Genomic DNA, 144,179 nt, shown 5'->3' on the forward strand with positions numbered 1-144,179 from the left:
CTTTTAAGAATTTAACGCATGCATGGAAACTTTCCCTCTTCAACATGGAGGTTCCCTTTGGGGTATGAGCAAGAGGACTGAGCCGGAAAGGGCAGGGAGAGGAGAGTGAGTGCTGGGTAACGAGGGAAAGAGGGTCTGTGGTTGAGGAACATAGGGCTTGTATGCAGACATATTGGCACTTGAAGAGTTCCCCAGAGGACAGTTAAGGTTCCAGTGCTTGACACACCAATGGCCTGGCCCAGAGACACTTGTCTCTTCCAGTTCTGATTTCTGGCACACCAGAGAAGCAAGAGAGCACCAGCTGTAGAGCCAAATGACAGTGTGTTGAGCTAATGGCACTTGAAAGGCTCTTGTAATGCCTCTGTCTCCATTCTGGCCACACCAGGCACCAGTCCCTAAGCACAGCCCTCTTTTACCACCCCAGAGTCCCTGCTCATCCCTACTTACTCACACATGGCCCCCAAAGCCCTGTGATTTGAATAGTCCTGCTCTCTCTCTCTCTCTCTCTCTCTGTCTCTCTCTCTCACACACACACAGAGGGGCAGCCCTAGACTAGCTGCCAGCAACTGGTGCCCTAGGCGAACCATGCAATCAGTGTCCCCCACCCCCAAGCCCCAAGGGCGGATCTAGGCTGAGGTTTTTGGTAAACTGGGAAACATTTTGCCCCTTTTTTCCTTTTAATGTTTTTAAGCTTTTTTTTTTTTAAACAGAGACTTAATTATTCGGTTTGTCCATCCCTCTGTCCAACCAATGTTTCTGAGATCAGACAAAAAAGAGAGACACAACATTTTCATAATAGATTTGTATATGACAGCTAGATGATAGTTCAATCCAATATCAAATAAAATGTATTAAAATGTTAATTATAATTTTTATTATTACAAATCCAAAATCACCCATCTCCAAATAAAAAACACTCTGTGCTCTTAAAACATGACTTTTCTTGCTTTAAGTTTTGAAAATTCAGTCACTAGTACTTTTAGATCCAGTTTTCCAGCTATTTCATGCTCTATTGACATTGTGGCAAGTCCAACAAGTCTCTCTTGCACCATTGTTGAACACAGATATGTTTTTATGAATTTTAACTTTGAGAAGCTACATTCCCCACTAGCTACGGAAACTGGCAATGCGCAGAGCCATAAAAATGTTTGGAAAAATGCTGTGAGTTTATTTTCACAAACAAAGTTCAGTACTTCTTCAGGAGTGGAATGTTTCTTAAGTCGTCTTATACATTCATAGATACCAAGGTAAGAAGGGACCATTCTGATCATCTAGTCTGACCTGCACAACGCAGGCCACAGAATCTCACCCACCCACTCCTACGAAAAACCTCACCTATGTCTGAGCTATTGAAGTCCTCAAATCGTGGTTTAAAGACTTCAAGGAGCAGAGAAGCCTCCCTCAAGTGACCCGTGCCCCATGCTACAGAGGAAAGCGAAAAACCTCCAGGGCCTCTCCAATCTGCCCTGGAGGAAAATTCCTTCCCCACCCCAAATATAGCGATCAGCTAAACCCTGAGCATATGGGCAAGATTCACCAGCCAGATACTACAGAAAATTCTTTCCTGAGTAACTCAGATCCCATCCATCTAATATCCCATCTCAGGGGATTAGACCTATTTACCCTGAATATTTAAAGATCAATTAATTACCAAAATCACATTATCCCATCATACCATCTCCTCCATAAACTTATCGAGTAGAATCTTAAAGCCAGATAGATCTTTTGCCCCCTCTGCTTCCCTTGGAAGGTTATTCAAAAACTTCACTCCTCTGATGGTTAGAAACCTTCGTCTAATTTCAAGTCTAAACTTCCAGGTGGCCAATTTATACCCATTTGTTCTTGTGTCCACATTGGTGCTGAGCTTAAATAATTCCTCTCCCTCTCCTGTATTTATTCCTCTGATATATTTATAGAGAGCAATCATATCTCCCCTCAGTCTTCTTTTAGTTAGGCTAAACAAGCCAAGCTCCTTAAGTCTCCTTTCATAAGACAAGTTTTCCATTCCTCGGATCATCCTAGTAGCCCTTCTCTGTACCTGCTCCAGTTTGAATTCATTCTTTTTAAACATGGGAGACCAGAACTGCACACAGTATCCTAGGTGAGGTCTCACCAGTGCCTTGTATAATGGTACTAAAACCTCCTTATCCCGACTGGAAATGCCTCTCCTGATGCATCCCAAAACTGCATTTTTTCACAGCCATATCACATGGGCAGCTCATAGTCATCCTATGATCAACCAATACTCCAAGGTCCTCTCCTCTTCCGTTACTTCTAATTGATGCGTCCCCAACTTATAACTAAAATTCTTGTTATTAATCCCTAAATGCATAACCTTACACTTCTCACTATTAAATTTCATCCTATTACTATTACTCCAGTTTACAAGGTCATCCAGATCCTCCTGTATAATATCCCGATCCTTCTCTGAATTGGCAATACCTTCCAGCTTTGTATCATCTGCAAACTTTATTAGCACACTCCCACTTTTTGTGCCAAGGTCAGTAATAAAAAGATTAAATAAGATTGGTCCCAAAACTGATCCCTGAGGAACTCCACTGGTAACCTCCCTCCAGCCTGACAGTTCGCCTTTGTAGGACCCGTTGCAGTCTCCCCTTTAACCAATTCCTTATCCACCTTTTGATGCTCATATTGAGCCCCATCTTCTCCAATTTAACTAATAATTCTCCATGTGGCATGATTTCAAACGCCTTACTGAAATCTAGGTAAATTAGATCCACTGCGTTTCCTTTATCTAAAAAATCTGTTACTTTTTCAAAAAAGGAGATCAGGTTGGTTTGGCACGATCTACCTTTTGTAAAACCATGTTGTATTTTGTCCCATTTACCATTGACTTCAATATCCTTAACTAATTTCTCCTTCAAAATTTTTTCCAGGACCTTGCATACTACAGATGTCAAACTAACTGGCCTGTAGTTACCCCGATCACTTTTTTTTCCTTTCTTAAAAATAGGAACTATATTAGCAATTCTCCAATCATTCGGTACAACTCCTGAGTTTACAGATTCATTAAAAATTCTTGCTAATGGGCTTGCAATTTCAGGTGCCAATTCCTTTAATATTCTTGGATGAAGATTATCTGGGCCCCCCAATTTAGTCCCATTAAGCTGTTTGAGTTTCGCTTCTACCTCAGATATGGTAATATCTATCTCCATATCCTCATCCCCATTTGTCATGCTACCATTATCCCTAAGATCCTCTTTAGCTTCATTAAAGACTGAGGCAAAGTATTTGTTTAGATATTGGGCCATGCCTAGATTATCTTTAACCTCCACTCCATCCTCAGTGTTTAGCGGCCCCACTTCTTCTTATTTATATGGCTATAGAACCTTTTACTATTGGTTTTAATTCCCTTTGCAAGGTCCAACTCTACTCGACTTTTAGCCTGTCTCACTTTATCCCTACATGTTCTGACCTCAATAAGGTAGCTTTCCTTGCTGATCCCTCCCATCTTCCAGTCCCTATATGCTTTCTGCTTCTTCTTAATCACCTCTCTAAGATGCTTGCTCATCCAGCTTGGTCTACAACTCCTGCCTATGAATTTTTTTCCCTTTCTTGGGATACAGGCTTCTGATAGCTTCTGCAGCTTTGATTTAAAGTAATCCCAGGCCTCCTCTACCTTTAGATCCATAAGTTCTTCAGTCCAATCCAGTTCCCTAACTAATTTCCTTAATTTTTGAAAGTCAGCCCTTTTGAAATCAAAAACTCTAGTTGCAGATTTATTTTTGTTAATCCTTCGGTTCAGTTTGAACTGAATTAGCTCATGATCACTTGAGCCAAGATTATCCCCTACAACCATTTCTTCTGTGAGGTCCTCGCTACTCACCAAAATTAAATCTAAAATGGCATCCCCTCTAGTCGGTTCAGCAACTACTTGATGAAGGAATCCATCAGCTATCGCATCTAGGAAAATCTGAGCCCTATTATTATTACTAGCACTGGTCCTCCGGTCTATATCTGGGAAGTTAAAGTCTCCCATGATCACGCAGTTTCCATTAGTATTTACTTTATTAAAGACATTAAAAAGGGCTCTATCCATATCCAATTTAGATCCCGGAGGTCTATAGCACATCCCAAGCACTATCATAGGAGAGGCTCTACTAGTTATCTTCCCCAATGTAATTTTTGCCCAGACGGACTCTGTCTTATCCATTGCATCGCTTCTTATTTCTTTACATTCTACCTCATCATTGATATACAATGCTACTCCACCACCTTTACTTCTATTTCTGTCTTTCCTAAACAGCACATACCCTTCAATAACTGTAGTCCAGTCATGACTACTATTCCACCATGTTTCTGTTATCCCTATAATATCTGGTTTCACTTCCTACACCAGTAGCTCTAGTTCCTCCATTTTGTTACCTAGGCTCCTTGCATTGGTGTACAAACATCTTAATTTTTACTGTTTGGCCTCGCTCACATTTTGTACCCTATTAGGCACAGTCATTCTACAGCCACTATAACCTATTAGACTAGTATCCACACTGCCCTCGCTCCTTATATACATTCTCCTACCCACGGCTGTATCCTTTCTTACTTCATCTTCTTCCCTCTCAATGCTAAAATCTGGCGTGGAGATTACCTGGACATCTCCCAACCATCTCCCCCAAATTCCTAGTTTAAAGCTCTCTTTATCAGTTGTGCCAGCCTCCATCCTAGAAGTCTATTTCCTTCCCTACTCAGATGAAGTCCATCCCGAGAGAACTGTCCTCTGTCCATGAATGCCTCCCAGTGGCCATACATCCCAAAGCCCTCCTTATAGCACCACTGCCTAAGCCATCTGTTGACAGTCATAATCTTGAAAAAGCCTGAAGCTCACTACACAAATCTGTAGCATCAATGTCTTTTGAATTTTCATGAGTCAATGCCAACTCCCGTTTTATATAAAATGCTCTTATCTGGTTTGCTGTTTTCTTTTGCAAGCTGTGAATATCATATAGAAAGCCAAATGCTGACTCTACCTGCTGCATCTGTTGAAATCTTTTGTCAACTGAGTGAATAGCAGTATCAAGGACTATGAAGTAGAAATTCACTTTGAACTTTTGTTTTGGGTTCTGAATGGGTGTGCCTCGTCTTTCATACGAAAACTGCTGTTTCTTTTCCCAAATGCGAACTGGCTCTGGTTCAAATTCTGTTGGAAAGTTTGTTTCTTAAGCAAATTCGAGAGAATCTACCAGTGTTCTTTCGAACCCTTCATCATTTCTCAATTCTCCCAGAATATTTTTTGTTTGCTGCAGTTTTTGAATAGCAGAATATATGTTCAAGTTCTTTTCCTGAAGCTGCTTATTAGTGAGGTTAATCTTGAAAAGGATATTATTCCACAAAATGAGTGAACTCACAAATTTGAACTTTGAAAGGCCATTTGCAAGAGCTTCTGCACCTGAACGTGCCATATTGCCAGATGATCCAGTAAAGGTAGTATCATCAGAAATTTCAATTAGGGCAACATAAATGTTTCCACATTCATAGCAAAGAGGCTTCAAAGCATCAATGTGACTTTCCCATCTTGTCTGACTAAGTGGTTTCACAGTTAGGGAATTCACATGGCGAGTCAGAATCTCCCAATGGCATGTTGAGCCTGAGAAAAACACATAAACACGTTGCACCAGGTCAAAGAAACTGCTTGCCTCCAAACAGCATCTACTAGCCCTATTGACAACCAAATTCAGAGAGTGCACACTGCAAAGAAGCCCGAGGGTTGATTTCCATCATTCTCCTTTGCACACCATTGTCTTTACCCTTCATATTACTCCCATTATCATAGCTATGGCCACATACATTTTCAACAGATAATGACATTATTTCAAGCTCTTGTAGAATAGTTTCAGTCATAAATGCTCCGGTCATCTCCTTCAGTGGTATGAAACCCTGAAAATGTTCCTTTATGAGCACTTCAACATTATCTTCATCTGCAGACTTTTACATATCCACAAAACGAATGATCGTCATTTGTTCAACATGACTCATATCTGGTGTACAGTCCAGTATTATTGAAAAGCATTTTGCAGAATGGCAGCTTCTACAATTTTCTTTTTAATGGCATTTGTTAGGATTTGAATCAGTTCATTCTGTATATTTTTTTCCTAAGTAGTGAACCTGTGTTTCATGATCAGTTATTTTATGTAGATGCTCCTTCATGACCGGATCAAACAAAGCTAGGTATTCAACAAATTTTTAAAAGTTTCCATTACCTGGAGTGCATAATTTTTCATTTCTACCATGGCCACGGAATGCTAAATTTTGCCCTCTGAGAACTCCCACTAAAGCAATCAGACGCTCTAATCTTTGCTGCCAATATTCTTCTTTTTCCTTGATCACATATAAATTTTCTTCATCGATAGTTTTTCCTTTTTTCAATTGTAATTCAAGTTCTTTCCAATTTTGAAAACATTCCAAATGTTCTGTACTTTTCATGTGAAGGGAGAATTGAAGATATGTTTCTCCAGTCCTTCAAACCATTTTCAGTAAGTGATGTACCAATTGCTTGATTTCTAAACAACTTGCAGCAAAAGCAAAACACGGTGACAGTGAATATTGTAACCAGTTTCGATTAATTTCTTCCCCATTAATGAGTTTCCTCATGTAATGCTGAGCAGAGAATTTTCTTTTATTTCCATCCTTAAGGAAGGGAAATTCATGAACTTGTTCGGGTTCATGTTCCATGAGAATTTGCCGCACACTGTCATCACGTCTGGTCCATGAATCCCCATACTGTAATTTGTTTGTAACTTCCTCATCCTTTCTTCCTTCTACTTCATTTACTTCAATTTCTGCATGTGTCTAAAGGTGAATAAATTTTCTCCATTTCCATATAGGTCTGAAGCTGTGAGCTGCCTTCATCTAGAAGTAAGTTTCCATCATCTTGAGTTTCCAAACTGCTTTTTTGTGGATGTGAGCTACCCTCATCTCAAAGTAATATACCTTCATCTTGATGTTCCAAATGGCTTCTATGTGGATGTGAGCTAACCTCCTCTCCAAGTAAAATTCCTTCATCTGGATGCTGTGAACTGCTTCCTTATTTATTTGGATTAAAGAGAAGATATTTCAGGAAGGATCCCTGCTTTTTTGCTTGGTCCTTTTCCTTCTCAGCCTTTCGTTTATGATACTCAGCTCCTGAGAGTTTTCTTTTTCCCCTTTCTGCCATGGGGCATTTGAATATTGTTATGTACAGGGCTCTCGACTGCAAGCATTATAGCGATGCAGTGAGCTGTAGCTCACAAAAGCTTATGCTCTAATAAATTTGTTAGTCTCTAAAGTGCCACAAGTACTCCTTTTCTTTTTGCGAATACAGACTAACACAGCTGCTACTCTGAAACCAAGCATTATAGCGTTAAGGATGGCTGACACACCACATGGTTGGCAATTTAAACCACATTGCAGCCATTCCAACATGTCTTTTCACTGGTAAAATGTTCATTGATTAGTAACATACACTCACTTATCTATTAAAATAGTTAGTTACAGCATTTACATGGAAACAAAATTACCTTTTTCAAAGTTTTAACCCAATGCCAGTTGTTTGGAAAGTAATCCCCTTCCTCACGGTTACCCTCTTGGAGTGTGACATCATCACTTTCATAGTCTATTAAGTGTTAACGCTGTTACTTTTCTTTTATGAACCTTATTTATTTCACGTGAACCAGTTATAACAAAGAAAAGTTCATAATTATACAGCCCGATAATAACGCTAAGGTTTAATCCACCTTAAAGATACTCACATTTTGGATTTATTCTGCTGAAAGACATTATTCTTTATTCTTTGACAAGAAGAAACACATTTTTCCACAGTATTCGCTCAATTCTTAACCGTCTACCTGTGACGTGTGTTAAAACGAGCGTTTGACATGTATCAACGTGCAATATCTCCACTCTACATGAATTTCCGGCTATGCGACCTTGATGTATATTCGAGTTAGGTGTCACTACCATTGCAGCTCTTGCCACTGGCGGATGTGTTTCATTGTGGCTGAGTTATTGCTTATCAAACTTGTGGAGTGGGTCATCTTGACTCTATGTCGCAAATTGAAAAACAAAATCACTAAAATGTTATTTAGGTTTGCAGTAAATAAAAGATTTGGCATATTAATAAATTCTCAGAAATGTAGAGAAATGAATGATAATTCATATTCCCGCCGTATGCACACGGGAATTGAAATTATGACATCTTCATTATTTTATTTGTATTTTTTTTCATTTTATTTTTTCCTCAAATTTGGAACCCCATTTAACTTGGCATCCTAGGCAACCGCCTAGTTTGCCTATATGGACGGGCCACCGCTGCGCGCACACACACACACACACTCACAACCACACACACTTTCTCTCATACACACTCTCTCTCTGTTTCATTCCTTCCTGTGATGTGATGTTTACCCCACCCTTGCCTGGAAAGGGTTGATGGAGTCTGAGAGGGGGCTAATTAACCTGTCATGGGGTGGTTACCCGCTCTGGCCCTGACAGGGCTGAGCCCAGCCTGGGGAGAGGGCTGAGGCTGTGGGGAAAAGCCGAGCCAGATTAAGGGAGCAGCAGCAGCATGTGGCCAGCTCAGTCAGGCCCAGCTGGCTCCTATAAGAGGCTATGAGCCAGGAACCCAGTCAGTCTCTCTCTGCCTGGGGAGGGAGAAAGAAGGGCCTGGCTGCAAGGTGCCAAGCAGGACACCTAGACCGGGGAAGGGCCAGAGGAGCTGGGAGCTTCAGCCTGGAAAGTCTCAGGCTGCAGGCCTGACTACAGGCTGAATAGGTACAGGGTTGCAGAGGGACAGCCCATGGGTAGGCGGAGGCAGCAGGTCCAAACCCCATTGCTGGTGTTGAGTGGTGTATACACTGCAGTTTGGCCCTGATATAAGGGGCTAAGTGGGGATTGGCAGTTGCCAAAACTGAGGTGAGGTGGGATTAAAGGAGAGGGGTTCCCCTGGGTGGGGAGACCCAAAACCTGAGAGTGTGTGGGTACTGCGAGGGGGCAGGACCCCAGAGAAAGGGGCACTGGGTTCTGGGAGGGACATGGGGGCTGGCAATAAAGCGGATCGCTGGCCTGCAGAGGATGCTCCAGTGCTGGATGAGCTAATTCCCACTGACTACCAGCAGGAGGCACTGCAGGGGTGAGTCTGAACCTTTACATAACCCAACAAGCCACAGCTGAGAGGAATCAGGTGGCCAAGTAATCCCCTGACTGAATGAAGGAGCCCACCTGAGGAGAAACAAGCTGGGCTGGGACTATAGAGACAGGAGATTGGAAGCAAAAGGGGGCTGGTAGGAAATTGTGTAGTTACTGCTTTGGAAAAAGGAGGTGTGTTTAAGCTGACAAATCTGGAGTCAAGGGAAGGCAAGCCAGGGCTCAGGGAAAGGCAGTAATGGTCTAGAAAAGACCAGACCTTGACTGTTGACTAGCGGCTCCCTGAGCTAGAACCTGGAGGAGAGAGTGGGCCCAGGTTTCCCTGCCAGCTGCTGAGAGAGTGGCACTGTGAAGCAGGGAGTGGGAAGACTGCCTAAGGCTGCTGGTAAAGACAGACTTTCTAACCCCAGGAGGGCAAAATGCATCCCGTGACCTGGCTGGAGGGCTGAGCCACAAAGAGGCAGTAGCAGCTTGTGGAGTGAGAGAGAGGTGTGGGCTTGTGTGCAACTGCGGGAAAGGGTGTTGACCTAGTGAGCCCTTCCCCACAGTGACCAGGAGGAAGAGCCAGTCTAGTGCTGAGTAGAGCACCCTGTTAACTCCCCCCTTGGTCCCTTAGTTCACTGTTGCCTGCTGTACTGTGAAGTCAAGACATCATCAGTGCTAAGGGGAGCTGAGTCTGTATGAACCACGTAAAGACTTGATTCCCTCCATCAGCCTGACACACAGGCAGGAATCTTTTACGTAGCCCCATTATTCACTGACTGCCCCACTCTACCTTTCATGGCTGACAGATCTTCAGTCTGTCCCCTATGGCTCCCAAAGCTCTCTTTAATACCTACTGCTGCCTGTTTTTCTTCCTTAGCTCCTCATGGTCTCTGTGCTGAGTGGAGACAGAGGGAGTCAGGCTGGCAGCATCAGAGGACGAAAGTAGCCAGTAGAACTCAAAATGTCCACTGGCTTTTCATCCCAGAGATCAAGCAGGTTATAATGAGGACAGGGAATAAGTCTGTTTAAAGTTAACGTTTTCAGAAATAGCCTGTGTCAGAGTTGCAATGGAAGTGTGTGTGTGTGTGTGTGTGTGTGTGTGTGTGAGTTGCTGTGGCTCTTCAGTTAGAGGATGGGGGACATTTTATAAGTGTAGGGAAAAATTCAAAGTAGGTTCATTCAGAAAAGTTTCCTCTGCTAAAGTTAGTAAATCTTTGACCAAAACTATTATAGAAAATTCAGTTGACCCACAAAGAGCATATATTAAATTTTGAGATTAAATTCAATTTTTAAATATTAAAAGGCCTTAAATGCAAAATTTGAATGCAACCTCAACTCTGGAGTTACCGCTAATGCATCCATAATAACTATAGTACTCCTTGTCATAAACGTCAAAGTGTTCTGGTCTTACAGGGTAGTGTTACAAGGAAGGGGCCAGGTACCGGCTCATAGCATGTAGATAAAGTTATTCTATTCATTTATACTTTTTCAGTCTAGTGCAAAGGCAATCTCTTCCCTACCAGCTCCATTCCTGCAACAGTTGTTTGCTTGAGTATTCAAACTCCAGTGAGAAACATGACAAACATTACATAATGTACCAATGTATTGAAGTCCATCCAAGTTCTTTTCTAGGGAACTCAATAGCAAGTTCACAGTAAAAATATGATCAGCGAAGTGGCACATTTGACAAGTAACTCATGTTCTGTGGATGGATACATGGAAAGGGAAATTACTTAACTGGTTTGTTTCCCCCCAACCCCCCTCAAACTAACTTCACTGTCAATGTTTCCACGTACACATTGTGCCATTAATCTTCATCCCGTAGCTTCAGCAGATAACCCTTTTTTCTTTCTTTCCCCTAAGCCTTCCAGGCTCCAGCCCTGTAAGGGGGCACAGGTTGCAGAGAAACAGGAAATTGAGCTTCCTCAGTCGGTTTTGAAACACTAAAAACCTGTTTCCTCTTTTGCAGAAACAAAACTGGCAGAGCACTCTCCGTGCAGGTTCGCTCTGAGAGCCTTGCCTCAGCAGGAGGAGAAGGCGGCTGCAGGATCCTCACACAAGGAATACATGCAAGACATTGTGTGACTCTTACAAACCAACACAGGATGAAGGAGATAATCTTCTTATTGCTTCTGTCTCACTTACAGAGTGGCAGCCTGGAATCTGCTACCACTGGCAAGCCCTGGCCCATAACTAGGAATGGCGAAACCCAACCAAGCCATGCAGACTTGACTTCACCTCCTACTGCAACACACAGCCTCAGAAACCTGATGGCAACCCCTATATCCACCCCTTCTGAGATCCAAACAGCTGCAGCAAGTACATCATGGGAACATGCTGTGAAAATCACCCCTGCACCCATAGAAGAGGTTCAGGGATTGAAAACCTTGCCAGGGACCCAGGAGAAGAAAACCTCTACCCCTACAATACAGTCCAGTGGAAACAGCAATCGTGGTGGTGCTAATGCTAAGCAAGGAGCCCTATCCAACAGCACAGGGAGCTTTCCACAGAGCACTCCTAGAAAGATACCTCCCCAACAAGGGGTTGTTAAAAGCCAGCAAAGAACAGGGAACAGATCTCCCAGGCTGTCGTACTACAGTGCCACCAGCACTAAGAAGGATGCTGACTTCAAAAAATCTGGCTTTGAAACTACCCGAGGAAAGTAAGGAAAGCTACTTATTTTATTCTCATCTTATGAACTGCTTATAAAGGCCATGGACCATACCCTGGTCCTACTGAAATCAAAGGCACAGTTCCTATTGACTTCAATAGGACTTGGATTTGAGGATGGCTGGGCGGGGAGGGGTGAGCCAGGGCCAACATCTGTAGTCCTTACTCAGGGTATGTCTATACTCAGTGTATCCAAGTCCATGCACCCACAACTGCAAACTTATGATTGCCAAGTTCCCTTGGCCCTTAACATCATGCCCATTGTAGTGGCTGAGTAAAGACTACAGAGTTTTAGCCTGTCATGCTTATTATTTTAAACCCAATGTGCAAGTCCTCATTGTCACGTATGACTAGAATGGAAGATGGAATAACCTAATTATCTGTGGTCAATATACTTCAAGATTTTAAATAGCTGCCCACAACACACATTTTATTGTAGATGGTGTATACCTGCTGTTTTAGGCACTCGTATTGAGCAGTGTGGTGTCTAAATTCTCCTTCTCGAAAACTTGCATTTTTGTGGGTTCAAGAGACTGCACACCACTACTTTGGGTGCACAAACATAGAGGCCTTTTAAAAAATGTTTGGATTTGTGTTCTTGAACTGCCCCTCTTAAAGGAGATGCAGTGGTGGTGAAGCCATGTTGGTCCCAGGACATTAGAAATAAGGTGGGTGAAGTAGTATCTCCTATTGGACCCACTTCTTTTTGGGTCTCTCACCAACAGAAATGGGTCCAATAAAAGATAATACCTCACCCACCTGGTCTCTTTTGTTAAAGGGATCACAAACTATTAAAATATGAGGATGCCAAATAAAACATTTTAATTGAAAGCCAAACCAAGTGGCATTGCAGCACAGTTAGCATTCATGACTGGGTACTTGTTAGACCAACTTTTTTTTAGTAAATAATCTCACCACTGGGCAGACTCGCTTGGGTGAGTCACTTATAGGGTGAACAGATGTCCCAATTTTATAGGGACAGTCCCAATTTTTGGGTCTTTCTTATGTAGGTTCCTATTGCCACCACTCCCTCCCACCCCCCAACACACACTCCCTGTCCTGATTTTTCACCCTTGCTGTCTGGTCACCCTAGTCAGTTAACTTGTTTGCCTCAATTTCTTAAACTTTAAATGGGGACAATAATCTTTACTTACCTTAATGAAGTGTTGAGGCTTCCTTAATTGTTAAGAGTTTGGATATTTGGCGGAATGATGCAAAGTGTTGCTATTTTTCAGGAATATCTATTGCTGTGTGGCTATACAATAGAGGTTTCCTTTTCTACAGTGCTTTATTTACATAACACTAAAAATGTAGACTTGTTTTTCTCTTTAATTTTAAACATAATTGAACTCTTAAACATCTCCACACACATTATGATCTGATCTGAAATCTTTTGGCAATGACCTTACTGGGCTTTGGAGCAGGATCTGTGTACAAGTGATAACAGACACAAATGACCAAAGTCAATTTGGTTTAACCTAAGAGGAGATTACAGTAAGGAGAGCACTTCCATAGAAGCAATATTCCATTGAAGTTTTCGAAGTAATGGGTTATAACAAACTCCTTGTCACAGTGGGCTAGGTAAACTGAAGTTAAACCTGATCACTCTATTGGTGAGAGATCATGGAACTGTATCACCAATTTCATGTTTGTTTCAATCAAGAAATAGGTGACAGCTTTAACTCTTGATAAAACTGAAGTCCATAGGCTTTTCCACATTAATTCAGCTTCCAGCTGGTGTAACTACTGACTAGGAAGTGGCATTTCTCAGCTTTTCTAAACCCCTCAAAAACAGCCATAGCCAACTCCGGCAGACCTCCCTTTGCAGTATTCCACAAATTTCAATTAATGTTCACAATACCACCATGGAGTAGGTGTATATTGTCGCTATTTTGTAGATGGGGGAAATGGATATAGAGGATCAAATTCAGCCCTGGAGCAAGTGAGTTCACTGAAGTCACACCCATCAGGGCTGGATGTGATCCAAAATTAGAAGTTACTATACCTCATGTTAAATAGTACCTTTTTTCCATGAATAGCCCCATAAAAGTTAGTGGGGTTACTTGAGGACTACGCTACTTCTCAACACAAATATCTTGTTTTGCTCAGACTCCATGCAGCAAGTGAAGTTGCATAGCAAGAATTGAATATCACATTCAGATACTACAGGGATGAGTTGCAGTATAGGGCAATAAGATGGATCAGAATGCCAAACTCAAGCTGCATGACCTGTCACTCTGAGCTAACTCTTACAGTACAGGATTAGATTTCATCCTTATGGTCTTTCAGGTAGAATGGTTAATATTCTGCTTCTCATTCTATAGTCCCATAATATCAGTCTAGTCATAACTATGATATGTTTACAACAATTTAAGGAGATTGGGGTTCTAGTCTTGGCTCTGCGACTGGCTTGCTGGGTGACCCTAGGCAAGTCATTTCATCTCTGCCTCAGTTTCCCCATCTAACATTGGGGGTTCTGATACTGACCCCCTTTGTTAAGCACTGTGATATCAACTGAAAGATGAAAGTGCTATTTAAGAGCTAAGTATTAACTATTTTTAATAAATGTGGGTTTTTAGCATTCCCACAAAGGACTTAAACATGATTACAGCTAACTCTTTTTTGCAGGAAGGTGTTAAATAAAAATAGAATGGCACACTGTAAAACTTGATGTCAATACATACGGCTTTCTTTGAGTTTCATTCAATGTGTAACACATGAGCATAGCACAAATACATCAATAGCGGTTTTTAGTAGCTTAAAGTGCATATCTTTATGCTACCTTAGAAATCCAACTTGCCCTTTACTTTATTTTGAATGGGCACATCCATCTTTTGTTACATTCAGTTTGAAATGCACTCTTTCAGTGACCTTGTATAAGCTAGCGGCCATCATACCCTTCACAGCAACCCACTCTGTTAGCATATGTACCGGCACACTGCTGTCAAAAGGTTTGTGCAAAATAGACAGAGACCTTGACGAAGGGGAAGAGATAATAGGGGAAAAAACATAAGTTTATTTATCATATTAAAAAGTGACATATTTGATGGAAGGAGGAACTTGGTTTCTAGTGCTGTCAAATGGAAATTCCCTCAGTGATACCTAACCTTGATTATCTGAATGTAATCACTGTCCCAGAAGACATTTGGACAATAAAGTTATTTTGCATATTTACATGTACATTACAGCATGCAAAAATGCCTGTTTTTCACAAGCATTTTCATAAATTCATTCCTTTTGGTCGGTATCCAAAATTTTGTCCAAAAAATGGTCAAAATCAAATTTTGGAAAAATTCCATTAGTTTGCTGTGTGCTGGTTTGTTTTGTGTATGCATATGCTTATGAGGAATATTTTTTATTAAGTTTATCATAGTTTTAAATAATTTGGTACTAAATTATCATTAGTGATCACTTTATTTATAGAATACTCCCACCACCAGGCCCCTTCATGCTAGAAAATCAAAGCAAAATAAAATTCACTATAAAAATCCATTTAAAAAAAATAGCAGAAAGTCAAACACTGTGGCAACCCAAAAACAAAGGGATCCTACACAGAAATAGAATTAAAAACTGGATTAGCCACTTTAAAATGTTATTTTCTAGCCTAATGTAGTTATGTAAATGTGGTAAATGCTTACTAGATACATTGAGATTTAAGTTATTGGCCCTTTAGTTGGGGCATTCATGATAATATCTAATGGCAGGGTAATATCTGTTAACTGACAGTAATGTGCTCAACACTACATGATGCACAATGAAGAACGTGCTCGTGCTAAAGAGCTTCAACTCCTAGTAGACAGAAACACGAAACATAGGCACTAACGTACCGGATCAGAGCAGTGGCCTATCTAGTTCAGTAGCCTATGTGCAGTGGTGGCCAGGACCAGATGCTCCAGAGGAAGGTGCAAAAAGTGTTGCAGTAGGCAGTTATGGGATAACTTGCTTCAAAAAGAATTTCCTCCTCTCCCCTAATAAGCCGTAATACATAAGGGTTTTTGTTCCTTTATAACCTTTTTTTTTTAAGCAGTTCCTTTTATATTTCTGGATTTTCATGTTATCCATATAAATGGCTAAAGCATTTCTGAATTTGGCCAAGCTCTTGGCCTCAGTGAGTTCCACAGTCTAATTGTACATCCTGTGAAAAAATATTTCCTTGTATTTCTCTTGAATAGCCATCTTCACTTTCACTGGATGACCCTTTGAAGATGGGACTCACAGAGAAACTCAGAGGGGAAAAACTAATTAGAGGTTTGGTTGATTTTGTATTAGGTTCAATGTAGTTCTTTTCTTGGAGGCCATGCAGAAGAAATGAGTCTCAAAGAGGGACATAATGTATCCATTGAACAGTATTAATACTTTTTGCCACGTCTCATCGCTATACCAAAGGTTACCAACCACTCAAACTAGTTTCTGAGTGACAGAGTAGGGTTTAGGTCTTTAAGTTAGTGGGTATTCCATACCACAGGGCTTCCATAATTGAACACTAAATGAGTGCTGGCTAATTAGAGCCTGAGCCTGAGCAGTGAAAAATGGAGCCTGACACACACAGTTGAACATTGCTCAGAACTGGATTATAGTCAGAGACCTTGTCTCTGTCTCCTTGTTATCTACTAAGTTAATTAATTAGTGAAGCACATTACTATTGTTGATTCCACATAAGACAAATATTAGTTGACTGGACAACCTGCACCAAAGCTAATTTTCCAGCTCAAATTGACTTGCTGGATGACATATGTGATCATTTAGGGCCCAATTCTGTTCTCAGTTAGTGTACGCTCAGAGTAACTCCATTGACTTTGAGGGCAGAGCAGTATGAGTGCAGCTAAACAGATCTTGCTATCCTTTTCCCATATCCAAGCTGAGCATGGCTATTCAGACTGGCCACCAGTCTCAGGAATTGGACTTAATTATGTTCCTAAAATGGAAAGTGCTATAGAAGCACAAAACCTTATATTTGACTTTCAGTGGGCCTCAGAGAGAGAGCTGCTGTTTAATATTAACAACACTTGGTTGACAACTATTATAGGGCTTTATTGCTGTAAGTGTTGTAAAAAAACCAAACCCTGAATTGATAGCAATTTACTGTTTTAGGACTAGTTGTCATTTAAGTACTTAAAATGCCATATGCAAGAAAGTTACAATAAAAATTAAATGAAGAGTTGTTTTGGAACTACACCATGGGGTTCAATATGACTCGAGGGTATTAATTTACAACAAAGGCTAGATTACTGCAATATTTCACTGCAAGTGGTAGTGTAATGATTTTATTATGCTGGGGGTACAGAGCCAGTCGCTGGCTAATCCATACAGGGTCTCGGAGACATCTATAAACCTATCCTTCCACTCCGAATATGCTGCTATTCATTGCTATTATTACATCTATTACGCAGAGAAAGGTTTAATAAACCCAACAGCCATGATGGATTTGCTCAGTTGTCATAGCTAATGTGTGTGCTGCAGCAATTCCTAGACATAACCAGTGCTCTGAAATTCCCAGCAGTTCCCTGTATATTTTTTGTGATGTTTTTGACATGGAGGAATGTGTAGTATACATAGAAATAAAAGCTGATGTGCAATGTTCACCAGTATAATCTGGCTGCTTCGATGACAGAATAGCTATAAACCTAGTTTAATCAATTGGTTAAGCCACATTTATGGACGCTTTGCATCACCAGAGTTGCACATGGTGGTGAATCTGGCCTTTTGGATTTTTAAGTTCAGTGGAGAAAGATTCTTGAGTGGATTTTAGAAGACCTTAGATATCCCTGTATTTTAAAGACACACCATTTTAAGCCCTGCTTTTTATCTTATCTGCTGGCTGTGATTACTGTACTTTCACAACGGTCTGTATGGAGAGAGGCCTCCTGTGTAAGGTTGCTCTCGTAACTAGCTGGAGATACTTGAAGAGTGAGTGGTCATCCACTTTCCTTCCCAAAGCCTAAGTGAGTACTTCTGCAACATACCATTCCTCTCCAGTAGTGTAAGGAGCATGATGGTATTCCTGAACCTTGTCTCTAATCCCCAGGTCTAGCAGTTTTTAATTTTCCTATCTGTGTATTCTGAGCACATTTACTTCCATTATGATCCTAGCGCCCAAAGCATATTGCTAAACCACGTACTGGCATTATTTCACCAACTCATTGCTTTGTTATATGCTAGGTATTAGGGGTAATAATGTACCTCCATGGCTGGTCCATGTAACTACCTGATATGTCACTATAGCCCTGTGGCAAGGAAATGCTAATGTCCCAATAGAACTTTAACAGAGAATACTTACAAGAATGTCACTGATGAATGCACAAGTGAAAGGTTTAGTATGGTTAAGTACTGATGGGTCACTAAACATGCTTCTGTAAGGTGACAAAGGAAAACCTGCACACTGCATGGACTTTTTCATTTAGCTAGGTTGAATAGGGCTGAAACAGTTCAGGGAGGTGATGGGAGACTGATTTATTTGAATCAGTACTGCAACAGTGTTATGTTATGGATGATCACTCCCAGTAGTACTGCCCCATGCATGGAATGAATGGACAGATGATGTAGTTCAGTTGTGATATTAACATTACAAATATCAACAATATATAGTTTGGGATGAGTCACTTTTGGGATTTGGCACACATAGTGACAGTAAAGGCTACCTGAGGTTGTTGGAGGAGTTCTGCTCTGCAGGTATCATTAAACACTAAAACTATCACTTATCTTTGCCTGCAACCACTCAGGAAGGAAAGAAGGAGGTGTTACATGAGCTGCCCTGTAATTATGAAACTTAAGTGAAAATGCTAATTGCTGAAAACAAACATTGTGGCTTAGAAAAACAGCAACATCTAAAATACAGGTTTTCTAAGCCTCAGGCTGGTGGTTAAGATTACAAGGTATTGGAGTAGCAGGCTCTGTTTTCCACGGTATTGGAAATACAGTACTAAAGGAATCCAACCCATCTCTCCAAGTCGCATTTTTGCAACACGAACTAGAAATTTATTACAGAGGAATACTCTCGGTATAGCTCTTCCCTTAGCGCCTTCGTTAAGAGGCCAGATTGGGGTACTTAGTTTCCTCTTCAGATCAGATTGTGATGAAGTGATGCTCTAAATGCAGATGGTTTTGCTTTCTCAAGTCTGCAATATATTTAAGGTGGTAATAACTGCTCCCGCTCTCCCCATTATACTAATTACTTTAATGATATAGATGTTTGTTTATTCTATATATAAAGGTAACACATAAGAACATATGTATTTAGTGGTTCGGTCTTAGTAACAATAAAATCGTGAGACAGCAGTAGTCAAACGTAATTGCCTTTATTAATAAAGTCGCCTATATTATTAAGAATAGCTTATAATAAGAAGAGGTGTATGATACCTAATCTTTATGGAACCAAAGCTTGCAACCAATGACACGAATGATAGTCTGGTCCCAGTACTATCTGTTGCATCAGTAACTCAAACTTTACCTTTTATAGACAGATTGTTGTCAAGCCATAACTTCCCTTTTTACACATGACACTTGCGTATACCTCCTTTTCTCTGGTACATGTTGCAAACTTCCAAGTACATATTGCAATATCAAGACTTTCCATAGTAATGTGATTAGTACATTTTGCAGTTAAAAACACTTCTTCTAATACACAGGATATTATCTGAAACATTCTACTCTTCCTAAACTAAATTTTCCACTCTTCGTAAAGGCTGCACAATTTAACATTATTATTGAAAATTATTCTTAAAGTTTGATAGGGGTTTAGTTCACTTAACAATAGGCCTTTTCTTAGCAACAGGCCCTTTGTCTTAATGGTCAACATGCGCTTTGTTTCACATTCCGTGTGAGCAGCAAGTTTCTCACGTTATTGTCACTTCTTCCCATTATACAGATTAAGATTACACTAACAAATTGGCCAGTTAATGTTAGGATTTAGTTTCAAACCATTCACATAGGTCTGACGTACAGTTCTTTGCTGTATTTCTTATCAGGTGCACCTGTAACATCTATTTGAATTTGCACAGAAAATATGAACTCTCACAGATATGAATGCAATTAACACTTCAGAAAATTAATGCACTAATTCTTAGAATAAATGTGTCAAAAAAAAAAGAACAGCAGCTAGGTATCCCCATATGTTCTCACAAGGTCTTTCTTTTACCTCCTGTTTCTTGTGTGCTGAAAGTGGTTTAAAAGGCAAATTTCATACTGAAAATGAAGGAAGGGAAGATTCTGCCGCTTGGGCTCCTAGTAAGTACTAAGGCCTGATCCAAAGCCCACTGAAGTCCCTGGAAAAATTCCCACTGACTTCTATGAGTTTTGCATCAGGGCCTTATCCTGTCCTCAGCTCCATGCAGTCACATTGAACTGCTAACTACTATTACCGAGAAGGTGATGGTACTCAAACCAGCAAAGTAATTGGGGGATACTTGGGTTTATCCAGGGGAAACTTTGTCCCACTAAGCATTATGGTACGTTTTAACATAAGCAATGTAAATATCATCTACAAAAGTAGGCAGTAAGTTAAAAGGATGATAGCATATGGGACTTCATGCTTGTGGCTGATTAGGTTATGGGAGATAATACTCGAGAGAAATTATCTCAAATTTAACTGTAACTATGATCTTTTTAGAGAATTGATATAGGTTGGTTTCTCAGCTGTATTTTGAGGGCTTACTCTCAAACTAGGCTAATGGAAGTGGTTTTGAATGGTTAGTTTACACTTTGACTGCGGGAAATGTTGGTTATTTTGACTGGGCTCGGAAAGGCCAGGCGTACCTGGCAGTTGGACTTTGAAATAATGGAGTAAAGGTCTCAAATCCCACTCCAGCTTACCTGACATGTCAGTCACAGGATGGTCCTTATTTTATCTGAGCCAGTTTACTGATCTCTAGAAATGATGATCAGCTAATAGGTGAGTGGAAGCTGAGGATTGACACTGCAGCATTGGAAAGCAGATTTAATGGCTCATGCTGTTAAATCAAAATTTGAATAAAACAAAGGGACTGTTCATTGTCCAAGATTTCAACATGCTATGTGTGACAAAGGAAATGAATGATGACAGAAAAGCATCTGTTTTGGAGAATGCAGGACAAAATGTCAGGGCCTTGAATCCTGAGAAAACAAATTGTACACCTTTATTGTCCCCTATTCTTCTAGATCAACAAGAGGGCTCTCTCTCACAATAAAAACTACATATTTAAAAGACAGCCTCCATTGCATGTGGTACCATTACATGCAAACTATTTGAGCTGAAGGAATTCTGCAAATTTACTTTACATATAGTTTCCTTTTTGCATTCTGTTTAGCATGGACAATGAAAATAGACTAGTCACTTTCACTGTTTATAGTCCATTTCTAGCCATTTAAGCATTTTTTTTCCTTTTCAATTAGGATTAATAAAATCAGAGATTTTAAGGCTAGAAGGGGCTATTACAGTTATCTGCTTTGACCTGCATGATACAGGCCACAGAACCTCATCCAATAATTTCCCCATCAAGTCCATAACTTTTGCTTGAGTTACAGTATATCTTTTAACAAGATCTCCAGTCTTAGCTCCGATGGCATCTACACTTGTGATCTAGTGGTGTGATTCCCAGGTCATGTACACACAATTCTGCTAGCTCAATGAGAGCTAGCGTGAGTATAGGTAGCCACATAGCCGCAGTAGCATGGGCTGTGGCAGCATGGCTCAGCCGTGCTGAATACAAAGTCTCACCTGAACCCTGTGGATGTGTATTCGGCATAGGTAAGCCACCCCACTGCTGCCTGTGCGACTATGCTACTGTTTACACTTGCCTAGCTCTCATTGAGCTAGCATAAGAATGTTTACTTGAGCTGAGAATCCCATCCCTCGCTCATAGTATGGACATAGCCTCAAAGAGTGCAGGCGATGGAGAATCCATCATGTCTTTAGGTACGGAACAGGTGAAGAGCCTCTTATTGTGTCACCCATTGGATACCAAGAAAATCACTGAGGGGGAAAAAATTGGTCCTGTCATTTTTGGTCTATGGGGCGGTAGCAAAATGCTGTGATGTTTCTTTCTGTTCTCTGAGTATGCTTATTTGCATTATATAAATGTGTAGACTCTCTCAGTACAAATACTTGGCAGGCTGTTTCAAACAAACTAAGAAATATTCACACTGGAATCTTTTCTAAAAAAAAAAAAGTATGGATACATTTCTATTAATCATAGGCTTGTTTCTACATAATCTAAATTCAAGACCTACTCAACCTAACAGTTACTCAACCTAACAGTGTTCCTTGAATAACACTATTTTCAGATGGGGAAAACTTATTATGAGGTTAATTTTTTGTAATAAAAGACATAATCATTGCAACCCTTTCTCACATGAGCTGTCCCATTGAAGTCAGATTCTACCCTGACTTGCACCTTGATTAGCATTTATGTTTATGCAGAATGAGTGTAAAATGCTACCGGAACAGAATTCTTCTCTCTCAGTTTTTCTGAATTAAAACATGTACCTGTTTAAGAAAAATTGTTTTAAAATGAAATAATTAAAACAGGCACAGACCTATGTGTGGACTCCTTTAAGTATCTAAATCAATCAATAAGTCAATGAATTTAAAATTAGCCACAGAAGGGTTTGTACTTTTTTAACATTTGATTTAACAATACACCTTTAGTTAAACTGGAACCACTTCTAATACATGCAAGGGTTAACTTATACCAGAGTTGGCATACTACACTCACTCTACACTTCTTTTGAACAGGTGCAAGTAACTATAAAAAGTGTAAGGCAGTAGAAAATTACCTGCATGAATGTGGAATAGCTAAATGTGGTAAAGGCTGCAAGATGAGACTCAAGGAAAGGAAAATCATCCTTTTCTTAAGAAAAAGTAGTATTTCTTTGCACACTATAATGCTACACAACACTATAGGGCCAGGCTTTAACAAAGCACTTAAGCATGTCAATGGAAAGGTTCACATGCTTAATGTTAACTATGTGCTTAAGTCTTTTGCTGCACTGGAGCCTGAGAAAGAAAGTGAAGAATCTCATATCCAGTTTAAATTGTAAGGGGAATTTACATAGATGCAATGAGGTTTCACAAGTTGGAATATGGTAAGAATGCTGGACCCACCACCCCTACTCCTGCATTTTACTTTGCTACCCTATGAGCCTGATTCTCCACAGCCCTGTATCTTGGTGAGACATATATATCGGTGCACAGCAGGTGTAATATGCTACCATTCTCATTGGGTAGCATTTTACAATCATTTTGCACTGGTGTAAAGGATGACACAAAGTGCAAAGTAGGGGAGACTGAGGCTCTGTATCTCCTACACTATTCCATGCAATGTATACAGTGAATATCAGCTGAATCAATCACAGAGCCATGTGTTGCCTTTAATTAATGCTCCAGATCTAGGTCCTTTAGTATTCCTTCAGCTACACAGTAATCCCATGGTTCAATGCAGATTCAATATCGCATCAGTTAAAAGCTAAGTAATCTAATTTACTTGTGGATAAAAATAAACCCCTTTTCAGCAGTGGTACAAAACAAGTAAGGGAGCAGAACTAAATCCATGCCCTTTGGGCTTTTGGCTAGCAGGAGTGTGCATTTTGCCAGGATTTAGGAACAGTTGCAAGGATTGTTCAGACACATCATCTGTGTTTCTAAGCAAATGGAAGCAAAGTTGCAGAGCTGGCAGTGGATGTTCTTTTTTTTTCTTTGTAATGTATTTACAGTGGCAACATGATACGGAAGTGGTTCTTACAGCCTCATAAATGTCCACTCTCCCAGTCGCCCCAGGGAAATGAACATTTTTTTGATGGTTGGATAAATTACATTTCACTTAGCATTTGCATCAGTCATCCTAGTAATAAGGGGCCTGATCCAAAGCCCATAGAAATACTCCCCCCCATTCACTTCAATGGCCTTTGGTACAATTCCCCAATGAACAAGCTGATTTTGTCGGCAGGCTGGTAAATTTTCATGATAACTTTGCAAGGCTAGTCTTCTTTATAGAAAGGGGGCTGATTGAACTGCTCCAAAGCAGGATACACATCTCCCCACTTAAAAATATCCCTTTTTTCTTGCAGTTGTTGGAATTAAACAGAATATTTTTTCTTGTTTTTTAATTTCAGTTCAGTGATCTCTATCATTCCTACAACCCTGGCTTGGTGGTGTGATTAGTATAAGATTCCTGGCCTCATTCTGCTTGTTCAAGGCAATTTATTATATTAACAGATGGGTTTAGGAGCACCTTTATGGCAGTGTGTGAATTTTGCACAACCACAAAGTGCAGCTAAACAATTCTGGCTCACAAGGAGACAAGATCCTCAGCGGGGGTAAATTGGTGACTCTATATTGACTTCAGTAGATTTCGCTGCTCTATTCCTCTGGAGGATCTGGCACTTTGAGTGGAAAGCTTTTCTCTGGATGCCATGAACCTAACAAATATTTTTTCTAATACTGTTTAGAATGAAAAAATGTTTTAAATTGTTGTTTTTTTAAAAAAAAATTGTTATTCATATGGGGAAGCTCTCTTAGCAAAAATCTAAGATTCTCACGTACACACACCACACTACACAGTGGGAAACATGAGAAAAGCCGCAGTGCAGGGGGCAAGGTGAATCGCTCTGATTTATTTCATTGTGTGGATATAGTGAGTGAAATGTTGTGCATGGGTCCTTCAGCTGCGTATGTTGGGAAAGGTTGCCACCTGCTGGCTGTTACTGTTAGTGGGTGAAATAGATATATTGAGATGGAAGACTTTAATACAGACATTGAGAGAAATTCATCAGCCCAGAAAAGGGTGGTTTCAGCACCTAGAAAAAGACAGACATTGAACCAAAGAAATTAGAACAGACCTTCACCAATGAACCCTGTGCTTGAGCCAAGTTTATGATTTACTAGCCTTCTGCTAGCTTTTAACTGGATTTCGGGCAGTGGGAAGAATTTCACTTGCTCCAACCACATTAGAAAGGGGAGTTTGTATTATTGCTAAACCCCAATTCAGCAATGGACTTAATCATGTGCAGATCCCAGGATGCCCAAGAATGAGCACCATACATTTTACTTTCAAGATGTAAGGGTGCATCCTGTCCCTACAATCTTGCTTTTTAACCTAACCATCTCTTTCTTCAACATACACGATCCATAATCCATGACAACTTCAGAATCTCAGCCAATCAGTGAATTATGTCTGTTCATTATCATGAATGTTATCATAAAATCATGACTGGCATGGAGAAAGTAAATAAAGAAGTGTTATTTACCTCTTCACATAACAAAAGAGCCAGGTATCACCCAATTAAACTAATAGGAAGAAGGTCTAAAATAAACAAAAGGAAGTACTACTTCATACAACACAGTCAACCTGTGGAACTCGTTGCCAGGGGATGTTGTGAAAACAAAAGGATAACTGGGCTTAAAGAAGAATTAGATAAGTTCACGGAGCATAAATCCATCAACAGCTATTAGCCAAGATGATCAGGGACCCAACTCCGTGCTTTGGGTGTTCCGACTGCCAGAAGCTGGGGCTGGACAACAGGGGATGAATCATGTGTTAATTGCCCTGTTCTCTTCATTCCCTCTGAAGCATTTGGCACTGGCCACTGTTGGAAGACAGGATACTGGGCTAGATGGACCATTGATCTGACACAGTATGGCCATTCTTATGTTCTTATCAAAGGTTAAACAAAAGTGCAGTAAATAATGCGTGCAGTGATATTCGCTACTTTTCATCTCCTAAGGATGCACCACAGCTCAGGGTTCGTGTGCTACTTGTTCTTGCTCCACAGAAAGAGAGAGAGCATTTTTTTCTGGGGATTAGATCATTCTGAAGGTCAAAATGCTGCTCATACTCCTGCTCCATCCACACCATGATATCATGAGCTTATTACCATTTACTCAGAGATGGCTCAGCCAGCTACAAATGGGTAAGCAAGCGTCCCTACCCTGTAGTTAGCTTAATACTTTCAGAAACAAGTTCTGCCTATTAAGGAAGAAAATGCATTATTAGTGAATATGTGCCACAGCATGGCAATGTGCTTGGTGCATGAGAGGTGGGGGCTGGACGCTTCATGGGCCTGATTAGTCCCACTCCCAAGACCCTACAACATGAGAATTATTTACATTGGCTTCTTATCTTGCATTGGCAGGAGAATTTGACCCTGAGTCTCCATAATGCTTGCATTCGTGCCAGTGGGAGTGATGCTTGCTAACCTTTCCTGTAGGTCCAGCATGGATTCCCTCAACAACCCCAAATTCCCCTAGCATGCACCCTAAGGGGCATGGGACAGCATGGCTGCTTTTTATATTGGAGCACTGGGGAGAGAGGAGAAGGCTTCCTGCATTCCTTCTGCAGTGCACCATAATTTGATCGCGAGCCAGGCAAATATTCTTGTCACTACTTAATATGGCTCCGATTCTCAGATCTAGCCATGAGGCACTTGGTGGAGGACTCAATGGCTGTGGAACAAAGTTGGCTTTACACCCATACACTATCCTAAATTTGGCCCTGCCAAAAGGGGTTCTCTAGCAGCTGGGAACAGTGGGAGTGTAGAGGTACTCTTATTGCAGCCTCTTTCTAGCAGTGATTTCCCTTCCCCTCCTCCCCATGCAGGGAGCTGCAAGAGGATTGTGAAAAGCTACTACATGGACTTTAGGCCACCTGGGGATCTTCCACTCTTACTACCAATGTGTTTGTTTCTGTTTTTTAAATACAGTGTTTCACAAATCAAATCTAAGTCAGTGCAAAAGGAGGGCAATAGCTACTGAAGGTCGTGACAAAGCCCACAGGTTTAGAAGTCAGTATTTCCAATCTGGAATAAATTATTCCATGAAAGGTAAAGAGGATTTTCAGGTTTAAATTCACTTTATGCAAAACAGTTGTTTTGAGTGGCTGCCTTTGCATTTACACTCCCTGTCATCATCCTTCCGTCATGCTTCATTTTCTATTTTTAAACCTAAATTTTGTTCAGACTATTTGGTTTCAAAATTATATTTACATTTTCAACATCACTTAATGAGCTTATTTCATTGGTAGCACAAACCTAATTATGAGTCTCACCAGGGGCTCTTTTACCCTCCATATTTCCTTCAATTTAGGCTGATCAAAGATTGCTAGGCTATAGAGAACCACTTCAGCCATTGCCCTGATGCAGCTTGAAATCAGTTTAACCATTTTAGATACAAATGCTCTTTGCAGGTAACATTAGAGTTAATTTTTTACTGAGATCAGAGATTGATGTTGACTTTTTTTTAAACAAAACAATGCTTAGCCAATATTTTGGAGTGGGCTTGGCTGCTTCCTTTCCTATCCCCCATTGGAATGCATCCAGCAACAAGGATGTGTGCAAGTTTCAGTAACTCTTCCACTCTCCATAATTATGATTAGTGGATTTGCACTATGAATCTTAAAAAGTAGGCTACATTTCTGAAAAGTAAACGCTCTCTGTGATTCAGGCCTTTAATGTATTTTAAAATGTGGCTGCTTTTTATTTTATTTTGTCCATTGTTCAAGTGTAAAAACATATCTAATTTTAAGAGTGCTACCAGATTTATCTTAATTAATTTATTTCTGTGGGGAGAAGTGTGATCTAGCAGTTAGAGCACAGGTGTGGGAGCCAGGAATTCTTAAATTCTAACCTTGCCACTGGCTCACTGTAGCTTTGAGTGAGTTATTTTGGGCCCCATTTTAAATTTTTGCCTCTACTTTTGAGTGCCTTAGCTGCTGGGTGGCCAGCTTCAGAAATTCAGAGGAAGGATTTTTGTGACATTCTGAATATCTGCCACAATTGAAACTGAGGATACTCAGCACTACTGCAAATCAAGCTCTCCATGTCATAGGTGGGGCACCTAAAATTATAAGCCACGTACCAAATTCAGCTTGAGCATAAACAACTGGCTTCAATAGGAGCTCCACCTCTGAATACCATGACTCACTTTGATCCAGTCTTTTTTTCCCTATATATAAAAAGGAGATAATGTTCACCCCACATCTATGATGGGAGACTTAGTTCACCTTTGTACTGTGCGTCAAAGATAAGGACTATCTCTGATCTCATTGTTATCCATGTAGAATCCTCACCTGAGCTATACCGGGTGCAAGGGTTGGACATGCAAAGCATGGTGGTTCAGGTGCTGGAGGGGTGCATGCTGAGGATTGACATTCTAAATGGGTGTAACCTGCAACACATTAGCATGTGTTGCCAACCACCTCATATGCACAGGAGAGCAAGAGCCCTGGCCACGTGCATGCATAGAAGGCTGTGTTCCCTTAGGATTACAGAGTACCAGCAGGTGCTACAGCCAGCATTCATTCCTTCCACTCAATAGCAAGAGACTGCTAGGAGCATATTTTTTCCCACTTCCGCATAAGTGTTCTGGATGGAAGGGGCTACCTGTGCCTTTTTCTCCCCTTACCTAACTCACCTGTATAACACAGGATAGGGAGTTAGCAAACATGTCATTTTTATTCTGAATAACTATGATAATTTTTGAAGTTCCCTTGTTTCCTCACTCCATTGGTAGACTTTTATGTCCCATACAATCACGTGGTTGTTGTAAGTGATTTTATGATCTCTCTGCTATAACTATAGTGTTTGGTTCTCCACTTACTTACACCAGTTTTGCATGAGTGTAACTCCATAGAAATCGAAAAAATTATTCCTGATTTACACCCTCTGTGTGAGAGAAGAATCTGATCCTTACGTTTACTGTTGGAGGCTGCATTTATGTTTTCCAAATATTTATTGATGCAGTTTGCAAACTGACACAAAAGAATGAAGCTACGAGTCCCAGCCATAGGAAAGAGAATATAAACAGAGCCTCATACGAGAGCACAGAGTTTTTACACCCCCAGTTAAAAAGACATATTTTTCCTGATGTAAACCCCCAAGGAAATATATGAGTAAGAGAAACAAGATCAAAGAAACTACACAACAACTCTTATATGAAGCACATTCTTCAATAATTATATAATATGGGCTGTGTGTAAGTGCCGCATAATGTGGTGTACATGAGTGCTGCTGAGTGTGGAGTACTTCTCAAAATAGAGAGCAGTTTCTGTGGACGTCAAATCTCTGCAGTCCAGCACTCACAAGTGCAATTGGGCTCAGTGGCACCAACCATATGCTTGGTGCTCATAGTACCTTTCCTGTAAGGCTCTCAAAGCACAACACAAAGTGGGTAAATATTAGAACTGGTTAAAAATGTGGGGTGTGAAAACCTATCAATGAAATAGAAATACTGATAGATGTGTGAATGCTGAAACTCCAGGACCCACTTCTGTGAATCCCAGAGAACAAGTTTCTATGACCTCAAAGCTAGAAAATGCCTGCTGAAGTATACTGTTATTGTTATTTGTTTGTGTTCCTGTAGTACCTAAAGGCCTCAACTGATATTAGGATCCCATTGTACTAGATGCTCCACAAGCATTTAGTAAGCAACAGTCCATGCCCCAAAATTTACAGAAGGGCAGAAAGGAATTATTATCCCCATTTTACTGATGGGGAGTTGAGGCACCGAGGGATGAAATGAGTCGCCCAAGATCACATGGAAATCTATGACAGAGCTTGGTGCTGTACCCAGATCTCCTGTATCCCAGTCCCCTGCCTTAATCATAAGGGCATCCTTACTCGTGAAGGATCATGTTCCCATTGTATTTGGGGAAATGTTATTTGGATATCATAGTTGTGATTTAAAAATCAATTAAGCTTGTTCCTTCTTTCTCATACAGGAACTGGTGTGCTTATGTCCACACCAGACTCTTACCTACCGTCGTGGTGGACAACCTGGAAACCTTGACATCAGGCAAAGCGAAGCCGTGTACCTGGACTACTGGAGCCTGTACTGTGAGGTGCGTAATCCTTTGCAGAAATAGCATTTGCATGCACTTTAATTATGAATGAGCAGGTAACCTGCTATTACTTTGAATGAAAAATAGCAATTCAATCCATCCTGCTTATAGCCCTGAGCCAAATATGGTGGGACAAGCATCTTGTATGATTCTTTGATCATATCAATGTAAAATTCTGAAGGAAAACATAGTAGGTAACTCGGTACAAATTGCTATTCAGCTACTATACCAAGGACCAAATACTGGCCCTTTACCCGTCAGGGTAAACAGGTTTTGTGTCGGAGTTCTAAGAGGTCCCACAGAGGAAAGGAATCCCTGCCAGGGAATGACTGACTGACTTGATGCAGACGCTCTTATACTAGCAGCAGCTCTGGCACTTGCAGTCCTTCAGTGTGGCACTCTCTTTGCCATTACAGAGCCTTCTACAGATGAAAGCACCTATGTGGTCAGAGCCTCCCACACACAGCTTCCTTTCAAGCTCCCCACACCCACAGCTTCCCTACAATCACAAGGCCTTCCCCACCGAAACAGTGCACGCAGCATGTGGTCTGAAGGCAGTGGGCCAGACTGAGCTGTAATATTGCCAGGAAACGGGTGCACATAGCTTTAGCAAAGCAGTGCTACCGGAACGGAGTTGGTATATGGTGGATGTGCAAAACTTGTGTAACTTACACCTGTTCTGTAGGATCAAATTCAAATCTGAAGTGAGCAATTAAAACTCCTACTGAAGGCAGCAGAAGTTTCACTGTCTTACACAAGTGTGGGGGGAGTTGATTGTTTGTGTGGCATATGGCCATTTAAGAACCATGATGGTTGTGTTATCATTGCACCTTTAAGTTCTGAAACGTTATGTGAAAGAGAGAATTCAAAAAACCATCTCAGTCACAGCTGTTGCAACTGGAGTTGGCTGAAGACTGAGCCCTCGGGGTAGTTTACTGATTAGGACCCACTCACCATGCTAAGCATATTCATATTGCTTATTCCTGCTGACGGGTCTATCATTGGATTGCCTCACTGGATTCTACAAACGTTAGTTTTCAACGACCTGCTAGTAGAGCTTGGGCAGGGTTGGGAGGATGGGACGACTTTTTTGCAAAAAAAGTTTGCGAAACATTTGTCCTTTGTTTTAGTGAAAATTTTCACAATTTGATTTTTTTTTTGTTCCGGACAAGCTTTATCTTCCAGCCCCTCAGTTTGGCCTGGACTTTTTCATGCATTGTCCACTTGGTGGCAGGATTGTGTACAGAGGACAGGATTAAAGTTTAGGTTAGGAGTAGATTGAAGTTGGACACTGCTGTCCTTCATCTTGCCTTCACCTCCTTCTTTCCTTGTCTGTGATAACCTCCAACCCAGGCTAATGGCCTGTTCTTAAAAAGTTTTATTTCCAGAGTCCTTCTGAATTTGGCCTAGTATCTGCTTTGGTGGTTTCCTTATTACACCTCCACTGCTACTTGGGGTATGCAAAGGGAGACGTCCCCTAAATGTGTCTGAGTTATTCTAATCTGAAGTTAGGATTTATTGCCTCTCGGTCTGTGGCTCTGACCACTAGATTATACCATTCTCTTGTACTGTATAAACATCATGTTCTGGAGTCTGCCTGTGGCTTTGTTACTGCCTATCTGTAGCAGGTAAATTACGCTCCGCATTTTGGGAATGCTTTAAGTGGCTCCGGGGAAGGCCATAACATGTGTTACTAATACACTGTGCATGTGATGAATCTTGCAGTTGTAACATTGTCTCTTTTAAGGGTTTTTTTTATTATTATTAATTCAAAAATGTCAGGATGCAAAAATAATCTGACTTTGTAGGAAAATAAGCTCTTTCGGCTGGTTGTGTAAGTAAGTATTGTACACAGTCTTACTCTACTAGTCAGAGCTTAGCCATTTTTGTGGGACAAACGGAGCTTCTGGCAGCTGCAGAAAAGTAGATGATATAAGACTATCCGTTGTGAGACGGCGTTGAGATTAACTGTAGAGTAAAACAAAATAGCATTTTAGAGTTCACTGGGAGGATGTTTTCCGACAGAAACCTGGTGGATTTAGTCTTTGAGTTTGCCCTCTTCCAGCAGTCCTTTAGATTGGTATTGTGCTGCTATAAAAGGCCTGAGAATTCTGTGGCAGCTATCTTCAGAGTTCCTGAACTTTGTAACTTTAGCCCTCTCACTGGGACAGTGTCTAGTAGCCAGTAGCATTTTTTATCACTGTTTGTGTTTGGGGTTTATATTTAGAATGTTAAAAGGGGCAGAGGAGATTTTATATATACATATATAAATATACATAAACACACACGCTAGCTTCCAGTCTAGACTGATTCTTGTATGAAATTAAGGCGGGGGGGAAACAAGAAAGACCCAATACCCAGGAGCGAGTGTGGCATGTGTATGCTGTCTCTCTGATGGGCCAAGCAACTCTATGAACAAAATGGCTACTTTCTCTGCACTCAGGCAAAGTTCTTAATTATAAAGGTGCAGTACACATCAAACGGAGACAGCACAGTTACACAGCTATATCTACCTTCATTTGACTTTCAGATTGGCGCTTGGGTTCTCTCTTCCCATCCTCCCTCAGTTCTTCACCAAGAGCCCTCTGAAGCTTCCATCTCTGTCCCGCTCCACAAGGTTTTCCACCTTAAGTCAATTCCTTGAGGGACCAAAGTTCACCTCCCTGTTCAAATCTTGTACAATCTCTGTTGGAAAATAAACTCTGAGAAACTCCATTGAGGGGAAGGCACTAAGAACGTGAGATCTGGAAGGAGCACCAGTGGGAAGCAGAATAGACTCTCAGCCGTTCTGCTGTTGCCAACATCCTTCCCCATAGTTTCACATTGCAGGAAGAGAAAGATGTTTTAGGGTATACAGGAAAGCAGAAGGCATCTAGAAGCCAAGTTGCAAGGTGATCACTGGAGCCTGAGAGATAGCCGTATGTGGCTAAGGAAACCTAACAAGGATCCTGGGAATCCGAGCAGAGGGCGTGGATGGCTATGAATATTTGGAACCAGAATTAATATTCCAAACTCCATATATTTACATTGTTGATTATTCATAGTCATGCCCATCTTTTAGGACTATGCATAATTTTATCTCTTAAAGATGAGTCTTTACTCAATTTGCACTCTTCCTTCGTGCACAACAGCTGCTGGTTTTTGCATGCAGGAGGAGGGACCGTGCAAACACCAGCTCTTTACTGTGGTGCGATTGCATCAGTATGGACAGAAATGCCTTCATGAAACCTTTTTCTGAACAGGAGAGAAAGCTTAAGCTTTTAGTGGTGGTTTTCACTATGTGTGTGTGTGAGAGAGAGAAAGAGAGAGAACTCTTCTTTATGAATTTTGGAAAGAAATGTTATCATCAGTACAAAGTCTGCTTCACAATAACACCGGACCTAATTCTGAAGTTCTTACCCAATTTATACTCTCTCTTTCTCTATCATAGGAGATTTGCATGAAACAAGGACTAAATAAAGACTTTGGGTAAAATCCCGATCCGGTTGAAGTCAATAGCAAAACTCCCACTGACTTCAATGAGGCCAGGATTTCACCCTTCAGAATTTATCTTGCTATAAACAGCAGAGCATACACTATGGCCCAGGCCTTCCAAAGTAACTAGATATTTTGAATTCCTGAATGTTTAGGTGCCCAATCTAAGATACCATAAAGAGGCCTGATTTTTTTTTAAGAAAGCACTGAGTTAACCCTCATCTGAAAATCAGGCCCCTTTAAGATGACTGAAGTTGGGCACCCAGAATCAGTAGTTATTATTGAAAATATACAAAGGGTTTTTGGTTTTGGTTTTTGTTGTTCGGATTTTTTAATTCCTTTCATTCCAAAGTAGTTGTAAAAAAATTCATAGGTGAAATGTGCAGTGTAATGAGCTGATTACAGATTTATCTTCCAACATCATATACAATCTTTTGAGACAGACTCGTAACATTTGATTTCCAACATCTTCTTGATCTCCAGATCCCAGATGATGACCCGCCAAGCCTACAGAATCAAACATAAAATTGTGACATCTCTGGAGTGGAAGTGCTGCCCGGGGTACAGTGGAGAAAAGTGTCAACCCAAAGGTGTGTCAGAGCTGTATTGATTTGAATCCAGTTCAGTTTAAAGAAAGAAAAGACAATCTGATTCAAGAGCAAAAGTCCCAGATGAAAATCAGTCTAGTTCAGATCTTTTCCTAACAGAATGAAATCCATTAAAAACAGAAAAGTGCAGATTGGGCTAAAAATATTGGCAGCATTTATTTACTGTCCCTGCTTTCACTTTTTACTGTTCATGCCACATTATTCAGAGACAGAGAGGGAGAGAGAAATTACCTCCCCCAGCTCTTCCCTTAATAAATAAAACTCACAAACTCTTGATTCTGATTCTATTGTACAGCAACCTGGAATCTGTATTAAATGCTTCACTACTTCTGTCTGACCTTTTTGGGGGGCAGAGAGGACGTACAGAATTGCAGTCTTGGGGATATTAAATCAAGGTCTTTCACTGAGTACCTAATGTAAAATTAATCGACCTATAGTAGGCTGACCCCTTTGCCTTTTGAGATTCAGCCACTTGGAATATATTTCAGCCAGTAGATAAGATAATGTGCCCGATCCATTTTACCACTGAAGTCAATAGAAAAATTGTTACTGATTTCAGTGGTAGCAGGATTGGACCTGCTGACTGACTTTTACAAAAAGCCACACCGGATGTTATACATGGCCTACGTACAACTGTGCCTTTTTTATACAAAGCATGTAGCGTTTACCATTGCCCTCGTGATCAAACATATGGCAATGTGCCGTCATTTAACATCTATATAACTGCTACTACTTTGCTCCTGGCCTTAAACAAACTGCCCTTGAAAAATAAGATATGGCATTAGCATACATATTTTAAATGAATGAATATTACAAGAAAGGCTATTAGATGTGGTAGGGAATTCAATCAACAGTGGTAGAATAGAGGCTGTGATTAAAAATTAATGTAGAGGAATGTAGAAAAGCCACAGCCATTCCCATCTAGGAGAGGGAAATATTGAAGAGCTGGGACCCCAGCAGTCGGGAGAGTCTCTCTTACAGCTTTGAAAGCTAGTGAGCATTGGGTCAGGCTCTAATGTGGCACGATCAGTCACCATGATTTATATCCAAAGCCCCTGTTTGACATTTTCAAAGTTGACATTTAAAAAAAAATACAAAACATTAACAAAAACAGATTACAAAAATTAAGGCTTAAGAAGGAGGCAAAGTACGATCAAAGTAACTGGTCCAGCATCAAGGAAATATGGGAAATGAGGTTTATACCCCAATTCGTTATGTATTAGTGTAGAAAAATAGAAAGGGGAGTTGTGCTGGGTTACAGCTGGTGACCTAGAGTCAGAACTCCTGGTTTCCACTCCCAAATCTTCCACTAACTTGCTCTGTGACCTGGGAAAGTCACTTAACCACTCCACTTCTCAGTTTGCCCATCTAGAAAAATGAGACATCTCACAAGGGCAAAGAGAAGCTTAATCAATGCATGCTTGTAAAGCACCTGAAGGGCTGGCCTTGGATGAAAAGGGTTATATAAGGACAAAGTATTTCTCTTTTCTGTCTCCAGAATCCTGCCCAACCACTCCAAAGCCACTGACACCCACCTCCCACACAGGGCTTTCGGCCAGTGAATTTGCAGAGTGGTGAGCCAATGGCCATGTGCCCAGGCCTCCCTTTCACACCGCTGCAGAGAGAACGACTATGTATGCACTGTTCTGTCTCACACAGAGCTGAGCGGTCTATGTGGCCTCTCCTGACCTTGCCCTCTCTACACAGTAGAACTGTGGCTGCATTATGCATTTATGGGAGTCCCGTGACTATGAGTGCATCATGGGAGATGTAGTCTAGTCAGGGAGCCTGACCCATAAGAAAGAATGAATAAGGTCATAAGGTTTCTGAATTATAACTCTAATGAAGCAATGTAGCACTGTAGGAAAACTTAGTTTAATGCTGAATTGACTTGAAATGAAATGTTTTAGGTCAATTTAAAACAAAATGTTTTGATATGGGAATATTGAAATGTTGGGTTTTTTTGTCAAGAATGCCGAAACAAAATGTTTCACCACATCCAAATCAAAATGTTTTGTAACGTTTTGTTCTGCAAAATAAATACATAAAATAAAATGATCACCTTTTTGTTCCAATATGTGATGAAAACAAATGTTGAAATATTGGAATTTCCTCACAGGATAAAAGTTCTGATTTTTGCTCAGGTCTGCTTTCATACAGTGCATTATGCACCACAAATCATTTCTGGAAAGGGCAAACTGCACCCTCATAAATGTAGGTCAGGTTGCATCCAAATGCAGCATTGCAATGTAAGTTGATTTTAAGTGCATGGATTCAATTCCCTCCCCCTTTCCCCTGAATGATTTCATCTATGCTGGCTGCAGCTTAGGGCACACAATATTCTCAGAATTTCAGAGAGAGTACAAAAAGAAAAGGAGTACTTGTGGCACCTTAGAGACTAACAAATTTATTAGAGCATAAGCTTTCGTGAGCTACAGCTCACTTCATCGGATGCATTTGAAGTGAGCTGTAGCTCACGAAAGCTTATGCTCTAATAAATTTGTTAGTCTCTAAGGTGCCACAAGTAATCCTTTTCTTTTTGCGAATACAGACTAACACGGCTGCTACTCTGAAACCTGTCATTATGCAAGAGAGAGTACAGTAACTATGGTTAACTCTAAATATGTCTGCAATAATACACTTTTTCCAACAGATGTCTCTAACATATTCTGAACGGAAGCAAGGAAGCCACAGTGGAGTGTAAAAGACACGATGGGCAGCAATTCAAACTTAAGCACAGAACTGTCAGAAGGATTATAATAGGGATGGGGAGGATTCTTGTAATGAAACTCAGGAACTCCCCATAGTGATTCTCCTTTAGCTGCTCCTGCTGCATCACAAATATATTCAGAGAAAAAGATGATCTAATCTCCATATTTTAATACTTCCTGAAAATCATTTCATGCATATATGTGTTTAAAAATACATGCAGCAATATATTACATATCTAGCCCAAGATTTTCAAAGACAGGAGTCTGATGTTGGGCTCCTGAATACGTGACCTAATTTTTCAGAAGCGCTGAGTGCCGAGCAGCTGCTGCTGGTTGCTCAGCACTTTTAAATAACGGGCAGTTGTTTTCTTTATTATGCCTAAAAGTGGATTTAAGAACCTAACTTCAGTCTTGTGTTTTTGAAAATCTTGGCCTAAATTTAACATTGTGGGTGAAACTTTTAAAAGGCAGCCTCAAATTCCATATGTGCAATTTCTTCATTTAGACCTGCACGCTTCCTGTGCACAAAATTAAAGGCCAGACTGACTGAGAAATCGAGCCTTAGACTTGTGGCCAATTCTCCCAATTACATGGGAAGCAAAAGATGTGGGTAGAAAGCAAAAGTTTTTGCTATTTGGTGACTGTTTGCTGACCTAAGGGAAACAAATTTAATTATTTCAGTCCAGGGCTCAAATTACAACTGGCACTATTTTCATCCTTGTTAGGACATCCTTGTGTCCAATGAATAGATAAGCATACGGATTCAACTACCATCTTATTCCTCCAGATGGTTCCTTCAGAACGGGACTGAGACGAGTTAGTGGGATGTGGTGAGACAAGTCACGTTGCTGCTGACTGTTCTGGACTTGTTTTGTCAATAAAGGACCCTAATTTCTAAAGTTGTCCATCATGTACCTTTCCCATATGGGCAGGTTATTCCATAACTGGTCACTCAGAGGAAAGTACAAGAAAACCCAGAAGCAGTTTGTCCTGGCTACAGTAGGAAACAGAATACTGGACTAGTCTGATGCAGTATGGCAATTCCTATGTTCCCGTTCTCACAGGCATTCAATGAACTAGACAATTTACGAATTAGTGAAATAAACGTGAAAAGAAAAATACAAGTCCCTGAAACTATAAAAGTGAATAGAAAGCACTATAAGGATCAAGAATGTACCACTTGTCTGAAGCAGTGAACAAGCTCCTTGATTCTATGGAGGGGAGATGAAAGATAAGATTGATTGAAAAATCTGGTGTCTTTAGCTGTAAGGATGCTGGTGAATACATTTGGGAAGACAGAGAGATTGGTAAATGAAAGAATAAAAGGATGTCCATCAGCTGATCCTTTATCGCAGGCGAGTAACTGACTCCACAGTCAAAGATCATATTATCTCATCCCCACCTGATAAATACTATAGAATGAATTGGGATGAATGTAAGAGTTTAACTGCTGTCAACACCCATGGTTAGAAGAAGATAACAGCAGCTATTGAAATCTTAAACAGACCTTTCGGTTTCTTACCCGGCATGATTGCAGTTCCAATGGGTTCCATGGAACCATCCAGGTGATAATTTGATGTCATGAGCACCTGTTCAGTAGCTAATTGTTATTTCCCATATTCACTTACCCCATAATACAGGTCCTTGTATCTTCCTTAAATGTCATTGATTGATTACCATAAATATTGTTATGAGGCTGATGGAATGTAGGGAAATTTATATATATATACTTCATTCCATTCAGTTACATTAGAGAGTCAGGTTAGGACCAAACTAGATTTTAGTTCTTTACCTGAGAATAGTCTCCCTAAACCTGTCCTTTTCTACTTATCCTGTATTTGGGGTCAGAAATCCTGTCAACTAAATTATCACTCTTGCTCCTGTCCATAACCTTCCAACTAGACCCAAGTTATTTATGAAATATTTTGCACACTTAGTAAATGTGTAGCATCTATTTTCGCCACCCCTACTCAGGGTAAGTAGTACAGGTAGTTACACTGCAAACCGTCCTATTGATTTCAATAATAAGACAGGCATAAGAGAGGCAACATTGTCTAGTGGTTAGAGCGGAGGCCTGGGAGGCGGGAAACCTGGGTTCTATTCTTGACTCTGCCAGTGGCTCCCTGTTTGGCACAGGCAAGACCATATCTTTTGTGAGACTTTGTTTCCCCTCCTGTAAAATGAGAATAATACAATTTGCCTACTTGTGTAAAATGCTTTGAGATCCTCATGTGAAGAGTGCCACAAACGTGCATAAATGGATGGAGTTCCCACCCAGCTCCCAATATAGATAATGGATGTTTTCCAAACTTACAACCTTTCTTGGATTTGCCTTTATTGTTCATTTGAATACCAATCAATATCAATTTCGGCCTAAGGTTCCTCCTCTGGGTGGCAGTTTTGAGTTTTTCCTTGCAGAACCTCACTGTCCCTGCCACTAGTTCTCTTTACATTACAGACACACTCAAATCCCTCAATATTCTAAGTTTGGAACTTATAGGACCCATCTGGTCTGGTTGCCAGAGAGAGTTACCAGGATAGCTCTGCATCTCCATGAAGGTCCATATGGGACACCTTGTTATGAAGTGCAAAGTATGTATTAATTATTATACGAATAACAGGCAAGCTTCAAAAGGTTGAGACAATTCCTACAAAATTTGGATATTTGAATTTATCCGAACCTTTTCAGGTCTCCGTCTCTGCTCTTTTCCATCTTGCCTCTGCCTTTCTTCTCTCACTCCAAACAGATCCTTCTCCCTTCCCCGTCCTCACCTTCCCTTTAGCCTGACTCTCAGCTCCTCCTCCCTGAGCCCAGGGAGTTTGAATGCTATTCTACAGTATAGAGATCTCTAGTCTAAATATTCCTTTGAATTCTGGACAAATACTACCCTCATCTACAGCAATCTCCATGTCTTGCCTGAGTCAGATGAGCCCCTGAATGAACTGAGCTAGATTCATCCCTATTCAGTTTGGGTTCACTCCTGAGGAGATTAGAGAGTGTTTGCTTTGGCAAGCTGCATCAGGGGTTCTAGAGGGAGAGATGAGCTTTAAATGACAGTTGGGGTCATTATGAATTGTACCAGCAAAGGTTGCCCAGGGAATGTGCTGAATCAGCCCATTCTATGATCTTTCTCCTCCGACCCAGTAGTGCTTCACATTTTGAATTTCCATTGGTGTTGGAACCCTGTGCCAGAGGGAGAGTTGCAGGTATCTTGCACCGCTGTGACCCCTCATTATTAGACTTCCTGCTGCCAAGGGCCCCTGCTTCTCTGGTTTCTCTTACTCACCCAGTGGCCCTCAAGAAGTCTCAGAACCCCTGAGGTCTAAAGAAAGCAGCCAGCCCAACAAATATACTGATACAAAGAGAAGAAAAAAAAAGGGGGGGGGGAGGGCTGAGGGAACTACTTATCTGAATCTTTTCTTAATCTTAAGAAAATTTCTGTTTTAGTTTACATTCACTTGAAGATTTGAGCTCCCCTCACATTTGAAAATCCTACCACAAATACTGCTTGTTCTAAGGAAACTAGTATAACAGCAACTGTGTTTTAAATACATGATTCCACAGCTGTTTTCCTTCTTTTAGAAAATTTCCTCTTTAAATAGATAAGGAGTTGTTAATTTATTAAATGTTGTGGTTGATTTATAGAAAAATGCCCTGCAATACTTTAATATTGCCATTCTCTTCACACAAAAAAGTTCTTTCCTTTTAGAGAGGAGGTGCAGCACATAAAAGCCCTCATCTCAAATCTCCTTCCTCTCTTCCTGCAGTTTAGGGAAAGTTCAGATCCAGACATGAATCTTTACTTTGCAGCTCAGGCACATCTCTTATTTCTATTATAGTTTAACTCTTGGTAAAAGTGTATCCAAGTAGCTCTGTTATTCACTTATCAATTATAATGCCTGTCATTTATGTTTCAGAGTAGCAGCTGTGTTAGTCTGTATTCGCAAAAAGAAAAGGAGAACTTGTGGCACCTTAGAGACTAACAAATGTATTTGAGCATAAGCTTTCGTGAGCTACAGCTCACTTCATCTGATGCATTCAGTGGAAAATACAGTGGGGAGATTTATATACACAGAGAACATGAAACAATGGGTGTTATCATACACACTGTAAGGAGAGTGATCACTTAAGATGAGCTATTACCAGCAGAGGGAAGGAAGAAAACCTTTTGTAGTGATAATCAAGGTGGGCCATTTCCAGCAGTTGACAAGAATATCTGAGGAACAGTGGGGTTGGGAGGCGGAATAACATGGGGAAATAGTTTTACTTTGTGAAATGACTCATCCACTCCCAGTCTCTATTCGAGCCTAAGTTAATTGTATCCAGTTTGCAAATTAATTCCCATTCAGCAGTCTCTCGTTGGAGTCTGTTTTTGAAGCTTTTTTGTTGAAGAATAGCCACTCTTAGGTCTGTAATTGAGTGACCAGAGAGATTGAAGTGTTCTCCGACTGGTTTTTTAATGTTCTAATTCTTGACGTCTGATTTGTGTCCATTTATTCTTTTACGTAGAGACTGTCCAGTTTGACCAATGTACATGGCACAGGGGCGTTGCTAGCACATATCACATTGGTAGATGCGCAGATGAATGAGCCTCTGACAGTGTGGCTGATGTGATTACGCCCTATGATGGTGTCCCCTGAATAGATATGTGGATACAGTTAGCAACAGGCTTTGTTGCAAGGATAGGTTCCTGGGTTAGTGGTTCTGTTGTATTTATGTGGCACTTTTTATCTGCTGCTCTCAAAATACTTGAAGTGGTAAAGCACAGATAACCCCCATCATATCTAGGGAAACTGAGGCACAGAGAAGCCACATGAAGGTCACAGAGCAAGTCAGATGTGAGTACTGAATCCCTATCACTAGATTATGCTGCTTTTAGTAGTCAATTAAGCTGACTTTTATTACCTTTCTGTACTTAGTTTGATGCTCACAAAATGTATTGTTTATACAGTTCTGTTTTTTTAATATGTTTGATTTTCAATAAGCAAAAAGCCCTTCTCTATTCTTTGTTAGATACCAGCTGAAAATTTCTTTAGTTAGCCATCAGGCAAAGACATAAGATATTTTTATATATTAGTTTTGTCTTATATCTGTTTTAAAGCCTCTCCTCTAAATTTAATCCAGATTTCTGAATGTTCCTAATTATAGGGGAGGTTTAATCTTGTATTAGCACCAACTTCTACAAATCAAAATGAATTGCAACATCTGTGAGACATTTATAATCTTCTCTGGTCAGAATTAAATCCAGTCACTGCCTTCACCAATGGTCCACATGTGTTACAGATGGGCTAAATTGCTAACTCAGGAATCACCACAGACAATTAGGTTTTGGGAGAGATAGAATGGAGAAATGAAGAGCAGTACCAATATTGCTGAGTAGTGGATAAAGTAATCATGCTGAATGTTTTGCTTACCTCCTTTCTTTCCCCCCCACTTTTAGACCAACAACGTCAATTGCTTATACACAGCAACCAAGCTGAGAGCAACACAGCTATCAATGCGGAGACACGGGGAAACCAGCAGGACCCCAATGACCCAGGTCAGCAGCTGTAATTACTATCATCTCTAACACAATCATTGTCAACACTATTTATTAAAGCTAGTGCAAAAGACATCCCCAGCTGCCAAAAGCTGTGAGGTGAAGCATCAGATTCTCTTGCAGCTCTGTTCCACTGGTGGTGCTACTTTGAGAGGGGTGAGGAGAGGGAACTGAATCTTCTGGATCAGTGTCTAAGAGCATGCAACTAAAAGAATCAGTCTTCAAAATAAAAACAAAACCCACTGTGGCACTGGCCCCAATGCCTCTATTAAAATATACATATCTAGGCCAGCTCCACAGGCAGCAAAGCTTAGCACTGCGTTGCAGAAGAAAGGGGAGTTTTGCTGATTTACACCAGCTGAGGATTTAGTTCTCTCTGTTGCATATGTTCTTATCAGACTGATATTTTTATTCTAAACCAGTTCAGTAGCATTTCCGCCAGAGTGCTCAACATTTGACGAGGAGTTTGGTGTCACTTGATTGTCATCTTCCCACAGGGCATCACAAGCAAGCTATATAATAATACTTTACAGGACTTGATAGAGTGTGATATGACCCCAGCTTATTGTACTAATCATAATTGTCTCTCTGTTACTCTGTTCTTCTCTTCTCTTAGATGCAACCACCTGTTGTCTATCATTTCATAGTTAGATTATGAGGATATTGGGGCAGGGATTGGCTCTTTGTTATGCACATGTAGGCAGAGCCTAGCCAAGTCAGATCCCAATCAGTAACATGAGTAATTTTATACAATCAGTAAGCTAAAGTCAGAGAGGACCTAAACATTGATAAAGTTAGATAGCTTAGAAAAGACCCCCTCACATATTGTATTATTTTACAGTATTGAATGCATGTGCTTTGGCCAGGCTCACTTCCCTTTTGTATTCATTTTCCACTACTATTTTATGTTGGAGTTTTATTAGCACAAATGTTCCAGACAATGAATTCCATAATAGCCTGTGGTGACAAAGTCAGGCTGGGCACCTGAAAGAGCGCGAGGGAAGGCAGGTATGTTAACCCTGGCCTAGAATGATAAAGGCCCTTTTTCCCATAAGCTGAAAAGGGTTACCTCAGGTCAGTGAGGGACACCTGAGTCCAATTAGGCTGTCTGAGACCTTTAAAACCCCCTCCTCTGGTTAGCTAGGGGAAGGAGAAATGAGCTGCTCCAGGGCTATTGGCAGTAGAGAGGCAGGCTTCTTTAAGGTGAGCAGCTGTAATCCTCCCAAAGGCGGGAACCCCCAAAGCCGAATGGCTGTTTAGAAGGATTGATACCCTGCAGCCAACAGCAGGATAACAAGCCTCTAGGAAAGGTGTTCCCCTTTTGTTTTGTGTTTGTACAATGATTTCTTTTTGTTTGCTGGAGGAATGCTTCTTGGGCCGTCTTGATACGGCCTACCTTGAAAATATTAATAAGAGAATACAGAGGGGGAAGACTAACACTGCCTATAGGGGGGGCTGATTTAACGCAGGCTCTGCCACTGCCAGAGGGGGAAGTGCAAAGTCGGGTGAGACAAAGTAGGTGCCTTGCCACACTGTACAAATAGTCAAAGAAACCAAATTTTATTCATGCCAGTGGGTGAATTACAAATACATCCAATAAAATGTGACTTATCAGACCACTTCAATTAGCCAACAGTTTATGCATCCGATGAAGTGAGCTGTAGCTCACGAAAGCTTATGCTCTAATAAATTTGTTAGTCTCTAAGGTGCCACAAGTACTCCTTTTCTTTTTGCGAATACAGACTAACACGGCTGCTACTCTGAAACCTACCAACAGTTTATATATCGGATACTCACAGAGAACTACTCTTGATCAGTGCATGAGTTTTTTTTAAAATCACAAAATAAATGTGCTGAATATTTTGAAGGAAGAATATGTTTAAAGAAATTGTTTGCTTGTGATATATTTATTCCCAAGAAGAACGCAAGACTCCATTTGCCAGATTTATAGCAAACTATTTGTTCTTCTGTACATGGTGCTATTACCCATACGTGGGCAAGACAGTGTGAGCAGTAGTGAACTGATATAACTTCCATGGTGAGGTGCCAGAAAAAGAATCCACGGGCTGTGAAAGAAAGTTTAAGATAGAAAGCTAGATTACACCCTTCTGTTAGTTGCTTTTTCCTGCTGGTATTTGACTTATATATGCCTGCATCAGCTCATGGTGTAACAAATACCCTGTTGTTTACCTCTCCATTTACATCCCCTCTGCATCTGGCCTTGTATTCCGATACACTTTGCCAGATCAAATAATAGTTGTAGGTAAAATTCTGATCCTTAAGTTTCATTTCTCAGTATGCCACTCTCCCTTGGGGAGATTCTTGCACGCAGGGAGAGCAGAAAGTCAGAATTCAGAGCTGCTGTGCTGCTCTGACAGGAGACTGCCCTCCCTCCCCTGAAATACCAAGAGTAAGAGAGAAATGAAAAGGAATCGGCAAGAGAGGAAAGATTGGCTGCCGGACAGACATACAGGAAGGGTGTTTCAAGTGGGAGCTACAGAAGAGAGAGCTCTCATACCAACAACAAGGGTGAGATGGTGTGAAAAGACAAAGAAGAGCTCACTTGCAGATCATAAAATAGCTGTAAAAATAAACAGGCAAATGAATGCACACCACTTCTTCACTATGTTATTTCACTCCTAAATTCTTACAGTGCAAGTCTACCCTGAAAAGTGATTCTCTAAAGATAGTATCTTAGGATTTCGTGTGTATTGTCACTCAATGATTTTTAGATCAGATTTGCTCAGTTGACCAGTAAAAAGATGTCTTTTCTGGCTGCCAGCCCTGCAAACGCATCCCGGGACGAGACACTCAAATCTTCCTGTCTCATGCTTCATTACCAGTTACACCAATTCTGCGTGCCAGATTCTGTTCTCTCTTATACCTGTGCAATCCCATTCTCTGCAGACCATTGCCATGTTATGCTTATCCAATTCTACTGTCTACAAGGGGCTGCAAAGAGAGGGAGGAGGATTAACAAACATAATTGAGGAAAGAATCTGCAGATGTAATATAGTTAACAGTTCTCTTAATTATGCATGAGCTAAAATGGAATTCAACGTGCTTTCCCATTGCTGAAGTGTAAACAAGAGTGAAAAGTAGTCAAAATCTCTTATTAATGTCACTAAGACCAGTAGCTGATGAAAGACACGTCTACACTGCAATCAGGGTGTAATTGCAGCACATAGACATACCCAAGCTATCTTATTCTAGTTAGTGCAGGTAGTAATAGGAGTGCAGCTGCAGCAGTACAGGCTTCAGAGCAGGCTAGTCACCTGAATAAACCCAGGGCCTGTACGGGCTTGTAGACCATGTATTAAAACCCATGCTGCTGCAGTCTCGTTTTCATGCATATTGTAGACCTATCCCTGACAACACTACCCTAAGATTACCCACAGGTAAATAAGAAAGTGCCAGTGATAAATAGTCACTTTTCAACAGAGACCCACACTTTAAACTAGATGGTATAAACACCAAGTCTGCTAACTAGAATTTTGAAGAATCATTGTCCCATTACACTACTGCAATTTGAAAGAAAATTCCCCTTTACAGGCTACTTCCTTTGTGTAGTCTTTATCCTGCCACCATATTTGTGACTATTGCCATTTGCTGCCATGGAAAAAGGCACTGAGGCCATAATGAGAAGTGACACAAGATCAATACTAATACTATGGATCTCCACTAATAAATATTTGTAGGGATCCATTGCAAGGTGCTTTATTAAGTCAAAACATGGTTTGGTCCATATGGGGTAATGCAAACAAATCTGTATTTATCTATCTATATATTTAACGTAGTAATTTAGGTGGGCTTTTCAAAGGAGTTTAAGGGAGTTGGGCACGAAGCTCCCTCATATTTTGAGTGCTTAACTCTCTCAGGCTCTTGAAAATCCCAATCTTAAAACCCACTCCTGCAAGATGCAGACGCCTGCATTGTACGTGAACCCATTGTGGAGCCCCAATAATGCAGGATCAGGGCCTTACTTCTCGACTGGCTAATTTAAAAGCTGGGAACTAGACATCCACTAATCTCAATAGACCACAACCACAAGGAGGGGCAATTTGGATTGATATTTTAATAACTGAACTTCCCAGACTGGGCAATTAGCTCTTTTTTTAATGCTAGTGTCAGAACTATAAAGGTTCTATCCTGTATTATTATTTTTTTATTTTTCTGGTGCTCATTCTTGTAGGATCTGGCCGCCGTGTTCAGAGGGTCCTTCTTTTGATCCTATCAGTCATAAATGGATGTATCTTCTTTAGACTGAAGCGTTGAAACTACATGTGTTGATTGATTTGTAAATGATAAGTGAAAATAAATATCTTGGTGCTATTAAGGGACAAAGAATTAATGATCACTGAATCCTCCACTGGGTGGTAGGTGGGAGAAGACTGGGATTATGCTGATTAAGATAGGTTAACCATTCAAAGAGCTCTTCTAGAATTATAAATACTTGATAATGGCTATGGGATGCTTCAGTAATTAGTTATTGCGGGGCTGCTGAATGTCACCAATATGTGATATATGACAAAAATTAAGATGACTCACTCATGAATTGTAACTCAGAAACTTTGCATTCTACTTTCAGCTAATGTTTCTCAAAAAAAATCCACTTCCTCTTTCTCCTGTGATTTAATAAAGCTTCTTTTTTGCTCTATTCTTCCACCAAGCAGTTAAACAAAAAATGAATGAGCAGATTAGCAGCCAGGAGATGAAACTGACTTTTCTACAGAAGAAGGTTGACAACATTTCTGCTACCATGAGTGATGTGAGCAAGACACTCTCCTCTCTGGAAGGCAAAATCAATGAAGATAAGGGCAGAGACTTCCAGTCTTTCCTAAAAGGTAACAGAAAGAAATAAATTAGTGCAATCACTCACCCTGTTAAAGGTGCCAGGAAAAATGTTCTTATGCTGACCTCTATTATTATTCCATATTTGCAGAGGGAACTCTTTCTTTGTTTCTTTTGACAGTACAATTTTTAAAAGACCTTTATTTTGGTCTCTTTAATAATAAATTATCAATGCAATATGTTGTGTACTCTCCAACGTAAGTTAAACCAACCCACTATTAGGGGTTCTGAGTTTATCTACAACTTCTGCAAATTTCCTTTCCTTTGCACTTTCTCCATTTTGCTAGCTGTCGGAGAGATGGGTTTTGCTCTGTTTCTGAGAAGTCTGAATAATATTTGTGCAATACATGTTTCACACAGGTTTGGGGCAAACCTTTGAGGAGGTTTGTTGTTGTTTGGTTTACAATCCAGCGTTCATTCTGTTGAAAAATTTGCCTTTGTGATAAAGAGTAAAATTTTCCAAATGGTAATTGAGGATTTAGCCCTATCTCCAAGTAGAAGGATAGCTGTGGCGAAGGCATTTGAATGAGGGCTTGTCTTCACTGCTTTTAAAAAAAAAAACTTTTTTTTTTATACTTTGTGTTAACTGTGAGAGCTCTCCTGAGGTACAAACCTAGCAAAGACAAGGTACTTCTGTTTTAGCATGAGGTAAACTCCCCACATGGGGATTATAAGGCTGACTTTGGCCAAGATAAAGGGGTGATGGGCTTCCCAAGGGTGCAACCTGGAATTGGGGTACTACTGAGCCCTCTGGCATATCAATCTGGCCCCTTATTTTGTACAAGATGCATCATGATTATGTCATAATCATATCACTATACTGAATAGGGGGTGCACAGTGTCACAAAGGAATTTTACTTTTGGGGAGCTCATATGCTTTAGTTACCGTGAGGTAGAAAAAAGCTGCTTCTTTTTTTTTTCTTAAAGCTGTGAAGACAAGCCCTTATGTTAGAAAGCTAGGTTTAATTCCCAGCTTTGCCACATACTTCTTGTATGACTGTTGCCCCAGTTCATCAAAGCACTTAAGACTTCGCTCCAATCCCTCCTTTAGTGCTCAAGTCCCATTGGCTTCAAATCAAGCACTTGCTTAAGTGTTTGACTGAATCAATGTACCTTAACATACCTGTGCCTTTGATCACCATCTGTAAAATGGGGATAATAATTCTCTGGTCTGTCTTGTCTTGTTAGATTGTAGAGAGACAAGGTGGATGAAATAATATCTTTTACTGGACCAACTTCTGTTGTGGAGAGGGACAAGCCATCAGGTGTATACAGAGCAATTCTTCAGGTCTAGGAAATGTACTCAGAGAACATGTCTACACTGCAATTAAAAACCTGCAGCTAGTCCATGTCAGCTGACTCAGGCTCACAGGGCTTGGACTACATGGCTGTTTAGTTGTGGTATAGATGTTGGGTTCGCCCAGATGTTGGGACCCTGCAAAGGGGGAGGATCCCAGAATCAGGGCTCAAGCCCAAATGTCTACACTGCAATTAAATAGCCCTGTAGCCCTGAGTCCTGTAAGCCCAGGTCTGCTGATGTGGGCCAGCCGCAGATGCTTAATTACAGTGTAGACATATCCAGAGTGACACAGCTACATACAAAGTGGAACAGATTGCTTAACATCAGAAGTTAACATATTTCAAGGGACCATTCAAGTTGAAGTGAATTGTTAACTCCTTTCCAGTCATGGGGGCGGGGCAGGGTGGGGAGGAGGAAAAAACAAAAGCTGCAGGCAGAGTTTAAATGGGTAATAGATTATTGTAATAAGACATAAACCCAGTGTCTGTCTGCAGTCCATGATTTGAGTATCTAGCAAAGTTATGAATTTAAACTCCCAGGCTCATCTTTTGAAGGTATTTCACAGGTTTCCTTTGGGGATGAGGACTGATAGGTCAGATATAGAGTGATTGCTTTGTGAAAAGTGTTCACCCAGAGGTGAGGTGGTGTTTTTGTATTTTCCTGTGTGAGTTCATTTGAGACCGTAGTGGTTGTCTGGTTTCACCCAAATAGTTGTTATTGGAGTGTTTAGTGCACTGGATTAGGCACACCACATGTTGTGATAGGCATATGTAGGGCATCTGTTGTTCTGGCAGGATCTGGTGACGCTTTGAGCTGGTGTGTCCTAATTTCTAGGCAGCTTGTTTCTGATGATGAGCTTGGAGAAGTTGGGGGATTGTTTGAAGGCCAGAAGAGGGGATTCAGGAAAGATTTCTTTCAGGATATGGTCCACATTGGGTATGGGTTGTGTTGTTTGATACCCATACAGGTTCCAGTGTGGGGTGGTAGGTGACAACTAGGGATGTGTGGTTTTATTTCTGTATTGAACCAGGTTCTCTTGGAGTATTTGGGTGGTCCATTTCAGGATGTGCTCTACTTTTCTGATGGTGTGTCCAGGGCCTGCTTGAGGCTTTTTGCCGCCCCAAGCAAAAAATTTGCTGCCCCAAACTCGGAGAGCACAACAGTCCAAGACCGGAATGCTGCCCTTGGAACTGTGCCACCCCAAGCACCTGCTTGCTTTGCTGGCGCCTAGAGGCAGTCCTGGGTGTGTCCTTGCTTGGTGAAGGGGGTTTTAAGTTTGTTAAAGTGTATGTCCCAGACTTTCTCCTTGGAGCATATTCTGTGGTGTCTGAGTGCCTGGCTGTAGATAACAGATTTCTTGGTGTGTTAGGGGTATATAGTTTGTAAGCATTTGGGGTTGGGACTGTGCCTTACTCTACATTCATACAGCATCCACCACACAGGGGTGTCTAGGCACTACTGTAGGACAAATAATAAATGATAAGCACAATTCCCTTTGGCAGCAGTAGCATTGTGAGGTAAAATTTCTTTACACTGCTATGAAAATTTCCACCTAAGTGACACTTAATTGGCTCTGCACATTCTTCTGAAGGGAAAATCATGTAAGGATCAACGGTAAATGTGTTTTATACAGTAGTAACCTTAGCAGTGATGTGACCCTTTTTTTGTTTTGTTTTGTTTAAAGTCCAATTCATCAGGACACTATGAATCTCACATTATCCCAATTCATGCATCCTAAAACATGGCAGTTTTCTCTGGAAATAAAGGAGAGGCACCCTCAGGAATGTGAATTCAAGGGATAGCTTCCCCCCCGCCCCCAGTAATCCTGATGGATGCCCGGGGGGAGAAGAGATTTCCTAAGAGAAAGATGGAAGAATGGAAGAATCTTGGACTGCTAAAACAACTGAAAGACTGAAAGAAGCAGGATAAAGATGGCCAATGCGGTGCTCAGATGCCCCAGTGATAAGCACTCTTGACAAGTTTTGCCAGAGGGGAAAAAAGAAGGAAAGATTAGATTAAACATACAGGGTGGAATCCTGGCCTCATTAAAGTCAGTGCCAAAAGTCCCACTGATTTCAATCGAGCCAGGATTTCACCCAAAGAAAAGATTTCTTTATAACGCCAAAGAGTAAGTCGATCCAATTCACAGAGGGAAAAATCAAAGCAATATTTATTAGACATGATCTCACTTTTATGAAACCTTGCTATCTATTTGTCATTGTCAAGTTCTTTCTTGACTTCTATGTTTTTTTTAAAAAAAGCATGACATGAACCCCAACCCCTTAAATTGGTAAGAAAATAGAAAATAGCTATTTTGGGAAGGTGGCAAGGGCATGGCCAATGTGTCAGTGCGGATCCACCTGCAGAAAACAAGGAGGAGCAATGACACACACATGCTCCCTTGCATACCCCGTAGTAATAGCTATGGTCCGGCTGCACAGATACCTCAGCTGATCAGGGCTGAAAATTCCTTCCCTCAGAACTGCAACATTTTGCTCGTTTCCCAAGATTTGCCCCCAACTCCTTACTTTGGTTTTTTATCCATTGGCTACGAATAATTTTAGGAAACTGGTTTTGTAGGCATAAACAACATGTTTCTCTAAACTTTGCTTCTCTAAATCTATGAAATGTAATTCACATTTCCAATCCTTCTGTCTCCAGAGTTGTATACTCCACATGCTGTGTGGTTCTGCTTTATCCCGGTCACATTTGTACTGTCTCTATCATTCATATTGGCCTGCTTTCACTTCTACATTTACTGTTGGGCACACATTTAATTCTTCTTCAAACATTTCCCATTTCCCCGCTGCATCTTTTCTATCCATTTCTTTATTCCTTTCTGTGTTATCCATCATTTACACATTCTTCCAAGATGTGCATTGCTGAAATCCCAAGCCCATGCTTTCTACCTCTATTTTGGACTCATTATAAACCTAATTATGAATGTACATTATAAGAATAGCAGTTTTTATACTATGTCTGTCTACAAATGGTTTTTGAGTCTTTATTGCCTTTACCTATCATGCCCCATGTTTTACCTGGCAAAATGAAATCTCTCATTACTAGTTCCGTGTTAGATTACCAACATAAATCAGTCTCCTAACCAAGTTGCTGTGATGAAAGTGCTGCCATCAACGGCCTTTATTAGCTCTAATTATAAATCTCAGCCCTGGGTTGTTGCCAATCTTTATCAGGTGCACTGTGAGGAGACAGGAAACTAGGATCACATCTCTCCCTGGTGCTGTCTTCATCAGGGGTAGGGACAATTGCAGTTCCTGTGATCTGGGGTACACAAGTACTGCTCCCTCCATATTCCCCCTGGGGCAAACAGCATACCAGATTGGGGTGAGGTGGAGAACGGCCATGTCCTCAGACCACCTCCACACTGACCTGAGGAGCAGGACAGATGCACAGTGGATAGGATGCTGCACCCCGTGAAAAGGTGTAGCAGCAACACATGTTTCCTAGGAGCACTGAGTGCTCCCCTGACTTGGGCAGATCTGCACCACCCTCGATGCAGTGATTTCCTTGTACAGCACTACTGAGCCCATAAGGATTGCACGCCACTCAGTTCCTCCTATTTCACTTACAGATAATCTTTCTTTCCATTGAGATCTTCTGCTCCTCTCCTGTGCTTTCCACATGTTTTTCCTCTTCCTCCTTATCCCAACACTTGTAATATCTGTTATTTTTTCAATCATGGTTACTGAGTACCTCGCTCTTAATCAGTGGGTCTCAAAGCACTTTACAGAGGAGGCCAGTATCATTTCCCCCAATTTACAGATGGGGAAATGGAGCCACAAGTGACTTGCTTGAGGTCACCCAGCAGGCTATCAGTAGAGCCAGGATTCAAACCCATGTCTCCTGTGTCCAGTACAGTGCTTTATTTGCTCGGCCACACTGGCTGCTTGTTGAGATTTGTTCTGTGTACTAACAGTACCATGTATGCCAAAGTCTTCATCTCTTTGCACCTCAGAGCATACTCGGATATTTCTGTCCTACCTTAGACATATTGCACCAATCACCAGGGTATCTGTCATGTTCCTTGCATTTGTATAATGAGAATCAGATACTCCAAGAATAGAAAGACCTTTTCAGTAGGTTCTTCGCTGCATTAACAGACCTCCCTTCCTCCTTCATGCCCAAGTTATTCTCTCTGAACATTTCCCCTCTATTTTCGGACTAAATTTTATCTCTATTTTCTCCCTCAAACTACATTCTTGCTCTCCCATTTGCTTTTTTTTCTCCTCTGACATTTTTAAATAGAATCCTTCCATTATTATAACAGTATCTTATATTATATTATATTTAAAACATTAAATTGACTGTAGAGTTAAGCAATTAGAAGTAAAAAAAAAAATGCCAGTTACAACTCGACATGAAACTTTAACTCTGCCCTCTTTTGCATGTACACTATGGTACATGCTATTCCTTCATTAATAGTTGAAACTGCAAAGGGAATTTATAGCTGCAGACTGTAATTAAGTAGCCAAATTGGAATTTGGCCAGGATTAATACCTGTAATCTTGCTAAAATGGACAGGGATCCTTACTGACCACCAGTAGCAGGGACCTTGGTTTACGAATTAACTAACATACAGCTGCCAGCACAGCCCTGAGCAAAGGGGCAATATAAGTTGCACCACCCAAGGAGTAGCACCAAGAGGGAGGGACTGTGATTCAGAGACGGAAAACCCTGTGAAGGCACAATTCCTGTCCTGCTCTCTCCAGGGCCAAAAAAAAAGGTGACTGCAGCCACTGAAAGGATGCAGATTACTCCCTGTGTAGCAGCTGGCTGGCTATCCTGATCTGCAAGCAGTCTTCTTCTTAGCATATGCACAATGAGTCTTAGGTGGGATGTGACCAGGATTCATCACCAGATTTGGTCCCCTGGTTGGATTATTAGCTTCACCAGCCTGGGCCAGATCCTGACGGGGAGTGCAATGTGCACGCTTATCCATGCCCCCCAGCAGTGGGAGGGCAGAACCTAGGCTTGTGCATTTTGTCAATCTGCTTGATAATGGGGGAATATCCGAAAAGCAGGGGTGCTGTGCTCCACAACAGACAGGTTGCTTTCAGTTAAGGTGGAGCACTGATTGACCAGGAAGGTAAGGGTACCATATAGCCCCTAACAAACATCTCTTTTTACAGCACCCAGATTTTCTTTAAAGTGGTCTCCCATCTAAATATTAGCAAGAATTGATGCTGCTTAGCTTAAGAGATCTGATAAGGATACCTTGTGCCTCTCCGTATTCATTAAGATCCTACCCTGCCCTGTGTTTACTCTTTTAAAAATCTGGAACATTTTTCAAAATGAAGCAACTTTTCTGAATCCTGGGTGAAGACACCATATTATGTATGTAAATTATTTTATTCTTAAACCACATCTTCAGTTCTTCACCCACTGGGTTTTCATTCTCAAGTTTCCTCCTTACAATCTTCTCTAACTTTGCCTCTTTCCTGCTGCAGCACAGTTGTGCCCAGCAGTTAAGCAATAAAAAACTCTGCTTGGAGAGCCCAAATTTATTCCTTTGCTCTGTTATTGTGTGTGTAAAAATCACCCAAACATCTATGACACAATAAATAAGTGCGTGAATTGCCAGGAGAACTCCCTGCTATTTCTTAAATGGCATCTCTTCATGCTCTTGTACCTACAACCCCTCCTCCCTATACCTCTTGGCTCAAAAAAGCCACTAGCTGAACTATTGACATCTTCTTTGTCTAAGCATCGGTCATTTCACCAGACACAATATACAGCAGGTCTTTTCTTAGTTCCTAAAAAGCAACTATTACCAGTTTGGCTCACTACTTTTCCAGCTGGAAATACACACAAAATACAAGATGCTTAAAACAAGGAGCTTCCTATGTTGTCAGGCTTGTTGAATGAAACACTTTTTATTCTGAATCTTAATTGCAGCCCAAATAATTTTCAGAAGTTATATAGGCAAGAACCAAAAGCATGTGTGGCATTTGCAAACATTTGGCTACTTGTAAAGACCCAGGAAGAGCCATGTGTCAGGTATGACTTATGCTCTTCCTAAAGCCAAATATCACCATGGTTTAATTCCATTGGCATAACTCCTTCTAGAATTAGTACTTATGTGAACTAAATTAAAAGTATAAGAGGTGCCACTACAACTAGGCAAAGGTGTGACCTGCAAAGCACCAGCCTTTTTCAATGGTCTTGCTGCTGCCTACAAGTTCTAAAGTGTCGGTAGTACCAAAATTAGAAAATGAATACCATCCCCTCCATCTCGATTCCCTTTTTCCTGTCCATCTCCTTTTATCCACTCACTCTCCATGGATGACAGGTAGGCTACAATGAATTTTCTTTATTTCTCCCACTCCTGACCAAACACAGCCAAGGTAAAACAAATATTTCCTCCCCTAATCTTCTAAACATGGTGGTTGAGGGGAAGGATTAAGCCTTTTTCTCAGAGTAAGCCAGGAGACCACACACATCTTCTCTGTTTTGCTTGGGACTAGGCAAATGAATGTTGATCCCACACATTCAATCTCTGATTCTGAGCCTATTGCAATCATCAGTAAAGCTCCATTTGACTTCACTGGAAACAGTATCAGGTCCTCAGACATCAACAGGTCACTTTATTACTACCATATTAAATTAAACTTACAAGCAAGCAGATCACAATGAGACAACCATTATATTTCACTTTCTTACGACACACTGTGTGTACTCATTAGATGAAAGAATGTCGAATGTCTATAAACAAAAGACTATTTAGTTATTTGGTTTTTGCTTTTTTTTTTCTAGGTCTCAAGTCTAAAAGTATCAATGAACTAGTCAAAGACCTTATCAGAGAGCAGTTTAAAGTCTACCAAAGTGACATGCAAGAGACAGTGGCCCAAATTTTCAAGACTGTGTCTAGTTTATCAGAGGATCTTGAAAGCACAAAAGAATTAGTCAAACAGATGAATGAGACCCAACAAAAGTCTGCCCAGGAGAAAGAAGACAGGCCAACAAAGAATGAAATTCTGGAGCTGAAGAATGATATGGTGCAGATGAAAGAGGAGATGAGGTTTGCTTGTGACAAGCCCATTAAAGACCTACAGGCAAAGCAGAAATCCTTGGAAGTTGACTTGCAGCATGAGCAGTCAAGAAGCACCATTTACTATGAATCTCTGAATAAGACTCTTACAGAAATGAAAGAGGTCCATGAGCAACTGTTATCAGCTGAACAGATGTCGGACCAAAATGTCCCTCCAGTAGATAAAGCAGTGGATGATAATGTTACAGAATATATTCTCACTCTACATGAGAAAGTGAAGAAACATGGCCTAATGGTGCTGCAGCTGTATGATGACTTAAGAGAACAAGATATCAGGATCAGCAATCTTACTGTTACATTAGAGATTCAAAGAGATTCTGTTCATACAGTATGTGAAGACATATTGTCAAAGTGCAGGAATGACTTCCAAACAAAGCTAAAGGGCACAGAAGAGAACGTGCATGTCTTAAACAAAACCCTAGCTGCTGTTGTCTTTCCTTTGGACAATAAGATGGACAAAATGAATGAGCAAATTAATGATTTGTGTTATGATATGGAGATCCTCCAACCTTTGATTGAGCAGGGACCACCGTTTAGTCTGACAGCAGAGTATGAACAGCAAATTGAAGTGGAAGCAATCAGCAGGACGTTGGAAAACCTAACCACTGTTGTTAATAGTCTGAGTTCCACAGTCAAAGAAATTGTCAAAAGCCAGGATGGACTTAAAAGTGAGGCTCAAACTCGAGATGAAGTCTTTGAGAGACGTATTAATGAATGCCTTATGGACCTAGAAGATGGCTTAAATAAGACCATGACAGTTTTAAACAATGCTGTTGATTCCATTCAGGATAACTACGTTCTGAAAGATACTCTAAGTGTCCTGCAAAATAAGACCGAGGCCTGTTGTGGTGATGCTGAGAAGATGGACAGCATACTGGCATTTATTCCCCAGTTCCAACTGTTGAATGAGTCCCTTCAGACACTGATCAATGATGAGCAAAGCCAGCAATATGCTTCAAAAGTAATTCAGGACCTTTCCGATTTTCCATATGAAGAGCATGAGAAAAAAAGCCTCCCGGACCTCAGAAAAGTTTACCACATTTTAAATGAAACATCATCCAAAATGGTTGAGCACCAACAAGACATCAGTCGACTAGAAGAAAAGCTGTTACACTCTACAGAGGTATCAAAAGATCAAGAAGTTCGCCTGCAGGGCATTGAGTCGAATATAACCAAGCTTTTGGTGAATAATTGTGTTTCACTAAAAAAAGGCAAAGTTGCTTCAACAGAACAAGAACAAATGGTCTCTCTCAAGTTACAGACACTGAGTTCCAGAGTCAAGGCACTGGAAGCAAAGTCTATCCGTTTCTCAATTAATATCCCACTTTTAAACAAGACTGCGTATGAGGCTTGGGGGCTGTGTCAGGATGCCTCAGCCAGCATTCGAAAAGTGAATGCTAGTGTACCCCAGTTAATTAAACTTGCTCAACCTGATATCCCACTGCTGCAGAGAGGCCTAAAAGAGCTCATAGAGTCTGTATTAGAAATAAAAACAGGGACAATCCTGTCTAATTTAACCTGGTATGTGGACAAATCCATGGCTGACGCTCTGAGCAATATTACCAAACTTCAGAAGCAGATGAAACAGACTGTAAAGAAACCAGCTGCAGCGAAAAAAGGGACAGTGAATGCCACCACAAGTCTGGCAGGCCGAAGTCAGAGAAACACAGACAACACTATAGAACCAGGTAATGCATTTTCCAGACACTAACTGCTAGGGTCTTTAATGTCATAATAAAGGCTTATGTAATCAATGTGATTAACCAAGTCAATTAGCAGTCCCAACAGAGTTGGCAGGAGAACTTGACGAAAAATGACTAGGAGTAAATAATGCAGCAGATCACTCTCAACATATCTGTGACTATGGGTGTCTGTATAATGCAATTAAAATCCTGCAGTGGGCCCATGCCAGCTGACTTGGGCTCGTGGGGCTCGGGCTGCAGGATTGCTTAATTGCAGTGGAGATGTTCAAGTATAGGTGGTGGCACAGGCGCTAGGACCATGTGAGGTGCGAGCGTCCCAGAGCTTGATCTGCAGCCCAAGCCTGAACATCTACACCACAGTTAAATAGCCTCTTAGCCCAAGTCCTTTGAACCCAAGTCAGCTGGCATGGGCCAGCTGCAGGTGTCTAACTGAAGTGTAGACATACTCTTAAAGTGTATTTGTCCTCTAGAAATGGACTTTTTACAAAAGACCTCCTGAGGTCCCATGGTTTTTTCCCTCAGTGAAGCCACATCTGCTCAGTTTAGGATGTAAAGGTAATGATGGGTTAGTTTTTAAATAACAGCCCAGCCTTTCAAGTTCAACTGAGAATCTGAAAATCAAGTCCAGCTAATGCATTAGCTATAAAGATTCTGTAGTTGGATGTCAGAATAAATATGTGAAAACCAGAACAGGAATCCAGTTTGCTCTTCAAGGTTTGCATCAGCTTTGCACAGGCCCGCCGACAGGGGGGTGGAGGAGGGAAGAGGGCAATCGCCATGGGGTCCGAGCAATTTAAAGGGGCCCAGAGGGGGTCCTGCACTTCCTCCCATACCCATACTCCCTCCCAGAGCCTACACCCAGCACTCCCTCATGCACCCCAACCTGGTGAAAATGAGTGAGGGTGGGGGAGACAGAGTGATGGAGGATGCAGTGAGCAGGGGGTGGGGCCTCAGAGAAGGGACGGGACAGGGGCATGGTCTCAGGGAAGGGATGGGGCAAGGGTCTTTGGGTTTGTGCGATTAGACAGTTGGCAGCCCGACTGGGTGGACATGTGAAAGCCCTGGCTCTGCCGGAAGAGTGCACCCAGCAGCGAAGCCGAAATATCTCGCTGGGCACCTGCCAGAGCACCGCTGAAATGTCAGGTGGAACACGTCCACACAGGCGTGGCTTCTGCGGGCATGGGGCCCATTGACTGCTCTGCCCTGGGGCCCAGAATTGCGGTCGGCTGGCCTGGCTTTGCAATACTAACAGAAGTGTGTGTGTGTGTGGGGGGGAAATATAATATAGGCCCCAAGCCTGCAAATACTTAAGCACATGTTTCCCTTTGAGTATGTGAGCAGTCCCACTGATATTATGGGACTACTGCTAGCTACTTGAAAGCTTCATTAAGACTACTAGCGTACTTAAAGTTAAACACATGCCTAAGTATTTGCAGGATCAGGGCTCTTGCCAGTAAAATGGATCCGACTGAGCATACTTAGAAAGCAGATCCTATTGAGGAAGATGATGTCATTTTTACAAAGACACGTTTCAGAGAAGAATCACGTTTGAACGGGTTCCTAACTGCATGTCAGAGGTCTAATAGCAAAAAATAAAAAGATAAAATGTGAGGTACAATATTGGGCATAAGATTTGACTGAATTTCTACAGCACAAGCAAATGCTTAGTCTGTGTCACTTCTGGGAAGATGAAATAAAATGAGAAAAAAATTAAGATGCTGGGTAAAATTTTCAAAAATGGGTTAGCAATTTAGGAGCCCAAGTGACTTTGGTAAATGGGATGTGGGCTCCTAAGTCACTCGGGCATTTTTTGAAAAAATTATTCACGGTCTCTGCAGGATAGGGAATGGTAAGGGAAATAAAAACTTCCATGTTACACACCCCTGTTTATACGTGCTCAAGTGTGAGCAAATTTCTTTGTGTCACTTATCCACCTTTTCTATCCCATTTTCTCCCAGGTTCTTTACTAGGTTTAATTGGAATCTGCATCGTGTGCAGGAACCTATCCAGTTTTTTCCCCATCTATAGTCAGTTGCCGATTTGCACACATCCAATACTAAAGCTAAGCCAATGGTGCAAAAAAAAAGGATTCCTAAATATCCGTTTGATTTAAAAAGAAAACTGTAGTTTCACTCTGTTTGAGACCCTCTCATGATAGCTGGCAAGATCTTGAGCTTTTTTTCAAAAAACACTGACTAAGGCTTCAGTTCAAGTATTTAAGCATGTGTTTAAGTCCAGCTATTCAGCAGAATATTTAAGCACATGCTTCAGTTTAAACACACATTAACCCCGTTAACCCAAAGATCAAAGAATTGGGCCCAAAGTTATCTTATCCTTAGGGGAATAAGTCAATCTTTTATCTGGCAACTGAAAGATGCTTAAAAATGCACTGAAATGTGCAAAACCCTTTCCATAAAATAAAAGCAAATTTCAATTATTTATCCTTAGTACAGCAACTCCTTCTGAGCCATCTCTGTTTTCTGCCGGCCTCTGTCATTGCACAAAAGATGGAAATTCAAAAAACCTTGATCCTAATTAAAACTAAAGGGAAAAAAAATGTCACTGATCCCTCCTGGATCTTTCACTTTGTTGGAAACTGTCACAAGGGCCATTGCCTGGAGCACAGGAAGCTGCCAGCTGCTTATTTTTAAGCGTTAATGAATAAATGTCATTCCTATTTATTATTTATATGACTCGGAATTTTCACAAATAGCTTTCTTGATAACTTTGGATGTGCTTGTAGAAAGCAGGGATCTTTGCAGATAATAGCAAACACCCAATTTTTTTAAAGTAATTTTTCTATACAGTTTGAAAGTGAGGTTTCTATAGGATTTTCTGAAGATATTGAGGCTTTTGAATGCACTGTAGATAACCCCTTAGCACTGTCACTAGTTTATTACTGTACAGTTCTACAAATAGTCTAAACATTATCCCTCTTACGCCTCTGGTCCACTCTGTCCTATTCCTTGTGGGAGGGATTTTTCTCATCCAGAAAGACTCCCCGATCCATATTTTAAGAAACCATACACAACACAAATGATATGTGTCAGCTCCATAAGAGTCTCCAAATACAAATGGTCAGCATCGCCACTGAGTTACAAGTCTCTAATTACAGATTTTAATAGGACTTAGATGTTTGTTTTTCTGGGCTTGTCTTCACTACCAGGGTAAGTCGACCTAAATTAAGCTACTCCAGCTATGTGAATAACATAGCTGGAGTTGACATAGGTTAGGTTGACTTACCCCAGTGTCTTCACTGAGCTGCATTGGCGGGAGATGCTCTCCGGTCGACTTCCCTTACTCTTCTCGGAAAGGTGGAGTATCTGAGTCAACCAGAGCGTGATCTGCCGTTGATTTAGCGGGCCCTCGCTAGACCTGCAAAATTGACACCCGCTACATCGATTGTAGTGGCATCAATGTCCCTGTAGTGAAGACAAGCCCTCTGTTTAGTTTTGTGACTGCTTGAGGAGCCTAATCCTGCAACCCATATGCAAGTAGAGCCAAATCTTGATCCCACTGAAGTCAAAGGTAGAATTTCTATTGACTTCAGTGGGATCAGGATTTGACCCTACTTAAATGAATGTGAATTTTGTGATTGATGTTAATGGGGTCCCATTGAAATCAGTGAGACTACAGTATGAGTTTGAACTCTGTATGCGTATAAGTGTGGGTTTGCAGAATGACTGAAAGGAAGGGCCCAAGACTGCAGTTCTGAAGCCAGTTGTGGTTACAGGTATACACAAGGAATGCAGAGTAAATTGAAGCCCTTTCATCCTATCTTGTGTTGAATATAATGGGAATTTGGGGTGAATGCAAAGTTATGATCTAAGTAATGGTTCCACCAAGTAACCGACTTCAGTGGGATGACAGTCTTTGAGCAGGTGATGTATTTTGTGCCTGTGTGTGAGAGAGTGAGAGACCAGGAAAGGGAGAGATAAGCATAAAGGTTATTTTCTCTTTGTTCTCATCTCCTGTATCTTATTTCCATCCTTCCAACTCAGTACGCTCACATGGACCTGACTAAAGTCAACCGTTCACAGTTCATCAGAGAATCAAGCATCCCAGAAGTTATAGTTTATTAAGGTTTCAATAATATTTCCACTTTATTTTCTATCTTCCTGCTTATTGTTTCTGGCTCAGACTCCCCAGAAGCATGGTATGTGCAATAATGGATAATAACAGTACAGACTGAATGTTTTTGTCTTTCAATAAATTATATCAGACCATTTAATTTTAATGCACAATTCCCATTTGTTCCATTGGGGGTTGGACACTCATAATGAGGGTTAAGATGGAGTTCTGCAGTCTGTAGATGTGGAAATAGAGATCTAGTTTGGGTCACATTTTACTGATACATGTAAATTCTGACTCTTCCTGACAGAAATGTTAAGCTTTCATTGTTGCTTTATCATTCAAGCCTGCAGTAAAATAAGCCCATTTGTATTTTGCATTAAGTGTTTTAATTGCAAGAGACTGATGATTATTCTAATTCAATTTGACTCTTCATACTTCAATTGTGCATATTTAGTTTGATAGAATAATAGGCAGATGAAAGGCGATGGTGATGGCTTTTTTTTTTAATTTAGTGCTCACAAAAGGCATTGCAATGGAGGTCCTGGAGACTCTCATTCTCTATTGTAAAAAAGAACCCATAAGGATAGAGCTACTGCAGTACAAGCTACCTCCCCACTGCAAGGCCAATGTGCTTCAACCCTGAATGCTACTAGTGAGGCAACAGCATAATTCCAGGCAGCTTTGGCCTCTCGGCTGAGATTGCCTCCAGGGCAGTCAATCAATCTGTGCCTCTTGTGCTATGGACATCTAGCCACTGGACTGAGACCAGGAATTCATTTCACCCGTGCCACTGAACAGCCATTACTTTTATCGCTGTCAGACTGGGCCAGATTCAGACTACTGACCTAACTGTGACTACGTTGTGGTATGACAGCCTACAGGAGTGTTAGAAATCAGTTTGGCTCAGGATAATCCGAAACTCTGCCCATCTTTTAATGGTTGCAGGTAGTTAGACAGTCATGGTTACTGAAAACCAAGCATTGAGAAATGACTTCGAAATGCCTTCCTCTTAAGCCATTCCCAAATTAAATAATTGGACTCATGCCTCTCCTTAAGCAGGCCAGCTGCAATAATCTGTTCCATCAGATTATTAAATATCTGATTTCTTTCTAAATAGCACCTCAGTGGATACTGCCAGAGTTTCATTGCTTGTGTGAAGATTTGTTTGTACCACAATCGGCAGAATATTCCCTAAAGAGAGACTGTGGCCATGTGCCTTTACCAAGAGTAGCAGAACTGTGCTTTAATACTACATCTGTCCTCCATCCCACTGTATGGCATGTAACTAGTAACCTCATTTATCTTATCCTGTGCAGTTATTTCTGCCATTTAAACCTCTCATTTAACTATCCTTGCGAAGCCTCTCTTTCCCTTACCTGTCCTAGTGACTTGTGACGGCTTAAATAAAAAGAGACGAAATGCTGTGCTCGGAGACATTTCCCTAAGTGAAGTCTGTTTGCAACTTACTCCATTCAGAAGATGTGTATAGTATGGCAGTTGTGTTTAGGGATGTCATGTTGTGCTGAATGTTGCAAGGAGAAGGAAAGTATTTGGTGGCTTGACAGGGTCATAGTGTACTACAATCACAGCACAGAGCCTACAGTGCTTTAGCAGATAGCTAGAGGATGAGCTCCTTCTGGGAAATTCCTCACTTTTTATGGATTATTTAATAACTTGGCTTGGTTGTCTCTAGGAATTGGAGGGCCAGATGCTCAGCTGCTGTAAATTGGTGTGACTCCATTGACTTATGCCAATTTATATCAGCTCAGGGTCTCTCTTGATGAGTTTAACTTCACTCTCCACAGTACACATGTTCCTCTCTTTGCAGCTCTTTAACCAACTTTCTCCTTCCCAATGCAGATTGCTTCACTGGCCTCTTCTCCTGGCTGCCTCATGGATATATGTGTTACTTTTTGGTTTTCCCTGGCAGCTAGGCACAAACACAGGCCAGTTAACAGGCTGAGATGCATTCAGCATCCCATGCACACTGGGCTGTCCATGGAGAGGAGCTGGTGCTTTTGAACTGTGGCACAATCAGCCACTATCCATCCTTCCTTACATACAACAAAAGCACTTGTGAGAGTCTGAGAAATGTGAGTCAAGAGTCACTTCAATTAAATATAGAGCAAAGCGATTATCCAGGCAGGAGCAAACAAGTGCTTCATCTTCAGCTGCCTGTGTTGTGACTTTTGACACTACAATCTTACATTGCTTTATTTCAAGCACTGTTGTGATGGATGATACTCACTGTAGGAAAAAATTACATGAGATACACAAGAACCTTTTTGGCATTTCAGTCCATAAGTCTGATCAGTTTAAACTCAAGAGACATTGCAGAAAGAGAAAAAGCTTTAACATTCCATTCAGTGAAATAACATTCATCATATAAATAATGTGACTAAATGCAGTAGCACCTGAAATGGCTGTGCTGGAAACTAAAGATACCTCATTCGCAGTCATGGAGTTATCTGTGAAAAGAGACAATACAACACTTCCCCTGGCAATCAGAGCTTATTTGAAAGGACCTTTCATCTCCCAACGACCCCTTTAAATTTACCATCCTATTCTTACACACCTAGAAGTTGTCCAACTTGCTGTCTTTTCATAGGACTATACACAATTTCAGTTGCTAGACTCTGCTCTTAAGACCGGAGTCTGTTGTATAGTATGACTGAGACCAGTGCACCACAAATTACAGCAAAGAAAAATGTTCTCTATGATTTTTGGCTTTGACCGATATAACTTGGGAAGAAAAATTTGCGAGCTTCCCTGCTCAGAAAAGTGCATAAGGCTGCAGGTGGTTTCGGAGCTCTTAATCTTCACCACTTTCCATTGAACAGTATGAACCTTGTACATTCTTTAATTTCAGGGACAAATTTTCAAAACATTGTGCATGCTCTGTGGTAGCATGCACAAAATTGCAGGGGCAAAGTTTTAAGTGAACAAATCATGATGTTCCAGAGCTCAGATATTGTATCTTAGGGATTGCATCTGTCCCTTTGCCATACCGCCACAACTTCAGGAGAATCCAAGCTGAATCCTGTTGACTTTATAAGAGAGGGGCGGCTGGCAGAGCTCCAAGACATGGGAACTCGATGCCCATCCTAGTCCAGAATAACTCAAATTTGGTGACCTTTCCCAGTTCTGCTGCCACCTAATGGAGTGGTGGGTAATGAATGCCATCCCTGAGATAGCTTGCAGTGGATTGGTGGACACCGATTCAGGGACAGCAATGGGCCTACTTGCCATGGCCTAATTGCAAATTTGTTAGATGACCCTGGGCCATCCACCCACAGTAGGCAGGGTTGTAACATCTTCCATCTTATCTCATCTAGCCAATCTTGACAAGACATGTAAGTGTGTGTGTGTGTGTGTGAGAGAGAGAGAGAGAGAGAGAGAGAATGTTCCTGGAACCGGTTGCCTGGAGTGAAGATGTGCAGGTAGAACAGATTGACTGACTGATAGGGAAGGTCCTGCTCTGATTGAACGCTCTCTGAGGTTGACTTTCACACACAAATTCAGAAGGGGAATTTCACCTGATTTCGGGTATGGATAAAAATGTTTTGCATGGCCCTAGTCAAGACCCAGTGGGCATCATTGTAATTAACGTTTGCGAATATAGCGACCATGACAATTCAGGTTATTTTTTTCCCTTTAAAACAGGTGAGTATTTGGGCTGCGCTAGCTCCCCCTGCGAGAATGGAGGAACCTGCATCAATGAAAAGCAGAGTTTTATTTGTGCTTGTCGCCACCCCTTTGGAGGAGTCAACTGCAGTAAGAAGTTGGTAGATGAAAATTCTGTGACTGTAGGTAAGTACAGTATTTAGCAAGGCAACATACTAATGCATATGAGCATTTTGCATCATGCACTAATCAGCCAGCATTTGCTAACATAATACACTGGCTAAATATCTTGTGGCCCCCTCTTGAGATTGGTTCAAAGAGGATAAGGGCCTACTACTGCTGCTACCACTTAAAGTTACTCCTTTAGCTCAAGTAGAAGAGTACTGAGCTTTAGCATTGAAGGACTTAATCCCTGTTGATGACCCTATTTTAGCATGGCCCACATCACAAGGTTTAATTGGTCTGGGTCACAGAGCCAGCCACAAATCGAGAGAGCTCCGTGGTGGGTTGAGTAGACAGGTTACTGGGGAAGGTGTTAGAAATGTATTTGAACAAGCTGAGATGGAATTTTATTACACAATAGTGAAATCCCTTCACTGGGAAATGATGGGCCCAGCACTTCTTGGGGTGTGCTGTAAATCCCATTAGCTACTACTGAGCCTGGGGCCAGATCCTCAGCCAGTCAATCAAATCAGAAGAATTACTAGGCCACCTAATGATCTGTACCCTGAAAGCCACATAAATGCTACTGGGAATAGAGAAAGCAGAAAATATACTTGTTCAGCCAAGCTTAAAAATAAATAAATACATATTTTACATCCAAGCCACATGAAATGTGATTTGAATGCTACTTGCAGCAGCTGTTTCGCTGCTTCTCATTCATGACTACATGTGAATAGTGAGTAAAATCATTTGTACAGTAGCAGGGATATTAGCGTGTGTGCTCAGCTGGAATGGGGAAAAAACCCATACATTTTTATTTTCCCCCATTTGTTGTCAGGAGTGCTAAATCTCTCCCATATTTGTGTAGAGCCTGTGAGCACAATCCCTGGCTTCAGAACACCCATACACACTGTGTAAAGGTTTGTGACACAGGCAAAGAAAGAGAGCCTGCAGTGGGGGCAAGAGGAAAAATAAAAGCTTTTCTAATAATAATGCAATACAGTCAACAGTGAAGTTCCCTTGCTGTTTCTGACGTACAGCTTTTGTAGGTGCACTTGGCACTAATTGTGGAGGAAACTGCATTTTCTGCAGTGCATAGGGACTCATTTCGTTTCTATTCTAGCTGCTGAAGCTACTTGACGAGATGCCTTAAATGTTTCTACACTGTGTCTGTTTCAATTTCTTCTTGAAACTCTGACATATGGTATGGGTCCTCTTTAATTATGCAACATATGGGGAGTGGGAAGGAAAGACCAAGAAACGCATCTCAGAAATACTCTTTACTCTTTGCAGATTTTTCCAAAGGATCTTACAGATATGCACCTATGGTGGCTTTCTTTGCCTCTCACACCTATGGGATGAAGACTCCTGGCCCCATCAGATTTAATAATCTGGATGTCAACTATGGATCTTCCTATGTCCCAGCAAGTGGAAAGTTCCGTGTTCCATATCTTGGGGTGTATGTTTTCGAGTACACCATTGCATCTTCCAGTCCTCGCGTCTCTGGCTATTTAGTGGTTGATGGAATAGACAAGCTCGCTTTCCAGTCTGAAAATGTCAACGGTAACAAGTACATTGACAGGGTAATAACTGGGCATGCTTTACTGGAGTTAAATTACGGTCAAGAAGTCTGGCTCAGACTGGCAACTGGCTCCATCCCAGCCAAGTATCCACCTGTCACTACATTTACTGGTTACTTGTTGTATCGCACATAAGTCAGCCATAAATGCAAAATACCACCTTCGAGTGAAGCAGCCTGCAGAGTTATTTATCTGTACCTTGAATTTCCTCCTCTCCTGCAAGGTAAATTCCATTGCATAACACTGAGTTTCTCTAAGAAAGATACTCCCATCCTGCAGGACAGGTGAAATTTCAGGAGTCCAGGGACCTGATTCTCCACAGCCTTGTTCTTTGTATAACCATTTACCCCTGTGACAAGAGAGTCCACAGGGGCTGTAATATGAAAATATCACCATCATAAGTGAGTGAAGAATTCTGATCTGGTTATTTTTTGTGCTCACCGTGAACGGGTAAGTGTGCTTTTACAAGGCAGTGGAGAATCAACCCCCAAGTCTGCATATGGTGGATCAAATTTTGCCCTGATTTTTCCCTGTGCAACCCCCTTCACTCCAGAGGTGTTGCATAGGATTTGCAGCTCAGAATTTGGAATCCTCTTTAGCTTATTGCATCAAGTGAAAACTATGTTTATTTTCTTGTTGGCCTTATATGATTTGTGAATATGTTTGTATTTTAAGGCTATATTTACTTCATAATTTTGTACATGGTCTTGTATGTAAACAACATGGTAGTAAATAGCTCTTTATTAGAAAAAGACATAACAAGATCTAATGGTTGGAAACTGATGCTAGACAAATTCAGACTGGAAATAAGGTGCAACCTTTTAACAGTGAGGGTAATTGACTATTGGAAGAACTTAGCCAGGGAATTGGTGTATTTTCCATCACTGAGCCTTTAAATCAGGACTGGATAGCTTTTAAAAATATATTCTATATGGTATTATATGCTCAGGCAGAAGTTATGGGCTTGAAACAGAAATTATTGCATAAGGTTCTTTGTCCTGAGTTATGCAGGAGATCAGACTAAAATTATCCCTTCTGGCCTTGAAGTCTATGAATGAATATACAAGATTTTGTTTGTTTCTGCACATTATTCAAGTTAATTGATTGTTAATGCAAATCAAGATGAGTTTCTTCTGTATGAGCCATTCCAAATTGATATCAGGTGATAAAGCAGCATAATATAAATTAGTGCATGCATCCAAATGTCTGGTGGTAGCAGTTTGAACATGTTATTGGTTTAAAAATTGCAGGCCTGATTCTCCACTGCCTGACACCATTTATAGTCACCTACACCAGTGCAAAGTGGATGTAAAATGCTATCAATGACATGAATGAGTAGAGAACTCTGTTCTGGCAGCATTTCCTCCCAATTGGCCTTCACTTTTCTCAGATGTGAATGAGTAAACAGGGTGCAAGGCACTGGATATCAGACTCCTAGCTGGGCTTGTTTAAATAATTTCTTTCACTGCTGGATAATGGATCAGATCCCCAATTGCTATAAATCAGCACTGCTTCATTGACGTCAATGGAGCTACACCAGTATACAGCATCTGAAAATCTGGTCCAACATGTTTTGGATGCTCTCTAAGTTATATTGCTTTCATTTGCCAGGAACTTGTTTCTAAGAAAGTCACAAAACACCAAGTTTATTCTTAGTACTCAGTAGTAGATATACCTGAAGCTTAAACAAGAAAGAAAGAAATGCACTGAAGTCATGAATGAATTTAGAGTTCCATAATCTGAAAATATAGCCTAAAGCTAGGCAATCTATTCATAACTGCTTTTTTTTTTAGGAATTTTAGGTATTTGAATACTGCCTCAATTCAGGACTTGTGATTTTAATGAAGGTCAGTGGTTTTCTATGTAAGTAAAGGTAATGGACAGACACTTGTCCTTCCAAAAGGCTCTGACTCCCACACTTAGCAGGAACAAACATTATAGGCAAAATTTGCACAAAGTCTGCTCTACCTTATGTCCTAACTGACCCTGATAGGGATCCTTCCCACAGAAAATCCTCCCTTAAGAGTGTCAGTCAGCTAGCGGTCCCCCCTTCCCCCCCGCCAAACGTGCACAGTTATGTTTCCCGTGCAGTCTGGTATTTACTTTAGATTAAAGAAAACAACACAACCAGAAAGAACAAAAATAAAGTTTCCATGAGAGAGGGCAGTGCATGTCTCCTCTGTAATATGCTGCATTAACCCTGCCTCAAAAAATGACAGCTCCCCCTGCAGAGAGGGGCATTCTGTAGAAAGTTAAAGGTGCAGTGCACAGAAAGCAAAATAAGGAGAGTTACATGGCTACATTCACCACAGGCAGGCTGGAGGTGTTCTTAGGGTGGTTAGGAGATAAGCTGATTCATCATATCCCCTGGCAGCATATGCCAGCAAGGAGATTCCTTGGAGCCTACACTGAAAATGGAGGCTGCTCTCATCTGATGAAAACCCCAAGGGAGAGCAGACAGTGATCTCACCATCTGTTCTAACCCTGGTTTTATCCCCAATGGGGAACAAACAGTAGGCTTGTTGGGGACTGAAAATGTGCATCTCACCTACCACAGACCAGTTTGACCTACGGCCATTTGTTTTTCCACTGAATCCCATGTGATCTGAAAGCAAGAAAGCCCCTTCCTTTTTCTTTGCCTATATCAGTCAGATAGTTAACAAGTGAGGCACATGCTTTGCTCTGAAAAGCCTATATTTAAAAATCTGAATTTCAAGGAGAAAAAAAGCCTCAATAACAGTGCATTTACTGTAGGCCTAAATCCACTAATTATTTATTAATGGAGCTCACAATGCATAAATTGTCAGAAAGATATCCTGCAGCTCGTTGACCGACACCCAAATGAGCAGAGTCACCAGTGTTGGGAACAATTGCAAACCACACTAGTGTAGTGGTTTTATAATCCTCTATTCTGCTTGTATGAGACTAATCCTCAACACACCATGAACCTTGAATGTATGTGCTCCAGCCCCTTCCTCCCCAGTGTACCGTATCTTTCTGTAAACACTTGAAATCCCTGATTTGACACTAACTCATCCTACTCTCTCACTGAATTTTATCAAACGTACTGCCCACATACCCAAATCCCCCCCCCCCCCCGGTATGACTTTGTCATTTTAATAAAGTATTTAGTCCTCTTTATTCCTGCTGTGGAGATGGCTAAATGGCGTGGAAATTACCCTGCAGATGAAATTCAAATGACCCACAAGAGATTGCATCTTTTTTTAATGTGACTTTCTTTGCCCTTGCTGCCCTTGCCACAAAATCCTTCAAGCTGGGTCTCCAGCTTCATAGGCATTAATTATATTCTCACAGCAGCCAGATTCTTGATAGGTCATCATGTTTTTTAATTTTTCTGCCACAAAAATTCCAAATTCATTAGCTATGGACCAAGAACTCTGATTATATCCAGGCCTTGAGTAGCAATAAATTGGAAATCATCTTCCCCAGTAGCATTGTTGCTATTCCTATTGCACCAATAAAAGGGAAAAATAACTTTTTTTTTAAATTCACAACAAGCTGCATCTCCCTGCAAGTATATATTGTGCATTAACTCACAATGATCTTTTAACTCATAAAACAAAGTAGAATTGCCTGTATGTAACTATTAAAAACTTAAATGCAGTTTCTACAGCGTGTGCATGTATCTGCCTCCGCCTTTAAAACTCATTTCTGGACATCTAACAAAGTATATAAGCCACTTGATCTAATAAAGCAAATGATACTGAACATAACTGCGGATCAAAAAAAAATCAGTAAGACTACCCATTTTGCAGAAAAGATAGTGATGAATCAATCAATCTAGATTCTCATGTGACCCTATTAGAAATCATCCCAAACAATGGCTCCAACAGCATTTTGACATCCCTTCCCCTTCATTTTAACTCTTTGATTTGTTTTCCCTGATGATACAGAAATACCCAGCTGCACATCTGAACATTAGTATCTCCCAAAAGCCCACATAAAGGATCACAAAGACTATCCCAAACCTTTATACAGTAGAGCAAACATTGGTCTCTTTATCTGGGTGACTCAATAACCATGGCAACATTATCTGGTTTGGCTTTGACAAGCCCATCCAATTTACTCTGGAGCTTGCATTATCATTTCCTCACCTACACAAACATAGTTATCACTGAATGCATTCTCCCTCATATTTTTTATCATTCATGCTGAAATCTGCAGTTTTTTCTAGCAAACTGTGTATATCTTCTTCTCTAGCGGAACAAGCAGCATTGCCCCAAGTCCTTTCCACCTCACTCTATACGAGCCTCAAGAATTAGCACCTGAATCGCTGTCATGAATTGTAGATAGAAGAGTTATTGGCTTCCTTACACTCCTGTCCTTTTCTTTTTGTTTATATTTTGGCTGTGAAATCTCTTCTATGGAAGCCTACATGCTTTTGAAACTCCTATTACAGCCTTATCTGCATCTTTAGGATTCAACTATATGAGCAGGAGAGAGACATACTCCTGAAAGCCAAAAAGACAATTTTAGACTATTTCCAAAGGAACGTCACCCACAACAGTCTTTTGCAAGATCACAAAGTTGCAAGCATTTTGTTATCCTTATTAATTAAGTGCTGATACTGAGCTTGGCATTGTACAAGACACAGATAAAGACATGGACTCTGCCATGCTGAGCTTTATAATGTAAAATCAAACTCTCATTGACTGATCATATCCTGAGTGCATTACACAGTGACTGAGTAACTTCTGAGACTTGATTAACCTTTTCAGGGGTGTCAGATGTACTGAAGCTAGGCTACTTGATTCCATATTTTTCATCTAATCCTTAATGGATCAACTTCACACTTCTTTACCCATTCAGCCTATTGTTAGAATGCACAGGCCCTTTCATTGAACCAGGTGAAATCATTACCATTCTGGAGATCTATGAAGTATGTGGAAAAGGAGAATCTTATTGTTTTGTTTGGGGGGAAGCTTTTGTATTTGCTAAACCACATTAATCCAAGTGACTGTTTCAGTAATGTTCAATGACAAATACTATGAATTTAACGTTGCTGTATATTTAATGTGTACAGTGAAATCTTTTTTTCATTTTCCGTGTGAAAAATTGGCACTCATTCTTGAACTATAGCAATAATATGTGTTGTAAATGCCATTTTGCCTTCATGAGTAAGATCTAGTAAACCTTTGCCTGTAAATAGGGTTTCATCCTCTAAATGTTTAGGCAAGAAAATTCAATCTGCTATCTTGGTAATAAAATTGCTAAGAAATATATTATCGGCAGCATGTTCACTTTAAATGTACTTCAGTGCCCCAGTACACAATACTTAGACATTTGGGGTGGTTGCCTAACAGAAACGCCAGCTGTACATTCACATAGTTCATATACCTAAGCAGAAATCCTTATGAAAATCTTCTTGATGGTGGGTTGCTACATTGTTATAAAGGATTCTTATCTTAGAAAATGCAACATACAAACAAAGCACAACCAAGGATATGACTGTTTACAAATAGCATACAAGGCTTCCAGAAAGCTTGCGATTCAAATCTATGGGATTTGTACAAGTGCTATCTCTGCAATGAACAAAAGTTCTTTGTAAATACAATAAGTCTTCAGAAAGCTGTGTGAACACATTATTGAAGATCAGTACATTTCATATCGATGAAGATTTAGCATGACGAGGGCTCGATTGTCTCAGATGAAATCACAGGTGTCTGACACTGAATATCTGTTAGAGTATTCTATCTTGTTAGCTTGTTGCAAAGCCAGGGAAGATGACAATTAAAAAATGGCTAAAATGATACACCTGTTTAGAGGGAGAATTATCCTTGGCTCTATCTGAACAATCTGACCCCTCTGAAAATTGCCTTAACTGGGGGGAAAAATGAGTTAGTACTGGTTTACTTATTGCTTTTTATCATGAAAGGTAAAAACATACATGTGCATTTGTTGTTTATGATTAGTGTCTGTCAAAGAATGTGCCATTACCTGCTTATACTTACAAAAGACAGCATTAAGCCTCAGAACACAGGATTGTATTCTCAGTGGGTCGAGTGCTGCAAGAATCCCATTGACTTCTAGGATGTAGCCCAAAATGTATATGTTTAACAGCCCCCTTTAACACTATATGCCCCAGAGACCTGAACAATAGTGCGGTTTGTCCATAGATACCCATTGACATATACAGAAAACACAGGAGAAACATATGTTTGGCTGAAAATTAAAGAGTATATTTCCATGTTGTGGACACAACTTTTTCCATCAAAAAATCATTGCAATAGAAAATTCCCAACCAAAATTCCTAGTCATCAGTGTTATGAAAAGACTTTTGTCATTAGTACTATTAGATACCGTATTAATCTGAAACACTGCCCAATCTCCTCCCAATCCAACTACATATAATCCTACCCTACCCCTATCCTTATCCTTACCCTTCCTGGGTTTGAGTACAATCAGCCCTGGTACCTTCCCATGTTTCCTCTCCTAACCCTTTTTCCTTGATTCCTTGATTGCTAGATGCCCTTAACTTGAGTAATATAATTTTGGGATGACTGTCAGTCTCTGCTGAGCAGGGGTTGGATATTCTATTCAAATATGCACACCAGTGTGTTTCCCTAAGATCTGAACTGCCACTTCCCCTCTGTCACATGCTGCAATACTCCAGTGTATGTTCCTTAGGTTAGGGAACTCCATTCAACAGATTAGCCCGCCTCGGGGTGGCAGACTGACTTTAAACCTGCTGAATGCTTTGATGCCAGTATCACCTAAGAAAACACCTGTCTGTGACAGAATAGATACTTTCCTGAACTGATCAGAATCTAAAGTGGTCCAGATTCAGACGGTGGAGGCTGTTTTTAAAGAATCAATTTATTCACTTTTGTGCCTACATTTTTTAGAACCACAAAATAGTCAACAGTTTCCATCTCATAATATGGATTTAGCGGTGTTAACTGCAATGACTATAGGGATCAGTCCTGCTCCCACTGTAACCAATAGCAAAACTCTGAGTAGCTTTCATGGGAGAAAGGTTGGACCCACAGGTTTCTAATCTGTGTTGAGACATATATTCAGACACAAATATTTTGTCTCTTTTACTACTTCTGTTACGCTTGTTTTGGTCCATTTCTCAGGCACAAGTGGGAAGAGCTGGTGACAATTACTTTTTTCAATCACCTGATTGATTTACATTTCTCTGCTTGGAAGCAGATGAATTCCTAGCCTACTCTGAATAGAAGCTGCTCAGAATGGGACTGACTCTCCATTGTCTTGCACTAGGTACAGTCAGTTCCTTTTGTGTAAAGTGAGTGCAAAGCAAGTATATAAGAATACCATTATGATTTGCTAGTGTGTTTTACTCCACTTTGCACAGGTGACTTTTTCTGAAATGACCCTTCCAGTGACCATTGCTGAGAACATGCTGGCACAGCAAAGACTGAAATTTTCTTTGGATAGGAAAATATTAGACATAGTATACAAATATATTGGTGAGATCCTTACAGATTTGAAGACATACTACTGGATTGCCTATGGGTGATCAATAACAGAGTGAGGCGACAGGAAATAAAGTGGAGGAAGTGGAATACAGGAGAGGGAGAGGAATTATTTCAGCTCAGCACCAATGTGGACACAAGAACAAATGGGTATAAACTGGCCACCAGGAAGTTTAGACTTGAAATTAGACGAAGGTTTCTAACCATCAGAGGAGTGAAGTTTTGGAATAGCCTTCCAAGGGAAGCAGTGGGGGCAAAAGATCTATCTGGTTTTAAGATTCTACTCGATAAGTTTATGGAGGAGATGGTATGATGGGATAATGGGATTTTGGTAAGTAATTGATCTTTAAATATTCAGGGTAAATAGACCAAATCCCGTGAGATGGGATATTAGATGGATGGGATCTGAGTTACCCAGGAAAGAATTTTCTGTAGTATCTGGCTGGTGAATCTTGCCCATATGCTCAGGGTTTAGCTGATTGCCATATTTGGGGTCGGGAAGGAATTTTCCTCCAGGGCAGATTGGAGAGGCCCTGGAGGTTTTTCGCTTTCCTCTGTAGCATGGGGCACGGGTCACTTGAGGGAGGCTTCTCTGCTCCTTGAAGTCTTTAAACCATGATTTAAGGACTTCAATAGCTCAGACATGGGTGAGGTTTTTTGTAGGAGTGGGTGGGTGAGATTCTGTGGCCTGCGCTGTGCAGGAGGTCGGACTAGATGATCAGAATGGTCCCTTCTGACCTTAGTATCTATGAATCTATGAAACTGCTATTCCGGCTACTGCGATTTAAGTGAATAAATCTCTGGTGTACTCTTTAGCAAAAAGATCTCCTATTTACCTAAGACAGAATTTGAATGAAAAGAAAATGGATACATAACGTATAGACTTAGACGCTTTAAAAAAATATAAAAGGGAGACAGTCTTGCTACCTGTCCATAAAAAAATTTTCTCAGAATGAAGAATTAAGTAGGTTTATGATACTTGTTGGGAGAATACTGAAGGGAATAGAGGAAGAGTAGAGCTGGGTGGGAAGTAATATGTGACTTCCACTGTTCCTGAAAAGATCCATGGATGACTAAGCATTCACAGGAGAAGGGTTCAAGCTATGGAACCCACTCCCTCTCAAGGCACATCAGTCTCATTTAGCAGTGTGCAGGGCATAGCATAAGCTGTGGCTTCGAACCTGCAAGAACTTATGTACATGTGTAACTTTAGTATGGTTAATAGCCCCACTTACGTTCATGTGTAAGAATTTGCATAGTTGGGGCCTGTGTTATGCCTTTCCCTGATTATTGCTGGTAGCCAGGAATAGAGCTGATCAAAACATGTACACACACAAACACACACACACACACAACAAACTGTGAAAAAGTCAAATTTCTGTTAATTTCACAGGGTTTGAAAATTACCCATTTTGTGTGGATTGTTTTGCGATAATTTAAATGGAAAATGTTATTGACTCGTTTATCAAAATGGTTTTTGAATTTGTTTCCGTACAGAAAAATGGATTTCAATAATAGTTTCAAAATGATTTATTTATGAAAAACAGTTCTTACAAATGAAGAATTCTGATAACTATTTTAATAAAAAATATTGTCATTTTAATCATTTAGATCTTAAAATAGCATGAAAATCCATTGAAAGCAAAACAATGTTGACAATTTTTCACTAAAAATGTTGGGGGGGGGCAGGTTTCAATTGCCATTTTTTTAACCAACAACAATAAAAATGTTCAAAAATTTCCAACCAGCTGTAGTCAGGAGATAGGATGTTTTATTCTGCCTGCCCATTGTATACAGGTGTCTTTTTTAAAAAAAAAATCTTTCAGAACCATGGTAATATGGTGACAGGTACCAATGAATATTTATGAATAAATATAAAATGTATGTGAACAGCTCTATCTTCCATATGTAAGAGATCTATGCAGAATGACTACAATGTCTTATGTCAAGAGTACTTTAGCTTGGTGATGCTAAAAAGACTGCCCTATGTGTACAGATTTAAAGCAAAGGTCTGGAAAGCATATGGTGGCAGAAGGAACTAATGTATTACAGACGCACACACAGGGTGTGAATATCTGCAAATTTAAAAATGTAGGGGAATCACATTGTACATAGATTCCATAGAATATGCATGAAATCCTGACCCCTTTGAAGTCAATGGGAGTTTTACCACTTACTTCAATTTGGGCAAGATTTCACGCTTATGCCTTCAGCACTGGACTTCTCTATGCATTGTGCCACTTCACTCTGAAGCCCTACACAAAGGAATTCATGAGAAGCGTGAGTTCCGCATCTACAGTCAGATTGAGTGTGGTTGAATAAAGAAAGGATGCTGAATCAGAGCCTCAATTTCACCAGCGGTAAAATGTGGATAATAATATTTATCTATATCCCTGGAGTATTATCAGAATTATTTAATTAAATCACTTTCAAGGTGAATAGTACTAGACTGGCACTGAGCAGTACTCTATCCTGATGGCAATGTTGTATGTCACTCTTTGTTTGCTTTTATCTTTTTAAACTGGATCATTTTTATTTCCTAAGCATTGAGGAAAAATAAAAAGAAAGGTCCTGGGTGGGGAAGACTGATGACTCAGAGCAATTATTTACCAACCACCAAATTGCTACTTTTCTTAGGAAGATTATTTTAAAAAGCACTGACAATGACAACAAAATTACGAAGTTGCTTCCCAGCTAACAACCTTAATGAGAAATTTCTGTCTGGGTTTTGATCTTCCCACAGCATGATTACAACTCTTTGCAGAGCTGCATTATCAGTCATGTGCTCATGTATGCTGATAACAGCATGCTGCCATGCCTTACATTGCTCAATCTGTCTGTTGAGTGTGATGGAATTGATCATGGGAGCTCATCTCTCCTCGATATTGCCTGTTTGCAGTTTGTCTCTTAGTTAGTGCATCATACACAGTTCCTTGCTTAAAGAAAAGGAGTACTTGTGGCACCTTAGAGACTAACAAATTTATTTGAGCATAAGCTTTTGTGAGCTACAGCTCACTTCATCGGATGCATTCAGTGGAAAATACAGTGGGGAGATTTATATACACACACAGAGAACATGAAACAATGGGTTTTATCATACACACTGGAAGGAGAGTGATCACTTAAGATGAGCTATTACCAGCAGGAAGGGGGTGGGGGGGGTGGGAGGAAGAAAACCTTTTGTGGTGATAATCAAGGTGGGCCATTTCCAGCAGTTGACAAGAACATCTGAGGAACAGTGGGGGGTGGGGGGGGGAATAACATGGGGAAATAGTTTTACTTTGTGTAATGACCCATCCGCTCCCAGTCTCTATTCAAGCCTAAGTTAATTGTATCCAGTTTGCAAATTAATTCCAATTCAGCAGTCTCTTGTTGGAGTCTGTTTTTGAAGTTTTTTTGTTGAATAATAGCCACTCTCAGGTCTGTAATCGAGTGACCAGAGAGATTGAAGTGTTCTCCGACTGGTTTTTGAATGTTATAATTCTTGACGTCTGATTTGTGTCCATTTATTCTTTTACGTAGTTCCTTGCTTGTAAGATGCCAGTTTTTTTCTGCCAGTTCAGTACAAAGGTGCTGTGAAGTCCCACAAGGCTCCATCCTTAAACCAACACTGTTCTGAGTCCACAGCTTTCTCTCAGTATTCTGAAGCACAATTTTCAGTCATTGTTATGCTGCTGATACACAGGTTTATTTATCAACCTCCCAGGGAAGCTATTTCAAATTTGATTAAGTACCTCAGTGATATTTTAGTCTGGGATGTCTGAAAATCTCCTGAAGTTAAAGTTTGAGCAGTGTCTTTCTCTACCATCTAAATACTGTTTTGCATTTCTTTTCAACAGTCTGGTGGCAATTTTGAGTGGTAAACATTAGTTTCATCTCAAAAACACCACTGAGATGATATACACCAGCATATAACAAGAAGTTTTGTCTCAAGAAGCTAAGTAGTTCATTCATAATGTGTGGATTTTTTTTCACCAAGGCTGTATCTGGACTCTCTCATCTTCATTCCTGCCAAAAATAAAATGTTGAGCTCCTTCTCAAAGGTGCTGATCGCCCTTAACTCTTCTCAGACCAGACTGTGCTCTCTGTTATGGTGATCTAAATCCACCCAGATTTAGACCAGGTAACTGAAAGAAGAATCTAGCCAACTGATTTCAAAGGGAATTGAGGGTACTCAACAGCTAGGAGACAACAATCTCACCCCATAGAATCAGTCCACAAACACACAATACATGTCAAGCAAGAGTGTCCAAAGAGAACATGGTGGGCCACATTCTCTGCAGATGGAAAATAACTTCAATAGAGCCATGCTGCCCCATACCAATGGAGAATCTGGCCCTGTGTTCCTTCCTGGCTAAAAGTATTTTTTGCAAAATAATCTATCCGATAAGGTTCTATTTATTTATGATGAAAAAGCAGACACTGAAATACAGTTAAACAATTATATTTCTCTCTGGGTTCTTTCTTCTATGGGGAGACATTATCTTTCATTGGCACTGAGTCCTTTGACTTTTTGGAATTAAAAAAGAGAGGGCTCAACACTATGGACTAAATTCTGCAATATTTATTTGATGAAAATTCTCATTACATTTAGTGGAGATTTGTGGTAGTAAAGATGGCAGAATTTGGCTCAAACTAAGCAAGGGCTTATCACTGCAAAAAAAAAAAAGGAAGCAGCTAATATCAGAAGCACAAATGAGCCATTTCTGAAAAATTCTATTACTGATGGATCATTTGGTGATTACCTGTTCTATTCAGAAAAAATGAGGACTCTTTGTGGCACCTTAGAGACTGTTCATTCCCTCAGGGGCATCTGGCATTGGCCATTGTCGGAAGACCAGATACTGGGCTAGATGGACCTTTGGTCTGACCCAGTATGGCTGTTCTTATGGAAAATATTCACAAATGAAATAAAATTTTAAAAAAACCCATTGAAGTAAGAGACTTTACATTTCCTCATTAATTCAGAAAAACAAACTAAGTTAATTAAACCTTTTCAAATTTCAAGGTATTTTTGCTCAAAATTTCAATTGTACAAAGATTAATGTTAAGCCATTTCCAAGAAAATTCCACAAAATGTTATTTTCATGCCCCATTCACCTGTATGAAGGCTCCCAAACTCTGCCAAATCTGTCTGTAACTATTTAGCACATGATGCAGAAGGTCTAGTTGAAAAATTTTAAACCAACTGACTCATTTATTCCACACTTATTCTAATTGAAAGCACAAAATGAAACCTTCTGTACCATTTTGAAAATTACACCTACTTGTGAAATTCTGTGATTTTCTTTATGAATATGATGAAATCTTGCTCTGTGACTTTACTTTAATTTGACCTGCATGTGGCCACCAGTTTGACCATCAACAGCTAGCAAAAAAGACGGGGAGGAGGTGGGGACCATAATGATCAACTCCACAAATCCTTACAAAAACAGCAATATTTTCATGCATGAACACAATCCTCAAAATCCCTTTGCCTAATTATATTTTACTGTATTTGTCAATGTTTTTTGCCAAATATTTGTTGTCTGACTGCATGGAATGAGTTTGTAAAACAAGTCTTATAAAGAAAAACCTAATGTAAACATTAAAGAGGGGTGGTGGCTGCTTTACATTGTGTTGTGTTCTTCCCTCATTCTAGTGCCACTGAAACCACATTCTCTGGCTACAATTAAAACAAGTAACTTAACTCTTAAAGATAATATTTAGATTATGATAAACCTGATACTCTGGAAAGTATAATTACATTGCAACAGAGTTCACTTCTTTGTTTCTCCAATGTTCATACAGTTCTCTATCTCTGACTTCCTGCTTCTCTCTCTTACAGAATCTCTGTCTTAGATTGTTGCAACATTGCTATCAGTCTAATACGTTTCTGCTCATGCAGCGATCAGTTACACACCACCTGCCAACCCATCGTAACTGATCGCCAAGTAGACGAATTTGACAGGCCATTCCCCAGAGATTCCTACGCTCTGCTTTGTAACAGGCGGCTGCACAGCGGGATCAGAGCCTAGGAATGTAAACCTGAAAATGCGAGATGGAGAGAGCGAGAGAGAGAAACTACATTCAGGACAAAAAGCTTTAGCAAGCAAAAAAAAAAAATTAAAAGCACTAAGTGAGAGATGCATCGTGCCAATAATGATGAAAAGTACTATATAATGGGGGGGGGGAGCAGATGTGGGGGGAAGGCAGCCATAAAATGGAAAGGAAAGAAACTGCAGTGTAACCTGAACATTGCAAAGCCAACAGATTGTAATATGCAAAATTGGAAAACAGGAAATAACAAAGGAAAAGCAATACTTGGAAGGCAATGCTGAATCAGATGAGAAAAGGGACAAGACTATAGAACACAGCAGGAACAAGAAGCAAAACAGGAAACACAAAAGAAAGATGACTGATTCATTAGCTTGCACTCAGAGGGCTGAAGCTTACCAAGAGGTGCATTTCATAATGCATATAAGTATCTGGAAACAATGGGGAATGATTTCAATTGTTTAGCAAACTACAATAGAGGAACACAGTGGCAGAAACAAATAATTTTGAAAATGATCTCATCCTTCAGCTATTTCTGTAAAGGAACTTAGTCTTTCTTAAGCACTATATGGCCCCCATTACCGTGCCTCATAATCATTAATACATTTAATCTCACCACATTCTTGTGAGGTAGGGCAGTGCAATTGTAATCCACACAGACAGATTCTGGGTGTGGTATTCTTTTCCATCTAGTGGTACTGAGACCACTTAAAGAAAGAGAGAGATAAGTGAGTTTGCTCTACACCCTCAGCTAGGAGTCAGTTGGCTTTAGCTCACGCTGTAGAGGCTCATGCACTATGCTCCAAAGGTCCCCGGGGATTTGATCCTGCCCGCTGACAACCCGGGTCATGTCAGGGTTAGACAGTCATCCCCATATTACATAGAGGAACTGAGGCACAAAGAGGATGAGTTTATTTACCCAAGGTCACACAGCAGGAAGTCTGTGGTGCAGCAGGGACTTAAACCAAGAATCCCAAGACCTAGTCTGTTGCCCTAATCACTTGGCCATCCTTCTTCTCTTAATAGTTTAGCTTTAATAACTTAAATACTTCTGCTTGGTTTTTATTTATTGTCCAACTACTATTGGCACCTCCAGCTCATTTCTCTTTCCCACAGAATGATGGGTAGATGTTCCCTGTCCTCAATTAATCTGGCAGTCCATTTGTGTTTACAAAAGGTGATATGCTGTGACCCAACTCTTCAATCTGAGGTGTTTGTTTAGCACATTTTTCCTGATTACATGGAAAATGAGCAGTAAATAAGGAAGTGGGAATTGCTGAATTAATTTGTGAGTATTAGTGGTATGATTTTAGTGCACTGTTCAAACACTAAGGGCCTGATCCCACAGACTCTGAAGCACAGCATAACTTTACTTGTGGGAGTAGTGCCATTGAATTCAGTGGGACTACTCAACTGAACAAAGTTAATTATTTGCACTAATGTTTGCAGGATCAAGACTTCACTGTGCATAATTGAAGGATTTTAGAGTAAGGGGAGGAACAAATTTTTCCAGGTCTCTATTTATTTATTTTAAAGCCAAATCACTTCCTTTTTTTCAGTTGGTGTTTTTTCATCTCCTCAAAAATACAATATAACTCCTTACTACAAGTGCCTTTCCTATAAATCGTACCCCACCATGATTTAAATAATACAAAATAGAAGGGAAATGGATCTTTTGTCACAGACAAAGGGAAAAACATAATGTTTTCAGCTGAAATTTGAAGAGAGGAGAGACAGTGAGGTGAAGAGGTGTGAGACAGCTGTTCCAAAAGACAGAAGGTGTAGAGGAGAAGGCTCTCCATCCAGGACTGATGCTATTCTGTACAAGGCATGAGAGGAGACCAATAGTAAGTGGGCAAATCAACCAGTCTTTTCTCTTCGCCAGCGTTGCCAACTCTCCTGATTTCCTTGCAAGTTATGTGATTTTGGGCTCTGCTGAAACCAGTCTCAGGGTAACAAGACTCTCTAGCCCTTGTAGAAATTTCAGCCCTGCTTGGCTGAAAGCCTCCCCTCTGACTGGCTGCTTTCCCTGCTTCTTGGGGAAGAGTAGCCAATTAGCTCTGCTGCAAGAGGCAGCCAGGGCTCATCCACCTTCCCTCAGGAGCCAGAGGAGTGTGAGGTTAGAAGAGGAGAAAGGGAGCAGCATGCTGTTCTCACAGGAGGGAAGGGGAGAGCAGAAAGAGCCCAACAGTTCAGGGTGATTCTGCTCACTCTTCCCCTGCTCCTTCCCATACCTGCAACAGCAAGCCTGGGATAAGGGGGTGCAGAACCACTGGAGCTGGGACCCTGCTGCAGCTGCCCCCTGCCTGAGGAGGAGTGAAGAACTCCAGGACCTGGGAAGGGGAAGAAGAGGACCTCTCTGCAGCTGCTCCCCTGCTTCAGGAGAAGCACAGGTACACTGAGGGGCAAGGCTTAGATGTGTGGCTGGGGGCACAGAATTAATTAAGTAGAATTTGGGGTTTGGAGAGAAGCTGGGAGTTCTGCACCATCAGGCAGTTAGCAACAGCTTCTGTAGGAGTGGGTGGGGGAGTCTAAAATCATTTTACTGTACAAATGGGGGAGAGCTGGTGACACTGTAACTGGGGATGGGCAGGGGGAGATCAGAAATCAAAACTCAGACCAAAAGCACTATTTCACCTTTTTTTAAAAAAAAAAAAAAAGCTCATGATTTTGGGGTCTGGCTCATGTTTTTTGAGCTTTTGGTGTTGGGACGCATGTAATCATGAAGTACATACTAAGCTTTCTTTGGAGTCTTCTTTTTCTGTAATGCCAGAATCCTGAGCTGGTCTGCATGAGCCTAGCTTCATTGGCTTCTAATGAGCTAAACTGGAACCAGATGCGAATGCGGCCTGTTGTTGTCTTTGATCTCAAAGTCACAAGACCAAAGTTAATAGCAATACGTGTATTTCTAGTCTTACTTCTCACTGCCAGTGCTGTTGTAACAAAGTACATAGTAGGAAAGCTTTCCATTTTCTCATCTCCAGCAACATGTCATTTGTTTACTGGGTGATGATGATTATTTGCTTTTGGAACAGTCCATGCAGCAGTGCTTGTCACCTGGTGAGGCTTTATCAATTCCTTGAGCTCCCAAGTGAAGTTGATTACCCATCGAGCAATGTACACTTGGGGTGGCTCTAGAAAAGTCCCTGGGCTTCTACTTGGTAGTGACTTAGGGTAAATAGGGATTAAAGATTCTAGCAAAGAGAAAATGTTCATTGATTTGCCTGGCTGTGGTGGTGCAAGCTCCTTATAAAGGGCATAGGCTGCAGCAAGGCTGGGCCCTGAGTAAAATGCATACACCAGAGAGCGTGCAGGGATGCAGGCACTCTATTGACACTGCTGTTCGAGCCATCTGTCAGGCTAGGCAGGAGTTAGAGGAAGGAGCCGGGAACTGATCCGAGGCTAAAGGGGGCCTGCAAAGGATTTTGCTTGGAAAAGCAACCTAGTTAAAGCCAGCGAGGTATTCCTGCATTGTTTGTTTGTTTTTTTGCTCATGGGATTTGCACTGTCAGTGTTGACCATCACAAACATTCAAAAGTCATCAGTGAGGACTCAAAATTCATAAGATTTAAAAAAAACAACACGTTTTGGATTTTTTTGATTTGCCTTCTGGGTTTTGCAAAAAGAAAAGGAATACTTGCGGCACCTTAGAGACTAACGCATTTATTTGAGCATAAGCTTTCGTGAGCTACAGCTCACTTCATCAAATGCATTCAGTTTGAACCTTTCAGGTTTGAGTTTCCAGGCATTACTCCTCAACCTTGAGGGCTACACACTGATTGATTGTCAATGAAATCTGAGCTTCTCAGATAAAATCATTCTAAGGACTTGGGGCTGTAAGAAAACCCCCAAACAGCATGGGACTTTTAATAAAATCATGAGACTTGGCACCAGTTGTGTTTACTGGTACTGGATGTGAGGTAAATGCACCAGGTCTGTAGCTTTTGGAAAGTTATGCCCTGCCTGATAATCTGAGATACCCTGAAACCATAATCTCTGGAGGATGGTGGTCTCTCTCTCTCTCTCTGAGCGGACACCCTCTTGTACAATTCAATATAGCTGCACCAAAACATTATTTTTTATGAAGGGTTAGTTGTCGAATTGTTGTTACAGATACATGGTAATAGTAAAATGACAGCGGGGGGACTAGTGGGGGTTGTTTTGCCACTGGAGCTTAAATATCAGAAGCCCAAACTATATCCTGTATAACTAGGGCTCTACCAAATTCACGGTCCATTTTGGGCAATTTCATGGTCCTAGGATTTTAAAAATCATCAAATTTTCATGATTTCAGTTTTTAAATCTGAAATTTCATGGTGTGTAATTGTAGTGGTCCTGACCCAAAAAGGAGTTGTGCGTGGGTCGTAAGGTTGTGGTACTGCTACCCTTACTTCTGCGCTTCTGCTGACGATGGCTCTGCCTTCAGAGCTGGGCAGCCGGAGAGCGGCAGCTGCTGTCCAGGAGCCCAGCTCTGAAGGCAGAACCACCGCCAGCAGCAGCGCAGAAGTAAGGATAGCATAGCATGGTATTGCCACCCTGACTGCTGCCTGCAGACCTGGGCCTTCAGTGAGAAGCCACCCCTCTTCGGCCGCCCAGCTTTGAAGGCAGAAGCACAGAAGTAAGGGTAGCATGGTATGGTATTGCCACACTTACTTCTGCACTGCTGCTGGCAGGCTGCTGCCTTCAGAGCTGGGCACCTGGCCAACAGCCAGCATTTTCTGGCCACCCAGCTCTGAAGGCAGCACAGAAATAAATGTGGCAATACTGCGACCCCACCCTAAAATAACCCCCCCCCGCAACTCTTTTTTGGGTCAGGACCCTCAATTTGAGAAACGCTGGTCTCTCCCCAGTGAAATCGGTATAGGATAGGGTAAAAGCATACAAAAGACCAGATTTCACAGTCCATGATACGTTTTTCATGGCCATGAGTTTGGCAGGGCCCTATGTATAACCAACAGTTCTCATTTAAATATAACTCACAGTAAATGACAGATGTTGAAATAAATAGACAAAAAGAGGAAAAATTAAAAGATATTAGCTGCATACAGTCATTTATCTTCTGATACTGTGAGCAAAGCTCAAGTCAGATACAGTTAAATGGATTGAAGCTTTAACAGTGCCTTTTCAACTGCTTGAATTAACAAAATCAATCCTCATAAATTAAACTATCATTGATCTATGATACAATTAAGTTCCATAATCAAAAAAACGTTATCAGTGCATGCAGTGTCACCGTGCTAGTCCCAACACTGAATTTTAACCATTGCTGGCTAACTGCTCCTGCCATGTTGTATAAAACTCCCATCTGGTACATGAGACACTAACATTATGATATAGGATTTCTTTTCCATTTCTCAATTTAGGCTGACATCTGCTGGTCTAAGCAAATGGTAGGCAGCACTGCTGAATGTAAACAAATTTCAGAGCCAGCTATTTCAGTTTTCCCTTTGTCGTTTTATAGACCTTGGAACTGCAACCAAACTACTTAATTATGTAGGAAATTCACACAGAATAATAATTTGTAGGGGGAGAAGAAAGGAAAGAACAATACTGGGTAAAATAAAGTGACTTTGACATGATAGATTATACGTATACACATTCAGTGTGCTGTGCATTTACTAAAAGGAGTCAATAGAAACTACTTCATATTGGCCAATTACACCTACACACAAAGGGTGCTATTTAAGGGCACCACACTGTGCATCATAATGGAAAGTCTGAAGATATCAAAGTTCCTTCATTTACCCTATCAGTAGGATTAAGTAGAGGGGGACTGGTACCATGATGGGCAGTCAGCAATAGATGTTTGAACAGACATAAGGTAATTTTCACAAAGTGTTTTTCTTTCTTTAGGGGGCAAAGGGTACTTCCATTAGTTAGTGGCAGTCCTCAGTGGCAGTCCAGATGGAGAAAGAGTGTACACTTGTCCAGAACTAGCAGCAGAAATGACAGGCTGGCTCCACTACTGTTACTAAATAAAAATCAAAACGGGCAACTCCACATTCTCAGTTTATTGTAGGTTCTGTCCTCTAACTACACAGGCACAGAAAAAAATAATACAATATGTATATTAGCACCTTTTGACTTCCCGATCATTCCTTGCTCAATTTAGCCATTTAGAACACACTTCCAGTATGTCTGAAATTCAGCAGGGTGGAACCTGAGCTATATCTCTTCAGCTGTGTCTTATTGGCTTTTGGAATGGCATACAATAAGTACTTCAGAACAGGAGTGTGCACACTCTTGTCTTCCCCCCTGCAACTTGGTAATGATAAATGAAACTGGAAGCAAAGGGTATTGATATGGAGGTATATCATTTTAACACTCGTGACTTATTTGGATTCTGGGGAGGCGTGGGTCAACATTTGTGGGCAGAAGTGGTAAGGTTCTCTTTATCTATACAGCAGTTTTGCCTGATCTATTGATTGATTACTTAAGAATTCCCAATTAACACTCTGAGGTTTTGTAGGTTCTAGTCCTGAGACCAGGTCCAGTGTTGTTAGAATTGTTAAGTTGGGAATCCCAACGTGTACAGATGCCACACTCACACTTTGGCAGAACCTTCTGTATTTGCAATAGTATCACACTTCAACTCAGCCAGGTAGATAGAGATAATACAGAATGAGTGTTTGAGCATTCATTTAGTCACACGATCCCTTTCAGAAAAACCTGACGTGTATGTCCTCATCCTCATCCCCACCAGTGGTCATCATCCTGGCATCTCGTAAGGCTTGCAGGCCGGGGACAGCTGCCAGAATGAGTTATGCCGACACCACTAGGCCAAATGCATATTGAGTAGGGGTTTCAGCCCCTTTCCCTTATTTGAACATCCACACCTGACACATGCTGGGGTGCCCTTCTCCCATGGGTTACTAGGCCTTTTACCTCCAGTTTATTAGCGAATATGTCAACTAGCTACCATGGCATTCTTGTGGTCGGACATTTGCTGATATTCTTATCTTAAAAATATCTAAAGCTGATATCAACTGGCATCCTGTGGTTACCTGTCAGCTGTTGAGCCATTACAGTGCTCTATCTTGTGGTATCATGTGATCTAAGATTACTGCTGGTTAGCTGCTAAGGCTTTTGAGCAGAGGTGGGCAAACTACAGCCCGTGGGCCACATCCGGCCCACGGGACCCTCCTGCCCAGCCCCTGAGCTCCTGGCCCAGGAGGCTTGCCCCCGGCCCCTCCTCTGCTGTTCCCCTTCCCCTGCAGCCTCAGCTCACTGCATCGCCGGCACCATGCTCTGGGCAGTGGAGCTGTGAGCTCTTGGGCAGCACAGCTGCAGAGCCCAGCCTGACCCAGTGCTCGGTGCTGCACGGTGCGTGGCTGGCTCCAGCTGGGCGGCGTGGCTGTAGTCCACCAGCCACCAGTGCTCCAGGCAGCGTGGGAAGGGGGCAGGGAGTGTGGGAGGGGGATTGGATAGAGGGCAGGGAGTTCGCGGGGTGGCCAGAGGTGTGGATAAGGGTTGGAGTGGTCAGAGGGCGGGGATCATGGGCGTTGAATGGGAGCAGGGGTTCCAGGGGCGGTCAGGAAGGAGAGGAGGGGTTGGTGGGGATTCCGGGGGTGGTCAAAGAGAAGGGGTGGTTGGATGGGGCAAACATCCTGGGGGGGCAGTCAGGAAGGAGGGGAGGGTTGGATGGGGTGGTGGGGTGCAGTTAGGGGTGGGGGGTTCAGGGGCGGTCAGAGGACAGGGAGAAGGGGTGGTTAGATGGGGCATGAGTCCTGGGGGGGGTAGTCAGGAAGGAGAAGGGGGGGTTGAATGGGGCAGCCGGGGGCAGTTAGGGGCAGGGGGTCTGGGGTGGTCAGGGGACAGAGAGCGGGGGGGGGGGGGGGTGGATGGGGCAGGAGTCCCGGGGGGGTCAGATAGGGGCAGGGGCCAGGCCACGCCACACCTGGCTGTTTGGGGAGGCACAGCCTCCCCAACCGGCCCTCCATATAATTTCTGAAACCCAATGCAGCCCTCAGGCCAAAAAGTTTGCCTATCCCTGCTTTTGAGCCTTACGCCTTGTTTAGCGAAGCTATTGTCTTTTACCAGCCTTTTGTTCACTTTCATTGCATGAAGGCCTTTACTTATATTTATGCTTGTATCTATGCCTTACCTAGCAATTAGCTATACTTGTACTTACAGCAGGCACAATACGATCAGCAACAATGCAAATTTCCCCAATGCTATCCAGCAACTGTGCCTCAGCCCTGTCCTGGGGGACCACTGAACTGCCCCTAGTCTCCTTTGCCTCTGCTGGAGGAAAATTTAAACTAGTGATGTCGGAGTGCCAATATCTTGTATGCCATAACACCTGAGCTGTCCACTCCACTCCTATTAGCTGAGGGCTAGATCCTGAGCTGTAGCTGAGGAGCGCTCAGCACAACTAAGAATGGGGTTAGCAAAAATGATTTTAAGCCACCTTTATCTTCCCTGATCTTGGTGGTGGTCCCTAGCGCAAAGTATAACAGTCTTCAGTTGCCAATATTTGCCCAAAGGGCCAGCCAGCAGCTGGGGATGTCTAAATGTCCTGGCCACACAGTTCATTCTCTAGCCATGCCCCATGGGCTTGGAAGGGGAGCTGGGCAGGGGGTAGTGTCAGAGCCACTGCAGAGGTTCAGCATCACCCAAGGAGTCCCCTAGACAGTGAGACTCATCCACCGGCTGGCTAAGATGCCTTTTAGGTTGCTTTGGCGCTCGTTCTTGCATGCACCAGGGCAGCTTTGCATTACTCTGGCAGGGACAAAGTGTATTCAGTTTACATGTACAAATATGATTTTAGCTCAGTGCCCGCACTCCAAACCCAGCTTGGAATCCAAAAGTCAAGCTGTGTTCTTCCTGGCTCAAATGCAATGATTGTTGTTAAGCATTATTAATCACTATTATTTGTTAAGCCCTGACAGACGTACAAGACGACACACTGCCTTCTCCAAGGACCTTACAGCCCAAATAAATCATCATTCATTCCCAATGGAGCCTTATTACAGGCATTGATAAGGTGCAATTGAGGTGTAGGGTAGCACTAGGCAAAGATTTGTGTGAGACAGAATAGAATTCTTCTCGCTCTGATAGAGCTTACGTTGCTCAGCAGTTCTAACCGGAGCAAAATGCAGAAAAAAATATTTTTGGTCCAGAAAGTCCATAGGCAGGTCTCTGAATGTATCCTTGGGACAGATTTGTTGAGTAATAAGATTTCACATTACTACCTTTCTGATCATAGTAGTTAGCTTCCATAAAAAAAAAATTTCAGTATTGATGACTGTAGTTCATTAATACAAACATCTCCATTGACCAGACAAGGATACATAATAATTTTCTGCACTTAAAATCAGGTTTAGAGCCTTGGCTAGATCCCTAATAAAAATATGATTAGAAAACTTAACAATCTACAGGACAAATAGCCAAGTACAAACTAACCAGTAACTCTAAGTATGAAGGAAATTCTTAAATTACCTTAAACCTTTAAAAATTTTCTCCTGTGTCAGAGAGAATGCCTGGTACAGTCTGTAACGTATATCTGGTTTTATGATTCATAGATGAGTTTCTTCAACTTAAAGCCCTCTGGATGCTCCCTATCTCATCTCTGGAATTAGTGTTCAGATTGCTGTCTAGGGTCACTTCGAAATGAAAATGAATGTGTTTACCACTCAGTTTTCATCTGATCGTGGGTATACATCTTTATTTCTCTCAGAAACGCTACAGATGTCTTGTAACTGTCAGATGCTTAATAATCACTAATGTACTGACAGACATGCCAGAGACTCGCAAAGTTACCAGACCCCATAGGAAAATGAGCTGAGACCTACACTTGAAGAATGAAGCTATTTTAAGAGTACTGGACTTCCAGATGGGCGAGATTTTTGCCCCCAAGCACTTCCACTCTTTGACAGGGACAATAACTAATTTCTCTTGAACTTATTGCTTTGCTGATTATGATATCCTAGATTAATGAACTGCCAACCAAAACCATGGGGCTTGATGTAAATCTGAGTGGTGTCCTCCATTTCCAATAGCCTACTACAATAGAGAAGAGAAGTATGTTAGAAGTCAAAAGTGGTAAGAAAAAGAAAAAAAAGTAAACCTAAGTGTCTTGCTTACCTTAGCCTCAGTCCTCTCCTCTGGTTGGGGGTTAGGGGAAAGAGAGTCAGCCAAAACCTTTTTGGCTCTGTGTACACAAGGAAAGTTTAGGGAAAAATTACCACTGGTCCTACTCCCCACTTCAACTGCATTAAAATTCATTAATGGTCAGAAAAACATTAGCCTAGTTCACAACAGATGTAACTCCATTACAGTTCATAGGAGCTGCGAGTGCACTACACTTTAGAAAGTGAGACCGCTTTGACATTAACTTTAGACAGCAATTTAAAAACACTTGGCCTTTATATCCTAGATGAGAGAACTTGTGAGCATTGAATGGAGTAAATTCAAAAGGCTGAAGACAGTGTGATGCTTGCTTTAGTTCCAGGAGGCATTGTCAGCACTAGTAGATGTTGTTTGTATCATCCAGCTTCAATGATTTTTCTTCCAGTATTGTGTTACCCTTAGCAGCAATTATATCAGCACAGTTGTCAGCAGTATCATAGATGTGAAAGGGAGTTCTTCACCTACTCCATCCTCTAATGAGAAGCACCATCCCATTAAAGGAAACAATTTGATTTCTTTTATTTGAGCATCACTTGCTAATGAATAAGACTCGCTGATTTTTAGCATTCCTGAAGCCATAGGAAGGATAGGAGGATCCCAGTAGTGGCAACTCCTCTGTTTCCTTTTCTGAACTGATCATGCCTTTCCTCACCTCCCCTGGAGTTCCTCCCCAAATATCTCACAACCCCCACGTTCCTGCAGCAGAACTGCAGCAATTGCAGGTCATAAAGGCTCTTCCCAGCCATGAAAGTGGAGGCTGGGTTCATCCCTATGTCCTCTCACTTTTCCCAGCACTTGCAATGGGTTTATTGTAGTCACTCGATTATTTGGAGGCTGGATCACCTTCTTTATTTCTGCTTGTAAGCATGTGGGTCTCACCCCTGCAGTGGCTCCTGCTGGTGTCCTGGGAATTAGCTCTACTTCCAGCCTTGGAGCACCTTCTGCAGGTCTGTGTCCCTCCCGGACCCAGTGCCCCTAATATGCTGGGATGCTGCCCCCTCACAATAACTCCTCACTTGCAGGGTCTCCCCACCCGGGGAACCCCTATCCCCACCTCAGTCTTTGGCTACTGCCCAGTCACTATCTAGCCCCCGTTCACTGGGGTTGACCGCAGTATATAAGCTACTCATCATAGGCAAGGGGGGTTTGAACCTGCTGCCTCTGCTGACCCATAGTCTGCCCCCTGCAATCCTAGTACTTAACTGGCCTTCAACTAGGCCGTAGCTTGGGGAGTTTCCAAGCTGGAGCACCCTTCACCTTCTCCCAGCCCTGCTCCACTCTAGGCACTTGGTTAGGTTCCCCAGCAGCCAGGCCCTTCTCTCTCTACAGGCAACAAACATTTGTTTGGACTCCTGGCTTGCAGCCTCTTATAGGGGCCAGCTGGGCCTGATTGGGGTGTGGCCCCAGTTGTTGCTGCCTTCCCCAATCAGCCCAGGCTTCTTGTCCCCAGCCATAGCCCTCTCCGGGGCTGTTCTAAGCCCCTCAGGGCAGGAGCGGGTGTCTACCCTGCTACAGTGCTGAAATATACAAGATAAACACACTAAAAGAATTCCCCCTCACCCAGTCTAATCCTTGAAGTCTTTTCAAAGAGGGGGGAATCTAGAATTTGTAGTCTCTGAACTTGAGAAAGAAGAGACAGATGGAAATTGCTGTCTTTATAACCTTGGTGACCTTTTAACAAAGTCAAGCTATATAAATCTCTCCCAGCAATCTAACAAAAAACCAACAGCTTATATGTCACAGCAATATCATTAATAGAATAAGATTCAAGGTTATGATGTGATTCCCATGAAATACAACTTCCTTCCAAAGCCTCATTTTTTCTAAATAAACCATCCAGCTGGCAACTGGTATCAACCTGTTGGTGCCACTAAAGATTCTGGCCTAATTCTCTAGTGACTTGATCTTGTGGCATCATTCACACCTGTGCAAAGAGGGGGTAAATCATTGCCACCTTGAAATGTAGCATTTTACATCTACTTTGCATGGATCTAAATCACTACACAAGAAGCAGAACACTGGAGAATCAAGCACAATGTACCCAGTACAATAAGGCCACTTTGAGTCTCTCTGGTAGAGTGAAGGACTGGCATCAATAAGCTATATGGGGATTTACCTTGCATAGAAGAACCTCTGGATAGCACAGGGCCACTTAAGCTGGCCCCAACATAGGGTATGCGTTATATGTATGTGTTGCAGGCATTGTCAGAGGTAGGTATGGTACTGGTGTGTTGCTATGCTCCAATGATTTCCCTCGGTGAGACACTGGGTACGCCGGTGGGAGCAATTGCATCTGGGCCTAACTTAGAGCAGTGCAGAGGCTACTCTAAATCATGCTGTGGGTTGATCTGAACCCCAGTAGTCTGAAGAACTGGGGCGGGGGATACAAAGATGGTATAAAGCTACCTTTGCCCCTCCCCTCCCTGTACAGAGCTTTGGCACAGCTGAGAATCTGGCCCAAGGGCTTTAGTGTTGGCTGCTAACTATATGTCAGCTCTCAGGGCCTATTAGTCTCATTCAAGTATCTTTCAACATTTAAACTATTAATCTATGAGTTACATCCCTCATAGGCAATAACGCTTTCTGTGACTTTACATCTTTGTCACCCTACAGCACAGTGTAAATAATAGAGCATTGGCAACATTTGGATTAAATTGACCAAGAATAAGTCATTTTTGTTTATACTCTTAATGTAAAATCCCCCCCCCCTTCTGCAGTTCCTATCATAGACTTGGGTGGATTTGAGACTGTTTATACTGTCCATCTATTAGGTGCCTCTGAGTACCAGCCCTTCAAAGTCTGGTGGTCACTTCAGTGAGATGGAGATTTGGCTAAAAATGTCATGGTTCCTGCAGCCTTTGCTTGACATCAGTAGGAGTTTGGCTTGAATGAGGACTTGAGGATTTGGCCCCGAATAGATGGATTGAAGGGCTTAACTTTGAAAAACATATCATACATAAAATGGTCAGGTGCTCACAAAGAAATCTGTTGTCTCCCTATGTGTACTCTGACCTCTGCATTAGCTCTCCATCTGTTGCAAGCGACCGGGGTTGAAAGAATGCACTTGTGTTCCACGGCAGCAGGTAACAGTAGGAAAATAACCTAAGATAAGGAAGAAAGGATCAAAATTTCCAATTAAAAGCTCCATTTTGCAACAGCTGCCCTTCTTTCCCTAGCTTCACAGGAGTGAGAGGAACAGTGGGGATTTCTTCTCACAGTTACTAAGCTTACCCGGTTCCCTCACATCACAGCATTTACAGGCTCTGTTCTTTTTTATAGATGACATCTTTAACAATTAGAAAACCTTAAGAGCAAGTAGAGCTTTTATTCTATAAATATCAATGCAATTTTCTCTTAGGCATGTAGTATGGGAATGCATCTCCCCTCCCCCCACTCCTAACTAACCCATACTTCTCATTTAATTGTTAGTGGAAAAGGAACTGGCTCTTTTCCCAAGGCTATGTGGCTTTTAGGCATGTTCCCCCCTCCCCCAGCCCCCACCCATGATTCATACAAAAACGTTTAATTTACAGAACTGACACATTAACTCCAATGGCCTAAGAGAATAAATGAATAATACTATATATTCATTTGCTAAACAACAGGCATATTTTCCCAAAGATTTTTTTAATTGAAACCATTTATCATCTTGAATGTGGAATGTATTCATTAGAAAGCTACACCTCAGAGGGGACAGGATAGCTCAGGAGATTAGTAATAGGCTACAAAGCCTTTTGCTTCTAGGTCACCAGTTCCAAATCTGTCCAGGTCATTATTGATCAGAAGAAGTCATTACCATCTGATAGCTGTTTGGGAGCCTATTATAAACGTGACCTTGTGGGATTAGTCCAGTTCTTTGTGGAGAGGTATGTCCATATCACAAAAACCACTGTCACCCTTAGCACGCTTCATGGTAGTATCTTCTCATACAGAGAGACTGAACTAGTTTTTTCACTCCAGATTGGAATTGATGCACATCGGTCCACATAAGAGCTGGCTGAAAAATGGGAAAACAAAATGGGGAAACAGTTCAAAATTTCAAAGTTGTTTCTGTTTTGCAGGGTTTGAAATGGACCCATTTTCTGCTTTTGACACACAATTTTCCACATTTTATAGTAATATTTTAATTATTTTCCAAAATTGTCATTTTCCAAAACAATATATTTCCTTACTGAAAAGTGGGCCTGGTGTAACTGAGGAAAAACAACCATAAGCACCTCATGCATGTGTATTTTCTCTCCGTGATTTCCAAGGCACAGATTGTTCCCCTTAGATCCCTGTGTAACCTACTGGTGAGTGGGTGTTAAGGGGCCGCCACTGTGACTGATTGGCAGAGGAGATATGGGTCTGTTATCACCTCAGCTAGAATGCTTTAGCTGAAATTTGTAGTAGGACATGTGCTTAGCTCAGGAGGTCCCTGATTCAATTCTCAGTGTGTTGGCTAAGATGGTGGCCATCACATAAGTACAGAGAATATCCTTCCCTTGAGAACAGTGGACTCAACTACCTCTATGGCACCGTTGTCCTCTTCCAGACCCTAGAGAGGACATTTCCTGGGTGAAGGGTTCTAGGAAGGGGAAGACCAGAGTGAGCTACCCCTTCAGAAGATTGTTTAGAGAAGATAATTCAGCCCGGGGCTGAGTTATCATTCCTCAGCTCTTTCCTGGGAACGACTGCATCCATGGGGAGTCTCTTGCAGCATAGCTCCAATGGAGCTGAGCTGCCAGAAGGGAACGGAGCTGGAAGGGATAAATAGGGCCTCTATGCAGAAAGCTCTGGTATCCACCAGGTTTGGAGGTGGACTCTGTGGCCTTTCATGGGGTGAGATTGTGAACAAACCTCACATGCCCTATGTGGTCAATTCTCCCTGGGGAACCTCACAGAGATGTCCTCCTCTTTTTTTTTTTTTTCTTTTTTATCCTGAGAGGAATTGATCTATCCCTAACCTGTCTCAGTTTGCAAATTAAAAAAAAAATGGGTTGTGTTGATTTTTTTCTAGTTGCTTGTGCTGTAAACTTGACCCTGGGATAGGCACGTCAAGCTGAAAGTCTCCAAGTAATACATTGTCACCAAGGAATAACTATCCTGCATTCAGAGTTCAGCTAACAGTTTTGCTAGTGGTGCATAAAGCAGAACAGATTCCAGAGCTGCATTGGCTCTGTAATACTAAAAGTAGGCAAAAAGTGTCTTTGTCGATGAGGCCTAGAGTATGTGCTGTCACTTTTCTGACTCGTTGCTAAATTCTTCACAAGGATGGATGTTGAGGGCTCTCTAACTTCTCTCCTGAGCTAAATTAACCCCAGTGCCTTTTGAACTCTGCAAGCCCAATGCAGCTCCTCTGTATGGGGCTTATGAGGTACAGGGGGTGCTGTGGTGAATTGCCCTGGAACAGTAGAGCATTGGCACACTTTGCTGAGTTCTTGAGGCAATTACAGCCTATGTCTTTGGATCCTTTTTTTGTCAAGAATACTTGCTGTAAAATGCCTCCAGGATATGGCAACGTGTGCCAAGGCTTCAGTGCACCTCAAAGCGTGGTCAAGATGATGAGAATGTAAGAGCAATCATCACATGTTTAAAAGTGGAAATTCAACACACTGCAGAGCACATAGCCCTATGCACCACTTAAGTTCTGTGCATAGAGATAAACTACTTTATTGTATTAAAGTTCTACATGCATGCGCCGTGTCAATGACAGGCAAAGATCCATTAACCCATGAGTCTTTTACACAACAGTTTAAACACAAGACTGATGAGCTACTGTGATGCTTCCAGTCAATGCATATTATTAGGAGCTCCTTAATCTGTATAATAGCTGTTTCTGCAAGACATGAGTATCTAACCAATACTGTGTCTGTACGCAGAAGTATTTTAATATTTTAGGAGGTGTATTTTAGTATTTGACCTGCCTCCCTGCAATGTTTCAGGCATAATTAACGAATGATTGCCATGTGCTTTGAGATCTATATAAATGCAAATTATTTGTATTACAGTAGCACCTAGAGGCCCCGACAAAGTGTGGGGCCCACTTATTCCAGGCACTGTCCAAGCACTCATTGAAAGACAGTACCTGCCTTTGGGCAGAACAAACAAAGGCGGGACAGGAAAATAGAGAGATGAAGTGACTTGCTCGAGTCACTCAGCAGCTCAACAGCAGAGCCAGCAATGAACCCAGGTTTTCTGATTTTCCATTCCTCCTACCCATTAGATCACATCTGCCCAGATTCAGGGCTCTGAGAAGGCTACTTAATCAGCAACATGGGGATTGCTCTGTCCTAGAGAAATCTCTGGGAGGTGGAGTAGTGTTACCCTTGGATTAGACTACAAAGGTGACATAAAGCCATTTTTGTCTCATCTCCCTCTCAGCGAAGTGATATTTCATTGCGAAGGAGCTAGCCCTTTAGTGACTACTATTTATTATTACTCTCACTTCTACAGTTTTTATCTAAGTGAAAACACTCTAAAATTTAAAAGTAACATAGATAATAATACAACTAGAAACACGCTTCTGTGAATTTCATGAATCTTCCGTATAAAGAGGGGGAAAGGCTGATGTTTCAGCTTCCTTTCATCAGGCTGGCAAAGTTTAAAAAGCAGCTCAAAATAATAGTCCTCCTACCAGGGAATATTTCCTGATGAAGCTTGTGTACACATTTCAGTGCCGTGCACAGGGTTGTAACTACATTAGAAGAGCTGTCTTTGACTTAGACTTCAGTTAATTGGACATTTTCTGCAGTGCTTCAAATATGGATAAAAAGCCAGTTGAGGGAACCTTATTAAAATGAAAACCCATTCAAACCCTGCATGTTAAACCCTGCCTCTGAAAACACATCGAATCGATGGTCCTTGAGGAGGAAACAAAGAACAAAAGTCAGAAAGGAAAGGTATTTCTTGTGACTATGTTTAAATGGAAGCACTAAGGAGTTTATGAAGGTGGATTCATTTGCCTTTCTGTGAGCATTCAGACAGCGTACAAAACCAGTTAAAAGGCCAACAAAGAAACAACACTACAGAGCTTTACAGTAGTAAGGTTGAGGAAGTGAGACAATTACATTCTGTGGTAAAGACTTCCCTTCAGAGTTTGGGTTCTTCTTTGCATGAGGAAAAACACAGAAATATGTTAACTTGGAATATTAAAGGCTCAGAAATGAGGACATGATTTGTTCCAGATCAAAAGTGGGAACTCTGAAGCAAGGGGGAAAAAATAAAATTCTCTTTTAAGTATAAAAAGAACATAAGAAATGGAGAAAGCGAGAGCAAGAGTTTAATAGGCTAAAGCATAAAAATTAAACTGGTACAAATTTTGCCAATGAGATACTATTTTTAACCAAACACAGAGGGTTGGAAAAAAAAGGAAATGACTGTAAATAAAAATGAAAGCATGCACATCAGAGAAGATATAAGGAATTATTTTTTCACGTATAGAAAAAGAAATGTGAAGAAAAGCTTATGAGGCACAGTTATTAAAGCAAAGAAAAGTCGTGAAACAATTGCAGCTAGTTGCTACACTGCAGGATTTATTGAGATATGGAAGGTAAAACTCAGCTTTGATGACCACACGGCCTTTTCCCCTAAAATGTCTTGTGCTTTTATCTACTGGGTGGCTTCATTTGCATTTCTCATTCTCTTCCCATCAGGTTTCCTGTAGAGATCAATACAAACACTACATATCAAAAGTGAAAGCACTGAATCTTATCTTCTTTGCATCTTTGTAAAGCCTGCCTAGAAATGGTGGCAGGATAATTCTGTAGAAAATTCTTTGTGGCTTGAGTTGTGATTTCCTAAAACAACTAGACCCCTGATCTTTCAGTGTGGCCAAGTTGTTCTTCCCTGAGGAACCATGGGGAGGGGCAAAGGAGGGCTATGATCTGATCTCCCTATTGGTTTGTCCAGTGCTGTCCTATCTTACCCCACTGTAATTGCCCCCAAGGGACTGTTAGGCCAAATGGGGATCCCCAGAGTTCAGCATGTCTCTAACCATCAGGCAGGTCCCTACCCTACCCCTGGAAGAGTAGCATACGACCAGTTACGTCAGCTTGGGATTCCTCCACACCGCTTATGGGCTCCCCTGAATATGGGTACTTTTCTGAATCCTGGCCATAAAGAGCTCATCATATTCTTTTCCTCAGTAATATCCCGAGGTTAGGATGCCTATTGATCAGATTAAGTGCTGTCTTGAATAGGGGCATAAATGAATAATAACAGTAGTTACACTAGCTAGGAGAAAATGTATAAGGGATGTCAACCCTCCTGCTACAGGATATCAGCCAGCTACTAATTGTCTGGGATGAGGACAAAAATTCTCCTTTTATCATTATCCAGTATGGCTCTCCCTACAGTGATATAATTAATTTTAGTCTTAATTTTGACCTCTGCTGTTCTTTACATGTCTCCTCTCAGTGCCCTTTCCTCTCTACTCACTGCTGTTGTGCAGTGGGCCTTCTCCGAAATACTTGGGAATGGTAAAATCACCTGCCAATGTTTTCAAAACTGAAAAGTTAGGCACCTAGATCATATTTAAGCACCTAAGTAAGAGACTTTGGGCTAGTCTACACTGGCAACACTCTCCCAGCACTCTTTAAAAAACCCACCTCCATGAGGGGCGCGGCTCCCAGCGCTGGGGCATGGTCTACACTGGTGCTTTACAGCGCTGAAACTTGTTGTGCTCAGGGGTGTGTTTTTTCACACCCCTGAGCAAGAAAGTTGCAGCGCTGTAAATTGCCAGTGTCGACAAGCCTTTAGTTATCAAAATGTCTGAGCAAGAGAGAGTTATAGCCATCATATAATGGGCGTATTCTGTTTGCGTTAATCAAGGTGCATGGTCTCTCTCTGCAGGAAACACTGAAAAACTTAGTATGTGAAGTCATCATAAAGCTTCAAAAGATGAGGATTCAAGATGTTTGAAAATCAAGCCACTAATTAAGGCTTTGACTGGGAGATTTTCAAAAGCACAAATGGGACTTAGGTGCTCAACTCCCATTGACTTTCAGTGGCATTTGTGTGCCAAAGTGCCTTGAAAATCTTCACTTAGGAGCCAACCTTAGGTAATCATCTCTGAAAATCTGGTGCCCCCATCTTTTATCAAACTTTTTGAGGGCACGCACCAAGTTTTGCATTGCTTCCTACAGTTCAGACAAAAAGAGAGGCCATAAGCTTGAAGTAATGTCTTCTCAATGAATGTACACAGAGCTCTCTCTCTTTCCTATCACTAGAGTTTCTGAGCTCCTTCTGTGTGTTCAGGAAAAAAACAACGATAACAGAGGCCTACAGACCAAGTATTCTTACCCTTTTCGAATCACAAAATTTGTTTTTAACAATGTCTACTATGACAGTGTGCTTTCGGGTCATATGAGAATGACAACCTGTCTCAGTCAAGGACATGCTTGGCTTGGAGTCTCAACTTTTCACTCCATCCCCTTTGATCCTTAAACACACAATATGAGGGAAACGGTGAATTTTAGTTTTCTTTGTAGTAAGGAAAATAATTTCGTTTCAGAGGGTCTCTTTGCAGGCATTTTTAACTGATGACAAAACAGACAATGCATGTAGTTAAATTATATTTGTGATTCATATGGGGAAATAATCCAATTACCTATGTTTTCAAGGAATCTCTTGTTATAAATTCTTGTGTCAGGCTGGTGGGAGTGGATACTAAATGCTTTTGTTCCTTTGAAGTCCAGTCAGTTCTTTGAAATGCCAGATGGTTAAATGAACCAGTTTTTCTTACTTGTTAAATTATCCGGATCCCCTTTGTCTGCACTTACCTGTTTTTATTTTTAAGAATCTATGTGGGAAAAAACACCTTTTAAGAAATTGTCCTGTACCAAATTCTAGCTGCTTTCTTCTGTTGCTGGACAATAGCAAGAGATATCACAGTCTTATATTAACTAACATTAGCCCAGGCAAAGACCGAGTCTGTTTCTACCAATAAAGAGGGATGCCAGGGCACAGAGGCAAACTAGATTGAAGTTTGACTTCTGAATAGGCTGCTTGATGCTTCCTGCTTTTCAGTGTGGACTCCACAAAATAGGTAAAATGCTTTTTCCACTGCACATGTTAAATCTGGACTAAAAGATTCATCTGAAAGTAGAGAACCAGCAGAAGGTCTATGCGCCACTTACATCCTTGAAAAAGTAGTGCAGAGACTGGCTGCTGGTCCCCTGGACAGGTTCCGTGAAGCTGGGAGTGGGACTAGAGAAAGAAAGAGAGGGCAAGAAGCTGTAGATGAGCTTGCTCAACTGATGCCCTCACCATGCAGAATTGCCATGTGTCTAGTGCCGTACCACTGAAAAGACAGAGAAAAGGATGGACAGCAGCAGAGAGGACCTAACAGGCAGAGATGGAAAAAGAGAATGCCAGGACCCAAAAAGTACATGATGTATTTAAGACAAACTTGGCAGGCTGAAGACAACAGAGTGCAGGACGAGCAATCTTGCAGAAAGGAGGAGTATACCCATCCGAGAGAGCATGCTGGGTGAAGGAAAGGTCCCACTGACTGCCAGCAGAGTGCACAAGAAGCTGTAGTGCACCACATCCCCTTCGCAATTGGATACATCAGGTTATAGGGAGATCAATCTACAGCCCTTCTATCCCTTCCCATCAGCAGACTGGGGACAAAAGGGGCCCATTAGCTACTTTGCCAAACCGTGCATGCATGCATGCACACACACAAATATTAAACTGGAAAGATTATAAGAGCGACAATTTAAATTCTCTCTCACCTAAAACTGAATGCCTGACTACCTTATTTTTTAATACTGTTCATTTAAAAGAAGACTATTTATTCAAGCAAGGTATAGAATTAAGCATATGCAGTTGTTTTAATTTAAATTTTGAGTTGCTTAGAAAAGGAGATATATATAAAACAGTTAATTATTTGATTCTCACGTTTTGGTGGGTAAATAAGTGGAACCTGTTCTGAACCAGGAATTGTCCCTTTCCTAATTATAAATCGCAATTCTGACTGTCAATTGCACATATAAAATAAGCATTGTGCTAGAGAACAGCCTTGCAGTTCCTATTCTTTCCAGTTTCTTGAATTTTTAATTTCAACACAGAAATCTTTTGTGTGAAAATGACTAAAAACAGCATCAGAATATTTCATATTTTAATTCAGGGGATATAAAAATCTATGCCCACAGAAATAGCTGTGTTCAGTTATGGTATGTGTCCAGAATTGCTGCTACTCTACTGTATATTACTAAAAGAACCAATTACATGTCACTGATTTCTTTCTTGCTACAGTTTACCTTGATCAGAAACTGATAACTTGCCTACCATGGGCATGAGAAAAAGGAATTTTATGAACTCTAATTAAAAAGAATAATCTTCATTGATTTCTTTTCTAATGACAACCCATTTATGGTTTTAGTTGATTCCCTCCCTTTGTGGAAATATAGTGAATCGTCTAGCTATACAGGAACAGGTACCAGGCAGTAACTACAGAATCTTGAAATTTTGAGATATAAAGCCCCTATTCACTAAGGGCACAGCCCTACAAAATATAGAGCAATTCTGGCCCTAATCTAGCAAATCATTTAAGCATGTCGTAACTTTAAGCGCATGAGTAGTCACAGGCTTAAAATAAAGCACTTGCTTAAATGCTTTTCTGGATATGGGCTAGGGAGCTCCGTGCTTTGCGGGATTGACCCCTTACCCCGTCTATTCATCCCTGATCAAAAACCCATTGAAGTAAATGGAAAAACTCGTACTGTCTTCGGTGTGCTTTGGATCAACCCCTCCTAGTGCAAGATTGTCCCCTGGCTTTCCTGACTGTTTTCTAAATGAAGTTTGAATGACCAGAGAGGTGGAGATTCCAACACACCCTTTTATTCCATAGTCTGATTGCTCTTAACTTAGGACATTTCTCCAATAAATGTTCTTGGTCTCATTTCATTTCTTTAATCAGCTGTTTCCATCAAGGTCTTCATGAATGCATAATTGCCCATATGCCTTTTTCTTCTTCTCAATGACTGGTATAAAATAGCAGTTCATTAACCCTACCTGTTGTGACGGGGCAAGGCCAGATGGCTATAAAAAAGTAAAAAGAAAAGGAGTACCCGTGGCACCTTAGAAACTAACAAATTTATTAGAGCATAAGCTTTCGTGAGCTACTGTGGAACAGTGGGGGGTGGGGTGGGAGGGAGAAATACCATGGGGAAATAGTTTTACTTTGTGTAATGACTCATCCATTCCCAGTCTCTATTCAAGCCTAAGTTAATTGTATCCAGTTTGCAAATTAATTCCAATTCAGCAGTCTCTCGTTGGAGTCTGTTTTTGAAGCTTTTTTGTTGAAGGATAGCCACTCTTAGGTCTGTGATCGATTGACCAGAGAGATTGAAGTGTTCTCCAACTGGTTTTTGAATGTTATAATTCTTGACGTCTGATTTGTGTCCATTCATTCTTTTACGTAGAGACTGTCCAGTTTGGCCAATGTACATGGCAGAGGGGCATTGCTGGCACATGATGGCATATATCACATTGGTAGATGCGCAGGTGAACGAGCCTCTGATAGTGTGGCTGATGTGATTAGGCCCTATGATGGTATCCCCTGAATAGATATGTGGACAGAGTTGGCAACAGGCTTTGTTCTGATATTCTTGTTAACTGCTGGAATTAGCCTACCTTGCTTGTCACCATGAAAGGTTTTCCTCCTTTCCCCCCCCCTGCTGCTGGTGATGGCTTATCTTAAGTGATCACTCTCCTTACAGTGTGTATGATAAACCCATTGTTTCATGTTCTCTGTGTGTGTGTGTGTGTGTGTATAAATCTCTCCTCTGCTTTTTCCACCAAATGCATCCGATGAAGTGAGCTGTAGCTCACGAAAGCTTATGCTCTAATAAATTTGTTAGTCTCTAAGGTGCCACGGGTACTCCTTTTCTTTTTGCGAATACAAACTAACACGGCTGCTACTCTGAAACCTGTCATAAAAAAGTAGTGGGAGATAGATATATTAGCTCCAGGCTAAACAAATCCCTGGTACCAGGTTAAGTGAAATGGAAGCTGCTCCAGGTCAATTAAGACACCTGGGGCCAATTAAGAACTTTCCAGAAGGCAGGGAGAAGGCTAGGTTGATTGGGACACCTGAAGCCAATCAGGGGCTGGCTGAAACTAGTTAAAAAGCCTCCCAGTCAGTCAGGTGGGGGTGCATGTCAGGAGCTGTGGGAAGAAGTTGCGCGGTTGAAGAGGCTGAGTAGTACACGCCATATCAGGCACAAGGAAGGAGGCCCTGAGGTAAGGGTGAAGTGGAGCTTGAGGAAGTGAGGGCTGCTATGGGGGAAGTAGCCCAGGGAATTGTACATGTCATGTTTCTAAAAGGTCAGCTACCATAGCTGATACTATTAGGGTCCCTGGACTGGAGCCTGGGGTAGAGGGTGGGCCTGGGCTCCCCCCTCTCCCACCTTTGCCCCCTGTTTAATCACTGAGACTGGGAGACAACAGAGACTGTGGAAGGACGGATAACTTCTCCTCACCTCCCTCGCTGGCTTATGATGAAAATGGCTCAGTAGACTGTGACCTTTGTCTCTAGAGAAAGAAGGGTTACATGCAGGGTCACAGTGAGCCTCTGAGGCTATCGAAATCCGCCAGGAAATGCGGGACCCACGGAGGCAAGGACAGAGCTTTGTCACACTGTATAAAATTCTTGTTGATGTGATTACCCCCTCATTTATCAATGGACCTACTTTTCTCTAGTATTTATTTTATTTATTTGATAAAGACAGTTATTGTTACTGTTAGCCCTGTTAGCTAGCAGTAATTCATTTTCCACCCTTCTCTTTCTTGTATAAACTTTTACTCTATATATTTTTCAATCTCTCTTATTTTCTGTTTCTAGTATAGTTCACTAGCACATAAAAATAGGCAGAGGTCTATCTAGCCCCATATACTGTCTTTCAATTAGTCCGAGGTTGGCTTGTGCCCTGAAGCATTACGGTTAGTGGGTAATATTTTCAAAAATAAGGCCCAGATCCTCAAAAGAGTTTAGGTGCCTAACTCCCACTGATTTTGAGGATCTGGAACTCAGTGACTTAGGAGCTTTTGCAAATTTTACGCTATATCGCTTCTTTTATATTCCCTGCTACTGTTGGGCAGTGATGTTGGACAGTGTTCACTGTGCTGCCTGGAAGCTGTAGTGGTAGGAATCTCATGGGGATGGGAGGGCCAAAAACTCTGTCCTTGTAAGATTTCCAGCCCGGTTTTACAGACTCAAGGGTTTAAGAATCAGAACTTGGTGGATGTTTTTCTGACCCAATGCCTTGAAGTTTGCACAGCGCTCCTTAGAATAGGAGCAGCCATAATCCGGCACAGGCAAGAAGCACAATAAAAAGGAAAGTCAATACAACCCTCTGATTCAAGGCAGAAAGAAGTATCTTTGTAAGTAATTGTCCAACAACAAGTAGTTAGGAAGCCCATCAATAATTGTATTGAATAAAGGAAACGAGATAAAGAAAACCAAAAAGTAAATGGATCAGCGCAGCACCAGCCTTATTACACATACATTAATCTGATGACCCTGCCATCTCTGTACCACGTAACTCATTTTAGTCCCAAAAATCACCTGTGGGGTTCCCTCCCTTCGTTACTGAAAACTCTTTACACCAGAAACAAAGAATCACAAAGCGGAGGTTATAGAAAGACTCTCTCTTACGCAATGTTTTTAAGTTTCCTGCGTGATTAATTTTTCTGTCCCCATCATTATGGAGACTTGTCAAATATTCTGCCCCATATTCCCCTTTGAGGGTATGTCTACACTGCAACAGAAGCCCCACAGCTGGTTGGATTAGCTGACTCAAGTGTGCAGGTCTTGGACTGTGGGGCTATAAAATTGCAGTGCAGATATCTAAGCCCGACCATCTACACTGCAGTTTTATAGCCCTACAGCATGAGGCCTGTGAGCGGGGGCCAGTTGCAGCTGTGCTGCAGCTCTTCTATTGCAATTTAGACATACATGCGGAGAGGCATGGGTCCGACAGTCCTTACTCTGGTAAAACTTCCATTATTGCACCTACAAAAAGCCCTTGCTAGACTTTGTTCTGACTGAGCCACAGTAGCAAGCAGGCATGTACTACTCCTTCAGTTATGCTGTTATATATACTGACATTAGGTACACACTAGTCAGTCTCATGGGTCTCCCTTTTTTTCCTAGACAATCTCACTTCTGATGGCCTTTTCAGTAAATGCATGGCTGACTCTTTCTCCCCCCCCATTATATATATATATAGTGAGTCTTTCTTCCTGCCCCCATATATATATATACACCCACACCCACTGAAAACTGATGATAGGTGTCATATAATTGCACTAGATGCAAAACTGCTGCTGCTGCTAAATCCTCCCTTAGGAATGCTTTCTTCACTGTTGCTAATTCTTTCTGTTACCCTGAGTGATAAGACTGAAATCCGGAAAGAAGACTAGCTTTAATTCCTCAAAGAAAACCTTCTTTACCCTCTCCTGATCACCTGCATCTGAAAGATTTACAGCCAAGGTGATGCCTTTGTCATCCGTCCATATTGTAGCGCGGAGGGGAAATTCAGTAGTATGATCGTTTTTGTTTTCTTCCTAGTAATCTCTACTTATTCAACCAATACAATAAGATTAAAATAAAAAAAACAGACACATTCCCAACAGTAATGGCATAAGCAATTCCACTTCTGGGTTTCCCTAGAATTCTCATCATGTTTTAACCTCACAATCGCCCAAATTGGTGGTTAGAAAAAAGACAAATCATAGAAGTAAGGTAAAAACCTGCAATTAAATAGAAGGAAAAGAAAAGGGGAAACCACAAACATTCAGTTTGTAGCCACTGAAATCGTGTCAGCGGGTTCTATTATAGAATTATATGTTTCACATTGGCACAAAATTCCTGACTGTTCTACTTTATGGTAGCCATATTCAGAAAGTTGTTATCAATAAAAAAAACACAACAGATGCCAAATAGGCAAGTTATCCTGCTGTTTTATTGAACTTTCATGCAGAGGGTGACCTTTTCCCTTCCAAAGCTTTTGTGCTTCCTCTCTCTATGCTTTCCTAATTTTTTCCTTATTACTCTTGTACTGCAACAAACACCCGGAAAACGGAATCATTGTACAACATGCTGTAAATGCACATGGGAAGTCATCGTCCCGGCCCCAGAAAGCTTACAGTCTCAGGCCTCAGTTCTGCAAACTCCTCTGTGCAGACAGACCCATTTCAATTGCACAAAGTCCCATTGCTTTAAATGGGTCTCTCCACAGCCTTCATGGAAGAGTTTGGAGGACTGGGGACAAATTTGAGAAAAGATACAAGTGAACGTGACCGAAAAAAGAGGAAAGTGGGGATGGAGGATGAGGTTACCAATAATAAACATACATAGTTGTACAGGTTAATGAAGCAATGCTGATTTACACCAGATGAGAATCTAATCTACTGAGTCCAGACTTCTTAAAAAGGCTGGGGTGGCAATTGTATATCTGTCTGTTCTCCCATGCAGAAGGGATCCTTCGCTGAAGACCAAATTATTTGAATGCATGTGGCTGATGGAAGAGTTCAGAGAGAGAGAACTAGCATGGGAATTCTCACAGTACATTGGAAATCGAACACCTCTGCAGGCTTCACAGCAGATTTTATAGAGCAGGCCTTGAGGCTGGAAACTCCAAACTCTGTCAATCCACCATCCTGGGACGTTCTGATACATGTGGTTGACATTTATGGCCCAGTGTCCTAAGAAGTAACCTCGACTGAGGTAACTATAGGATTCTCCAAGGGGTCTCAGCCCAACCCACACAACTGGACATAACCTGCACTTCATATACAACTGAGGATTAGACATCACAAACTGGGTAGGCAGCTCCCTAAAGTGGCAGAGGCCATAACCTTCCCAGCTGGATATAGCCTAAACAGAATGTTTCACTCTTGAAGGTTCTTCAACTCAAGAAGATTCCATAGCACTTTGGTGGAACACCTTCCAGCTGTCTCCCCGAATGCAAGTTCAATACAAAGAAAAAGATGACCGCGGAAGGGCAGTAATAGAATTTAAGCCACCTCCCCCGAGAGCTGAGGATATAATTTGTGCAGGGAGCGGCTGCTTTTAAAATACTTGTATCCAGCACCTAGAAAGTGTAATAAGTAGCAAAACATAAATAAGTGTACAGATAGATAACTGATGCATAGAAATAAGTGTTGCGGGAAATTACCCAGATATTGAGCAAGCCCATGCTCCTAAGAAGTATGGCATATTTCTGATATGTCCATGGAGAACAGGCGGTGGATTTGTTTTCTGGGGTCTTGCCCACAATTCAGTCCATAACATGGAGCTCAGTTTACAGAATCTGCCCCAGAGAGACAGAGCTGATGAGAACCTGCCTGTACACAAATCTATGGCTGAAGGGAGTCTTGATACTTGGGACACTTAACCCGGTACTGCCAGCCAGGCTTAGTAGTTGTTTTCCTTTTACAGTCATGTTTTGCTCTCTTGGTTTTTGTTTTTTCTTTTTTTTTTTTAAAGAGCACCTAAAACACCACATAGATGCACCTGTTTTTCTAATGGGATCCTTCTTTGCTTAATCTTCTCACTGAATTTTCTCCCCCTCTTTCCATTTTATTAAACCTTTGCATTGCTAGCTGGGACACTGAACTTGACAAGAGATGCCACTGTTTGCTAATAGGGGATTTCTTCTTAGCCCTATCGTTAACAAGTCCCACCTCTTATTTCTATTACTTTGTTTCTCTAACACAGGTCTTAGCCTTAAATAAGTCACTATATTTTGCAAGTGCAGATGGTTAATAAGCTATCCTGACGTAGATTTTTTTCAGAGTTATACATTGCCTCTAAACAGACGTGACAAGATAATGGTCAATCACTGCTGCATTCTTGGCTTCCACTGAGTTAAATGCCTCAAAATGTCCACTGATATCAGAAGTGGATGATTGAAAAAAGTGTATTTGCCTTTTTCTTAGTGTGATGAGAAAACATATGCAGATATGCAGCTGCTTTTTCCATTTGCAGACAGCCTGTGGTATTCATCACTGAGCAAAGTGATGGCACAGAAATAAATGAGAAGAAGGACTTGCCTAATTAAGTTCATTTGTTTGGAACTAGGGAATTTATTACCTTCCATCCATACCTATTGTTCATTTGAACCATATTTGCCTCCCCACAGCTCAAAATAAGCTTACAATTTTTTAATCAGAGGATACCAGCAATTGTATTCACTGGGAGTTTATTATATTGCATTCTTCGGTGTTCTTCATCAGACAATGCTGGCATATTATTTAGCTTCTAAGAAGCAAAATCTGTAACAGGGATGGGGGTAGGGAGGAAAATTAACTTTTTCAACCCATGTCCACGCAGCCATATCTACAATTGTGGGATGATTGCAATAAATACCATCTTATTATCCCACAGATGAAATGTAACTAGGCTAATGACCATATGGAGCAGATTAATATGAGCAGAATTTAATTTAGTGAAGACATGAAAAAACTGAAATTTCTAACTTAATTATCTAGCAAAGAAATACAGTAGAGCGTGTAACAGGAGGCACTTATTTAAGAGACTTCCCATCATATGTTCTAATAGCATAAAGGCGCTGAGGCAGATATGGAAATGGCTTGCACTATTTGTGTGCCTTGACTCATGACATGGTTTGGCAATTTAAAAGGGCTGAAGTGATTTTGGGTACTTTGATTTTCAGCTGCCTAACTTTAAACACCTTAAAAAGGCCTGATTTTCAGAAAGTGTTTGCTCAGTATTTTCTGAAAATCAGGCCCCTGTACTGTACTTTAAGTTGCATGCTTAAAAAGTGAAGGACCCAGAATCACTGGCACTCCCATATGAAAATCTTGACTGTATCTTTGCTCCTAAAGAGAGACAAACTTTTACAAACAACATACACACAAAAATGAAGTATAAGCAGGTGTTCCTTCCTCAGTAAAAGGTTCCTGAATTTTCATAACAGAAAATGGCAAAGATAACTGCACAGTGAGGAAAGTTACATCCTGCACAAACATTTCTGTCAGTATTTGTAGGAAGTATTTTAATTAATTCTCCTGGGTTGAGTTTTATACCCCTTTTGCATCCAATTCCTGGAAATTTTCTAGGGGATACATTTACTGGCAGGAATGATGGCAGAAACCATTAATTTCAAGGGCTCCATCGTGCCATTTAGGCATGTGGCTGCATTTGGGGAGCTCCAGTAAGCACTCTGCTTCAAGGAAGTGTGTGGGAGGCCACACGCCTTTGAGGATGCAGCATAATCCCCTTGCTCACCCAGACAGGAAGCAGTGGGCCTGCAATTGTGCTCATATGATGGATGGGGTGTCAATAGGGCAGCTCATATGCTGGATGGGGTGTCAATAGGGCATGGGCTCTCTTTGCCATCCCCTAGCTCTTGCACACCCATAGTGCAGCCAGTCACATTATGGCCCTAAGCTACTGTTGGAGCATATTTGCAGGAAGTCCATTTTAAACGCACACTGGAAATCTGATTCTAAGAGTTATGCTCCTCCAGTCAGTGAACAGAAACATACCGTCTAGCTGATCAACATGCTCTCATTTATATTTTCAAAGAATGAATACATGCAACAAAAGGCTCACATGCTTTAGAGCAGGATTTATTTGCAGGAATTATTTGGCCAATAATTCAGAATTTATTCATGAATAATTTCAAATCTGAGACAGTGTCAGTCTGTGCACTGACAATTTATGAACTAAAAGGGGCACAATTCAATTCAGATCAATTATTTATAAAGAAGTATTTATAAAGAGTATCATACTCTAGTATGATGGTGGTTATTCTATCACGTAAGAAAACCAATGTCCTAATAATACTAGAGAGTCTAGAAAAGGAGAAAAATAGATAGTAACAAAGGAGAGCAAAAGAAGGGTAAAGACGCAAATAAAATCCAAACAAAGCAACATCCTGGATGTTACTGTTTATCCCAAATCCTACACAAATAGCAACCAGGAGCATATGGGATGGGGAAACCCAGATGGCATTAATTCACTGTGTAACTCCAGAAACAGTTTCCATATGAGAGAGTGGGATTTGCATTACTTTAGTACAAGTAAAGCAGTTTTCTGACATCTCACTTCGTTCAGGAGTGCAATAGTCCGTAAATCAATGTGTGGTATAGTTTTTGTTTCCCAAGTTGATCGATACAATTCCTTTGGCTGCTATTGCTGCCCTCAGAAGCCGCCTCCGTTCCCATAAATCCAAAGTAGGTAGAGAGCTTGATTTTCCTAGTACCAGGATTCAGCATTATACAGTGTGGAGCTTGGTTTTCCTTTTATTATTTTTAATTGCAGTACAACAGCACATCGAGACCCCTGACAAGTATTGACTCCATTGTGCTGGGATCTGTACAGATGCATAGCAAGAGATGGTCTCTGTCCTGAAGCATTTAAAAAGCAAGACAGATAAAAGGGGAGAGAAAGGAAATAACATTTTGAACTAATTTTGATTCTTTCTCAATGCAAACTACATGCATACGGTTGGAGTCTGGGTCCATGCTTTATATTTTTGTGACTTAATATAATTTTCCACAGGCAAGCTATTCGAGAATTGCAAAGAAATCAGAGGTGAAGCTCCTTTTTTTGTTCTTGTTGTTCATGTAAAATCCATCTAGAATCTTCTAGAATGCAGGAAAACAAATGTGGCATTTTCACACTTCCCCCAGAGAAGGGATTCCTGGACTCTCCATTTAGATTTTTTTTCTTCTCTGCAGCCTTTATTCTGCCTAGCTACAAGCCTGATTGTATAATACTTTTTAAGTTGGATTGTCACATCTGCAAAAATGGATGACTTATGCTTATTGTGTAGCAAAATGTAATTAAAGATATGCATTCCACATGAGAGGTAGGGAAAAGGAAATTTGCCTGATCACAAATGAGGATTAAGCCAAAGGGAGGTTTGCACAGACTAGAATACATCCATTTTCATAAGAGCTGGTACAGTAACACAGAAAATTCTTTAGTCTATGTTGAAATTAGTGTGTCCCCTGATGAGGAACCAAGAAGTTCCTGTGATGGACTGGATCTGACAGTACAATACTTTATAGGCGGGCCAAAGCGCCCACAGTGTCTGCTTCCTTATCACAGTTTCTAGATGGAAGCCAATAGCCTGTAACCAGGGATCAGGGTAATTAGGTGATGAAGAAAGAAGCATATTTGCCATTTGTCCTTTTGGATTTTGGTTAAGAGGAGGAAGAAGTTGTCTATAGTTATTTTTCTGAGCAGATATTGGGACCAATATCTAGTCCTGTGGTGGATTTCAGCATCCTGTTAAAGTTCTATCACCAAGGCAAGAAGATAGAAATGCAACGCTGGCCTTATCTCTGACTTTGGCCAATTCTTTGTAAAGCTTAAGCCATCTTCAGTGGTTCTGCAGGGAGCAGAAACTGCAGGGCTTGGTATACCAAGAAGGATGTAATTTGCAAAGACCCCTGTTTTCTGGGGCACTCTGGTACCCTTGGTGCTTTGGGTCTGCACATTCTCTTTCATATTTTCTGGGGCATTTTTGGACTTCTGCGGATTTGTTATGTATGTGAAAGCACTTGAGCAATAGAAGAGTGAGTAATCTAGTGTAAAGATATCCTAGTAGTATAATAGCACTACCATTCTAAAGAAAGCAATGGCAATATATTAGAGAAATAAACACAACAAACACCATAGTAACTCAGTATAGGGTTACAGTAAAGTGATTGATTTTAATGTCAGATTTGCTTAAATGTGTTATTAATCACAAATGTATGTTGGAAGAAGTTTCTTGTAGGTGGGATCAAGGAAACAGACCCTCAGCTGGTGTAAATCAGTGTAGCCTCATTGAAGTCAATGAAGCTACACCAAGTTACACCAGAACATGATGCAACTGAACTACAATACACTGTACTTATGGCCAGATTCTGCCACCCTTGCTTGCCCTCAGCAGTACATTGCTCTGCTTGCTGAATAAGGCAATGTCTTTTCTACAGACATACATTCAAATCTGTTCCCAAACTGGAACAAACGTCTCCCAGGGAAATGATTTAAGCCCAATGATATTTAATGGCACTGATTCCTATTTAATAGTGATGATCATTCTGCTTAAGGGCGAAACTGTCAGGTGATTCAGTGGTGTTTAAGATGGGCCTTTCTGGATCTCAATCTTGTGTTGATTCAGTCTGCTTTCTGCGTTAACAACAACTTTCGGGCTCTTCTTAGCAGTGATTGAAAGGTCAGTGGGGCGGCAACTGTGTTTTTTTTCTATGAGTTAAAGCATCTCTTTCTTTAGGCGCTGCTCCAAGCCAGTGGAGTGCATAAGCTGCACCACTCCAACAGTAGCCCCGGGAGGCATTGCCCCTCAGACATACCCTCTCAGGCACAATCTCTGCTGCTTCTTTGCCCCGGGAGAGAGGTGGTAATTTGCTGCTAGCCTATACCAGCAGCAGATTACAAAACCCCTGCACAGGCTCAACCATAATGGCTGCTGCATTAGGAGCAGGACCAAGGTTCCACCCCTCCCTGCCCACTAACCACCCCCCTGCTGTAGGGGAATCTTACATTTTAGTGTGCCTGGCCCCCAGGTCCATATTGTCCACAGTGGGGTATAAGAGAGACTCTTCCTCAGCCTTTCTGTGCTATGTGGGTGTGTAGTAACAATCTATCCTAAAATTCTGGCCAGGGGAGGAACCCTCGTGTATTTCCCTCTGGGGGTGGAAAGATAATACCTTCCCATTTGACAAAAAGAAAAAGAGCCTTTCCATTTTCACTTCCAATTAGAAGCAAAGCTGTGAAATGTTCAGTGTTTTCATGAAACTGCAGAAATGTGATTAATTTTTCACCAATTTTGCCAGCAGGCACTCATTCATTTTGATGCAGTCTGAACAATAGGAAATGTTCCTTTTGCTTTCCCAAACTCTGTCAGCACCAATGCTCTTCACAGAGACATAGCCCTTCTTTTCAGTCCAAGCTGATCTTTCCAAACCCCATGGCACTCTCTTGAAGAGGTGATTCTTTCCAAAGCCTTTCACTCCTTAGTTGTCCATGGACTTCCGCTTGCTGCTTTTTCTCCAGCTGCTTTTCCTTTCCATTGTGATGCGAATCCTGTGTGGTGGATATATAATTTCCTGCCTGTCACACAGAATAATCCACAGGATTTGGTCATATGTTTGTAAATATAGCTCTACGTAAGTGTCACAATATTTAATGTTGGTGGTACCAAAACGTGTTGTTCTAGACGTATTTTCTACACAGTGTAAATCCATGTAGGGATTTTAGAGGAATCCATATGATGTAGCTTGCTTTTCATTGTCATGCTGAAATTTATTTGTACAGCTCCAGGGGAAAATAAGTACAGCCAGCCTGAAGTTCAGTGAAACTTCGCATTTTGTCTTGTCTACTGTACATGCATAAATAATTTCCTTTTGAATACAGATTACGGCTTTTTTAAATTCAGGGATTCACTGAGGACTGAGATTTCTTCCAACACAGTGTTTGTTGAGAGGGTCAGAGCAATTCCCTCTGAACTTTAGGCTCCACAGTAAACCTACACAGACTCGCTTCATCAGCTGTCCCAAACAGAACCAGAGCAGGTGACTTCTCTTTAATTGGGATAATGCACTGAGAATACTCTAGAAGAGTAATTTGGCAAATTTGGCTAAGACTGCTGGGGAAGATCCACCACCCTACAAAGTTCATCTCTGCTTTGCCTCTGCTCCGTTAGCAGGTGTATAAGTGGTGGCTCCATCACGGCCCCACTGCTGCCCTTTGGGGAGTCTAGATACACTGCCCATTCTAGTCCGTGTGCACGGGAAGCTGAATGACCAGGAATGCATCTGACTCTTGCCCATGGACAAAAAATGGAGGGAAAAGTTCCTTGAACAGATTTTTAAGGGTATTTAGGTGCCTATCTGCACTTTTAGGTTAATTCCATTAAAAATCTAGCCCCTTGTACCTCCTGGCCTTGGTTTGGCATGTAGGAGAGAAGCAAGTCTGACCTAAAAACTATCTCAGAAAAGCAAAGTCAGCCAATCCAAATTCAGAATTAGGTCTAAATGGCGTATTAACTCCAAAGAAAACTGTGACAATTAGAAGCAAACAAATGATCAGCATGATGTGGAGAGCATAGTCACATAACTCCCATTAACAATGTGGTAATTGGAGTTCTTTGGTTACATTTTCTGTATGATACATAGAGATTTATCTCAATACATGTGATGTGTGTGAGTGGGTTTGCGTACGTATGAATTTCAATTGGAGTTGGGCACCTAACTTCTTTGGGTCCCTTTGAAAGTTTTAACCAGATTCACCAGCTGCCACAACACCGCCGCAGACCCTGGTGACAGATCTTTGGCAACCTTGAAGATGCTGATGACTGCATCTCATCAGATCCCTGTTGTAGCTTAGAGGTACACAAAGCAACAGTAGGTTAGTCATTTTAATAAAAAAGATGAAATGCTTCATCCTGTGAAATGCAAAACTGGAGATGAGCCCCAGCAAGAGCGTTTGGATGGATTCTGACCCATAACCAAATTTTCCTAAAGTTCACATCTAGTGTTCTCTGCATTACAAATGCCAGGCTTATGTGACCTTATTCAGGCAATTGGTAGCCAATCAATAGTCTCTAGTGGCCAAGATATTGAACAGCACATAGCACTATATACGCGAAATGATTAATAGTCACATGGCCCATCTCAGCCAGCCAGTCAGACTGTGATAGAACATCAAAGATTGCAACATAGATTTGAAGTTCTCCAGAAAATTCCACAACCTCTTACAGAGTTTCTTTACAACACAATCTTTTTTTTACAGCAAAAATGCAACACACTGATGTCTTTTAAGTGGTAAGGAAAAAATTCATTCCCTGCCAAAGGCCCTTTGCAACACAATTGAAAAGGTTCTACTGCACAGTGGGGGAACATGATTATTGGGGTGCTGTGTAAGGAGGGTACACACTTTGCATGGGATAGACGATTGCTTTGCAGTAGCCTGCAACAAGTTGTGAAGGAGCAGGGCGTGCATAGTGCAGAGGAAAGGTGGGGCAGGGAATCGACTGTTGTATACATTTTCCTATTTTGGTCCCCCTCTGTGGGAAAGGCCTGGCATATGTTGTTCCAAGCTTTAATCCTTTCCCTGCTTTCATTTGACACACCTCCCCAGCACAAAGCCTGACTGTTCAGGCTGGTCACTGGCCCTTGGAGTTTAGCCTACATAATATATTTTTTTTTTAAATTGGATTTATTGTGCCCTCCAACACTCACTGTCATTTCACTGTACTGAACAGCCTGTGTATCTTGATGGCTCATGAGATCTTTACTTCTAGCTCTTCAGAAAAATTACACTATCAATGACCTTGACTAAGAAGGTCAGATTCTTTTCACTCATCTCCCAGTCAAGTGTTATCATTTTCATGCAGCTTACAGTGGCGCTCAAGTAATCCGCCCAATGTAATTAGCAGGGAATGTCTGTGAGTTTTAGGTCCAAAGTGGAGGAGGGGATGGGAAAACGGTGAGATTTCTCTAGTACATACTTGACTGTTCGCTAATTAATTCCTACTGCATTGTCAACACCAGAGAGAGATTTCAGCAAACATATCCTGGACAATATCAGAAGCAAAGTACTCAGGACACCCTGTTCTGAAGAATCAGTTCCAGTATGGACTAATTTATTTCCACAACTTTTTGTCTCTCTCTAATAATGTAATGCTTTGTCTCTATTCTAAGTGCTCCCTATACACAGATTATTAGAGACTGTATCTATGGGCAGTCTCTTGTAGTTGCAAAGATGACTGTTAAAGCTATGTGTCAGTAACTGTGTCGGTATATATTGTATTTCTGGTCTGAGAATGTTACATACTCCCTACAGCGAGAAGTTGATCCAGACAGACATTTTTTACTTGGCTTCCCCTCCTTCATTAGCTTGGTTGCAGCAGGGTGTGGACTGACGGAGGCCAGGAGAAACAGTAAGTGAAATAAAATGTTGTTTTGGCAAAGATACCACTGCCCCAGTCTATAGGCGGATGTAGCGGTTGTTGTATTTTGTGCCCTTTTATATTGATGATTGAGTTTTGGGGCCACCCCTAAACTTCTACTATTCTGAGCCAATGCAGAGCTCTTCTCTACAGGCTGCTTGTTTGTCCTTGCGCTCAAGTCATTTAGTCACATAAAATGTTATGGGCATAAAGTGTAAGGCGCTGAACTATTTTCAGTGCCTAAAGATGGTGGTAAAACATTTTATGCAATGGAAAGACTTCAGCCCTTAAAAACTTCTCTACATAAAACAAAAAGAATGGGATAAAGGGTGCCTGTCCCTCCCACATCTCTCTCCTTCCCAACTCCCAGTCAAAAACTCAGGTCCATGCTCACACCAAACTCAGCATGGACAGGCACATGGCTTGGAGGCATGCATGGTTTTTGTGGCCTGAGAGTCTAAATTTTGTGACTGTTCCCAAAGAGCCTAGGTGCCTCACATGGAGTGGATTTGTTGGGTGGGAATGCAGACCTGGAACCTCAGGCTTCTTTTCTCTAGGGAGATAATGAGCAACATGGACCAAGGGAAGAACAGAGACCATTCAGAGCATCATCAACTTTTTTTCCCCTGAGGTTCACAACTCGCAGGCATCTGGACATTTAGGAAGTTTCCCTACCCTAATCCTCTTGTCAGGAAAAAATTTTAAATTACAAATTCTTGATGATGATGATGATGATACTATACATTGGCTTTGGTGATACAGAATCTGTCAGTAATGACAGACAATGCTAATAGCTCTATTCTATATCCTCCTCTGATCTCAGCATTCCTTTGCCCCTCAGAATTGTCCCCTTCTTCTCCACCTTCTTCCTCACCAGCTCCCAGTCCCATACTCCTCTCCTAATTCACATCCTTCTCCTTGCCTATCCAGACTGTTCCCAGTCCCAGTTTCTCACCAGACCCCTTGTTCTAGTCTATTCTTTTCCCTTTCCCCTGTCCCCAGTTTAATGCTGTTCCCCTGTACATTAGAGTCAAGTGGTTTCCTCCTTCACACTGCCCGGGTATGTCATGAGGCCCTTCAGGAAGGATCAGGGCCTAACTGTCCCATGATGACCTTTGTAGGAAATACCTGGAAGCAGACAGTTGCTATTTCCCCATGTTTGTTCCTCCCTTTTCTCCCTCCCCCCCCCCCCCCCCCCCCCCGTTCCTCAGACATTCTTGTCAACTGCTGGAAATGGTCCACCTTCATTATCACTACAAAAGGTCCCCCTCCCCCCTCCCCCGCTTTCCTGCTGGTAATAGCTCACCTTACCTGATCGCTCTCGTTAAGTGTGTATGGTAACACCCATTGTTTCATGTTCTCTGTGTATATAAATCTCCTCACTGTATTTTCCACTGAATGCCTCCGATGAAGCTGTAGCTCATGAAAGCTCATGCTCAAATAAATTTGTTAGTCTCTAAGGTGCCACAAGTACTCCTTTTCTTTTATAAAAAGGAAGTTACACTACTAGAGGAGTTCTCTCTAGAGATGTCCTGCGGGTGTTTCCGGGCAGAGGAATGCACAGGAAATAGAGTAGGTGAAACCCTAAACAAGAGTTGACAGTAAAATTCCTAAGAGAACTGTCAGACTCCCAGGGGAAGGGAGAGAGTGGGCAGTTAGCTCCAGGAAATGGGCTGGTGGCCACCTTTAAAGCAAAGAGGCGAATAGGAAGATGAAGTGTGTTGACAGGGAGAGAGAGAGACCCCTCAGAGAGAGCAAGTAAAGACTGAACCCCAGCATGGGTTGGGGTACAGCAGCTGAGTCTGGGAAGACAATAGAGGCTGTGGGTGACTTACTGATTACAGAAGGCTAGAAGAAGGATAAAATTCCACAAAGGAGAAAACAGAAGCCAGAGACTATTTCTTTATATTAGCTTTTGATTATTAATTAATATAAAGTTCCTTCTGAATAAGGGATTCCTGAAGGCAAAGCGTAAGTGGCGACTGATTTATATAGCTAAAAGAGGAAAGTGAGACACAGCACTTGGGCCTGTGGCAGGGTGCCAACAGTGGGGTCATTGAAATGACAGGGAAAACAAGCTATCTATTCTCTGTTCTGGTGCTCAGCCTACAGTAGCCAGGAGATAAGAGCCATGGGCTGGAGGATGCTCATTTGTTCTCTGGGATTGGCACACATACTGTCTGGTCACAAGGCAGAGCTATGAGAGAGTGGAACATGCTCAGTGAGGATGGGCTCTTCAGAGATTTTCGCTGGTAAACTCTAAGAAGTCTCTCTCTATCTCATGGCTGAACTGATTTTTTCTTTTCTTTCAAAGGGTTACAACTTAGCCAAATTTTGGTGGATTTTCACAGGAACAGCCAAAAGCACATCCCTGGTACAAAAGTCACCCCTCTTCTGCTAAATTTCAAGTCTCTACTCCAAAGTACAGGAGTACAAAAGCTTTTCAAATAAAAGGTTGCCAGATATTTTTTTAAAGGCAAGGCAATGTATTTTTTCCCTAGCCTTGCTGGCTGAACTGTTTTGGCTGAAAATTTCCAAAAGAATTCTGTCTGAGGCAAACAGCCTGTGTGGAAAAATTCAGCCCAAACAGTTGAAGTTTGGCAAAATTATAATTAACTGAAAATTATAAGGGGAAGTCTCAGGCAGCCTTAATAAGAGACAGAACTGATAGCACCACCTAGCATATATATTTTAAATCTAACATAAACTTGAGTTTTCATAGATATTTCAGTTTAAGGTGTAGAATTAAACTGTAAGAACGCTTTAAAAAAAGGTGCCTGTGTAACTCCTATAACTTAAAAAAAGTTTGCTCAGTTTATTTCCAATTTTCCAGTATTTTTACAAGAGGCGAAAAATAATAACCATTTTCTGAGATCAAAATTGTTTTTCTATGCAAATCTGAAGGGGCTGTGAAAATAGGACTTGCAATTGAAGGTCCACAGTGTAACCTTTACTGTGAACAGATGACTGCATAGGCTTGCTTTTTTTTTCTATTTAGAAATGCCTTTTAAGGCCACTTGTTCCCATGCATCTTCACAGGAGAACAGGCTCCCAACTCCACTGTACGGCACCATAGCACTAGCTGCCATTGCAGCCAGGCATGGGGATGAAGGTAGAGGTTGTGTGCATGATAATGCATTTCGCAAGCAAGCATGGAGAGGGTGCACTGCAGAGGCAGCAGAGTTGGCTAAGTAGATAGGTTCCAACAGCAGCAGTTGCTGGGAAAGTCCTGCTCAGCTCCTCCAGCCCTGGGCTGGAGCATCTCAATAGTAAATACAGAGTATATAGTACAAAGAGAGGGGTTGAGGGTGGAGGGGTAGAATGCCCTGTGCTCTAAAAAATTGTAGCAGAAAGGTAGCCTTCATGAGGCTTTTCCTAGGGAGGCACAGTTGAGTTCTGTCTTTTGAATAGTGCGTATCCTAAAGGGTTAGTGTGCACAAAACGATTTTATCAAATAGTTACATTTCCTAAAGAAGACACTTAGTATCCATTTTACCGCCCTTGTAAAATTGCTCCTCATTTCAAAGGGTTTTGCTGTTCCCATGCCATTCTGTGCTTGCATTTAGCATAATTTCCAAATTAGTACACTGGGGAGTTTTTGGAGCTTTATCGCCATAGTCTTGTCTTGATCCATCATATCCTAGTTATTACAAGAAGAGTTAATTAGGAGGATATGAAATTAAAATACATGCTTTTCTAGGGGACTACATAGAGATGATGGTAGAAAAGAAAAAGGAAATAGATGAATATTGAAAGATGCCAGAATTCCCCAAGCTATTCCTTAGTACTGTTTTAGAGGTAGAATAGATAGTTCTACAGATCAGGAGGGTTACGAGGAACGTTAGCTTAGAAAGTGGACAGGCACTGAGTCTCTGTGTTCTTAAAAATAATTACAGTGTCTTTCCTCTGAAGTGAATTGTATTAGGTTACATATCTCAGACCTTGTCTAGAAAGAATTTGAAGAAATCAGCACCTTTATGCACAGAGGGTCAGACTTCTCTTAAGCAAATGCCACTCAAATGACAGTTCCACTGTATGTGTAGATAGTAATTTTGGTCAGGATGGACTTCAAAAAAGCAGCCCTGAACAAACTCAGAGAACTAGTAGCTAAGATCCCCTGGGAAGAAAATCTAAAGGGAAAAAAAGTTCAGGAGAGCTGGCAATTTCTTGGACAACATTAAAGACACAAGAGCAAACTATCCCGATGCAAAGTAAAGATTGGAAGAATAGGGAAGAAGCCAACATGGCACCATCAGGAGCTCTTTAGTAACCAGAAAGTCAGAATGGAATCCTACAAAACAGTGGAAACATGGACAGATTGCTAAGGAACACAAGGATGTAGGAATAAAATCAGAAAGGCTAAGGCACAAAATGAGTTGCATCTAGGAAGAGGCATAAGGCAATAAGAAGGGGTTCTTTAAATACAGTAGGAGCGGAGAAAGATGAAGGGAAGTGTAGGTCCTCTACTTGGCAGGGAAGAGCTAATAACTCATGAAATCAAGAAGCCCAATGTATTTAATGCCTATTTTGCTGCAATCTTCACTAAATAGATGAATGGTGGCCAGATACTCAACACAATTAACAACAAGGGGGAAGGAACACAAACCAAAATGGGGAGAGAATAATTTAAAGAATACTTACAAAAATTAGAAATTCATCCTATTAGTACTTAAGGAACTAGCTGAAGCAGTCTCAGAAGCATTAGCAATTATCTTTGAGAACTTTCTGGAGCATAGGTGAGAGCCCAGAGAAATGGAGAAGGGCTAATATATTATCCATCTTTAAAAGAATAACAAAGAGGACAGGGAGTTATAGACTGGACAACCTAACTTCAAAACCTAGAAAGACACTGGAACAAATTATTAAACAAACAATTACCTATAGAGGCACTTGGAGAGCAAAAGGAAATTACCTATAAAGATTGCTAAATTAGAGAAGACAAATCTTATGTCAATTTCACTTGGAGCCTATTTCACTTGGAGCCTATGGTCAGCGGGGAAAAGAACCTGGTGGATCAGAAGAGAGAAGAAGGAAATACACCTCCACTGAATGGTTACCTCCTTCCACAAGGGCTTCACAAGGTTTGGGACCTGCTGTGTGAGAGGGCAAAATGAAAGTGTGAGTGGGATCGCACTCAATTTGCCTGACCCACTGGAAAGCCATGGGACTTTTGCAGGCAAGTGAATGATGAAGCTGTCTGCATGAACATGCCTGCTTTCCCCTCGCTTCTGTTCTGTGAAGGTCTGGTAACAACAAGTAGCTGAGGAAATTGTCTGGCAGTACAGCTGCTTCAGGAGAGCTGTGGGGAAGCGAACAGCCAGCCAGGAATCAAGGGCTTTCATGCAGGTGGCCCTGACCTCTGAAGATCTTGGGGAATCTGCTCCAAGTGTCAAACCATTCCTTAGAAGAATTCACATGAAACACGGTGTGGAAACACACAGAGTTTCCTCTGTCCTGCGTAGGGTAGCTCATGCCAGAAACATTAACACCTTTGGGTTTTATTGTTGATATCCTGGTCTGCTCTTGCTAGAGTTTTGTTGCTATTTTTAAAACTGTGTTACTGTTGTATATTGCATAATCAATACATACTTCAAACAGTGACTTGGTCACAGATGAATGTGTGGTGATAGCACGAAAGCATGTGAGCAAACACATGAAATGTATTGTTTAAAAATATTTAGCCAGTGAACTGTGAAAGACTGCTAAGGTTGAAGAATGAAATCCATCTTCCACTCACCGCTGATCATAGCTAATTCCCATACAGTTCCATGCAAGAAGCGATAAAGCAGTTTTCCCCCTCCCCATGCCACTCGTGGCCTCCTGTGCTGGAGAGGTAACTGTTTGTTATTTTCAGTCTCTCAACTCGCACAGTTCTCATTTTTTAAAGTGACATATTGCATAATTATATTATGTTAGTTTTGGACTGTGGATTACTGTTCAGTAGTATATGAGCTAAAACCAACAGAGTCATATCTCTCAAGACTTAATTTGGATTTGCAGTGTCTTGGAAATGAACATCCAATGCTTGGCATATGAATTATTATTCTGTATTAAAAGTGGAAATGTTCAGGAATTTAAATATAGGAAGTGCACTAGGAGGGAATTTTAAAAGGTTTTCATGAAGATGTCTTTTTGTAAAATACCTAATTACAGCAAAAAATTCCCTTAAGCTTTCTCAAGCTCCACCCAATACTCAGACACTCTGCTGCTGAGTGCAATTTAAAAATTTGGATCGATATTGTAGAGAGATTGTTACATTTTAAAAATATAGGCTGGATCATCGGCTCGTATAAATGAGAGTGTACCACTATTGACTTCTGTGGTGCTTTGTAGATTGGCACCAGGTGAGCATCTATAAATCCATGGTGCATCCACACTTTGAATATTGAGTGCACTTCTGGTTGCCCCATCTCAAAAAAAGTTATGTTCGAATTGAAAAAGGTACAGAGAAGGGCAACAAAAATTATTAATGGTATGGAATTGCTTCCATATGAGGAGAGATTAAAAAGACGGGGACTTTTCAGCTTGGAAAAGAGACAACTAATAGGGGATATGACAGAGGTCTATTAAATCATAAATGGTGTGGAAAAAGTGAATAAGGAAGTGTTACTCCTTCAGAAGAACCAGCAGTCACACAATGCAATTAATAGGCAGCAGGTTTAAAACAAACAAAAGGAAACACTTCACACAATGCACAGTCAACCTCTGGAACTCATAGCCAGGGGATGTTGTGAAGGCCAAAACTATAACAGGGTTCATAAAAGAATTAGACAAGTTCATGTAGGATAGGTCCATCAATGGCTATTAGCCAAATTGTCAGGGATGCAACACAATTCTCTGGGTATCCCTAGCCTCTGACAGCCAGAAGCTGGGAGTAGATGACAGGGGATGGAGCACTCAGTGATTGCCCTGTTCTGTTCATTCCCTCTGAATGGCACTGGCCACTGTCGGAAAACAGAATACTGGGCTAGATGGACCATTGGTCTGACCCAGTATGGCCGTTCTTATGTTCAGGGGACCAGGCTGGAGGTCCTAGGACCGGAGGAGAATGAAGTAGCATAGCCTTCTTTACATGTGCCCTTTGCCCCAAAGTTGAAGAGTGTACTCCAGTGCCAAGGGCCAAGGTCTTTGGTTTTTGTGCACATTTTCTGTTGGTAATTTGTACCACTCAGGCCTGTTGAGTACCAAGAAGCATTTTCCAGATTGCAATCTCCTGTGATGTAGAAGCTTCTGGATAACTCTGGTGTATTCATCTATTAACTGATTGATTACAGATAATTTCTGAATGTTTCAGACTGTATTGGGAAAGAACAAAATACTCCAGAATGTGTAAGTGAATGTTCACTAAGTGTTAGACAAAGATTCCTGACTACTGGGTCTGCTCTAAGCATCCTGGGAAGGAGTAAACTGCATGAGGTCTGTACCTGTGCAGATGGGATATAGCAGCTCTGCCACGCCTGCTCCCCCTCCCATACTTCTACCTGTGACGCAGGTAGTCAGCACAAGAAAGTAAGGGGGTACCCTTTAAGGCCTCCCATTTATTGCCTTCTGCCTCCAAGCAAGCAGACTACCCTTTGATCTTAAATATATAACTGGCATTAATTATGAAAATACAGATCTGTAAATCTTTTCAATAAACGGCACACGTCCGTTGTGGATATAAGGCTGAAAGTCCTAAATCTGCTCTGCCCTGCCTTCCGCTTTAATGCAAGCCTGATTTTCTTAAAAATAATGAAACACAGTGTACTCTGCTGCAGCTGGCCATTCATTCCACTGGGTTTCTAGAGGCTCTAAAAAGGAAGAATTAGAACGGATGGCTTAAAAAAAATTAGCTTTATAAAACAGGTTACAAAAAGCCTTGTTTTTATCACATGTTTTGAAGAGAAGAAAATAGAACAGGCGTCTGTTCGATAGGTAAAGGGCTCTGTTTTCTTAGTGATGTGTCTGTGTATAGTAATGCCTGTTAACAGGAAGTGGAGTTACGAATCGTGCTGTTCATCAAGATGAGAACTGCACTCAGAGGACAGCCAAGAAGAATGGTGATGCACACAAAACCTATTCTCACAGCCATCCTGAGGCTTGTTTTATTGCTGCCAGCGCTGTTGCAAAGAACTGCAATGCTGGTAATACCCATTGTGTCAACACTCCTCAAAAGGGCTTGCAATAGTGCACATGTAACCCACACACCTCCTGGGTGTGGTGTTCTGAGAGGGAGATTGACTGATTGACTTATTGATTGATGAGTCTGCTCTGCAACTTTAGTTAATAGCTAAATGGCTTTTAATTCATGCAGTAGAAAGAAACTCATGCACTAAGCTCCAGAGACCCCAGGCTTGATTCCGGCCACTGCTGACTGGGGTCTGTTGGCATTGCCAACATCATTGCAATGGCACTTTGCTCTAAGCTAGGCATGCATCAGTTACATCCTTCATCAAGCCACTCTGCATCATTACATTGTCTGTGTCGACAGAAGACCCAAAAGCACTGACATTTTGGATCCACTGATCCAGTTGAGTTCTCTTGTTACAGTTCCACAATGTCCCTGACATGTCCCCAGAAACCATTCTGGTCAAGGCCCTACCAAAATGGTATTTTCCATATGATGTTTATATTTCATACATACACTTTTTATATATGCAGAGCCACATCCTCAGGTAATGCAACATTGTGACACTAGGAGAGGATCTGGCTCATAAATGTGAAATGGTTATAGATTACAAATAGGAATCTGGACAGTGCAGTAGATGAGGATTTTTGCAGAGAGCTGCAAGACAGGTATCCATAAAACAGTCCTATTGTAGGGCTACAATATGTGGACATGGTGAACCCAAAACAGGATGACTACTGTTGATGCTCTCTTTGATGCAGCTTACACCCATTCATTCACACCAATGCAGGTGCAATGGTGAAGTTTTCTAGTGTAGACAAGGCTATAGCAGGAGGCAAGGTAATCTATTAGATAAAGCAAGGTACCAGGAAACTGGACAACTTGGTTCTATTCCAGGATTTACCACTGACTTAATTTACCCTTAAGAAAGTTGTGTCATCTGTTTGGTCCTTACTTCATATCTCGGGGAATAATGCCATATTATTTTCCCCACTGTCACTTATTTGTGCCGTGTTTTCAAAAAGACTTTTTCCTAATTAGCGACACTAAAGTTTGGTTTGCCTTTTACATGTGCACTAATGATTCACATCTGTATGCCTGGCTCAGAATCAGTTAGCCAAAAAAGGTAAGCCCTGTTGATATCAGAGGGGAGTTTGAGCATTTGTATCCGAGAGTCATAGACCACTTGGTGCCTGACATAAGGATTTAAAGTGATTGTGAGCAAGTAAAGTTCTCATCCTGCTTAGAGCAGAACCTAAATACACAATTATAACCTTCTTAAGCAGGAGAAATATTCTGAATCGGGTATAGACAGACATGACCAAGGGGGTTCTACTATGAAGGTGAAGGGGAAACGTGTAAAACAGATTGACTTTCAGAATCAGTCACGTTCCCAGATTGCTCCTGGTTAGGGTTCGGCAATGCATTGCTCCTTGTTCGGGGCTCATGGCAAAGTAAATGTAAAATGTAGCCCCAAGCTTTATTACTTCAATCATAAAGTCTTCCTCAAATGCCATAATTGTTCTCTGTCATTCCTTCTCTTTGGTTAGCCCTTCGCTAACTGGCCTTGCAGAAAGAGTAGAAGAAAGTGAGTTGAGGTCAGATTTACAGGTTTATCGACTTCTAGTTTTCCTGTTTATGACTCAGCTAAATCCATCAGAAAATGTAGCCATTCATAGGTAGCTTTAGCTGTCTCCATGTATCATGGCATCCTGTTTTGTTAGGTGCAAATGAAATACTCCGTAGCTTGCAATGAAGTAATATGTCTTTTAATGTTGGAAAATAATAGACCAAACTGTGAATTACTGTCCAAGTCGAAAAGGAAAGTTAAACTCAGTTAGATCCAGATTGTGATGCACTTGCACAAGTTAGGTACTACCTTATTCCAGTCCCTTTAAAACCAATGGGACCATTTGAGTAAGTTATCACTCTGTGTGAGTAAGGGAATTGCAATCTGGCCCTTAGCTGTATTTCTCTTGCATGGTATTCCCATCAATAGTAGACAAGAAAAGAGCTACTACAATGGTCAGCAGTGTATTCTACATAACAATTCAGTGTTGATTTCCAATTATTTTTTCTCAGGGAGCAGATGGGAAGGCAAAAAAATATAGGCTAAATTTGTCTATAGTCTAACTCCACTGGAATCAATGGAGGTAGACCAGGGATGAATTTCACCCAATAAGCACAAAATTAGGTCTGCCCAGTAATGATGATATTTTAAACATATGTATTACCTTTCATTTGAGGATTTCAAATAACTTTACAAAGGTGGGACAGTATCATTGTCTCCAATTTACAAATGCGGAAGCAGGCACAAGTGTGTAGAGCTGATAAACATCATCCAGTGAGTCGGTGGAAGAATCACAAAGAGAATCCAGTGCCCCTGACCCCCAGATGCCTTCTCTAGCCCTAGATCACATTGCGTTCCTTTGTGAGCTTCCAAAGCAATTCTATAGACATAAACCTATCTGAGTATGAAGAGCAAACAGAGATTAAGCAATATTAATAATAATAAACTTGTTGACACACACATTCTAGGGATAAATTCTCTGCAATTTACAAGCTTTCCTTTACTGTCTTAATTGGAGATCTGTTGTCCCATTGATACCCCATTTTACTGATAAACTGAGATAGACAAACCTAGTTGAAAGCTCAGCTGTCTGATTTACATTTATACAGTATAGGAATGAAGACACGTTTTTTAAGAAATGTGAGGCAGTGAATATATCAGATTCTGAGGGTATGCATATATTTGTTTCATGACTGCAATGTTTAAATTATAAATGAAGTATGACAATTTAAGTATCCCTTGTGAATTAATTTTATATTGCTTTGAAACAGAGCTAATAATTATGATCTCATTTAATGCTTATATGGACACTGGCTGTATTTCCATTTGTGCTGCATATTCATTGAGTGGCATTCATCACTGGACTCTTAAAATAGTTGACCATGAATTCACACATAATGCAAATAGATTACCTAATAAATAAATGGGCTTTAAAATAACCCATGTGCATCTTCGTTTCACAAAACATATCTGCTGCTTCTTGTTCGTTTAAATTCAGCACACTGTTGAGGTCTCATCTACAGTACTGTAATTAAAGTTCCATAATTTGTTTTAATTATAATCCACCTGATATTTAGTGGTCTATGTACTTCAGACCTTTATAGTAAATGGATATGTATATTGCTATGAGATAAAAATTGGGATTTGAGATTTTGTCTGAATAGATGAGTGAACTAGTGAAATAAACAGGTTTTTTTTGTATTATTCTATAATACCAAATAGGTGTGTGCAGCACATGACAGAAATTACAGTCCACTCAGCAAAAAAGGGAAATCCTGGTCCAAAGAGCATGCACTTTAAAAGCTCAGTCTTGCTCTTGTTGAAATCACTGGGAGGTTAGCGGTGTGTGGACCACAATGGGAGCAGGATTGGTCCCAATGTGGATAAAGCATAGCAGCAAAGTGATACAGAAGCTGGAGGAAAAGGAGATGCATGTGATCATTGGTAGAGCATAAGGGCTCTGAAATAAGTGAGTGTTCAGGTGTCGATTGAAGGGGGACAGGGAATAAGCTTAACTAATGTTGATGGGGAGGTTGTTCCAAGTGTAGAGGGTGACATTTTAGAAAGCATTGAGTTGGGGTGCATGATGGGAACAAAGGGGGAAGATAGGAGAGCAGCCTGGGTAGAGTTGTAACGTTAACTACAATCTATATGCTATATGTGAACTACAATCTATATGCTAGAGTATTTCAGTGTAAATGTAACTACTTTTGTGAAAGAACTAGAAGCAATGCCAAGGCTATACTTTCCAGCACCCTGTCCCTTTAAGGTTTGGAACTGTGCTGAAGAGGTTGAAGAGACATAGCAGTTTGGTGTTCCAGAGAAACTCCCCAGCAGTGGGGTTTGTACAAGCTGTGCGTATGTTGTTTGATTTATGGCAAATGATTTTACAATGTGCTCCAGTTTGAAACAGTACTTTGCTCTGGGAGTGTAACAGAGTGCAGGAAGAAATGGGGGTCGGAGCTGTGGATGGGAATAGAGGTGTCCCTCGCCTTGTATTTGAGAACAAAAGGTTTGAACAGGATATGGAAGAAAAGGGGTGATGATAATGTGAGTGGCTCTCTTTACAGACCATAGCACTGCAACAAAATCCAGTTTGTGTCTTTTAATAGTGATGAATGTTCCTTTTTGGCTGCCAATACACAGCATGTAATTTTGGACTGGCTTGTGGTACCCAGATGATGTAATTCAGCTTTAGATAACAATGGAAGTTACAGAAGTGAACCCAGAACCTATTTGGCCCATGGAATAACATTTTAAGAGTTCCAGATAATGGGCCAGATCCTCAGCCCCTTCTAAATTCCCCTTGTGCAGCTGGCTTGGTGCAGCACTGGAGGATGCCCTCTCATGGGAGAATCTTCAGCTTGCATAAGACTGATACAGTCACCCTACTGTAGCTGCTCCTGCTCTTTCCAGCCATAGAGGGGTGCTTCAGAGGAAAAGGAGTCATATCAGGAGTGGGAGGACACAGGACCAGAGTGAAATGTGCTCTTTTTGCTACTGAAGTCCCTGGGAGCCATTATTCTCTGGTGCAAATTAGAGCAGCAGTTGTGTCAGGGGCTCAATTAGCTCAGCAATCTCCAGGATCAGGACAGGCAGAAAGATGATGGAAACCTTCACTTCTCTTCCTGTGTACTGGGAGCTCTGACGTGCTTCGGAATCAGGCCTAATATGTCTCTTACCCAAAATAGTGCTTTTAATTGATCCATTCATGTGAAACATCTACACTGAAGCTATGTTTGTGCAAAAACAGGAAGCACATGTACCATCTAATCATGTCTATTTTCATGCACCAGTTTTGAGGAAATGAGATGTAGAGTATATCAGGGTGTACACCAGCATCCTTACAAAATTCTTGATATGACTTCTGCCTCTCCCAAAAAGTTACAGTATCTTTTTCTTAAATAGCATTATTTGACAGAGCCTCCTTAGGAAGCCCCCAGTGTAGTAATGAATTTTGATAGCACTGCAAGTGTTTTCTCCTGGGGTGGATGTTGTAAAATGGTACAATGTATCTCTCACACACTTTCTTTTCCATTGTGATATTTTTACCACCAAGTTAAGAAAATTAACAGACATATACACTAAACAGTGACTTATTAGAGAACAATTTGCATGCAGCGCTGGAACAAGAATCAGCCAACCAGGCAGTCTGGGCTATGAAAGTCACTGTACTCCAACCCCCCAACCTGCCTCCCCTCACTCCAAAACACAAAACAAAACAAAAAAAACCCTACGAGATCCAGGAAACACATGTCGGGTTCCACAATGTATTCTGAACAGAAGAAAATGTCACAAATTTACCATGTGACTGTGGTTTTCAATAATATCTCTCTTCAGCCAATCTAAAAAGAAATCATGCCAATGATGCAAAGGTGTCCATCGTGACATATCTTTGCACTGTATTCACTAGAATTTTTCAAGCATGAATCTTTCTCTCTTTCATTTCTGTTATTTGCCATTAGAATTTAACTACCTGTGAGCAGTGATTCATTATACTGGAGTAGAAACTTACAGGAGAAAGACCTGGAGTATATATGTGTCTTTTCTCTGGTGGCCGTGGTTTCTGAGTTCTTCATAAGCTATGAAGAATGTAGACGTATTTCCATATTAGTCACGATGCTAGGCATCAGGTTTTAGAGCTTAGTTTTTAGTCAGTTCTCCTACATGCTGAGGTGAAGTGATCCATATTAAAGAGGGATTTTCTGCAATTTCTCAGCAAGTGGCCAAGAAACCACCTCTCTATTGTTGACAATTATTTTCCTTGGTAAAATGTCATCCCATTAGTATATTTTAATGTATTGCATCTGAACTGCATGATGTTGTAAAGTTGGCTATGTGGATTATGATAAAATATTTGATTTAATGAACATTGGTAGAAAATAATTCAGTGAGTAATATCTAGGGAATGTTTTTGTTCAAATGTTTTTCAGTTTATTTAAGTGCCAGCTGACAGATACAGCTATAATTTCACTTTCTTCATATTATGATGAGCAGAAGAAAGGGTACATTTTAAAGCAATAATGCATATTTGTTGTTGTTATGCATTATTTATAAATATGCATATGCATCAGCACGAACGACTGATGTACTGTTTATTAGCTGTGCCTCTATTCATTAAAACAGACAGTATTTTATTTCACAAAGGATATTTTATTTATAAGGGGGATGCCACTGTATATTATGCAGGTAATTCTAGAAGAAAGGAGGTGCTATTTGAAAGCTCCTGTGTATGTTCTACCATAGTCCAGTTAAAGCTTACACCTACTTTACTGGTTTCAGAGTAGCAGCTGTGTTAGTCTGTATTCGCAAAAAGAAAAGGAGTACTTGTGGCACCTTAGAGACTAACAAATTTACTTGAGCATAAGCTTTCGTGAGCTACAGCTCATTTCATCGGATGCATTCAGTGGAAAAACCCACTGAATGGATCGAATGAAGTGAGCTGTAGCTCACGAAAGCTTATGCTCAAATAAATTTGTTAGTCTCTAAGGTGCCACAAGTACTCGTTTACCTACTTTATCATTCCTTCTGGCTAGGGTTTGACTTCATTAGTAACTCAAATGGCAATAACAGAACACCAGCCTCAGCATAAGCATTCTGCCCTAGTCTAGCTGTTCATAGGGTTTCCTGAAGGACCTTCATGTCCTTTCTCCCTGCTTCCACTGCCCATAGGATCACTTCCACTTGTTTCTCACCCAGCTGCCATTAACTTACCAGAGGGAGTCAGTGGAGTTCACTCAGTAGCTGTATGCAGCGTCTAACTCTTGTAAACAGGAATGTCAACAAAAGTCTTGCCATCCTGTTATTCCAGGACATAGAGGCTAGATGTACAGATGGGATCAATTTTAAAGGGTTCCTACCCCATTAGTTCCATTTTTTCATACAGTGGGGGAAAATAGAGACCCACAAAACTCACAGAGCTCACATAACATTCTCCAGCCTACACAAAGCTATTCTCGTACAGCTTGTGACAGGGTGTATACCCCACAACAGCAGAGAAAGAATTAACTGGATCCAGAGCAATTAGTGCACCTGGTTGCAACTGGAGGATGAGTCAGTCCAATCTGGTTTTAGGTTTATTTGGGGAGGAGATGGGTGGCTGAATTAAGGATGAGTCCCAGCTGAGAGAAGTGAGGTGACTAATAAAGGAAGGACTTCAAGGCAGTAGAAGGGAAGCGGAAGGTAGGTTTGGGGAGCCTCTACCAAGATGAGTGTTCTGGCACAGGGCCAGGAGATACACTGGGATGGGAATCTACATGGGTGGAATGGGAACCTTAACAAAAGGCCAAGATCCTAGGGAGGCAGCCTGGAGGTTGGGTGTCCGGAGGAAGGAGACTTACACACACAGCCTTGGGAGAGGCAGACAGGATCCACGCATCCAGGGAGAAAGCCCTGGAAAGCGTTATTCAGTACAGGACCTGGAAAGAACTGTGCAGAGCCCAGGAAGGGGTGAGGAGTCTGCAGAGGAAGGAGTCCAGGAAGGGGCTGGGGAAAAGGGCCTCGGGACAGACTGAGCGAGGAAGTGGCTAGTGAGGTATCTGGGAGCGTGAGAAAGCAGACCTTAGCTGCTTGCTGCAGGCTCCTGGGACTAGAACCCAGAATAAAAGGAGGCCCTGGATTCCCCAACCAGACACAAAGGAAGATGATACGAAAGCCCTGTGTGATAAGTGGTGTAAGGATCACTGAGCCCAGAGTTATGCTAAACACCTGGCATGAGGTCATTGGATTATTCGGGGGGACCCTGTGTTATCCTGGAAGAGGAGGGACTGCATGTGACCTGACTGAATGGTGTGAAGAAGCAGACTATCCAGAGCCGGAGCAGGTGCCAGTAGGGGGCACCAGAGAAGAATAGCAGGGAACTTCATGCTCAGCCAAATGGGGGTGTGCTGAGTGGGTGTCACTCTTCTGCATGGCTAATTACTATATATGTTAAATACTCACAGTAACAGGCCATTTACATACAAATGCCACCCACAGATACAGGTCTGCCTTCTTTATCTATTCAGGCACAAAAATTAGAAGCTGCCTGCAAATGGCCAATAGTGAATTCTCCTGTTGTAGATGAATTCTCCCGTGGAATGGATGTGTCAAACCTGGGTCCTGTACCAGCTACCCCAGCCACCTCCTGGATAGGGGGCATTTGGGGGGAAGGAAGAAGTTCATTAGACATGAGGATGGAACTCTGCTACACCAATCCCATGTCAGTGATGTATCTTACAGCAGCCCTACCCACAGTTCTAAACATTGTCGGGACTGGAGCCGGTGCAGAGGCTGAAGCCGGCCCTATGGTTCAAGGAGTCACGTATGGCTCCCTGACATCCCCACCCCATCTCTCTTCTACTGAATGAAGCTCAAGGACAAAGGACAAACTGGTCAAAAGTTTTCAAAGAAGAAATCTGACGACAGTGTCTGTTGGGTTTTTCATGACTCTTGCAGTGTGTAGCCAAACAGGACCACAATGTACTGAAGTGTTCAATTAAACCCTAAAAGAATATTTATCCCTAGTATAATGCCAAGGGATGTTCCAGAAGCTGTGAATTGCCAGAAGGCAGCTGCATTCCCGCCATCCCTCTCCCTCTTGCCATGCTCTCTTTAGCTCCAAAATGTCAGTAGTTGGGCACTCAAAAAATGACACCCAAAATTGTAGGTGGTGTTTGAAATTTAGTCTTTTAGTCTTCAGACCTGCTTTCCATGCCAACTAGTTTACAACACATTTGTGTTAGCCACCAGTTCTAAATTCCCCAACTATTTGTGAATCTTTGGTATGTTTGCAATATGGACCATGCACTCAGCCATTTACATCAACTCTCCAGCTGGGACAACTGAGGAGTAAGAAGGTCAAGTGACTCATCTAAAGTCAGACAGCAAATCAGTGGCTCAGCTCGGATTAGAACTGCAGTTGCTTTCAGTTTTAGCTGAAACTGACAGATCGCACCACTGCCTCCTTAGCTTAAATTGTAAGTGCGGATGGCAATCGCACTCTTGCTTGGTCTCCATGATTAAAAAAAGATGTTATTGACTGTGCATAGCTGAAGAGTAAGAAACTTTCTATCCCCTAATCCTAATCCCTTGAAAAAATATTGCAAACAGCGTGCTGGTTGTGCTAATGTTAATGGTATTTTCATTGTATGTTTTCCCACCCCTGTCTCGTTAGAAGTTTTGACAACTTGTACAGAAGAAGGGCTAATTCCTTCCAGGCCTTCCTCCCACCCAACCCTCTAATGGATCCGAATCTGTGTTATATGTTAAGGTTACCCAGACTGAGTCATGTTTTTTTCCTCTGTAACCACAACTAATGTAACTGTCATCATTCACTTTCTATGCCACATTTTCTTTCTTTAAATAATAATTTGCATACTAATGAAGAGTTTGTATCCATTGAAACAATAGAGCTTAGATTCTGTCTCCCTGCTATTATCAGACTCAGAACTTGAAACGCTCTGTTTGTTGTCACAAGGCTCATACATTACTTTTCTTTTGGTTAAAAACAAAAGGGTCTTGACTCCGATCTAATTTACATTGGTGCAAATCAGGAGTAACTCCATTGAAAACACTGGAGTTCTACCTTTGTGCAAACCTTGTGAGATCAGGGCCAAAGTGTTTATTTTATCTTCAGTATCTTATGGAAATATAGACATGATGGGCTAGACCCTTAGCTGTTGAAATCAATTGAGCTGTTCCTATTTACACCAATTGAGGATCTGGCCTAAAATACCAGCTTGGTTTATTTTATGCTATTTGTGATATTTTCCTAAGAAGTATGTTGAGCTTGAACCCATTGCTATTGAAGTTAATACTTTACTGTATTTCAGGTCGTGGAGGGTTGTCCTCCATTATTTTCAAAAATAAGGACGGAGGAAAATCAGTTAAGCATGTCCTTAAAGGTTAAGCATGTGCATAAGTGCTTTCTTGAATAAGGATCCATTACAGAGCCCTAGAGATTGCAGTGCTAAAGCTATGGGGTAAATCCTTTCAATATTTTGAACAAATAATTATTTTTTACAAAATTGTTGGTGCTCATCCCATTGATAGCTAGAGTCAGGTACTTTGTACAAAATTCCGCACGTACCTTTGCCACTGCATTTCAACTTCAGCCAGCAGCATCCTTGCTATTCCAGTCCTGCACCTCTCTTGAGCAGCCAGCCAATTGTTCAATAGTTTTGTGACATGTACAAATATCCACAGGGAACAACTGCAGCATGAGATCACCAAATTCATTTTCACTTCTGACCTTACCAAGAGCTGAATTCAGAGTTTCACATATTAACGACTAACAAATCTACCATGTATGCTACATACTGTGTATTAATGATATGCTTTGTAGCTAGGGAACTGAGCCAGCAGAGGAGCATCTGCAAGGTGTTAGGACTACGTCGTAAATGAGGTACCATATTCTACATAAATGCTTCAGTAATATGGATTGGAAATATGACAATAATAAATAAAAATTCATGTCTAAAGGAGGAAGATCTCAAATTGGTTTCAAATGATTTATCTTGGAGTAATACTTTCAGAAGAAGTCTGATACTGGTTTTTCACTTATGAAAGAGTAAAACTGAATTAAGATCTCAATCTGTATATTCAATAACTACAGCTGTGTGTGTATGTGTGTGAGAGAGAGAGCATGCAAAATAAAAATAATTTAAAAACTGCTAACAGTGATCATCAGCAGGCTGTCTCTTTCATAGAACCTCCTGAAGAAAAACAGTGATTATATAACATCTCTAAAATTCACCTTGGGATTGGCCAGCTAAAAATGTTAAAAAGCTGATGACAAAGAGCCTGCTTGTGATCTCTCTTTACATAGTAATGCTCTCTTGTCATTGCTTAACTCAATGGAATTATCCCTGATAGAGGGTTTGAGGCATTTGAAGTCAATGGACAGGCTGCCCTCATTGTCTACCATGAATGTTGGATCAGGGCTGAGACTGGTGTGAGGGCTCAGTGCTGTTCTGAGCAGCTCCTGCCAAGAGTTACTCAGTAGGGGTATCTTCCATCAATGCAGTTGAGGGCCGTGCAGCATCAAGTCAGATCAAAATTAGGCCCCAAAGGCTCAATCCCATACTACTTACATGGGGAAAATATTCCACTGAAGTCAGTGGTAGGAATTTTTCTTGCATTAATAGCACAGTAGAGGGTCCAAGTGAGTTTTCTGACTAGTTTTGACTATGATCTTTACTTAAAATGCTGAGTATATACTCAAATCTTATTTCCTAGAATATTGTCTTATTGTAGGTCAAGCACATTCCTGCAATATTATAAGTAAAATGCAGATAATTTATGTAAAACTCTGAATGTTAATACATGCACAGGTACCACAATTATATTGATTTCATGAACTTTCATGAATAATGGAAGGGAAAATTCATTTTTGCTTCTAGTTGGAAAGGTAAGAAATTTCATTTCACTGCCCCAAAATTGTACACTTCAAATGAATCAGAAACGAAGAGACTATAGAATAACAATGTCTAATAGTCTGCTGGAATGGGGGGGGGGGAGTTTGCTTCCCTTATTCACATGTAGTTCCACTAATGCCAGCTGGTTTAATCACATGAGCAAGTGGTGCAGGATCAGCTGCATAGTAAAAAAAAATTATATTACAGTGGACCTAATATAGCTGCTATTTAAGTCAAAGACAGTGTTGTTGTTGACTTCTGTGGATTCAGGTTTGCACTTACTACAGCCAAGAAGGATTGAAAGAAAATTCATGCCATTATGAGCTGATGAAAATCTAGGTGGTGGTGGTGGCAGTAGTAGTTGGTGGTGGTTTCACATGTTTTGCAAAAACAGGGTGACCCTTCCTTTCTGTATGGCAGTTCCTGGCAGACAATTGGGGTACATTACAACTGGGGAGTTGAGAAAAGAGGGCCAGACCATTCCGCCTATAGATCTCAGAGGATATACGACCTCCCAGCTACCTCTGCGGCAGCAATAGCCCTTTGTCTGCACCACAGGAGAACTCACAGCAGGTCTGGAAAGCCATGCTGGAGAAAGGGAAAGGCAGGAGCTGGGTGTGGAAAGGAGTAGGAGGCCATATTCCAACTTTGGTCCTGCCCAGCCTCTGTATTATGGCTCCCTCTTTAATAGGGTCTCATGGCTGCCCTAGCTCCTGTTGCCAAGGAGTTGTGGCAAAGCCACAAGAGGGTCAGAGGTGATGTGGTGCCTCTGTGTAGAGGGTCTCTGGATCTTGGGAGTCAGTTCCCCAGGGTGACCAACAGTGCCCCAGATAGAACAGGTTGGGGGAAATATCAACCAGGAGAACCTTAAGGAGACTTTTCTCCTTTTCTGTCCACATTGCAAGTTTTCCCACAGGAGGGATGATCAAGCCCAGAGTTCAATGGAGTAGGAAGCCAGAGTACAGCAGCCTTATAATAGGCCAGTTACAGAACTTCAGGCTTTACATGGACAGGAAACTGTCATCCCAGGAATATCAAATCACATTTATGATAAAATGACCTAGGTATTTCCACATTATGGAGTGTCTATGGCCATGCTTTCCTCACTGTGCAGAGAAGCTACACTGTCCTTTTAGATAATTGTGGGGTTTTTCACATTAATTATGGGGGAGGGGGGGAATGTAGTAATGTCAGTCACTCGTTATTGGCAAGTTGCCATACTTAATCATATAGGGATAGATTTGTTCACAGCTTTTATATTATCTACCCTGCATAGTGTATTGTGAGCGGCATGTCAAAAGATCAGTGAAAAATTAGAAGCAAAGAGTTCAATGGGGATATAAGCAATATCAGCATGAATAAAATCAACGATTTGATCTCTGTGTACAGCTATAATTATTTTCTACTTAGGGGGAAAAGAAAATATAAAACCAAACAATTTGCTTTGCCAGTTGCCTGTGTAGTTACACTTCCACCCACCTCCTTTCTTTCACTCTCGCATACACACATCAAACAAATGCATTAGCACTTCTTCTACCTCCCCCCCCCCCCTTTTCACACCACTTAGGAACTAAACCAGAGTGGTGTTGATGGTTGAGCCTAACACCAGGCCTTTCTGGAATACAACATATACTATCAGTGCTAATTCAGAAATCGTTGTATGTAGGAGTTTTATTTGGGAGTTTAGCTAATTTTTAAAGATATACTGCTGTATTTACAAATGAAACTCATCAGTATCCCAGGTTGGTAAACATGGAGCTGAGATTGTTTCTGCGGCAAGGCAAAGTGGGGAAATCATGAGTTAAAATTTTGCCACCTAGTCACAGGAATGTGATGTACACTTGTGTGATTCAGTGTTCTCCATCTACATTCTTTTTAAAAAATATGTATATATTAAAATGCTCTTTTTTTCATATTTACAAAGGCCATTATTGTTGAAGAATACAGTTTAATATTTTACATTTACGGTCAGCTGTAATAATTTGGAAGCAGCTAGAAAAGTGGTTGAATAATTCTAGGTACTTTCTGCAGACAGCTGCTACTCCCTCAATGTGTTTTAAACAACATTCAGGTTAGGCCCAAAATATGTAATTACATTTATGCTTAGAAAGCTGTCCTCATGTAATAGTTCTCTGATCTAAATGCTGTGTTCTAGCTATGAATATAATAGTGGCTTCAAAATGTACCACTAAGACTGGATCCCGTTCCCATTTAAGCCAATGCCAGAACTCCCATTGACTTCAAGATCAGATCCTGATGTTGGACATGCTGCTATGATGAATCTCTTAATAAAAGATCGGTATTCAAGAAATTTACTTTGCTGATTTACTTTTTGGTTGCTTTTAATAGTGCTGTGAAGACTGCATTGGAAAGAGCCAAGACATTTGGTGCCTTACCTGGGTCCAATTCGGCAGCCTATGCACACAGGTAATTGAAATCAATGGGAGTCTTCCATGCACAACTGTAGGACTGTGCACATGGGAACAGATGAAAGACACTAATATATCACAAGAAAAAAAATATGGATTCTTTCTTGTAGTTATAGTATGAGGCCATTTACCAAAATATATTTTAGTTAAGCAATAATCTGTGATATTTACAAGATTTGTTTGAACTGACAAAAAGTCCTATGTTGGTGCATATATAGTATAAGATACATGGGAAAGAAGTTGGAGCAGGACAAATATTTCATTTGGCCCACAAAAAGGGATCACTTCCTAGCAACACATAGGGTTGTGGTTTAGAGATTGCATAGACAATTTGGGCCTTTTGGCTAAAGCCATTGTGCAGACTAATTCCAGTTCCATATGGAAAACATTTTAAAAAACACAATCCTTAATGGGTCTGCAGAATGTCACATTAAATACACCAGGCCAGCCCTTTCAACATGGCGTTTGCAACTTGGTCCAGCCTGAGACCTATGTATGCTATCGTTAATTAAATCTAAGGTACTCTGCTGAGCATATTCTGAAAGGCCTTGGTAACTATTGATCTTATTCCTATCTGTCGGTAAGAACAAACAAATCTATCAGCATGGTAAAAGCCTTAAAGGAACGTTTGTCTTTAAAAGATTGGGAAGGGAGAAATGCTCTTGAAGGTAGGATGCCCTTCAATAGACTGGTGATAACGCCTCTCTTCCTGACATCCTTCATGGCAAGAAAACAGGATATTTAAAGAAATATATCTTAATATATCCTAAATATATCTTAAACCCTGTTTGTGTCCAGAGTGATGGGGAGTAACTCTTGGGACTGTAAATGTAACTATATATCCAAATATTGGGGATGTTTACATGTCGTACTGTGGGTATGGAATACTCACCCACAGATTACAGGCCCAGTCCTGCTCCCTTTGAAGTTAATGGGAGTTTTGCCATCATCTTAAATGGGTACAGGATTGGGTCCTTCGCTATCCTGCAATTTCCCACAGTGTGATACTAATACAATATATGTTTTGCTACTGAGTTTCCATGGCAGGCTTGCTTCCTTACTGGATCAGTAGAATTTCTATAGAACTAAGATTCATGGTATTCTATGTCTTTTGTTGCCTTTTATGATGCAGATGGTCATGGGTAATAATTATAGATGGCCTCCATGATAATCAGTTGATAGTTGCATGCCTCTATTTTATAAAATATGCTTTTGAAATAACTCACTAGAAAGAGTGACATGAACAGAGATCTCTTTAATCTGGGGTTTTCAAAGGAGGCTGTGGGAGTTAGGACCCAATTCCCACTGAATTTAAATGAAATTTTGGTCCCTATCTCCTGTAGACTTGTTTGAATATCCCAGAGTTATTTAAGGCACAAAGGTTCCTATCAGGCTTTGGGCCCCATTCTGCTAAGAACTGTACAAATGCTGAAAAAGAGATAATCTCTGTCCCAAAGCATTCACAAGCTTTGCTTTCACTTTGAATTTCTTCTAAAATAGGATCCGTTTTAAAAAGAAAAGAGGAACATATGCTTCTGTAAAAATGTCATAGTCTTAAAATAGAAAAAGAATATTAAAAATTGGTGGTGTTATTCTGGTTTGCTATAATGCAGGGGTTTTTTGTAAAATGTATAGAAATTCCTAAGATTTTTTTTCTTAAGGAATTCTAAACACATTACTAAGTAATGCTTGTAGAAAGAACTCCATATATTGGAACAAACAGCCTCAGCTGATTATGGAGGTTCCATGGCAGGCACAAAAATGTTTACTGAATAGAACAGTATTTAGGGACATAAATCTGGGCAGCTTGTTGAGGCATAACTTACTATTGTCCCGGGGAGGCAAAAAGCACCCTCCATTTTTAATTTATTCCCTGTTCATGAACACAAATTTAATATGCTGGTACTGTTTACATGCTACAGCACTTATTTTTAACTTCCCTTTTTATTTAACATCTATTTCAAGAGGAATTTAATTGTCCAGGCTCTAGGCATAGAAGTATTAAAAACCCTGAAAATTAAACACAGCTGATAACAAATGCCTTCATGTTTATTTAATAACTACTCCATACAGGTATCTTGGAAGAAGACTATTTATTACCCATATAGGATTCAAAGGTTGTCATGAGAAATATATACAAATTTTACTCCAGGGCAGAGCAAATAGGACCATAAGAGTGAAGAAACTTCTTGACATATAAATTATTACAACTCTATTAGCAGTGCAATAAATTCTGCATTTTGAACATTTTTTGTTTTTGATTTAATGTTAAGCTAAACATGTTTGGCAATATCTGGGCACCTCTGAACTGAAAAGTTTTCTGGTAGGTTAATGCCTTGATCATCTGTGCTGCTATGTTTGCTGTCATTTTTGAGAATCACAGTGTTCAAAAAAATGATGTTTGATGCTATTCGTTGCACTTACGCATCAATAATCAAACGGTCTAGGATGATATTACTAAGTCTATTGGGTGTCATGTTGCAAGACATACAAGGTGATCACTAGCTGGGAAACAAACTTCCCCAGCAGTTTAGACAATTATATAGGGAGTTTACGACTTCTTCTGTAGCATCCAATATTGGGCATTGACAGAACTATGATATTAGCCTAGATTGGTCACCGTTAGTCTGCTCCATTATGGCAACTCCTGTGTTCCAGCAGCACAAACTCCGTAAAGAGTGGTGTATTAAAGGAAATGACGAGAAAACTGGGGCCCCACTTGAATTAATAATACACAAGGGTAGGCCAAGTATTTGTGCGGCACTCTGGTTATTTGTGCTGACTTGTTTTTATATGAAACATAGCCGTTGTACATCATAAATATGTGTGTTGGAGTCTGTTAATATTAGTAACAACAATTAATAACGCACAGCTTTTTTAGGGCCTGATCCAAAGCCCACTGAACTCAAGGGAAAGACTGTATCTAATTGATGTGTCCATGAGCAGTACTCTATGTTTGCACCAAACTCATCACATTGGCTTCAGTTACTTTCTCCCCCCAACTAGTGTATAAAATTTCCATAATATTTTAGGATTTAACTTTAAATTTAGATTTTTGAAAAAAGAAAAGTGGTTTTCCCTTTCCTGCATACAGCATATGAAGCTAAGCAGAACAGACACTGAATGTGAAAATGCACCTCTGCACCCTTATTTGATTGCACATTGACTTGAAGTTTGATACTCTCCCTTCTTCTGAAGCCTAATGGTCATGTGAGCCAGTGTAATGCTTCTTGAGGCAAAGCAATCTGCTACAGTAATGGAATGGTATATAACAGTGTGATTCTCATAGAACTCTTGGGCATTGGCCAGCGTTTTCCATGTACACCATGATACCTAAGTTTGAATTTCCTTGGGTCAGCTGTTTTATGAACACACTGATTGATACCTATATGTATCTTCTGCACCAGTGCTTTAGACTGTATTGTGTGCAATACCAAATATGCAAGGAAGGATGATTTTAGTGACTAGGGCACTGGCTTTGGAATCAGGAGACCTAGGTTCAATTCCCAGCTCAACCACAGATTTCTTACGTGATCTTGGGCAATTCACTTAATCTACCCTGTGCCTTAGTTCCCCCATCTGTTTAAAAGGGGAATAACACATCCATTAATGATTATGACATGCTCAGATGCACTGTATTACAGAGGCCCACAATGACTGGCCAGCAGCTTTACAAACTTCAAATTGATCGCTAAACTGAAATGCTTTCCTTTTTGCCTAGATATTGTGTGATGGGCTCTTAGTATAGTTTTGCAGAACAGTGAAGGATGCACAGGAGAGACGTCTGGTCTGCTTGTGGTGGAGGTGGATGGGTGGAATTTAGTGAAAGGAGTGATGGAAGCTGTCATCCTTAAGAGGGCAGAGTTAAGGTTGTGGTGCATTCTCTGTGGTGTATGATGGTTGTGCTAATGGCGAGCGTCTCTCTGTGCGGAGGAATAAAAGATGTACTTTCAGTAGCCTTAACTTTTCATTTCCTTGCCTTTTTAACGCTTGTGTTTGATATAATGTGGGCAGAGATCAACCATAGCTGACACATAGCAGAGTGTTCTTGTGCATTAATACATTTTGCCGTTTTGTGTAATAGACACTTAGATAAGAGGGGTAAGATGAATGTGCACCTGGCTGTTTGGGTTAATTTCACTTAGTTTTTGTCTTGGACTATGTCTGCTACCCACATGCCCAGTATAGTGGGAGGCACTTTGTTTGCAAAGGAGAGGAATTGCCATTCAGTCAGTTGGGTGTACAAGGGTGTTGGGGGGAATTTATACCTTGGAGCAATGTCAATTTCCTCTTGACCCAGTCCATCTGCTTCAGCTGTACTGGTTCTTTCTTTTATTGTACTTGCTGTGAGATAGATCCCTAGACCTTACCCTGCTGAGGAAAACTCTTTAATAGTTCTATGTTAACAAAACAGCTTTTGGGGCACTTAGGCACGAGGCAAACCTAATTAAAGTTAGTTTAATGCAAAATTTATGAACTCCCAATTCAATGGTACTTTGGAAGGCTCCTGCTGTGATGATGCAGTGAAGAGAATGGCAGATATTGCAAAATGATACATCCATTCTTCATCTTTAGCCTTCTGCTTTCCAATGCAGAATACCACCCTCAGTCCATGTTTCCCATGCCAAGTAAACATTCAATACATGTCACATAAAAATACAGCTCTCCCTTCCAACAGCAGGTTACTTCTCTTTTCCCATTTTGTAGGCTGCTTTAATAACAAACTGAAAGGAATGTTTGTCAACTTACACTTGGCCCGATGTACAATCTTTATAAAAATAAATTTTAAAATAAAAACCCCAGAACAAACAGGAATGTTTCCACAATTAAAATTCCATTTAAAAAAAAGCTGTTTTAAATAAATAAACCAGCCTCTGCAATGTTTCAAACCCAAATATTATGAAGCAAAACAGGCTAGAAAGAAAAGTGAAACTGACTCTATTAATGCTCTTTGTCCAAGCGGAGTGACACGTGACGTGGGTTGTATTTGTTTTAATGTCTTTGTTTATAATAATATAAGGCCTCGCTCCTACAAGGAGCTCCGTGCAGGCAGTACCTACCTACATGAAGCACCACAGACTTCCAGGTAGGCACAGCAGTCTGCTCAGATAGATCTCTTTGCAGGATTGGAGTCTAAGGCCCAGTGTCCACACAGTTTTTGTATCAATAAATTGTTTCATTGATGGGTATGCTTTTTTCACTGATATACTTATATCAGTACAATCCCTTGTATGGAGGCAGTTATACTGATATAAAGGATCTTTAGATAAGCATAACTTATTCCCCTTCCCATAAGGGAATAAGCTATACTAATGTAAATTAATCTTTATATTGGTATAACTGAGCTCACACTAGGGGGGTTGTACTGCTTTAACTATACTCGAATATTTAAAACACTGCAACTTTTGACTATAGACAATGATGAAGGTGGTGGTAAAGTAAAGAAATATATTTTCAATGTATGATTTTTAAGTTCTTTCTTTAAATAAGAATCCTTTCCTCTCCATTCCCTCTTCCTTAGTACAAACTTCATGTCCCCCTGCGACCCATTCTCAAACCCAGTTCTCACGATCGTGCATAAGAAATAATTCTGTCCTTTCTTTCTGAGCGATGGATGCTCTTTGGCTCCATCTCCCCCTTCTCTCCTGCCTCTCTCCTCACTGTCCCCCTCACTCAAAATGACTGCTTTAGAACCAGAGCGGAGGAAGAGTGCATTGTAGTGATATCTGCATTGGCTGTTTGCATGTGATTGAAAACATGAAAATGCTCAGAATAAGGTGAACCAGACATGTCCCTCATGGGTGAAATGAGGAGTACAGCATAGCACATGGTTGTTGGGGATTTTTTAAAAAATGTTTGTGCATGCCTGTAGGGACACATTCACGAGAGTTTAAATTTCTGCCAGACAACTCACTCCAGGGCTATTTAAAGAAATAAAAATCCACACGTTTTGCTCATCTTAATAATCTAAAACTTTACAGGGTAAGGAGCACTTGTCCCTGTGAGTGCACTGAAGTGTATTTTAAGTTTCTAACTATAATTTCTATTTGTGAGCATAGTTTTGAAGGTGGTTATCTTGCTGAAAAGCAGGGTTGGTTCTGCCACCGGTAGTGAAGGAGTCCGCTTAAGAAGAAGGAAACACAAATGTTTAATTAAACGTCTGTTTTACGTTACCATTCTTTTTATGATTAACCTAAAGCAGGGTTTTTTGTCTCTTGTGGGGTTCTTAATGTTAGCATCACAAACAACATCACTTTTTAACATAATGATTGGTTCCCACAAAGTAGCTTACATATTCAGCTTATGTAGCATTGTACAGCAGGTGAACTGGGACAAAC

The 144,179-nt window shown here is 41.1% G+C and overlaps 1 protein-coding gene across 2 annotated transcripts; it reads left to right on the plus strand.

Moving 5' to 3' along the window:
- Positions 1-8,620: 8,620 nt before the first annotated feature.
- On the plus strand, positions 8,621-71,533 carry MMRN1 (multimerin 1). Of its 2 annotated transcripts, none has more exons than XM_038400236.2 (9): positions 8,621-9,121; positions 11,090-11,782; positions 29,475-29,594; positions 33,552-33,658; positions 41,829-41,927; positions 46,598-46,771; positions 54,853-56,835; positions 64,588-64,734; positions 66,004-71,533. In XM_038400236.2, the coding sequence occupies exons 1-9, from the start codon at positions 9,024-9,026 to the stop codon at positions 66,423-66,425; spliced, it is 3,843 nt and encodes a 1,280-aa protein (XP_038256164.1). In that variant the 5' UTR covers positions 8,621-9,023; the 3' UTR covers positions 66,426-71,533. The 2 variants fall into 2 exon arrangements, with proteins under 2 accessions (XP_038256164.1, XP_038256165.1); XM_038400237.2 differs by having other exon boundaries at positions 46,601-46,771.
- Positions 71,534-144,179: the final 72,646 nt, after the last annotated feature.

The sequence above is a fragment of the Dermochelys coriacea genome, chromosome 4, assembly GCF_009764565.3.
Source record: "Dermochelys coriacea isolate rDerCor1 chromosome 4, rDerCor1.pri.v4, whole genome shotgun sequence".
NCBI classification, from domain to species: Eukaryota; Metazoa; Chordata; order Testudines; family Dermochelyidae; genus Dermochelys; species Dermochelys coriacea.

Bases quoted from the DNA above. Each gene is read 5' to 3' on its own strand.
- MMRN1 (XM_038400236.2), top strand. From the start codon at position 9,024: ATGGGGGCTGGCAATAAAGCGGATCGCTGGCCTGCAGAGGATGCTCCA. The intron at 9,122-11,089 runs GTGAGTCTGAAC...CCTCTTTTGCAG, and splicing joins CAGCAGGAGGCACTGCAGGG to AAACAAAACTGGCAGAGCAC. The intron at 64,735-66,003 runs GTAAGTACAGTA...TACTCTTTGCAG, and splicing joins TGAAAATTCTGTGACTGTAG to ATTTTTCCAAAGGATCTTAC.